This window comes from Podarcis erhardii, assembly GCF_964252035.2.
Source record: "Podarcis erhardii genome assembly, chromosome: 13".
Taxonomy (NCBI): domain Eukaryota; kingdom Metazoa; phylum Chordata; class Lepidosauria; order Squamata; family Lacertidae; genus Podarcis; species Podarcis erhardii.
Genome location: NC_138502.1, coordinates 8,606,110 through 8,746,345, shown reverse-complemented (window position 1 = coordinate 8,746,345; position 140,236 = coordinate 8,606,110). Strand labels below are relative to the sequence as shown.

General features: G+C 46.9%; 7 protein-coding genes, 1 long non-coding RNA gene and 2 pseudogenes across 18 annotated transcripts; 4 read left to right on the top strand and 6 right to left on the bottom strand.

Moving 5' to 3' along the window:
* Positions 1-1,211: 1,211 nt before the first annotated feature.
* Positions 1,212-1,703, top strand: LOC309326542 (histone H4; the record flags this gene model as incomplete). The annotated part of the gene is made up of 1 exon (XM_081835358.1): positions 1,212-1,703. The coding sequence occupies one exon, from the start codon at positions 1,212-1,214 to the stop codon at positions 1,521-1,523; it is 312 nt and encodes a 103-aa protein (XP_081691484.1). The 3' UTR covers positions 1,524-1,703.
* Positions 1,704-9,758: 8,055 nt separating this feature from the next.
* On the bottom strand, positions 9,759-19,293 carry LOC309326567 (zinc finger BED domain-containing protein 6-like). Its single transcript, XM_081835409.1, has 2 exons — positions 18,462-19,293; positions 9,759-13,359 (listed from the first exon to the last, which is right to left on the bottom strand). Exon 2 carries the CDS (start codon positions 13,345-13,347, stop codon positions 10,660-10,662), a length of 2,688 nt encoding a protein of 895 aa, XP_081691535.1. The 5' UTR covers positions 13,348-13,359; positions 18,462-19,293; the 3' UTR covers positions 9,759-10,659.
* A 265-nt stretch (positions 19,294-19,558) lies between these two features.
* Positions 19,559-20,376, top strand: LOC309326690 (histone H2B 1/2/3/4/6 pseudogene; annotated as a pseudogene). Its single transcript has one exon. The product of its transcript is annotated as a histone H2B 1/2/3/4/6 pseudogene (transcript).
* A 3,384-nt stretch (positions 20,377-23,760) lies between these two features.
* On the bottom strand, positions 23,761-24,235 carry LOC309327132 (histone H2B 1/2/3/4/6 pseudogene; annotated as a pseudogene). The gene has a single exon. The product of its transcript is annotated as a histone H2B 1/2/3/4/6 pseudogene (transcript).
* A 1,319-nt stretch (positions 24,236-25,554) lies between these two features.
* Positions 25,555-26,103, bottom strand: LOC309327133 (histone H4). The gene has a single exon (XM_081836206.1). The coding sequence runs from the start codon at positions 26,031-26,033 to the stop codon at positions 25,722-25,724; it is 312 nt and encodes a 103-aa protein (XP_081692332.1). The 5' UTR covers positions 26,034-26,103; the 3' UTR covers positions 25,555-25,721.
* Positions 26,104-30,222: 4,119 nt separating this feature from the next.
* HNRNPC (heterogeneous nuclear ribonucleoprotein C) lies at positions 30,223-47,676 on the bottom strand. 5 transcript variants are annotated; one of them, XM_081834983.1, is made up of 9 exons: positions 47,517-47,674; positions 41,931-41,956; positions 37,041-37,315; positions 34,900-35,014; positions 34,349-34,396; positions 32,756-32,916; positions 31,551-31,652; positions 30,697-30,854; positions 30,223-30,600 (listed from the first exon to the last, which is right to left on the bottom strand). In XM_081834983.1, the coding sequence occupies exons 3-9, from the start codon at positions 37,279-37,281 to the stop codon at positions 30,517-30,519; spliced, it is 909 nt and encodes a 302-aa protein (XP_081691109.1). In that variant the 5' UTR covers positions 37,282-37,315; positions 41,931-41,956; positions 47,517-47,674; the 3' UTR covers positions 30,223-30,516. The 5 variants fall into 5 exon arrangements, with proteins under 5 accessions (XP_081691109.1, XP_081691110.1, XP_081691106.1 ...); XM_081834984.1 differs by having other exon boundaries at positions 34,939-35,014; XM_081834980.1 differs by having other exon boundaries at positions 30,223-30,854; positions 47,517-47,676.
* LOC309326357 lies at positions 43,388-46,439 on the top strand. The gene is made up of 2 exons (XR_014150284.1): positions 43,388-45,290; positions 45,517-46,439. It is a non-coding gene; the product is annotated as an uncharacterized lncRNA (long non-coding RNA).
* A 3,515-nt stretch (positions 47,677-51,191) lies between the features above and the next one.
* LOC309326355 (G-protein coupled receptor 4-like) lies at positions 51,192-53,555 on the bottom strand. The gene has a single exon (XM_081834979.1). It carries the CDS (start codon positions 53,302-53,304, stop codon positions 52,273-52,275), a length of 1,032 nt encoding a protein of 343 aa, XP_081691105.1. The 5' UTR covers positions 53,305-53,555; the 3' UTR covers positions 51,192-52,272.
* Positions 53,556-75,102: 21,547 nt separating this feature from the next.
* RPGRIP1 (RPGR interacting protein 1) lies at positions 75,103-117,162 on the top strand. 4 transcript variants are annotated; one of them, XM_081835372.1, is made up of 26 exons: positions 75,103-75,191; positions 81,300-81,413; positions 83,586-83,645; positions 84,730-84,868; positions 86,845-87,152; positions 89,392-89,494; positions 90,505-90,630; positions 92,355-92,460; positions 93,531-93,554; positions 93,657-93,803; positions 95,642-95,715; positions 97,057-97,187; positions 97,678-97,817; positions 98,665-98,838; positions 99,850-99,967; positions 100,965-101,417; positions 103,578-103,747; positions 105,544-105,877; positions 107,095-107,276; positions 110,545-110,673; positions 111,910-112,045; positions 113,028-113,122; positions 113,930-114,122; positions 115,936-116,020; positions 116,114-116,244; positions 117,027-117,162. In XM_081835372.1, exons 2-26 carry the CDS (start codon positions 81,326-81,328, stop codon positions 117,140-117,142), a joined length of 3,762 nt encoding a protein of 1,253 aa, XP_081691498.1. In that variant the 5' UTR covers positions 75,103-75,191; positions 81,300-81,325; the 3' UTR covers positions 117,143-117,162. The 4 variants fall into 4 exon arrangements, with proteins under 4 accessions (XP_081691498.1, XP_081691496.1, XP_081691497.1 ...); XM_081835370.1 differs by having other exon boundaries at positions 89,395-89,494; positions 93,531-93,803; XM_081835371.1 differs by having other exon boundaries at positions 93,531-93,803; positions 99,854-99,967; positions 100,970-101,417.
* A 91-nt stretch (positions 117,163-117,253) lies between these two features.
* Positions 117,254-136,937, bottom strand: SUPT16H (SPT16 homolog, facilitates chromatin remodeling subunit). Of its 2 annotated transcripts, none has more exons than XM_081835391.1 (26): positions 136,819-136,937; positions 132,952-133,044; positions 132,679-132,849; positions 132,401-132,553; positions 132,167-132,313; positions 131,270-131,421; positions 130,603-130,775; positions 129,971-130,061; positions 129,790-129,863; positions 129,473-129,585; positions 128,829-128,894; positions 128,328-128,423; positions 128,036-128,151; positions 127,770-127,923; positions 126,858-126,985; positions 126,161-126,296; positions 125,860-125,986; positions 125,463-125,581; positions 124,300-124,425; positions 124,065-124,177; positions 123,496-123,571; positions 122,480-122,649; positions 121,212-121,341; positions 120,600-120,729; positions 119,517-119,597; positions 117,254-118,423 (listed from the first exon to the last, which is right to left on the bottom strand). In XM_081835391.1, the coding sequence occupies exons 1-26, from the start codon at positions 136,882-136,884 to the stop codon at positions 118,260-118,262; spliced, it is 3,165 nt and encodes a 1,054-aa protein (XP_081691517.1). In that variant the 5' UTR covers positions 136,885-136,937; the 3' UTR covers positions 117,254-118,259. The 2 variants fall into 2 exon arrangements, with proteins under 2 accessions (XP_081691517.1, XP_081691518.1); XM_081835392.1 differs by having other exon boundaries at positions 119,517-119,594.
* Positions 136,938-140,236: the final 3,299 nt, after the last annotated feature.

Sequence of the window (140,236 nt, the reverse complement as noted above, 5' to 3'; positions counted from 1 at the left end):
CAAGATATCTCAGCAATTGGGTGCAGTTTTGCAGCACCAGTGATGCCCTGCTGTCCGTCAAAATAGCTGACCTCAAGTGAATATACCAAAGATGTATCATGAAAGTGTTTTGTCCACAGCTCCACTCATTAGGACTTTTGTAACACATCTTCATTAAACTCTGATTAAGTGTTGAGGATCACAAAAGTTACCTGAGATCTCTAGGTTTAAGTGGTCTCCTGCTGTGTATAATGAAAAGGCTACAGCATCGGTGCTGCTGTTGGCTAGGTGAATAAACAGCTACAGGAAGCCTGCTAGAAAATAAAAATGGGCAAATCCATGGATGTAGCATTTGTGCGCACACACACACACACACACACAACTTTTTGTGCATCTGTCAAGATCTTTCCGGTTCACCCTCCCGTTACAAATATGGAGTGTATTCTCCCCCACCCCTTTTGTATGGGCACAGTAGATCGCACGTAGTCTTTACTTTCTATGAAAAACATCAATAAGCTGGGAAGCATGATGGAGGAAGGAAAATAACAATAAATGTTAGTGTCTTGGAATCTTAGCCACTGTTCTTTCCTGGACATAGCACAGTACTGGTACATAGCTAGGGAGGCTGGCTATGTTCATCCTTACTTTTTAAGCATCTCAGTTGGAACCCCCAAATTCCAGAACAATTTGGGGTACAATTGTATATACACACTTGGGAGTAAGCCCTGTTGTACTCAGTGGAATTTACTTCTGAGTGGACAGTGCTTATAGTTGCACTATTGATTTTTCATAGCTGTGTATCTTGTGATATATACATAATTAGGTTGGGCTTCATTTTATAATTGGTTATTATTTGTTCCTGGTTGAATTCTGCGTATATACATACTGCCACCAGCCGCTTTCAGCTATTCTGTCATAGCAGCACAGAAATATATATATAACGCGAATGATATCTTGCCGCCACGAAAACGCTAAAGCGAGAAGACTGTGAAGGCGCCAACAACAATTTCAAATTGAAAGGACAACGAGGGCGCCGATTGGCTTATTTGAAAGTACCCAACCCTCTTCTCATTGGATAGAACCAAAGTTGCCCGCCAAGGTTTTTTTTTTTTTCTGGGAATTGAGCGGGAGGCTCCGCCTCTTAGTTTTCATTCTGGTCGGAGTACATTGTATATAAACAGGCTTGGACAGCGGCAGAATCACATTTGGTTGGTGCTGCAGTATTCGTGAGGATGTCGGGACGCGGAAAGGGAGGCAAGGGATTGGGGAAAGGAGGCGCCAAGAGGCACCGCAAGGTGCTCCGCGACAACATCCAGGGCATCACCAAGCCCGCCATCCGCCGCCTCGCTCGCCGCGGAGGAGTCAAGCGCATCTCCGGGCTCATTTACGAGGAGACCCGCGGCGTCCTCAAGGTCTTCCTCGAGAACGTCATCCGCGACGCCGTCACCTACACCGAGCACGCCAAGAGGAAGACTGTCACCGCCATGGACGTGGTGTACGCTCTCAAGCGCCAGGGCCGCACTCTGTACGGCTTCGGCGGTTAACGGCTCCTCCGCTTCCATAGACCAAAACATCAACAAAAGGTCCTTTTCAGGGCCACCCAGCTTTTCCGGAAAAGAGCCAATCGCTGTCTTTGTTCTAACACAAATTCAAGAAATCGAGCACTATCAAAAATAAAAGTGGAGGGGAGGAAACTCTTAGAACATGCTGGCCAGGGAAGTTTTATTTGCCACCTAGAAGCCTAATAAAATAACCGGCCACCATTCATACAAAAATAATTCGCCTCCATTCCTGCGTAGTGTCTTATTCCCTTTAAATGCTTTGCATTAGGAACTATATTTTCGTCTCGTTGGGTCAAAGCAGCTGTTCTTGACTGCCAAGTGACTACTTTAAAATAAACTTGGTCAAAGAATGCAGTACGCTCTTGTTTGCAGAACTGATGGCTTTGCTTAAAAAAAAAGAAAAAAAGACTACATTCTTTATATACTGTCAATGCACGCCGTACCGCGTGCAGCAGAGTGGCGCAGCGGAAGCGTGCTGGGCCCATAACCCAGAGGTCGATGGATCGAAACCATCCTCTGCTAATTTTTTTTTTTTTTAAATCTTTTAGTTTACAATCAGGTTTATTTTTTTTTTTAAGTGCATAAAGCAGTGTATTGGGGTTCCTTCCTAAAATGCTTTCCTGGGAGTCAGGCCTTCTGTACTCCAGCGAGACTTCTGAGTAGATTTGCATAAGAACAATAAAAACGCTGCTATAAGTCAACGAGGCAAGAAATTAACGACGGGGTTTATTTTCTTCCTGATTTCCTGCGAAGTTCCACCGAGGCAGCCTCCACCCTCAGCTCCCCGTAACTTCATTTCAGCGCCTATTTTATTTTAAATAAAAATAGGGAGCGACATTAGAGGTAGGAGAAAACGTGTTTTTATAAATAAATAGAAATAAGCTAGCAGAGGATGGTTTCGATCCATCGACCTCTGGGTTATGGGCCCAGCACGCTTCCGCTGCGCCACTCTGCTGCAAGCGGATTGGTCTGTATTGTCTCTATATAAAGGATGAAGTCTCTCCCCAAGCTCTCCAAAACCGCAACGAAGTAACTGTAGGACCTTACTTTCGGGAGAGGAATTCCTGCATGAAATGGCAGATTGAAATCGTAAAGCCTAAACCCTGATGCTCCCTACTTTACAATCCTACCTTTGTGTGATTAAATGGGAGCAAGTCCGGTTCAAGTCAGTATGACTTTTGCATCTGAGATAGACATGCAGGATTGCGCCGTCAGTCTCAGGCCCTGAGGATTTAGCTAATTCAGTGTTCATGTTAATCTAGGGGTAGGGGGAGGAAAATGATATCATCCTTTATGAAAATGTGATGTGTAGTAAAACAACAACAACAACACAGAAATGATATCATCCTTTATGAAAATGTGAGGTGTAGTAAAAAAACAACAACACAGAAATGCTGGTTATTTTCTCTTGCCTTGGGGTGTGTAAAATATAAGGGATGCATTTTGTAAATAAACTTGTTATCTGTCTTGTTACGTTATCTTCCAAGGTGCCTCCTTAGGGGCAAATACTTTTCATGGTCTGCACGCACGTCTGATTTTACTTTTTATTTTTGTTTCTAGTAAGCAGGATGGCTTATTTCTAGCATCGGGGGACCTGCAACATTTGACCCCACTATGAGTCAGTCACTTCCAAGGTTGTTGTTTCTTCTTTTTAAAAAGAAGATCTGTACACGATTACCTTGTAGCAAGTAGATGGATGGCTTGTGTTTCATGAAAGCTTTGCTGCGGAACACCTATTTCCTGTATGTGGGGCTGGAGAATGATTTGGGATGGGAGACGACTGCAGTCGCACTAGAAATTCATAAAGAAATTGCCACTCTTTATGAATACACAGAGTGGGTCACGACTGGACCTAATGGTCAGGGGTCCCTTTACCTTTACCTATGAATACACAAACGACTGAAAACTGAACTGCTCTCCAGCCCTGCCCTGCCTCAAATATCCAGGGATAGGTGTGCTAGTCTACTTACTAGATAGACAGCAGGTGTGGGGAACTTTTAGCCCATCACATGTTGCTGAACCATAACTCCCATCGGCTGCCGCAAACCTGGCCAATAGCCAGGGGTGGTGGGAGTTGTAGTTCAGCAGCATCAGGAGGTCCAAAAATGCCTCCCTCCTGCTCTATAGCTTTCCCCAACCTACTGGCCTCCAGTGCTTGGGGCTACAACTCCCACCAGTTGAGTCAGAATGCAGGAGTGCTAGTCCAAAATATCTAGAGGGCACCAGGTTGAAGACGGTGGGTCCGCTACACTAAAAACAAAAAAAGTAAGAGTTTTAAGGCACCTTCAGCCCCAATGTTGTTATGCAAGAAGCTTCTTGTTGACCACAATCAGGTTTATTTCATTGCATACAGGTGAAATTCGGAAAATTAGAATATTGTGGAAAAGTTCATTTATTTCAGTAATTCAACTTAAAAGGTGAAACTAATATATGAGATAGACTCATGACATACAAAGCGAGATATGTCAAGCCTTTATTTGTTATAATTGTGATGTTTATGGCATGCAGCTTATGAAAACCCCAAATTAACAAGCTCAGAAAATTAGAATATTAAATGAAATCAGCAAAAGAAGGACTGCAAATAGAGCAATATTGGACCTCTGAGAAGTAGAAGCATTCATATGTACTCAGTACTTGGTTTGGGACCCTTTTGCATCAATTACTGCCTCAATGCAGCGTGGCATGGATGCTATCAGCCTGTGGCACTGCTGAGGTGTTATGGAATATCAGGAAGCTTCAATAGCAGCCTTCAGCTCTTCTGTTTTTGTTTGCTGATTTCATTTAATATTCTAATTTTCTGAGATTGTTAATTTGGGGTTTTCATCAGCTGTACGCTTTGCATGTCATGAGTCTATCTCATATATTAGTTTCACTTTTTAAGTTGAATTACTGAAATAAATGAACTTTTCCACAATATTCTAATTTTCCGAGTTTCACCTGTACATCGGGTCTGGGGTACTTTTGATTCCCAAGATGCTGCTGAGATACAACTCTCATAATGCCTAGTCCTTAGCCAGGCTTGCTAGGGCTGATCAGAGTGGCAGTTTGGCTACATCAGCTACATCTACTCTTCCTAATGGTGACTCCCAGCATGTGGTGTTCAAAGGTATATTGTCTCCAGCAGCAAAGGTGGATCATAGCACTCGTGGCTGGTAGTGGTATTCTCCATGGTAGTCTTATTGTGCCGATCATTAATCCCTATGAAGGACATGACGTCACGCCAAAGAACCATCTAGTCCAGGCCAGCAGTGTTCTTATAGTGGCCCACCAGCTGAGGGATGCTTAGATGAAGCCTGGGAGAGACATGATAGTTGTCTTCAAATATCTGAAGGAGCATCTGCACCCCCATCGTTCTGCCCGGACACTGAGGTCCGGCACCAAGGGCCTAATGGCGATTCCCTCACTGCGAGAAGCCAAGTTACAGGGAACCAGGCAGAGGGCCTTCTCGGTAGTGGCGCCTGCCCTGTGGAACTCCCTCCCACCAGATGTCAAAGAGAACAACTACTTCCAGACTTTTAGAAGACATCTGAAGGCAGCCCTTTTTAGGGAAGCTTTTAATGTTTGATGCATTACTGAATTTTAATATTTTGTTGGAGGCCGCCCAGAGTGGCTGGGGAAGCCCAGCCAGATGGGCAGGGTATAAATAATAAATTATTATTATTATTTTTATTGTTTGACCTGCTGTCACACAGACTATGAGGAAGCTTGTGCCCTACACGGGGCAGTCCGGCCTAGATAACCAGCCTCATATAGCCAACATACCTAAGTATAATTAATGCACATGAAGGTTAAAACCATAGAGTAAGATGCCTGGCCAGGCTTAGCTCACCTTGGGAGACACTAGTTAATCAAGCCTTTTCCCCCTCGTTTACCTGATGAACTCAGCATGTGAGGAGGTCTCAGCTGGTTGTGCCAGCTTAGCTATATAGCTCTAACAAGCCCCTCCTAAGTTCCTATACCAATAATTTAGAAACTTTCACCACTTTGCAACTAAGCCCAGTTTTACTGCTTGTGCAACTTTTCTGACTAATGTATGGAAAAAAACATGAACTTGACCTTTGAAGAGTTTGTAGGTAAACCGATTTTTAACTTGCCAAACCTGTGGTCTTCTCCTATGGTGGGGGAAGAGGGGTTTTGGAATTCTCTTTAAAGGGCACATTTTAAGGTTCTATCTTTCTTACTTGGCTGCATGCTTTGTGATTTTATCTCTCTGCTGCGGTTCTCTCACCAGAGTACTTGCTCCAAAGTAGGATCTTGGCATCCAGGAATTCTCCTTTTACCGTATTGGCCTGAATATAAGCCTCACTTTCCCCCCAAATTCCAAGTGTGAATTAAAGTGTGGCTTATATTTACAACCTTATGGTACACAGCTAGGAGCATGGGGCAAACAGCGCCAGGAGTGCAGCAAAGCAGCTCCCGCCCTCTGCATAGTCCCCTGTCCTCTCCCCCAAGGCTGGGAAGGGAGAGAGCGAGGGAGGGGAAAGGCCACTGACCAAAACAGCTTGGCTCCCCCCCCCCCAAGTATGCAGCCAGAAGCAGCGAGGAATGAAGCAGCTTATATTCAAGTATTATTTTTTTTCTCCCCACCCCCTCCAATTTTAAAAGTGCTGCTTATATTCCTGTGCGGCTTATATTCAGGTCAATACGGTATATAGATGTCCTTGCAACTAACAGAACTGACAGGTGGAAACTCCCTAGAAGCAGATTTTGGCTGTCCATCAGGGAAGGCAAAAGTTCCTTTGACTTGCCTTGAGAGGTGATGGGCTCTCCTTCACATATAACTTTTAAAGCGGAGGTTTAAGCGCCATCTCTCATGAAGGAGTCATACCCTGCATTGTAGGATTCCTGCACTGAACAGAAAACTGGTCTGTAAGTTCCATCTCCGACTTTAAAACTCTATGGAAACCAACTACCTCTACCTCTCTTTTAAATCAGAACCAGTGAAGGCGGTGAAGGTCCTGTGTGAGTGACTGGAGGCGGTTGGAGGATGGATGGCGGCTAACAGATTGAGGTTGAATCCTGACAAGACAGAAGTACTGTTTTTAGGGGACAGGAGGCGGGCAGGTGTGGAAGATTCCCTGGTCCTGAATGGGGTAACTGTGCCCCTGAAGGACCAGGTGCGCAGCCTGGGAGTCATTTTGGACTCACAGCTGTCCATGGAGGCACAGGTCAAATCTGTATCCAGGGCAGCTAGACTGCCTGCCTGCAGACTGTCTCGCCAGAGTGGTGCATGCTCTGGTTATCTCCCGGTTGGACTACTGCAATGCGCTCTACGTGGGGCTACCTTTGAAGGTGACCCGGAAACTATAACTAATCCAGAACGCGGCAGCTAGACTGGTGACTGGGAGCGGCCGCCGAGACCATATAACACCAGTCTTGAAAGACCTACATTGGCTCCCAGTGCGTTTCTGAGCACAATTCAAAGTGTTGGTGCTGACCTTTAAAGCCCTAAACGGCCTCGGTCCAGTATACCTGAAGGAGCGTTTCCTCCCCCATCGTTCTGCCCGCACACTGAGGTCCAGCTCCGAGGGCCTTCTGGTGGTTCCCTCACTGTGAGAGGCCAAGTAACAGGGAACCAGGCAGAGGGCCTTTTCGGTAGTGGCACCCGCCCTGTGGAACGCCCTCCCATCAGATGTCAAAGCGATAAACAACTACCTGACATTCAGAAGACATCTGAAGACAGCCCTGTTCAGGGAAGTTTTTAATATGTGACATTTTTGTGTACTTTTCATCTTTGTTGGAAGCCGCCCAGAGTGGCTGGGGAAACCCAGCCAGATGGGCGGGGTACAAATAATAAATTATTATTATTATTATTATAATCCTCAGAAATAGTGCTATTATCCATGCACATGCATGCCATGTAAGAGCTGGTGTGGTGTAGTGGTTAGAGTGCTGGACCTAGGAGCTGGGAGACCAGGGTTCAAATCTGTGTTCATCCACGAAGCTCACTGACCTTGGGCCAGCCACTGTCTCTTAGCCTAAGCTACTTCACAAGGTTTTTTATGAGGATAAAATGCAGAAGGGGGAAAGCCATGGATGCCTCGGTGAGTTCCTTGAAGGAAAGGTGGGATGTAAATAAAACAGACAAAGGAGAGAAAGCTCTGGATAAATTCCAGAGTTATTAAGACCCTTACTCAGAGTATATGCCTGCCTGCTTCGAAGCCTCCACCTTTGGTCTCCTGGTTCATTCTCAGCTGGGTCCCTGTGCTTTCCATGTGGCAGAAACTCACCTGGTGAAACCTTCCCGGGGTGAAGATGCCGTGATGGGTGGGAGAAACTTCACCTGTTGCATTGCATTTTTAACCCAGGCACAGAAGCCCTGCCTGAAAGAAGGGGGTCCCTTCCCAGTGAACGGCTGTTAGCATCTCAACATTTCTTCTCCACCATCCCTCTGTAGGTAATGTAAGGGGTCAGGATCCAACACATCTGCCATGAAATTGCCAAGAACCTGTGGCTGTTGCAAAGAATAAGGTTCTTTGCAGGTGGTTGTAGTTAGACAAAAGCAGAAAGCATGAATGAATTACAGTGGTACCTCGCAAGACGAAAAACTCGCAAGACGAAAGAGTTTTTCGTTTTTTGAGTTGCTTCGCAAGACGGATTTCCCTATGGGCTTGCTTCGCGAGAGGAAAACGTCTTGCAAGTTTGTTTCCTTTGTTTTGCAAGTTTGTTTCCTTTTTCTTAAAACCGTGCATTCAGGGGGTGCAGTTGCGACTTGACTTCGAGGAGCAACTCATAGCACGCGGTGTGGTAGCCTTTTTTGAGGTTTTTGAAGACTTTGGTGATTTTTTAAGCTTTTCCAAAATCCGTGCTTCGCAAGACGAAAAAAATCGCAAGACGAAAAAAATCGCAGAACGAATTAATTTCGTCTTGCGAGGTACCACTGTACTGGGTTACTGCAACATGCTCTAAGAGGGGCTTTCCTTACACTTCATCAAACTTGATCTGAAAGCAGTTAGTGCAGAATGCTGCAGCACAATTGCTAACAAGGGTGAAGCCTTGTCTGCACAGAACTCCTGCGTTCAGAGATCTGCACTGGTTGCCGATTTGCTTCTGGGTCAAATTCAGGGTGTTAATATTAGTTTATAAAGCCCTTAACAACTTGGGACCAGTTTACCTACAAGATCACAGGTTTTCTTTCTGCACCTGCTGAAAACATTCTACAAGCCTACCCAGGTGCTTTGTAATTTGAAGTCATTTTAATCTGTTTTAGCAGTTTAACCTTTTTAAGTTTTGAAGTAGGGTTGGTGATTTCTTCTCCACCACCCATTTTCCATTCCAGCTGATAATAGGAACTTTGTGATTAATGACACCTTTCCTTTTGTGTCCTGAATTGTAAACTTAGGGGCAAGGACTGTCTTATTGAGCTCTTCGAGCTGCTCCAGAAGAATATTCTTGGCCAAATAAAGAGGTGATAGGTAAAGGTAAAGGTAAAGGGACCCCTGACCATTAGGTCCAGTCGTGACCGACTCTGGGGTTGCGGCACTCATCTCGCTTTATTGGTCGAGGGAGCCGGCGTACAGCTTCCGGGCCATGTGGCCAGCATGACTAAGCTGCTTCTGGCGAGCCAGAGCAGCACACAGAAACACCGTTTACCTTCCCGCCAGAGCGGTACCTATTTATCTACTTGCACTTTCACGTGCTTTCAAACTGCTAGGTTGGCAGGAGCAGGGACCGAACAACAGGAGCTTACCCCGTCACGGGGATTCGAACTGCCGACCTTCTGATCGGCAAGTCCTAGGCTCTGTGGTTTAACCCACGGCACCACCCGCGTCCCTTGAAAGAGGTAATACTGCCCCCATAAAAAAATGTGGAGCGAGATGTAGCAAAAGCCATGTGGGCTCAGACAAACCATACAATTCGAGAGTCTTGCATTCTTCAGTAGCCTGGCAGACGCCTCTTAGGAAGCATACAAAGCAGGGCATGATAGCAACAGCCCTCCCAAACTGCTGCTCCAGTTATGCCGCTGGTACTTGGGAGATAAGACTGCTTCTGAACATGGAAGTTTCATTTGGCAATGGTAGCTAACAGCCACCACTGACTCTCCTCTGGCACACAATTCGTCACATCTCCTTTTACACTTCTCTAACCAAGTGACGACATCGCCACCTCTCGCGGCAGGGGATCCTATGCATTTCTTTTGCATATCAAAACTGGGCTCCTAGTATAGCTGTGACTGAAGGGGCAAGAGGGATAAAAATGAAACACACAAGTCCTTCATCTGCTCAAAGGAATGTTTTTATTTGGATAGCTTGTTTCGTTTTGAGCTTATTTCATGTTAGCGACTCAGGAGAGCAGTTAGGATGTTAAAAATAAGCGTTTCGAAACACCCAGTTAAAATGAGTCTAAAAGGTCTGAAAATGGCAAGTACTTGTTTTCTTTAAAGTCCACCCCCACCCCCCACGTTAGCACCATTTCTAAAGACAGAATCAACGCACAGCATCATTGTTAAAAGGGGAATTCTACAACTACGGGCCGCACATTCCGGCTTCATTCACAAAACCGGCTACACCAGGGGTTGTCAATCTGGTCCCTACCGCCCACTAGTGGGCGTTTCAGGATTGTAGGTGGGCAGTAGGGGCTTCTATGGCACAAGCTGAATCCTCCTTCCATCGAGCACTGGTGGGCAGTAAGGAAATTTTGCCATCAAGAAAGATGCGTTACTGGGCGGTAGGTATAAAAAGGTTGACTACTCCTTAGCTACACGATGGAGAGCTGCTCAAAGCTTTGCAGCTGTGCTTGACAACCTCTTTGCTCCAGCAGTCTGATGTAACTGACTGGAGGTTTGCCACGGACCTGCTGGGCCAACCATAGCACCTGGCGAGTTGCATTCGCCTCGGTGGGCCACACAAGGCAAGATCCTGCTCTAATGCACACCAAGTCTTTCATCTTCAAACGGGTTCAGCGGGGGAGTCCCGCCTGCAGAGGAAGCGGCTCCGTCGTCCAATACTTCTCACGACAACAACAACATCAACAATCAAAGTCCTTAACTTTAAAACACAACAGACAAAATTCACAACAGGTTTGGACTAATTCCTACCCTCCCTCCTTTTCTGCGAGGCAACTACGCCCACAACAGTTGTTCCCTTTCTGAGAATGGTTCAGCACGTAGCCGTACTTCTCACTGCTTTTCCTCCAGTTCCTCATCCGCCGTCAAAAGGTCTTCCTCATCTTCCAGATCCAAGTCCTCCCTCGACCCCATGGCGCCTTGCGAGGAGGGCAGGTCCCCCAGAGAGAGCCTCCAGTCTTGGGGGACGAGGTGACGATTCTTTCGGATGAAGGTCAGCATCTTCACGTTGGCCGGCGAGAGGTCCTTGGGGTGCCCCCTGTCCGCCAACGAACCGGCGCTGCCGGAGACGTCTTCGGAGGGCACCGACGTGGGCGGGCACCCAAAATGGAACAGGGCCACCTTGAAGAGGGCCGGCCAGACCCCCATCTTCCCCTGCCAGTACAGCATGGGGTCGGCGTTCTCCCCGACGTGGTCCACGTTGTCGTGGAGATACTCCTCCATCTCCCGCAGGGCCGCCGCTGCCCCTCCCTCGGACGCCAGGCCCATGGCGGGGTCGCTCTTGGTAATCGCCCGCCAGCGCTTCATGGTGAACTGCCAGGCCGCCGAGCCGGGGGGTCCGCTGGAGCCACTGGGCTGCTGCGGGGATGAGCGCCCCATCGGGGAGAAGTCGGCGTCAGGTCCCGGAGGTACGTAGGACCTGGTGGCCAAGTCGAGGATGTGCTCCCTCAACATGGCTGCGTCGCCCGTGTCGGCACCGCCCAGCTTCATGGTGGTGATGTCCCTGAAGCGGGGGTCAAGGAAGGCAGCCACCCGGCAGATGAGAGTGCCCTTCATCTCGCTCAGCTGGTTTTGCGCTTCCAGGCAGTCCAGGGCCTGTGTGGTGAGGTGGGCCGCTGTGTTGTTGTTCTCCTGGTAGTACCTGGTCCTCAAGGCCCGCAGCTGCTCCTCCAGGAACCACAGCAGAGGGAGCGCCTGGCAGAGAGTGGCATCTGGGCGGGTGACCAATGTGGCGGCGTCCTCAAAGGGCTTGAGGATCTCCACCAAACACTTCACCACCTTCCAGTCTGGCGGCGTCAGGTGTAGCAAGGCGGCCTCCTCGTCTTGCTCGAAGATGGCGCTGACGGCTTGCCGCTCCCGGTAGAGGCTCTCCAGCATCCGCAGCGTGGAGTTGGATCTCCGGGGAGGTTCGTGCCCCGCCGGCTGCCGGTGCGAGCCCAGGATGGCCTGCGCCTCCAGCAGGCGACGCCGGACCGCTGTCGAGCGCTTGTAGCGGGTGCAGATCCTCCGGGACGTCTTCAGCAGCCGGTCGACGTGGGCATCGGCCGCCAAGAAGGCCTTCACCACCAGCTTCAGGCAGCGCGCCAGGCAAGGGACGTACTTGAGGCGCAGCTCGCGCACGGCCTTCGCCGTGTTGGCCCTGTCATCCAGGACCACGACCCCGGTCTTCAGGTCGTAGAGCCAGTCTTGCAGCACCTCCCTCAGCTTGTGGCAGATGTCCTCGGCCAAGCAGGGCCCCTCGAAGGCACACACCGACAAGGTGGCGTGGTGCCGCAAGAGGACGCCCGCCGACTCGGCCACCCAGTGCCCCGTCACTGACATGTAGGAGGCCGTCTGCCGGCCCGACCAGGTGTCTATGGCGATGTGGACTGTACGGCCAACGCTGCCCACCACCGCTTGGCGGACGGCTCGGGACACCACCTTGGACAGCTCGGGCACAGCCTTCGTGGCGAAGAACGCGCGCCCGGGGATTTTCCAGCGGGGCTGGGCAGTGGCCATCAGCCGGCGGAACCCCTCGCTTTCCACGTACGATGGGGGCTGCATGTCCACGGCGAGCATCCAGGCCGTTTCTGAAGCTAGCTGGATGGCTGCCGAGTGTGTAGGCGGGTAGTACGGCTGGTTCCTCTCCTGGCGCGTGGGCTGGAAGGCTGGGGCAGGTGGCTCGGTCACCACGATGGTTGGGCCGTGTGGCCTCTCCTTCAGAGGCATCAGGGGCGAAGGAGGGACCACCGCGACACCTGGCAAGTGCAGCCCGTGGTGAACCTTCAGGTGTTTGTGGAGGGCCGTGGTGCCAGGGCGGGTGCCCCCATCCTTGCCCCTGCGCACCCGCTTCTGGCAAGTGCTGCAGACGGCCACGCACGGCTCCCTGGGATCCAGGGTGAAATAATCCCACACAGCCGAGGTGGTTTTCTTGGGGGCGTGCGTGGGGATACCGTCCACCACCAGCACTTCCCGCTCGCGCCCGCGCTTGTGATGGTGGTGGTGGGAAGAGGCCGAGACGTGCGTCATGGGGGTGAAGAAATGAACCATCTCGATGCCCGCCCTGCCCATGGTGCTGGCGGGCATGTAGGTCCCTGGAGGAGCAGACTGCGGGTGGAGGACGTGGGGCGGGGAGAACGACACTCTCTCAATGACCTCCTCTCCGTCGTCGTCCTCCTCCTTCTTGAGGTACGAGAGCATCTCTTGAGCCTCGGGGTGGCCGGGCTCCTTTGCCCCCAGCTGGTTGGACGCCACTGGAGAGAAAGTGCCCAGCTCTGCCGCATCCTCATCCTCCTCGTCTTCTTTCTCCTTCAGGTAGGAGAAGAGGTCGTGCACGGTTGTCGTCAACGGGCCGGGCTCCTCCTCCTCCTTCATCGCCGGCTGCAAAGAAACCGCTGGGGCAGCCATGACGGGGAACGGTTCCCGGGAAACGCCGGCCTCCGGCGCACCTGAGAAGTGAGGCTCCTGGAGGTGGATGGCCACGCCTCTCCGGGAAAAAGTCGCCAGCTGGGCTCTTCTGCCCCGGCTGCGCCTTGGCATCATGGCAGAGGAGCCCTGGGAAGGGGAGGAAAAGGAACACAAGCATTTCACTCCAGACAGGCTCCCTCTGATCACTCAGAAGCCCAGCAGCTTCTTTTAAAAGCAGACACTCAAATGCAGGAAACAAAGGGCAATGTGCTGTCCCGCCTTTATCTCCCCTTCCATACCCACAACTTTTCACACGCTAGGGTGGGACATCTATGTCAGCTCAAGGTTCTCATTCCTTTCTGGGCAATCCTTCATGGAACATAACATCTGATGGCCTATATTAAATGTGTTTCAAAACTGTTACTGCTTCGCTACTGTTCTTATCATAGAATTGTAGAGCTGTGTGGGACCCCGAGGGTCATCTAGTCCAACCCCCTGCAATGCAGGAATCTTGCCCACAGCTGTCCCTGGGTGGGCTCAAACTGCCGACCTTCTGGTTGACAGGCAGATGCACTGACCCATTGTGCCTTTATGTATTTTATGTGTTGTTGTTTTCTCGTGAACTGCCCTTAGATCTACCGATGAAGAGCAGTTGGCAAATTTTAATAATACAGTGGTACCTCGGGTTACATACGCTTCAGGTTACAGACTCCGCTAACCCAGAAATAGTGCTTCAGGTTAAGAACCTTGCTTCAGGATGAGAACAGAAATCGTGCTCCGGTGGCACGGCGGTAGCAGGAGGCCCCATTAGCTAAAGTGGTGCTTCAGGTTAAGAACAGCTTCAGGTTAAGTATGGACCTCCAGAACGAATTAAGTACTTAACCCAAGGTACCACTGTAATGATGATGATGTAGCCCTGGTTTAGGGAGCCATTTGGCGCCTAGCTTTTATATCTGAGTTTGTAACTCTGTTCTGCACCCACCACCATATAGGCCTCAGAATCCTGGCTACACCAGACTCGACCCCTGACCTCTCTTGCTGATCGGATACAGGTTCGACTCCTCCAACCAAAGTTGTGCGGACCCTGGCTAAGCTATGCTGCTCCTCTGAGAGGCTGAGCCACCTGTGTGATAACAGAGCTTCTTGCACCGGTTTGGTGGTGCCAGTGTGTCCCACTCGTCTCGTTTCATCTCTTCAAAGCATAGACTCGTAGGGCTGGAAGGTACTCTAAGAGTCATCTAGTCCAACCCTCCTCTTTAAGGCTGCCCCAAAACAATTGGTTGTCTCCACTGCTAGCCCTACTCAGAGTAGATCCATTACAATTAACGGGCCTCAGTTAGTCGTGTTCATTCTTATTATTAGACCTGTTTTGTCACTCGGTAACTAAAGGCAAGCAACCTACAATACATTTGAAAGTGTTAATATAGATATGTTGTAGCATAAAAACAAAACAACCTCCGTAACAGCCACTGAACTTTAATGGGTCTACTCTGATTAGAATCATAGAATTGTAGTAGGACTTGCCTTGCATACAGTCCAAAAATATAACGACCATAGTGACTTTTAGCATGACCATTTACTGTTTGTAATCGTACTGCCTTTTGCCTTTTAGTAAGTTTCTCAACTGCCCAGAGGATTTAGCTGATGGGCGGTATAGAAATGTAATAAATAAATACTATTTTTTCCAGACATTGAGGCCATGGCTTATGTAGTCAACCCAGAATCGTTCGCAAACTGCAGACGTGGGGAAAGCCAAGTTTTATAGGTCAAAAAAGTGGGGATAGGAAGAGCCTAGTGACCACTGTGATAGGAATTTTGAGGTCTTAGATATATGTGAAATGTTCATAAGTGTACCAACCAAGCACATACATAGATCAGCACAGGAAGACCGACCTGGAACCATTTTTGATTCCCAAACTGTCCCAAACTGACCAAGTGTTTTCTCTGCAAGGTCAAAGGAAAATGGAAAAGCCTCTCCATTGCCTTTTCCTTCACAAATCCTGTCTTAAGGGTATGTCTGTGTTTGAATAGGGTGAGCATGTGACCCGACTCAGGAACTAAGTATTTATCACTACAAAAGAATGGCCAGGCTACCCAGGAAATCCAATCAAGTAAGCAGGCAATCCAATCAAGTGACCATTAAACAGGTAACCTGTCACAGGAGATAAACAAGTCACTCAGATTTCTGTTTTAGACCACCTTTTCTATGATGTAGGTATGTGGGGGGTGGTCTTGGGTTATACCCCTTCTGTGATGTATGTAAGATGTATGGAGGGGTGGTCTTGAGCTCCACAGGCAGGGAATTTAAAATGTCTATATAAGGCCTTGCACGCCATTGTTCTGGATTCCTCCTCCTTTCCTGAGTGTGAGGGGAGCACTCTGTTGCAACAGATCAATAAAGATGACGCTTACGAGCTGCTTTGCTTCTCAATATTCTCATGTTGGCCTCTGTTATTTTCTCCTACCAATAGGTAAAGACTCTATATGGACTCTTGGATACCCCGTAAGGGGAAAAGGGCAGATTTTGTTTATAACACCGAGTGGGAGCTATGGCCAGAGAATTTACCAGGAAAATGGTAAATAAATGGTGTTGGGTGGGTATAGAGGGGGGCATACAGTGGGGCTGAAATCCTCCATCCTCCATCTTCACACACTATTCTTTTGCTAGTTACAGGTAGGTAACTAGTGTTTGTCTGCCGTAGTCCAAACAAAATAAAAAAATTCCTTCCAGTAACACCTTAGAGACAACTAAGTTTGTTATCGGTATGAGTTTTCGTGTGCTTACTTGTTCTCTAAGGTGCTACTGGAAGGAATTTTTAAATTTTATTTTGTTGCTGACTCCATTTGCTCCAGTTGTTTTCTTATGGTGCTACTTCATGCTCATGGCATTTTGCAAAGAGAGATAGGTCGGATCCAAGAGGCTTACAATTCAGTGGTACCTTGGTTCTCAAATGTCTTGGTACTCAAACAACTTGGAACCCAAACACGGCAAACCCAGAAGTAAGTGTTCCTGTTTGCCAACTTTTTTCAGAAGCCGAATGTGCTCCATTTTGAGTGTTACGTTTCCGATTTGAGTGCCACACTTCTGTTTTGAGTGTTATGCTGAGGTCTGTCTGTTTCTGTTATTTATTTTGCATTTTTGTTATTGCGGCTCTTTTTTTGTTGACTGTGTGGAGCCCGGTTCAGCCACTGATCGATTGATTGTGTGACTGCGGTACATTGTTTATTGCTTTCATTTTATGGATCAGTGGTCTCGTTAGATAGTAAAATTCATGTTAAATTATTATTTTAGTGGACTTTAAAAATTCTGGAACAAATTACTACGTTTTGCATCACTTTCTATGGGAAAGCCTGCCTTGGTTTTGGAATGGACTTCCGGAACAGATTAAGTTTGAGAACCAAGGTACCACTACGGTTAAATCAGCCATGATTAAGTGGGCACAAGATATTGGTCATGATATTATGTTTGCTGACTGGGAGCAGTTATGGACCACAGGTATTAAATTTACGGCATGTAGTGCCTTAAAAGAGAATATAATGAAAATGATCTATAGGTGGTACATGACCCCAGTCAAGCTTGCAAAGATATATCATTTGCCCAATAACAACTGCTGGAAGTGTAATGAATGCGAAGGAACTTTTTATCATCTTTGGTGGACCTGCCCGAAGATTAAGGCCTACTGGGAAATGATCTATAATGAAATTAAGAAAATCCTTAAGTGGACATTTGTAAAGAAACCGGAGGCTTTTCTCTTGGGCATGGTAGGCCAAATGGTTCCAAAGAAAGATAGAACATTTTTTATGTACGCAACAACAGCAGCAAGAATTCTTTTGGCAAAGTATTGGAAGACTAAAGAACTACCTACTCTGGAAGAATGGCAGACCAAGGTGACTGAATTTATGGGACTGGCAGAGATGACCGGCAGAATTCGTGACCAGAGGAGAGAGACAGTGGAAGAAGACTGGAAAAAATTTAAAATCTATCTTAAAAATTGTTGTAAAATTTCGGAATGTTAAGATGTCAAGGGATTTGATATAAAGAATTACAGCTGTAAAAATTTAAGCTTAAGAAAATTTTAAAGAGAATTAAATATAAAAATGGATGAAGGATTGCTAAAAAATTTTAAAACAAGGATGCAGTGAAGGGGAGGTATGGGGAAGTCGTGTTATGTTTGTTTGTTTTTTGTTTATGTTGTAAAATTAATAAAAATTATTAAAAAAAAAAAAAAAAAGAGAACCAAGGTACCACTGTATAGAAGTCCTCTATTTTCATCAGAGAAATGTTGGAAGGGGCGTTAGTATCGTCTACTGCCAGCAGCTCTCTGGTGGGTTTGGCCAGGCAGGCGACATCCCCAGCCCTTACGTCCCTATGCGCCTTCTACATGCATGGCACATGCTTCACTGCTGAGCTACAACCCTTGGTGGTAGAGGTGCCGCTACTCTAGAAGTAACTCCCTCTCATGAGAAGTTCACCCAGCGTAGCCTTTTGCAGACCTCCTGCAGGAGCAGGAAGAAAACATTCTCCAAAGGTGTTTAAAGCTGGTTGGCAAATCCCACCACCGATTTCCTTTCCTAGCTCCTTGACCAGAAGCTCTTGGATAGCAGGAACAACGAAGTCTGCATCTTGTTGGGCTCCAAACTCCCCCAGCCCCAGCCAGCATGCCCAATGGTCAGGGAGGATGGGAGCTGGGGTGCAGAAGCATCTGGAGAAACAGAGGGAACCCCCCCACACACTTTTGTTCATATCTATTTTGATTGTCTATCAACATATTGTTTTGAATTATTTTTCAATATTGCTTTTTTTAATGCTGTAACCCGCCCTGTGCACTTAGGGTTAAAGGCAGGTAATTAATAAACAAAGGAACAATATTGTTTCATTAAACCAGTTAAAAGTATTTCAATATGAAGGGAAGCAGGATAGAGAAGTTCCCCTAACACGGGAAATGTAGAGAGACTAGCTCTAGCCTACCTTACAGGGTTGTTGTAATTATTATTTTTTAGAAGCTAGACAAATATGCGTGAAATCTAAAATGTTGCTGCTGAAGAGAACAACAGATAAATAAATAAATAAATATTTTTAAAAGGGGGGGGGGGAAATCGCCATTGCTACGCCTTCCCCCTCCCTCTTCCCCGCAGGAGTATTCTTTAACTGAACTCTCAGTGGCTTAAAAGGAGATGCAACGCCTTCTCTGATACCGAAGCACGAGAGACAAAAGCGATCTTCGCCCTTAAAAGCGGGACACACTCACCAATCCAAGATGGAAGCTGCGCCGACTATCAGGAACAACCCAATCCCTCAGTTATTATTTTTTTTGCAGAGATGGCTTGCAAGTAAGCGATACGCCTTATTGCAAAACGACGCACACGCGCAAAACGACGCCCGATTTTAAAAATACAGATTATCATTTATTTATTTTTTAAAATGTCGCAGGCTATCTATTCCAAAACGATATATAAAAATGTAAAAAAGGAACAAAAAGCACCCGGAAGAAAACCCTAACACCCGGATGTTAAAAAAAACACCTTACAGGAAACCTCACTTCCCATATTTCTTTTTTTCCTTCCGCAAAATTCATTGCACGACCCACACTTTCGTAGGTTTGCTTGGCGAGGGATTGGGAGTGAGGTGTCGATTCTTATGCATAGCTCCTCGGAAGCAAGCCCCACTGAGATTTACTCCTAGCGAGTGCATTCGCAGTCCTACACGTTTACTCACTGAATTTTTCTGGGGCATTAGTACCAGGTGGGTGGTGAAAGGAACTGAATCCAGCCCTTAGCGTAAATTCTCTTTTGCAATTATGCATCTTCGACACATACTGCATGCTAAAAAAGGAGAGAAAAATGCAACGATTGCTTTGATCCTCCCTGCATGTGTTTCCCGTCCCCAATTAAATCAACCCATCAGCCGGTATTTCTCTTGTACGTAAAATAAATTCACGTTTCCTGCTTTTTAAAAATTTCACGGGATAATGAACTACAGCCCTTAATTATTTTCCTTATGTTAGCTTTGCAACCTAGCAACAGGCAAAAGTAGAGGAACAGGCTGGATCTATCAATCTGATCTATCTAGGTCTGTTTGCTTGCTTTTCTAGCTAATCTTTGAATATATAATCAGGCTGGCTTTTTAAATCAGGCAGCAGCTGAAATGTTTCGTTCACAAGCCTCCCGGGGCGCCCAATAGCACGCGAGCGTTCGAATCGTGGTCATTTGCATCCTTCGATCTCTGGAGAGTGACGCAAGCTCGTCGCCGTCCAATAGCGACGTCGCACTTTGGAGCCCTCATTTCCATAAGCGCCCTATAAATACGGGAGCTCGTCAACCGCACCGCCACTCTTGATTGAGGGTGCAGCTGAGCGAGAAGCTTGAAGATGCCTGAGCCAGCGAAATCCGCCCCCGCGGCCAAGAAGGGCTCCAAGAAGGCCATCACCAAGACGCAGAAGAAGGGCGACAAGAAGCGCAAGAAGAGCCGCAAGGAGAGCTACTCCATCTACGTCTACAAGGTGCTCAAGCAGGTCCACCCGGACACGGGCATCTCCTCCAAGGCCATGAGCATCATGAACTCCTTCGTCAACGACATCTTCGAGCGCATCGCGGCCGAGGCTTCCCGCCTGGCGCACTACAACAAGCGCTCCACCATCACCTCCCGGGAGATCCAGACCGCCGTCCGACTCCTGCTGCCCGGAGAGCTGGCCAAGCACGCCGTCTCCGAGGGCACCAAGGCCGTCACCAAGTACACCAGCTCCAAGTGAGCTGGCCGCCCAGCTTGCGCTCGCCTGGGAAAGTCCTACAGAAACCCAAAGGCTCTTTTCAGAGCCACCCACTTTCTCATTTGAAAAGCGCTGTTCCGCCTTGTGTTAACTCTCAACGATCCCCCCCCCAGGGGGTTTCCTTTGGTCTCCTGCTGTCGGGATTTAGTGGGGAATAATGCCAATAGACGAGGGAGGGGACAGGAAGAGATCGGCTGTATCTAACCTTACTCTTAAATCTGGGTCGACCAATTAATAGGTCTGTAATAATAGTAATGGTAATAATTATTACGGTCAAAGACCAGTTAATATTAGGTCTGTATTAGTCTGATTCTTTTATTTCAATGGGCCTGTTTTAGTGGGGCTTAATGTTATCAGTGAAATAGTGTGTATGCCTAAAATAAAAGGTATGGTGAGACTGGTTGTTCCTTCTTAACCTGAAATACCGGTAACCTATAGGTTCAAAGCGCTGCTTTGCTATTTCGTCGGGAGAGACTTTTGAGTTTCTCCGCGTTCTTCCTACCCTGATCCCTTTAGCGGTTTCTGAATGGCGTTTCCCGAATGATTATTTCCTCCCCTCGCCCTTAAAGCCACGTTAGGGCGACAAAGCCATTTCCCTTCATTCTTTTTCTAAAGGCGCACGGTCACGGCTGCAATCTTTGTCGCTTGCTTCTTAGTAGGTCTCATTGAACTGAATGGGGTTTGCTTCTGAAGTAGGCTGGATTGCGCTAGAAATACAGGTCCTAACCCGGCACCAAACGGCCAGGTGAAAGTGACGCCCGAAGCTATTAAGTTACTGCGTTTATGTACTGCGATCTGCTTGTTTTAAATTAAATAATGAAATCTTTGGCAGCCAGACAGCCAGCGAGTGATAAACTGTGTTTGAGAACGCCCTTACCAGCAGCCCGGCTAGCTCAGTCGGTAGAGCATGAGACTCTTAATCTCAGGGTCGTGGGTTCGAGCCCCACGTTGGGCGCGAGATTTTTCTTTACATTCTGTGGAAAAATATATATCAAAGACCACGGTGGGTAAACTATGCACGGTGCAAGCTCACGCTCTTTCCTCGCGTTTCCTGTATTGAAATAGTAATAAGTACCACAGACAGAATATTATGGACAGATGATGAACTGTGTCACATGGCATAACTTTTAAAAAAGGCCTATATGGCATTTTGTATCCATGTCTTTTTAAAATACACTCTTCATCAACACTTATATGACCTATTCCCCATTTCCCACTTTTTTTTAAAGAGTCTAGTGCCAGAAGTGGTTTCTGTTTGCGTTTTTTTCTTTCCTAAATTGCTTCACCCCGCAAACATTGCAAACACCTTTGCAAATTAATTTCTGGAGACTGTATCTGCTATGAAACACAGGAGCTGAAAGTACAGTAATCAAGAAGCCAGAAAATGATCGACTGTGTTAACAAAAGCCCAGTTTGTTTTACATTTTTTAAGGCTGTCTTATGAGGTAGCTTTTCTTTTTAAGGAAAATTGTAGAGGCCCCTGGATGACCCCAAACCACAGCCTTCCAGTTAACAGCCAAAGCCACTACTGGATTACGCTGGTTGAAAATCAATGATAGTTTAAAATAAGGTTACCAATTTTTTTTTCAAAGAATCTGAGGAAACTTTTGTTTTAAAAAAGTTATTTTTTAAAAAGTTATTTTTAAAAATTAAGAATTAATATCTTCTCTTCTGTGGTCTCCTCTGTCACTTGGCCTTCCTCTGGGCCCCGGCCTGCTCTCTTGGAGCACTAGCCGCCAGTGGCGTAGCGTGGGTTGTCAGCACCCGGGGCAAGGCAAGTAATTTGCGCCCCCTAACCCGTGGATTTGCGCCCCCTAACCCTAACCCCCAGATGTTGCGCTCGGTGCGGCCGGCCCCCCCTGCACCCCCCACGCTACGCCACGGCTAGCCGCCGTGGAGTAGACTCAGGTCGGGCCTGGGCTCGGCCTCATGTCCTTGCCCTCCCAGTGCTCTCCTATCTCTCCTCCTGAGCAGCGGCAGCGGCGCCGCAAAGTGTCAGGGCTCCCCTCTTTGTTCTCCTTCCTCTTTCTCTCTCTTCCATCTCCATCTCCTTCTCCTCTCCTCGTTTTCCCTGTCTTGGCTCCGGGGGTTCCCTGGCCCCGGAGCACCGCTGGGCAGTTGGCCGTTCACACCCGGCTCAATTTGGGTCGCGGAGGCGGGGGAGGTCAGCGGTTACCCCAGTTGATGCACCGGGCATCCCCGGTTCGCCCTCGGCAGTGGCAGTGGCAGTGGCAGTGGCAGTGGCAGCCTGTAGCCAGCCTGGTAGTGCAATTGGTTCTGGCTGGCTTCAGGAGCTGCTTGCTGCCATGGCACCCACCTTTTTGCCTTGCCGGAAGTCCCCCATATGATGTGTCTTGTGCCGTTGAACCAATCACACAACATTCATTCCCTACTCATAAATCTACAACACTTAAAATATAAATCTGGGGACATTAAATGAAATTGGGGGATGGATTTGTAAATCTGGGGACTGTCCCCGGGAAACGGGGACCTCCCGTAACCATAGTTTAAAAGATGAAAAAGTAATTTTATTTTTTTATTGACAAAACTTACCATACCATAGCCACCCTTCTGAATCAAGCCAAAGGTCTATTTAGTGAAATATTCTGTACTAAGTAGTCGGCATCCTGATGCTTTTGAAAAAGTCCACCAGGAGAGCATGAAGACAACAGACCCGGCTCCTGCGCTCTCCCTCTCAACAACTGGTATTCACAGGTACACTGCACCTCAGAATGGAGGTTCCATCACTGATCTAATACCCGTTCCTTTGTCAACCCTCCCTGTAAAACCACCTAGTCTTGTGACCATCATATCTACCGACAATACATATAATGAATTATGTGTGGTGTAAAGGGCTTTCTTTTGTCAGTCCTCACACATAAATTTCGTGGGATAGACCTGAGTCCTTTCTGTGGAGGTTGAGTGGAAACTCCCTTTCCTATGTGTGTTGTTTTCTAATGAAGAGAAGACTATGCAGCACTTTTATAGTAAAAATAGAAAAGATGTGTCTTTTTATTTAACTCGTGTATTTGACCATGGTCGCTGATGGATGGACTTTAGCCTAGAAACCGTATAAAACTGGTCAAGAAAACAATCGTGTCTCCCCGTCGGGGAATCGAACCCCGGTCTCCCGCGTGACAGGCGGGGATACTCACCACTATACTAACGAGGAAGTCACAGTTAAGCCTTAGACAAAGCACCCTGCATTCCTGAGTTGCCACCTGTAAAGGGTCAATAAGGAACTAACCAATCCCTTTATAGCGCGCGAATTTAAAATGTTGAAATTGTCCCTTTGTTTTATACTTTCAAGCAGCGCCGTTGGACATGTTTTGCCCTTACATAATTAAGCTTTTCTACTCACGCTTTCTCCACTCCTCCTTTCTAAAATACGTTATTTCGTATATATAAGGAAACTGGACATTTTAAAAAAAAACTCTTGGAAATCACTGTGATTGTTAAATTATTTGACTTATTTAACTTGCATACATAAAACAAGCTCTAAAAGCTTTTAAAGGAACGTTTACTCTTTTCCTCCGCCCATTGCAAACGCACTCGCTAAACACAACTTGAAGCGCTGAATCTTATGAAAAAGTCGAGACATTTCCCGCAGCACTTCTCTTCCAAAGGCTGCTATCCATACTGCGTAGCAGGGTACCCTACAACTCTATTCAATTGGATTATGCTGTAACTGACGTTAAAACCACCGGGGCTTGTGCATTTTATACACAAAAGCGTGATCAGATCTTTTACTAAGAAAGTGGGTGGCTCTGAAAAGAGCCTTTGGGTTTCTGCAGGACTTTCCCAGGCGAGCGCAAGCTGGGCGGCCAGCTCACTTGGAGCTGGTGTACTTGGTGACGGCCTTGGTGCCCTCGGAGACGGCGTGCTTGGCCAGCTCTCCGGGCAGCAGGAGTCGGACGGCGGTCTGGATCTCCCGGGAGGTGATGGTGGAGCGCTTGTTGTAGTGCGCCAGGCGGGAAGCCTCGGCCGCGATGCGCTCGAAGATGTCGTTGACGAAGGAGTTCATGATGCTCATGGCCTTGGAGGAGATGCCCGTGTCCGGGTGGACCTGCTTGAGCACCTTGTAGACGTAGATGGAGTAGCTCTCCTTGCGGCTCTTCTTGCGCTTCTTGTCGCCCTTCTTCTGCGTCTTGGTGATGGCCTTCTTGGAGCCCTTCTTGGCCGCGGGAGCGGACTTGGCCGGTTCAGGCATCTTCAACAATCAGATCACCACTTCCGCAGAGCACAAGCAGTAAAAGAATGAAAGTGTGGGATTCGCCGTCCCTTTATTTATAGGCTGGATAATGCAAATGAAGTTTCCAAAGTTCTTAGTTACCATTGGACGAGAAGTACGCTACCCTTACGCTATTGGAAGAGAGCCCATGCATTTCAAATCTCGCGCTGCAATTGGGTGTTTTAAATAAACTTTTCTTATTGGCCTTTTTTAACAACAGTTAATTCTCATTGGCTGGAGGCGGCACTATTTTGATAGCAGGCCAATCCCTTTTCCCGCTTCTTTGGTACAGTGGCACTTCTTCCTTCCTGGGGAGAATTAGACCCCGATCTCTTCTCTTTCTCTAGGGAACTTTCTGCCCTGTTGTATGTTGTATACGGGTCCCGCGACAAAACTGTAAATTAGCAAAGTGCTGTTAAAAGTTGACTAATCGAAGTGTACGTTTCATACCCTAGTTAAGAGCTTGCACCAGATCTACACGACCCCCAGGAAGGAAGAATACTTGAGATTAAAATGAGAAAAAAGACTCAGATGTTCTGAGGTTAAGCTCCAATATACAGCCGAAATAGCTCAGTTGGGAGAGCGTTAGACTGAAGATCTAAAGGTCCCTGGTTCGATCCCGGGTTTCGGCAGCTATTTTTTGGCCTTTGGTTCAGTTTGCTGAACTTTCAAATTCCTTGTACTGTATTTTATGAAGTTTTTGCTGTTAGCTTGAGTGTTCTTAAATTGTATGTGTTAATGTGTACTTCTGCTAAAAAAATACACCCAGAAATTGCACATTTAAACGCAGACCAACGGTTGGAAATGCCTGAAGGTGTGTGTTTTAAGCACAGAATATTTTAGTTCTTTTCCTTTGCAACTGTTGTATGCTGAAACTACAGAATTCATAGATTTACAATCTAATGCACGTCTTCAATCTTGAGTGCAGTAAATTTAGGTGCAAGCATATGTTCCTGCCTTACAATATGCTTAAAATCGTGCTGCAGACCTTGTATTTTTTAATATAATGTAGAATTATTTTAAAATCACTTAACAGTGGCAGTTGCATATTGTGAACCTACCCAATACCCTGATCCACAATGCAGTTGAAAGCAAGTTACGTTGGAGACGCCCACTTGGCCTCAACTCATAATTAATGTGTTAGTGCAAAACGAAAATCCAAGCATTTGTAATCGCTTCTGAAAACAAAAGTATTATCGGCTTTTTAGGAAAATGTGGGCAACCCACCGCTACAGAAGACAATGAGAATTCAGAAATATTTAAAAGGAAAATGCATACAAGGAAATTGAGCTTATCACTGTCGGAACGGAACAAAATAACCAAAGCTCTTTATACCATAAAGGAAAAGATTGTATGCCTCAAGGTAGGTTTCTATGTATTTTGGACATTATTCCAATGATTCCAGTGCGTTAGGTAAAATAGAGTTAGCGATTGGCTCTTTTCCGGAAAAGGTGGGTGGCCCTGAAAAGGACCTTTTGTTGATGTTCTGGTCTATGGAAGCGGAGGAGCAGTTAGCCGCCGAAGCCGTACAGAGTGCGGCCCTGGCGCTTGAGAGCGTACACCACGTCCATGGCGGTGACCGTCTTCCTCTTGGCGTGCTCGGTGTAGGTGACGGCGTCGCGAATGACGTTCTCGAGGAAGACCTTGAGGACGCCGCGGGTCTCCTCGTAAATGAGCCCGGAGATGCGCTTGACTCCTCCGCGGCGAGCGAGGCGGCGGATGGCGGGCTTGGTGATGCCCTGGATGTTGTCGCGGAGCACCTTGCGGTGCCTCTTGGCGCCTCCTTTCCCCAGCCCCTTGCCTCCCTTTCCGCGTCCTGACATCCTCCTAACGAATTGCTTCCAGCGCAGAATGCGAAACGGCTCCCGAAAAAACTGCCTTTAAATAGTTTGAAATCCGACCAGAATGAAAACTTCAACAATGAAGCACGTATTTGCACACCCGTCACGCCTCCGTGCGCATGAACTGACGCTATCCAATCAACGATGAACAGCTATTTCAAACTAACCAATCAAACACTCTCCGGCAAATGGTAGCGGAAGCGCTATTTGGATCCTATCTCTGTCTCTGATCAAAAGTGGATTTTTGTGCAGTCCTGGCGTATGCGTGCTTTTGGGCGGAAGTAAAAATCCCACTTGAAATTACCTCTTCGAGAATAGTATCATATTCATTCTCGGCCTAGCCTCCTGCAATCGAGGAGGGACTATTGATTGGCTTCGTGGAAGCGGGATTTCCCTTTTTAATTGCTAATTTTAACTCCACATCCTGCTGTGGGGACAACATGAATCTGCTGGTACGAAAATAAATGTAAGGAAGCAGGCATCGCCTCCACTGTAAATAGACAGGTGCATGTGGTGATTAAAAGTAAAAATATAGGTTCGGATTTTAGCTTTTAGAGAAAACCATCTTTAATTCCTAAAGTCAACCACAGAATTCGCAGTACGTGCAGCACCACTGACAAAAGTAATCCACACTCCAGTAAGACGTGGGAGTTGTTTTCAGTTTGGTGCTCAAAACGTACAGGTGAGGGGATACTATGGGGGAAGGGCATTATGGCATGTGTCCAACGTTACAGAAACAGGGTTCTACCCTTCTCTCCCTGCGCGTCAGACAAGCCTCTGGAGCACATTTCGAGGGTGCATGGATGTTGCAGAGTAGAGGAGAAAATAATGTTCAAAGGGAAGTGTGAGCGGCACAATAGCGTTTTCTTCAATCCCAGAATCTAAATTGCTTTCCCATTAGCAGCGGCACAAAGGTTATCTCCTCATCACCAGCACACTCAGTTGTCAGAATGATTCTTTAATTTGGGGAGTTTCATTAGTTTTACGATGGACAGAAATCTATGCCCTCTAAGGTTCTGCAGTAGAAACGTCGCCTTTCGCTGGCTGGCGCTGGAACAGAAGAGGGGGTCCGTCGCTCTGTGGGGAGAGGATAGAGCACAAGCAGGCTTTGTGTGCATGCAAAGGGATCCTGCGTTCAATGACAGGCAGGACTGAGAAGTAAAAACCTGCCCTAGAGAGCTAGATGGACCCGTTGCCAAGCTTGGGAAATGATAGGTTCTTATATAGAGAAGCAACTATATATAGCTCTTACAAGGAAACTGGGTTGCTTAAATGGGGTCAATAGGGGTCGTTTTTCTAACAAGAAGGAAAGCTTCACATGATGAACCAACGTTAGTCAATTAAGTGTATTGATCTATAGGATGATTCAGGGAGTAGACATAATTAATTCCCTAGACTACTAGGGAGATACTGAGGTTATAATCCCCACTGTGGAAGGATGTGTGGATCCAGAATTGGCCTCCAGTCACTTACAGACTCATTGTTAAAACTGCTTTTATGGAAGACAATCTTACTCAGCTACAAGTGATCGCCAAAGAAGAAAAGAATAATCAACAGGTCTTTTATCCCTAATGGTCAAGTACGTTATAGTCTTTGAGAGAAGGAAAAGACACACTGTAGGGCACCCACCTCATATTTCAGCTCTATATGTTTTTCAAGGCTCAGATGAATTCTACTGAATCCAAGTTTTACTCAGTTCCTTTGGAAAAAGCAATGTGTGTGGGAGCTTGATCCAGGGAAGAAAGACGACAAAGATAACCAGAGAAATCCAAATGGCCTAAAATGATTGGAGACCTCTGTTCAGGTATTCCTGGATGGGTGTTGATTGACACTTAGTAAATACAAATCCATAGTGGGGCGTGTTGTTGTGCTCAGGTCTTGCTTGGGAACCTGGTGGACCAGAATCCTTGACTAGATGGGTCTTTTTTAGCCTGAACCAGCAGGGGGATTCCTACAATTTTATGCGATTGCTGGAGTACATGGGCCCTTGGTCGCCTCTAGGCTTCTTGCTCTGCTAAGTGTTACACCATTTTAGGAGTAAAAAAAGCAGCCAAGCACACCTCACCCTGAATATCTAACACCATCCAGGTCGCTTATGCCAGATAATTTCTAGGAGAAATAAAGAGGAGTCCATCACATTGTCAAGATCAGGCATGGCAGAATGTATCGACTTGTCCTCGTTCCTCCAAGTGATGAGATCTGGCTGAAGAGCCCTTCGCATGGCTGTGACCAAAGACATCCAGCTCTGCTGTGATGAGAGCAGCTCAGGACCAAGTGCTGAATAAAAGTCTGTTGCAGCTCTGCCCAGGGCACACCCCTCACCAAGGCGCTGTGCTGCTTATTGGAGGATATTTGCATAGATGTCATATGCCCTTCACCTTTATTAAGTCTTTGCCTTGCAAGGTAGAAGATTGGGGGGCGGGTTGTTGTTGGTATATTACCAATTACCCTGGCCCTACTCACCACTAGGCATGTGGTCCCTGCAATACTATCCATGAGGCAATGCAGCCCTCTGGCTGGAAAAAAACCACCCCCCATTCCCAACCCTAACTTGGGGCAAATTGACTAGAAGCCGACATTTTTCTGCAAAAGGCTGGGCCAACTTGTCAGTACACAAACAGCACGCGAGATCTTTCACTTTATCCATTGCAAGTGCTTCACTTAGTTCTCATATTTCGGCTATTTGTGGCTATGCTTTTATGCTCCAAACATGAAGGCTAATTGTTAAAAGCAGCTACAGGCCATTAAAGCTTTTATTATTATTATTTTATTAAATTTATATACCACCCTGTACCCGTAGATCTCAGGGTGGTTCACAGAGAAATGCAGAACCACAAACAGGGTTGGGGGCATCAATTACTGTTTGATATTGACTTATTGTAAACATTTAGAGGAACAGCTAGATCTGTTTTATGCAGCTGCATAGATTTAAATGTTTGGCGTTCCCCTATCCTGGTGTGTCAATATCATTGCTTTCAAACTCTGAGAGTTCAGCAACACCCAAAACACTCGTGTTAATTGAGTGGCTTTCTGTACATTCATGTTGGATATCTTTCTCTACAAATCACTTTTCCTTGGCTGTGTTTAGACCCTGGGATGTTCACTTATGTCATCATGTATACAAGGGAGATTGAGGAGGACGGACCATGCCAAATGCACAACACACATTGCAGTTAGGTACACAGAAGTCATTGCCTCAGCAACGCTTGCAGCCAAGTGCTTTTTTAAAACATTACTAACCACGTTTGCATCTTAACTTTCAAGCGGGGTTCTCACACGTTCTAACCCATGGGTAGGCAAACTAAGGTCCAGAGGCCAGATCCAGCCCAATCGCCTTCTAAATCCAGCCCGCAGACGGTCCGGGAATCAGCGTGTTTTCACATGAGTAGAATGTGCCCTTTTATTTAAAATGCATCTCTGGGTTATTTGTGGAGCATAGGAATTAGTTCATTTTTTTCCCTTCCAAAATACAGTCCGGCCCCTCACGAGGTGTGAGGGACAGTGGATCGGCCCCCTGCTGAAGGTTTGCTGACCCGTTCTAACCTCTTCCCTGCCTAACACCCCCTGCCCCCAGAACTGTTACTAGGTGTAGGGAAAATAGCTGCAGCATCACTGGTTCTCAGGGGAGGATAATAAAATGGAAATGTTAAGCTACTCTTCCACGTGTTTTACAAAGATGTGCTCAAGCCACTTCAGAAAACTTTCAGTTATCCTTGCTGCCACCATTCTTTTTTTTGGGGGGGGGGTAATTTCTTGACTGAATAAGAGCTTTCTACAAGACCAGCATTCGCTTACTTTTACGAGCGCACACTGTCAAAGTATACCCTATTACCAAGAAAATATTAGTGACTAACGGTGAATTTACAAGACACAAAATTGTCCACAATTACTGTTTCCTTCTCAACAAGAAGCCTAGTGTGGACCCAGATGATAGTCTTCCCATTTCCAGCACCCACCTTGAAGTGAGCTGCAGAGCTCTGCAAATTTATTGGTGACTGTTCAAAACCAGTATTAACACATACGTAACACCTTCTTAAAAGGGGACACAATTCAAATTGGCCTCAGAGTACTGAAGGTCAGCCTTTGCAGCTAAGAACTGTAACATCACACATTCGCACAGCCCGCATCCGAAGGCGCTCCCTCCCCACAAATAAACAAGAGGCAAGCCATCTAAAAACAATACGTCCTTTTTAATTGTTAAGTCAATAAAGAGGTATCAAAATTAAAAGAGGAGAATTACAGGGGATTTAACTGAACTACTAGGAGAGATTTCGGGGATCTGGCCGGGGGAAGGAGAAAGAAAGGACAAATGCAACAGAAGACACGCCATGAACACACGGGGCTCTGGGAAGGAGGGAGGGAAGAGGGCAGTGAGGAGGCAGCCGACAAGGGGCTGGTGAGAGGCTCAATATCAGAAGAACGTCGGTGTTTGTTGAGGAGGAGAGAGGAGAGGTGTGCTGTGCGCTTAGGAGTCGTCTTCGCCATTGGCGCTGTCTCTGTCGTCTTCGCCTTCTTCGGGCTCCTTGTCATCCCCCTCGATGGACTCCAGCTGAGAGAGAGAAGGGGACAGGCAGAGGGGCCGAGTTAGCAAACAGGGAGAGCCGCGCTCCTCACTCCTGGCTCTCTGCCGCCTCCAGCTTCGTACCTGGTCGTCTCCCCGGTCTTCATTGTCGTCATTGTCCAGCAGGTCCCCTTCCTCAGCGGAGTCATCCGCCCCAGTCTCAGACTCCATCTTGACATTGCTCTCTTCTTTCTTGGCCGAGCTGCTGCTTTGCTCCTCCTCAGACTTGTCATTCTTCAGTTCTAGGAAGGGAGGATATAGAGAGGAGGGGTCCAGCAGGGTATCGGAACCGCTCGCCTGCTCTCCTAAGCTCTCGGGGCTGCCGCCCCACGTGGAATTTTCCTACATCAAGACTCGTCAAGCCAACCAAACGCCTCTGGCGAGCCGGAACCATCCCAGAGGCAGAAGAGCTTTTATAAGCCGGAAGGAGGTTGGTTCTTCCTAGTCAGGCCACCTATGCCTAAAGGCATGAAGGGGCCGGCAGCTCGCGACATATCTGTGATCAAGCAGCTGCCATGGGTTCATTTGCAAGGCTGTTGTGGAGAACTATGGCTGTACACAAAGGGCTTTGGCAAGGTGGCTGCTCTCCCCACCGACAATAAAGAGGGGCTAAAGCGCTGCCCTCCTAGCTATGGACAGATGTTAAATTGAAGAGCAGCGAAGGAGCATCACAAGGTTGCTCTCCTGGAAACCCAAAACCAAAGCCCACCTAGAAAACCACCACAATTACACATGTCAGCTATGCATCCCCAGACAGCCCGTGTCCCTCCTAAACAAGGTTCTCTCTTTATTGGGGAGGAAGGATAAAGCCTGAAGAGATGCTTCAAGCCAAATTCCCACAACCTTCAGCCCCCCAAAAGACCCAAGCCCGTGAAGGGCTTCCAGGGTCTTCCCCCCACCTCCCATCCACCTCCCAACCCTTTCATTTGACTGTTTACTTTGATCTTTCTCTATCTTCTCCAGGCTTTCCAGCAGGGAATCCACTTTCTGCTTAATCTGGGTCAGCTCCTTCTTAATGGTCTGCAGATCATCTCCTTTCACTGAAATAAAAAGGACATGAGCACACTGTTTATCGGAAGCACTGATACCAAAGGCTTAGCTTTTTTGAACATAGGCACTCAATGCCTATTCCACATATATTCAGCATCTCAACAATAGATGCTGAAAGACAGCTAAGACGGATATAAATCTGGAGATTAAGTGAAGCATTTATCCCAGGGAGAGGAGGTTTCCCCACTGTTCCTTCTTCTCAACCCACCATTAAAAAAGAGATAGGGAAACAAATAGTGCTGAAAAGCAAAGGAAGGTGCAACTGTTTCCAGGAGTTTTCAGATGCCCCTCTGAAACTAGGATAAAGAACAGTCCAGGGTAGTGAAACTTTCTCACTCTTTATGGGCAAGTCAGCAATTTACGCCAGGAATTGGAATTGGAAACCTGCAGCCCTAGGGATACACATGACCTTCAGCCCAAGCTCACAGCATGTGACCAGGACAGGCCTCTGGCAAGAGTGACCTCACCCTCTCCCAGCAGCTTGCTAGGCAAAGAGAGATAAAAGGGGGGCAAGAGGGTAACCCTTGCCCACTGCCAGCTTCAGCATCACCCACCACAGCATGCAGGGGCCCATTTCAAATCAGGGAAGACTTTAAACATGTCAGATCTACTTTGTTAATTAGAAGTCTTCCAGCAAAATCCAAGCACAAAAACATAATTAGAATTACAAGAGCAGGATGCATCTGAACCTAGGAATTGGGTAGTTTTGTACCACCAGGACTGAATTGAGCTTATGGCCTTTTCACACACAAAATCATCACCTATCTTTCTTAAATTCAGTAGCCTAATTCAGGGGCAAGAATCATTTCAGTTGCTGCCATTGTTAACCAAGTGAGAAGCAGAATCTGTTGCACAATACCCAGTAGATCCCGATCTACCCTCTGCTCACCCCAGTTCCAAATGGAACTTCTGCCTTGCCAAGAGAACAGTTCTAGCCAATCCCCAAGGATTTTATGTAAGGCTACCGCAACATTTAACCACTCAGTGGCACTTTGTGTGACTTTTCTGAATCCCAGTTTAAGTCCTTGTACAAGAGAAAGGGCCCCCACCCCACTCAAATCACCTGCGCCTAGCCAGAAAATTCAACACATACACTTTCCAGATTTGGAAGACGACCCCCGCTGCCCACTCTTCGAGTTGAATCCGCTCTTGCCCCTGCGGGAGGTGTTGCCAGAAACCCGTTGGCGTTTGGAGGGCACCACGGCCCGGGCAATGGGAGGCGGAGGCGGCACCCGCGCTTGGTAGCTGTACATCCTAGGGGCACAAGAGAAAACTGCCATCGTCGGAAGCCAGCACCCAACTCCCTACTGAAACTGCCTCTTCGTGCTTTACACCGCATGTGTGCATCCTCTGCCCTGGGCTTCTCAAAACTCATTGTTTTGCTTGCGGGATCTAACCAACAGACTCCCTTTAGAGTTCGCTCAGGAGAGCAGGCTCTATTTCCATAGCACTTGTAAGGCCTGTAGCACAAAGGGACCTTCCTCATCCACAGAATCCTGTTCTGTGAAGTCGCATGAGGATGACTCCTCTGTTCTGCATGCATCCCTCTATTCCCCAAAATAAAACCAAGTGACATCTTCCTTTGTGTAAGTTCAATCTGCTTCTTGCTCATGCACAAGCTCAATGGCTGTGGTTCCTTCCTTCTTGGCATTTGGAGACAAACTGCACCGGAGATGTATGGGAGGGGCAGTGGCTCACTGGTGGCCCCCAGGCTGTGCATGGGTAAGTGTCCCAGGAAAGCTCCCTCCCCACACCAACCCGAGAAGATCAGGCAGATCCTCTGGGCAAGAAGGTTAAGACAGCTCCTTGCAGCATAGAAATAATAATTTTATTATTTATACCCCATCCACCTGGCAGCTGCTTTCTACCAACTCAAGAGTCCTGGCATTGGGACACTATGACTGGCAGCAGCTTCAGTGGCGGCTGGTGCCCAAGGGGACTGGCAGGAAGTAGGTAGGTGCAGCCACAGCCAGCTACAGGCACGGCCAACTAATTCATCCTCCTCCCTTCTGAGTTCTATAATGACAACAAAGAGATGGAGGAGGAGGAGGAGGAAGGTAGCAGAAAGAGCCAACCCCTGATTTGGTTCAAAGAGGATGGGTGGGGGCCAGCGGAGGTTGGTGGGACAGTATTTCGTTTGCACCCATGAACCAGCCTCCATTGAGAGGCTCTTCAGGGCTGCTGACAAGGGACTTTTGCAGCCCTACACATGGGAAGCAGGGAGGTACTTGAGGAGCTTCTACCTGCTAACCTGGCACTCTACCACTGACCTACAACCCCTTGTGAAAACCCTTTCTTCCTCCCCAGACTCCTTTTGGCCAAAGAAAAAAATGCCTCCACTTTTCTCTCAAACACTGCCATCTCCATTAAAGTCATCCCTATGGCTTCTACTACGCATCCCCTCGTCTTCCTCACCGTTTAACAGCAGATGGTTCTTAAAAATATGACAAGCACCGCAAGAACCCAGGATCTGGCTAAGTGCCTTGAGTGAAAACGGAAATTCATTCTCAGGTTGTTATACTCTATGCCAAAAAAAGGAAGCTACACCTGGAATGTTTTGGAAGGAGGGAATTAAAAGGCCTGATCTATTTGATGCTGACAACAGAACAGTGTACAGGTGCTTTCCTATTTTACCAGAAGGAACAAAGCATGTACAATGCAGGAAACAGCATTCAGGTAAACCTACCTGTCGTAGTAGTCACGCTGGAAGTCATAGTCCAGGTCAAAAGATGACCTGAAAGACAAAGCACATGAAACATGGTCAGGTCTCAGGGAGACCACCGAGGAAAGGAATCCTGCTCAGGAGGGCTGAACGGAACAGGAGATTCTTTTGCTTCCCATTATCAGGAGTCTATTCCCAGTCTGGCATATCAAGGCTAAACACAGTTATTCACAGTGCAAGAGCGAAGGCAACCCTGCGTTTATCCAACAATCCCTCTGTCTGTCACCCACACTTCAAAGCCACCTGAGCTTTGCGCTGGGATCCAAGATAACAAATTGTGCCACTCGCAGGTATAAAAAACCACTCTCCCACATGGCCTCTCACATTCACATGGAGTTGCTTGCACGCATGCACACGTACATATACACACGCCTCTACACACTCAGCTTCATTTCCTTGCAACCAGCTAGACAATTAAGACCTACGGAGACATTGCTCACTGCAGGGTACAAAGCCAGAGAAATAAAAAGAACAGAAATGTTAAAATAATGGGAAAAAAACATAAGGGTCCCAACCTGACTAGAGGGGACGGAGAAGGTGGTGCGGCTACTGACCCGTACATCTCTGTGGCCGATCTCTTCACCCCAGCTTTGCCCCGGTTCAACTTCGGCTCGGCAGCCAGGTTAATATCTGGAACAGAGACACACAGAGAGAGACATGCCAATTTTGAAAGCCAGCATCTCACAACTCTTGGAAACAAGTCGAGGCCTGCCATACATCTGGGCACTAATGTGTTGCCGAGCTCTCTCTGTTCTGGGATGGGACACATTGCCCTAAGGGATGGCATAGGATATGCTGCTAAAAGGTACAGATAACATAATGCCCAGTCGCAAGAGAGCCAGGAGGGTAGAAGACAAGCTATGAGCCATTAGCTTCAAGCAGGAACACCAAAAAAAGGCATTGTGTTTGGCAAAAAATGATACTGAATAAGACATCTCATGTCGGCCAGGATCTTCAGCCAATTGCCAGTTGCAAACACAGACACTCAGCTTCTTACTGCTGGGTGGAAAAGTGCAACTCTTTCCCTTGCACTAAATCTAAGCCACACAGTGACAGAACTAATATATTAAGCAGCACTTCCAAAGAAAGAGGGTTCACTGCAGGATGGATGGGCTACACAGAACAGACAATTTTTTTCCACACCACCTGGGGGAGGGGTGACAGGAAAATGTTGTCTGGCAGAGGAAACACTGGAATGAAAGACAAGCAAGGCTGAGCAAGCTTGTAAATAGCTGCTCCACTCTGTCTCATGTGCAGAGTGAAAGTTTGTCCCAGTGACTAGGAAGGAAAGCTAGTCTAAAATGGAAGCGCACCAATATGCCATTATGTGACTACTAAACAGCTTGAATGGGCAACTAAGCCAATTAATATCTGTGGGCTACTAAGCTACTTGTACTGTTATTTACAGGGCTATGGGCAGCAGGGGAGAGAAGACAAAGCTGCTGGTTTCTCTGAAGGTCAGGGATGTGGCTTTTCGACTGGAGGAATTTGGAATTGTGGCTTTCAAACAGAGCTGCATAAACACTCTTGTCCTGAGTCTTGCCTAATGAAACAATGAGCCAATTGCAATATTACAGGGATGCGGGCTGCGCAAGTTGTGTCTCCTTTCCCTATACTTAGGCAAACCGGTGAACTGCTTTGAAGGAGCAATGCAATAAAAATGCTTTAGCTGCTCCGCTCAGGCTTTTTGGAGAGGAGTGGGGTAGAGTAGCTCAGAAGAGGGTTGCTGCCAGGCTCCCTGCCCCAGCCCAGCATTGCCAAATACATATAAGCTAGTCTCAAAAGGGGAGACAAGGGTAGCCACAAGAGCGAGCTGGGTTGTGACATTCTGGACCCTAGTTCAAATCCCCGCTGACTTGCCCAAGGACATCCACTCTCCTAGCTTCACACACCTGGATGCTGTGAGGAGCAGGAAGACTGTCATAAACATACACAAACACCACACATACAGAGGAAGAAATGAAAAACCTGACCTAAAGGCTAGCTCTACATGGTGATCAACATTCCTTATTTCCATAAAAGCCAATCAAGGCTCCAAGCTGCCTTTCTTATCCCTCACCAACCCAAAATGACCAACAGCCCTGAAAGGATCTCGGGAAAGAAAGGCAGATGAAGAAAAAGAAAAAATCAGGAACCTGCTCCTGCTCCATCCTGCGGAATGGATCATTAGAATTTGGGTATACTTGCTTAAGGCTTCAAAAGGCGTCAATAGAGAATTAGGAAAGACAGGCTTGTACCCCACCTTTCTGATGTTGCTCTGTGTGTTTACCATGTTTTGATGTTACTTGTAAGCTGCCTTAGAAGAAACTGTACCTTGAAAGGTGGAATAAAAATTAATACAATAAAATAAACATGGGCAACACTCTGCACTTCCACACAGCTCAATATCTCGCTGTAAATTCTGACTTCCTTGCTCTCCTCTTTATAGACTTGCCACCTCCACTCTGACATCTAGACTGCCTCCGATACAGAGCCGAAAGTATGTGCTTGGTTTGCGTATGTAGTTGTTTTGCTCTGCTAGCAGAGTGGTGCGTTATGTCTGAGTATGAAATGAGGCAATAAGGAAGCAAGATAAGCGCTCAGAAAAGGAACTGGTCAATGATTTCAGCCAGGCCTAAGAAAAAGGGTAAGCTAAAAACCACCACAAGGCGCTTACCTAGGACCTGGCCTGCGATCATCCTGCCATCTTCTCCTGCTACGGCAGCACGAGCGTTGCGCTCGTTCACGTACTGCACGAAGGCAAAGCCCTTGTGCACAGAGCAGCCCACGATCTTGCCGTACTTGGAGAAGATAGCCTCCACGTCCGACTTCTTGACCACTAGCGTGTTGAGATTGCCGATGAACACGCGGGAGTTCAGGGAGCGTGGGTCTGTCTTGTTGGTGACGTTGCTGGCCATGACTCAAGTATGCAGCAGAAACACAGGCTTGGTGCTGGAGGAGGAAGATTGTCAGAGAAGGGAAAGCAGTCACGTGGGATTTCAGCGTCTTGACACATGCGCACACACACAGCCAACAAAATACACACACACGCCGCCTGGCAGGAAGCGCTTCAACCCTTTGAAAGAGAAGCTATGATCCCTGAGGCATGCTGGAAAATCTCAGATCCATCCTGCAAGCAGTAAGGCATAGCAGTATTGCTAAGCAACTGCATTTTCCTTTTTTAAAAAAATGATTGCCACTAGGGCAAAGACCATTTTTCGTAAGGCACTCAAGGAAGTGAGGTGGCTTTGCCACCAGCCTGCCACAGAACCACCCACATTCTCCCACAAGAGACACCTGTGCCCATGTCAAGCACTGGCTGTGCATGATATTGTGTCTAAAGCTAGCAGTGGTATTCCAAGATGGGTGGCTATCTATCATGTCAGCCTGGTATCAGGAGAAACTCAACCGCTAGACAATGGGGCAAACTAAGGCCTGGGGGTCAGATCCGGCCCAATCGCCTTCTAAATCCGGCCTGCGGAAGGTCCGGGAATCGGCATGATTTTAAATGAGTAGAATGTGTGCTTTTATTTAAAATGCATCTCTGGGTTATTTGTGGGGCATAGGAATTTGTTTATTTCCCTCCTTCAAAATATAGTCCAGTCACCCACAAGGTCTGAGGGACAGTAGACTGGCCCCCTGCTGAAAAAGTTTGCTGACCCCTGCTCTGGACCCTTGTTTGAAGGACAAGCATATTGTGGGTAGAATCAATTTTACTCCCAGCCCTCAATTTTGCTTTTAACCAGCTTTCTAAGGAACACAACTACAGAAAACCCATCTCCAGTTCAGATGAAACAGATACAAAAAGCTGTCCCCAGTTTCTAGTAGTGAGACAACTCTCACACACAGTTTTCTCAACAAAACTTCATTCAAAAAGCAGTGAGTGGAATGCTATCTAACTTTGGGCCTCCATTTATAGATGCTTATGACAAAAGCACCAGGACCTTGCTGTGATCTTTAGATTCATTGATAAACATGGAAATGAGATTCTGGTTCGAGTCCCAGCCTCATTTCAACCACTTACATGGAGCAACAACATGGAGTCTGCTCACCTACACAAGTCTCTTGCACACACCTAGTTAACATAGTTATACTTAGAATATATTTTTAAAGCGACCAGTGGAAACTAATATAAATCAGTATTGGAACTTCGTCTATGTACAAACTCAGAGTGGTCTTGTAATACATCTGAAAGTAGCCTGGGAAAGAAGTTTCAGCGTGGAGGAACATTCAACGCTGCTCACCACATTCCCCCCCCCCCCCCGCATGCATGCACACAACACGTTCTCTCTTCTCTCCCCGCCCCCCCCCCAAGCTATTTACAAAAATCCAGCAGGGCAAAGCCTTTTACTTTCCTGCTCTCACCTTGGCACATTTAGTTCTGTTGCATGTGATACTCGACAACCCAGACCTAAGCTATCAAGTGAACAGAGTGGGGGACTGATTGTTAAGTTTCGCTGCTGGAGGTCCATGTTCAGATTCTTTGCCCAGCAATGAAACTCCCAGAGGCTCATGAACGCTCTCTGCCTATACTTGCTTCACAGGACTATTGCAAGAACAAGATGAGAATGGAGAGCAACCTCTGGATAATGAGTAGAGTCGTGGGAAAAATCCCAAGACCTTTCAAAAGATTCAACACTTTCAGTTCCAGCTGGCAGTTTTGTTTGAGATGGGCAGAGGAAAAGACTAGCACATGATTTTTGTGATCAAAAACAAGGTAAATGTGTGTGTGTGGTCACAGAATACACTGCACCCAAAGGCAAGCGAAACAGGATTAAGAGCAGGTGGTGTATATGGGACTGACAACATGCAGCAAAGCACAGGGACAGAAATTAGATTTATGGTGCTATCACCTTTCTGTGTGACCTCAAGGTGGGATGAGTGTTTCGTTAATCATCCTCTACCAAAAGCAATTCTAATGACCAAATGTCAAAGGCTGTCAGAAGGCCCTCTCTGCAAGGCTCCAAGGAGACCCAGCTTTAAGCTCTGCAGGGTTTGATAAATCCACTTGCCTCCTCACTGTATGTGAGTGCTTCACCCCCAACTGATGACCATCCCTGCACTTCCATCACAAGTCCTGTTTGCAAGGAAGTACCCCTCTTCACCACCACCACCACCCTGCCCAATGCTTCAGAGGAAGAAACAAGGTGTAGTCTTTTATTTTTCTGGTGAATTTTGTATTTTGTATACTGTATGCTTTTATCATCTTAAGTCACTCTGAGACATTATTGTAGACGGCAACAAATAAATGCAATAAATAACAACAAAAACAACACACTCTCTTTCTCGTGCAAGTTGGGCTTTTGCAGCCCATGACTCCCTCCTGCCAAAAACAGGGGAGGGATAAAGGAAGAAATGACACAATCTTTCTCTTTTCTGGAGGAATGAAGAGGTAATCTCTTTTCTGTCCAGTTCAATTCATGATGTAGGCAGCAAGGAGGTGCTGACACTTTTTTTCAGAAGCTGAACTCACCCGGGAGGGGGCAGGGACATCTCCCCACCCCCACCCCGAATCAGAAGAAAAGTGGTTTTGCTCCCAGGCGTTTCCACAGAAAGCATCAACTGTGTTTTTCGGTTGTCTCTTTAAAATATCTATCTAATCTATCTATCTATCATGGGATGGGGGGGGGGTATTAGCCCTCCTTTATTCCCTTTCCTGCACAGATAAAAGAGTCACTTCCATCCGTTTCCATAGATGGTTCTCATACATCAAGCTGCAATTTTGCGGAAAATGCCAGGAGTCCCTCTCTGCTGATGCCTTCGGCAAAAACCCAACTGGGAGAAAAAAACAAACGTTCTCTCTCTCCTCTCTCTCTTGCAAGTTAGGCTCTGGCAAATTGCAGCAAGCTAAGGAGGAGGCAAGGAATGACTAGGTTTCCTTCCACAGGTTTTTTGGAAGATGCAGAGGGGTGCTGCTTTCTTCAAAAGCCCGGTCCACAAGCTCTCTGCACATTCTACAGCTCTCGGGAAAAAGCAATGGGGAGCAAGCCATGGTGGTAGCAATGAATGGGTTTGACTCACAAACCAAACCAAAATGTGCTGGCTGCCGATTACACCTCTGTCCATGAGTTACCATGCCTCAGCAAGCCATATTATGACTACAAAACTTAGTTCTGAAGAGAGGTCCCATGACTTTAGTTGGCACTTAGCATGCACTTCTTCTGTTTGTCGCTACCAGGACTGTGCTGTACCCAAGGCATAAAGATTGGCTATTATTTCATTATTAACCAGAGCCTTTATCAGCCACCATCACTACCCTTAAAGATTTTCACGATATAACTTTTCACAAAGCTACTGCCTGAACTTGCTTAATCCATTCCCGCCCCTGTTGCCTTCCTCATGTCTATCGTAAGTCTGCTGGCAGAGACTTTTTTTAATCTCTGCAATGCATCAAGGTAACTTGGGCACTGTGAAATACTCTAGTATTTTTATATATAACTCAACTGTTAAAAGAGATTGTTCCAATCTGTTAATTAGGGTCAAGTAACGGGCAAAAGATTCCAAGAATGTGCGCATGCACTGCAAAGTTTAACACAGAATTATACTCTGGGAGTGTAGTTTTGTTGCCACTTTTTAAAAATGAAAAAAAGAAAGAGTCCACCACACAAAACTGGCCAGTTCACCCCCTACCCAGAAAGCCCAGCGCAACAAGATATACTGAGCTTGGTTGCAGAACTTAGTTCTGCTCCCCCAAACCAGACAACCCCTCTCCCCCACTTCTAACCCTTAAAGTGGCTGCATGTCCAGTAGGCAATGAAGACCTGAACAGGTCCACTCTGCTAACAGAGTTTTGCTTGTAGTGCAGGTGTGTACTCTTTTTCAGCAAGGCCTTTAAGAGGGATGGCTGCTGAAGCCTGGAAGTAAGCCAACTCAGCCCCTTACCATCAGCCAAGATGGGTTTGTGTCTGCTCCATGCAAGGCTCCGCAGGTAACTGCCACTGCCAATCCAGACTGGGCGTCCATGACGGCGTTTGTAAGGGAGGGACGGTGTGGAGGAAAAGATCAAGATGGGAACTGGAGGGTACGAGACAGGAAGGGGGGGGGCAGGGTCTGACCAAGGGAAGGCTGTCACTGCTAGCGAGCGATCAGCACCACAGACACATTGCAGCAACAGTTGAAAAATTGCACAGAAATCAAATATTTAAAAATTAAAAAAAATAAAAATAAAAAAAAGTGTAGGAACTTCCTGAGATGTTCAAACAAGTTCTGGAGAGAAATTGGGTTCCGTTCTTAGCAGCCAGGCAATCAGGGAGGGAGGGAAAAAAAGAGTTAAACGCGATCAATCCACTTTTTTTAAAAAAAATGCGTTTTAAAAACCTTGTTGTGTTTTTCCCCCCCAAGGGGTTAAAAGCCCAGAGTCAGTTAGGACCACTCAGAAAAACTCCATTTTCATCCGGTTAAAAATCAGCAGTCATTTTTTTTTAATCACCACCATCAGCAACACATCATCATAGTCACAGTCACCACCATCATAGTAGCAATAATATCAATAAGTAACTAGCAACAACGATAAAAAGGAAATCAGTGGAAAGGCAGGAAAAAATTGGAAAAAAATTGAATAACTTACTGTAGCTGAAGATCAAAAAAATCTCGCTGTAAAAAAACAAAAATAAAAATAGCCCAGATTAGAAAAACCGGAGGTGTAAAAAGGTCAAAGTCAGTAACGATTTTTTTCCTCTCTCTTTCATTTTTCTGTCCTTTTTTCCCCCCTCTCACCCTCTTGTTCCAGCCACGGTTACTGCAGAACCAGGCAGGGGAGAGCTCCCGGCAGGAAACAATCCAAGCCCTTTGAACACCATTTCTAAAAATGCCTGAGAGAGGTGAGCTCATGCGAGGCTAAAAGATTCCTCCTCTAACCCAGCTGCTGCAGGAAAAAAAAAAAGTGATTTTTTCCCCAAAATTAACATCTTTCAATCCAGCTCTGGCTTCACTGCAAGGCCAACGCTGGGCCGCAAAGCCACCGTTTTGATAAAAAAACGGCTCATTCTAAGACATTGGGAGGGGTGTGCGTGCGGTGGGGTGGGTGGGTTTTTTTAAATAAAAAAACAAAACACGAAGCTGAGCTCCAGTGAAGGAAGGGTTGGGGGTTTTCGCCTTGCTGCCCTGTGAAAGGAGAAGGGACAGGATGAGTCAGGGTACCCCAGAAACGTTGCCCACATCTCCCAGTTCCTCCCTCCCCAGCGCAGAGAATGCCAGTCCCACGTGGCTACCCCAAGCTCACAGCTGACGTCAAAAGGCACCAGGAAGCTTGTGGTAGGAGGTGGAGTACATTGAAGCTCATACAGATACCCTGAAGCAAAGATGGAGGAGGAAGACTTCACAGAGATTCTGATGCATGCAACTGAAGGAGAAGCAACCTCTACAAACCTCATAAGAGCATAAGGGCACTGCAGCCTAATGCTCTATGGATCACTCCCCAGAAGTGTAATACATGCACCCACCCACTGGTTTTTAGCATCATGTTCAAAACTGGAAGCAATCCTAGTCCTGGGTACCAATTTTGATAAACCATCAATTAAATTCTAGCCCAACTGTTTTATCTGCCTTCCCACCCAGCATTTAAATGCCAGGAAAGTACTGCAGATAAACCACCCAGATTTACACTTTAAATAAATAATCCCCAGGTCTCTCAGAAGAGAAATTCATAGGCAGAACACTCCTTTTCTCTACTGTGCTGTTACCTCTGGAAGGATATAGGGTAAGCTTAGTGCAGTCAGCACAGGCAGGGAAAATAACAAAGGGAGAAGGGCAGGTCATTTTGGAATTACCTTATTTTTTGCTCTATAAGACTCACTTTTTCCCTACTAAAAATTAAGGGGAGATGTGTGTGCATCTTATGGACCGAATACAGGCTGCACAGCTATCCCAGAAGCCAGAACAGCCAAGAGGGATTGCAGCTTTCACTGCGCAGCGATCCCTCTTGCTGTTCTGGCTTCTGAGATTCAGAATACTTTTCTTCTTGTTTTCCTCCTCCAAAAACTAGGTGGTCTAGTGCATCTTATAGAGTGAAAAATACGGTACTTGGCAAAAGTGATAAGCAAAACAGGTACAAGGTTGTTGATGCCAAACACATTTTGATGACAGCTTCAAGCAAACTGAAATGCTCTTTTGGACCAGATCTACTAACACTCTGGAGACAGGTGATGAGTTATGTGGTGGTGCTAGGAGGAAAGACTTCCAGCCACGTTTCCTCAACGTTACTGGGGGAGGTCAATGCATGGTCCCTGGCAGAAGAACCCAGACAACCTGTTCTACCTTTCCACCCTTTGTACAAGTTCTCAACAAATGGAAGGAAGCATGTTAAGAGAGAAGGCTAATGTATTCAGATTCTTCTACTAAGCATGACCCAGCACGTGGAAGACTTGGATTCAAACTCCTGGTCTTGTGCAAATCCTGTGGCAACTCCTTACAGAACAGCTAGTTCAATCTTGCATGAACACTTGCAGGCTTCAGCTTTCAAAAAGTGACACCAAAAGCTCGTAGCCTTTAAGGTATCATGAGACTCATGCCTCCCTCCCACCCCATTCCTGCTGCAAACTAATAAAACTAATTGAATGGAATTTTAAGTAAATTGGCTATTAGTTCAGTGCTACAGGTGCTAATAAAGAGCTACGTGCTGCAAGCTAGTGAGCACCCAGGACCTGTCCAGTCAATGAATGGGTTTTGGCACACCAGGGATAACTGTTTTGCAATTTACACATCTGGACAAGGGCAATCACTGGTGCTATCCATACAGAAAGAATCCTGCCCTCACTATGTTCCTATTCCCCTCCTATGTGATTTACATATCTCTAGGCAACAAACGAAAACAGCCCTCTTCTCTCGTTTGGCTAATTAAACTGTCTAAAAAGGGGGGCGGGGAGTGTTTTTGTTTGTTACTATGTTACACATTTTCTGTGTTTTTATATTGTGAACTGTCCCTGTGAACCTTGGGTGAAAGGTGGTATAGAAATGTAATAAATAAGAATAAGAATACTGTAAACCATCACTTGAAACCTAGCTTATGGCTAGGCATCAATGCCAGACCCTCACTCCTGATCCTGCCTATCTCTGTCTTTCACAGGAACACCATGACCTACCTCAAAGCAGGATGGTAGCTTCTCAACATGATGTTCACCAATAATAAGTGCTGTACAAATTACTTCTAAACTAACAACACAGTTAGCAGCCACATGATTCTGAAGGATTCCAAGTGAAATGCAAGGTCAGGCTTTGTGGGCTTCCCCAGGAGCAGAGCAGTTAACCCTACTTAACCCTGTTCCAAAGCTGGGGTCTATATGAGCTGAACCCAATTCTATTCCTTAACAATTAAAAAACTTTTTAAAACGCAAATCCAAATTCAAGACAGGCAGCACAGCTGTACTGAATCAATTACAGCTGGCAAAGGCAATGTACAAAAGTGTTTTTGACTCCCATTAGTTAGATCAAGACCTCTGTGTAACTCAGAAGCTTGCATATTGCTAAGCACGCAAAGCGTACCCAATATAAATAGGCCACCCCAAATTATACAAAATTTAGAGCAATAATTGACAACAATCTATACCAGGCCATGGAACTACTGATGATTTTTTTCCTTCAGAAAAAGCAGCAAGGAGTGGGGTGACAGCTCTAAAGATGAACAAATCTAAAAATGGACCTTAGGTCCAGGTTATATGAATGACCATGCAAGCATTCCTGGGTTCTGAGATCTTTGGGGCAGGCCCTTCTCTGGGTTGCACTACCTTCACAAGCACATTTGGTGGGAATGCAGGAGAAGGCCTGTTCCCAAATTTTGGAACTCCTTAGAGAAGCTAGACTGGTTCCTTCCTAACTGTCCTTCTGCTGGCAGGTGGTGACTTGTTTTACTCCTAAAGCCTTTTCAGAACTGTTTTTAAAGAAAGGGCTTTAAGTAGTTCTGTGCTGCTTTTACTATCTGTATTTTAATACAGTGATACCTCGGGTTAAGTACTTAATTTTTTCCGGAGGTCCGTTCTTAGCCTGAAGCACCACTTTAGCTAATGGGGCCTCCTGCCGCCGCCGCGCAGCCAGAGTACAAATTCTGTTCTCATCCTGAAGCAAAGTTCTTAACCCGAGGTACTATTTCTGGGTTAGCGGAGTCTGTAACTTGAAGTGTATGTAACCTGAAGCGTTTGTAACCCGAGGTACCACTGTAGATTTATTTTTATATTGTTTTAATTCTATGTCTGTTGAATAACTTTTAAACTTCTGTGTTTTATCCATGTTGTTTTAATTTCTGTAAACCCCCTTGAGGATTCTGTGAGAAAGGCAAGATAATATAGCAATCTTGCTGCAATCCTATATACGACTCCTTGGGAAGAAGCCACATTAAGCTCAGTAATATGTACTTCCAAGAAAATCTATTTAACATTGCACAACCTACTGATGTGCCACAAGGCACTCTGCTTTTGCAGCAACTGATTATTTATTTAAAGAATGCATACCGTGCTTCTCACTGTATTCCTCAATGTGACAAACGGAACTTTTATTTTTTTTTAACAAAAAAAGTTCAGTATGTTTCCACCTTAAGCACGATTAAATATTGCAAATTAATTGCATGCATGGCAGAGTTTAATAGCGCCTTTTGTGTTCTCTTTTCCCAGTGCAAAAAAGCTTTTAATCTCTCGGGCTTGCTTAGCAGGTTCTGGGAGGCTCTTGGGACGGCCCAGCAACAAGATCTCAAAAGAGCCTCCCCGGAGCCTGGTAAGCAAGGTGGAGCTCTCTGCCTTACCTGGTAGGCAAGGATGGTCACATGAGGGCAGTTCGAATGAGGTGGTGCAGATATGTATGTTTTTTCTTATACACACCATCCCCAGAACGCAGCCCCCGTGCAAGATGCTAGCATACTGTAGTTAAGCAACAGTCTGTATGACTTCTAATTTTTGCAGGGTCTTGCAGGCTGAATGGCACAAAGGCTAAGGAGGATCAGGAGACCTGAGCGTGTAAGAACAGCTTTACTCCAGTTGTCACTAGAGAGCTTCCAAGCTCAATTCAATATGCTGATGCTAACCTGTAAAGCTCTGAATATTTGTGGCCAGCTTCTCTAAAGGACCACCCTTAGCTCTTATGATCCTCAGTACCTGTAAAAAAAAACAAAAAAAACTAAGACCGTTCTTGCATGCCCACAAGGGGAACACAGAAAACAGCCTTTAACAATATCAGATTGCATGCCCATCTTGCTTAGTACTGCCCATTCTGACTGGTAGCACCTCTCCCAAGGTTATAGGAACCTGACTTTATGACACCAGGGACTAAGCCTGTGACCTTACTGCCCTTCCCATAGCTATTAGGCTGGTGGGCTCCAGTGTGGTGGTACCATGGCTCTGAAACTCCCTCCCTGCAGAGCTAACAAAGCCTTCAAGCGTGCCTCAAAAACTCGATTTGTTGCAACCTGCTACACTTTTCCCAGTTGTTTTTATGTCACTTATTCCTGAGACTTGTTGGTTCCTCAGAATTATTCTCTATTATTATTATTAAACAACCCAAATGCATTTCAATTGGATCTCCTCCAGTTGTGCACTGCCTTGTGAGGGCTAAGAGGCAGGATATAATAACATACATATATATATATATATATATATATATATATGGCGCACCCCCGCAACTCTTCAGCCATGTTTATTCATGAAGCAGCCCCACTGAGCTCAGAAAAGCGTGGCCAGGAGCGCAGCCTACATTAGACCACTAATCCGGATTAGGCCAGGAGAGAGGGCGGGCGGGCGCCATGCCTTCTGCACGGGAAAGGAACACGCGGGCAGAAATGTCACTTCCTGACCAAAGCCAATAGCCTCACGTGGCTTTTTTGTCCCACCGCCACCTCTTTCAACGGGGGGGGGGGATGAGGATTATTTCCTCCTCCTCCACCCCCGCCCAAGCACAATGGTCTCTTCCAGAGGCAACACATATGAATTAGCTCGGAATGTACCATTTGGACTAAGCGGGGGGGGAGGAGGGGGAGAATTTCTCGGATCTTCCCATTTCCCTGCGAAGGCCGGGAAGGGAGATACCAAAGTGGCGGGGGAAGAAAACAAGAGAGAAAGGGCGGTACCATCATTAACTCCCCCCCCCCGCCGCGGCCGAAGCGCGAAAAAGGAAAGAAACGTCGCCGCTCCTTCCTTGGCCACCTGAGGCGTTAATATCCAGGCAACGAACTCACCAGGAGGCCCCAGCTCCGGAACGGCGTTGTTTTCCTTATCTATAGGGCTTTTTATTTTGCTCCTTCTTCTTTCACATATACCTTCGCCTCATCCACGCTCCGGACTCTTCACAAAATGGCGCCCCCGCCGCCCTCTGCCTCTGCGCCGCGCAGCCGGGACGTAGCGCGGCGCGGCCCCTTTTCATGCTACACCGTCTGTCATTGGAAGGGGCTTTATATATGGACGTCGTTCATTGGCTAGCATTCACTCTCAATCACATGGGGGACCAATAAGCGCCTGCTGAGGTTGTGAAGGAGAGGACGAAGCAATAATAGGGAGAGGGAGAGATTTGCGACGTGAAAGGCGGGACTCGAAACGCGATAGGCTAGCAGGGGTGTCGCTCTCTGTCCCGGTTGTTCGCTTTGTGATTTGACAACTGAGCTGTCAGTCCAATCTTCCCTCGCAGTGATTTCAGCTGTTCATTTATTCCCCCACCCATTTATTCCCCAGCTTCCTTTTATGAATGGTGTCCTTCCCTGCCACTCATCTCTTCTTGGTTTGTGATAGGTCAAGGTCTTAAAGGCAGCGACCAATGATGCCTAAAAGGGTTTCAATAACTAAATTAGGTGGCTTCACGTACATCCGGCTCCCTTGGGGAAGTAAGTCTCCATTGCCTAAGAGCGAATGACGTAAGTAAAGTCTCGAGTAGTCATTGGACAGCGCGCAACCCTAACACAATTGGGCCCCGTTAAAAAAGGAGGCGAAACTTCGGCTTTGCTCGGCCAATAAGTGCTTGCCGTGTGCCTAGACTCAAATTTTGATTGGTATATTTGAAAAGTATCCCGCCCCATAAACCTGCCCCTTTATTTTATTTTCTCTTACAGACCTCCTAGTACAGCCTCATTTTAATTGTCCACCTTCTCCCACATTCTGTCTTGAGATTGTAGCTGCCTGCACATCATACGTTTAAAGGAAATGATTTTGTGCCAAGAGTCCTGGGAACTGTAGCTTGCCCTTCACAGATGAGGAACTATAGTTCCCGTAATTTTTTTTTACAAAAAGAGGGAGAAGCATATATGTTAAATGTACAGTACTGTATGTACACAGCCTAAAAGCAGCTAAGTTTTTGCCTCCCCCTTTATGCTTTGTTTATCATCTAGCCCTATGAAGAATTTTGGAGAAATTAGTTTGGTTCCTGTAAGGTACTACCCTATGGTGGATTTTAAAATCTTAAATTATATTTTATTTTCTTGCAGGCAAATGCACATAGGTCTGCAACTGTTCCAGGCTGTGCTATGCTATACATTTTACTGGGAAATACGTTCCACTGAAATCATCAAGAGCAGGTTCTTCTCATGTACTCTTGAAACTAACTTGAAGAAACTGAAGAATCTGAAGAAGTGTATCTGAAGTGTGCATGCACACAAAAGCGTATACAAACTTAGTTGGTCTTTAAGGTACTACTGGACAATTTATAATTTATTTTGACTGCGTCGGACCAACACGGCTACCTAACTGAATTTAAGAAACTGAGTTTTCTTTTTTAAATTTCTCCTCCCTCCTGATCCCTTTTTATTTTACGTTGTGCATTTTAGATTGCAAGCCTGAGGGTGGGGACTGCCTTATCACTGATCTTTATAAACCACTCTGGAAGTTTTAAAAAAGTTTTAAATAAATGAGTAGAATGTTTGGCATCACAGCTCACTTACTTAGAATTAAGCCCACTTTACTAAACCGGATTTGCTTCTGATTCAGCACAGATAGCTATGAAACATAGTCTTACAAGTGCAAGAATTTAGCTAAGCTTTGGGATGTCAAAAGCTAGTCTATGTAAGGTGATAAATAGGCCCATGTGTGTATATGACCTGTGTTTCTAAACATGCTGAAATTAGCATGCATTAAGGGCTATTTAAGGCAAGCAGGTACTTCCTGTGATATGTTGAAAGCAAATTAAATCAGACTAATCCCCTCTGAGGTGGCAGCCTGAGGGTAATGGGTCACCAGCACAGCACAGGATTAAAGAAGTGGGGCCTCTCCCTAATTAAGAAAAAGGGCAAAGTTTAGGTTAGCAAGGTTAGAGGAAGCAGGGATGTGACTTGAGAGAGCAAGGCAAGGTACAGTACAAGAAAGAAGCTAGACTGTCTTGGAATACTGATGCTCTGAACTCTAGCAGGCTCAGGTTGTATATATGTGTAAATAAACCATATAGTATAAAGACACTGCAGTTTCCTGTGTGTCTCCCTGGAATCTCAAACAGCTGGCAGATTGCAGATGGTGTATAACAATTGCCAATGCCCAGTGGGTCACATGAGTAACTTTTCACCCACTAAACAGCTACTCACACCTCAACTTGATGAACATCAGTGTGGTGAAAGCTTGGAATATGGTTCACTTCCAAAAGTTCTCCATCCTCGAGGCTGTCTTGCCAATCCAGTACAAAGAATGCTGTTCCGGTACTCTTTTGACCATAAAAGGTTGTTCCTGTTCCTATACTCTTATCTTGGGGCAGGAGGTCACCAACTCTAAGAGCGCTCCTGGCGCCATTCCCGGGTCTCTTGTCAGACCTGACAAGGACTATGCGTCTTTGTGGTCAGGATGTAAGATAAGACCCAGACATGCATTCCCTGCTCCAGCAAGGCCATCCATTGCCGTCACGGACTGATAAAGGAGAGGGCTTTGAGCACTTGTTTATACAGCTGGCTTTCTGTTTATACATTGACTCTAGAGCTCAAGTTAATGCATTTTAGGAATGCTCCCTTGGAGGAGGAAAAATGAGGATTTGGGGTCCCGTTTCAGACTGACTGCACAGAAACCCATTCCTTCCCCCTTCAGTCCTGCCAGCATTCTCCACTGCATTTTCCCCCCTAGACATGGATGGCTTATAAGGTCCCCACTCCCCCACATCAAATCCTCACAACAAGTTCATTGGGCTCTGAAATTGCGGCTGGCCCAAAGTCACCCAGAGAGCTTCATAGCCAAGTGGAGATTTGAACCTGGGACTCCTTGTTCTATGAATGTGTGCACATTGTGTAAAAAGTGTTGGGGAACAATGCATCAAAAAGCAGCGTTTCATAGGGAACTAAATGATAAGATACACGATCCAAGGGATAGCTCAGTTGGTAGAGCACGAGACTCTTAAGCTCAGGGTCATGGGTTTGAACCCCACGTTGGGCAAAAGATCCCTGCACTGCAGGGGGTTAGACTAAATGGCCCTTGTGGCCCCTTCCAACTCTACAGTTCTAAGATTCTAAGGATACAGATTGATTGTTGCTAATGTTTGCGCACTACTTTGCAAACAAGTGGTGAGATGCACAGCCAATGGAGGTTTGTACACAGCAATAGTCTTGGCACTCTCAACTACTTCGATGCCACAATAGCTCCCAGGCTATCGTACTACTTTTAAGTTGAGTCCACACCAACAAACTGCAAAGCAGTAGCAAGTATGCCATAATGGGCAGCTTGCACAAAATGCCCTTTTAATAAACGGTGCAATTTCTCTTGCATAGTGCTTTCTTCCTCCTATATACATTCTGGTGGGACCGACTACTTTGCCCATCAAGATTCTCCTTTTGGCAAGCTCCACACCATGTAATATCTCCTCTACCCCACCCACCCACTATGTATGTATAATCCCAAAATTCCCAATTCTCTTCTTGGGAGTGAAGTCACAATGCAACTTTTGTATATTTTTATTTTTTAATTTGGGGAGGCTGGGGAGCTTTTGGTATACAAACCCTAAAACACCATCAGATTCAGTCACAAATCCCTGCATAAAACAGTCAGTGAAACGACAAATCACATTGCCGCAGAATGATAGCTATGTTATTTAGAAGTACCCACGATGGAGTCAGGATCTACATTTCTCCAGCAAAGGTCAAAGCTTTGATCATCCAAGTTATCAGAAATCAATCAAAGTGTTTGGAAAATCTGGGGGAAAGAGTGCTTTTAACCACAGGTGGCAAATTTGGCTACAACCCTCCAATAGGGCTGGGCGATATATCAATATATAATCATCCAAAACCGTTTTGAAGTCCATAATTGTGATAGCAGTTTCATAATTTTTGACCTGGCAATATATTGTGAATCATAACGTGTGTGCGCGCCCACACACACTATGCAAAAATCGCAACGTGGGGAAAACCATGAAGCCAGCCAACGTGTCTCTTAATTCCTGCAGCCCCTGATAACTCTGCTGGCTCAGCTCTCCCTCATGCAAGGGGGCAGCAAATCACAAGAGAAGGGGTGGAATCACAATGCAAGAAAATTGTGATGCCTCTACATAGCTCCATCCTTATTTCAGGCTGTGATATGTAGGTATATCACAATGTCTAATTGGTGATATATCAAAATATTGAAAACCAGATATCGACTAGTCCTATTTTCCATATATTGTTGGGCTCCAACTCCCCTCATTCCTGAGTGTCAGCCCATATGGCTGCAGCTGATGGGAGCTGTGGTTCAGCAGCCTTTGGAGAGTGACACAGGTTCCTTGCTCCTGCTTTTAGCCATCATACTTTGCGTTGTGAAGTTCTCACCCTGGGCCAGCAGGGGGATACTGTAGATAGTTATGCAAATGAAGGATCGAAAGTGACATTCAGTGATTGGATAGTTTTAGAAAGTTGTTACAGTAGCGTGGTACTGGAGCTCTATATAAGCAGGCGGACTGAGCCCTTCAGTGCAGTCCTGTCCTGTCCTGTGAATAAACAAGAGCTGTTTGAAGAATTGCTGTGTCGTCTGATATGTTCACCCACAATTTAACACTGTGCTTGTAGAGCGTTAGTCGGGTACGTGCTGTGCCCCAAGCTGGTCTTGCATCTGTCTACCGGTGGTAAAGCACGGAGGAAAACCTTGCTGTTCTGACCTGTTTGAGACTCCTGCCCTGCGAGCCTTGAAAGTGAAGGTGTATCTGAACTCTGCCCGAATATCCTTGAGGAGCAGGATGTACAGAAGAGGATCAAAGATGTTGCCCAAGGTGGTAAAGAACAAAGTTGTACGTTGGTAGATGAAGATCTTCCTTACCAAGTCGCAGCTTTCAACTGCCTTCCCGTGGAGCATCACTTCCCAGAAGTACCTGTAATATGAAGTCACCTGGTGAGGAGTGAAGAGGACGAAAAAGGTGATGACCGTGAGAGAGATGAAACCGTAGATCTGCCTTTTTGTTTTCTGCTCCAGAGAGGCCACTTTCCTGAGTTCGTACAGGACCCTGAAGTAGAAGAACCCCATGAGCAGGAACGGTATAAAGAAAGAGAAGATTGTGATGCTCACCCTAAACTCGGCGTATTGATAGTTCAGCCTGGAGCCATCCAGGCAGCGCTCCTGCGGCTGCTCCTCTGGCCACTGATCTCTGATCTGTATCCCGATGCCAACCGCGCAGAAAGCTGCCACCAGGAGCCAACAAATGGCGCTCACTTTGGCAGCGCCTCGCATGGTCTGCAGCCTGTGGAATCTGAGCGGGTGGACCAGGCCGAAATAGCGCTCCATGGCGATGAGGCACAAGAAGTTGTTTTTGGCGTAGAAGTTGGTGCGGAACGCCAGGCCGGCCACCGCGCACACCTCCTTCCCAAGGCTGGTTTTGTGATCGTGGTAACTGTAGTACATCCATAAAGGGAGCGTCAGGGTCTGCAAGATGTTGGCTAGCACCAGGTTTGCGATGTAAACAGAGAGGATGACGGACCTCTTCATCTGGTGACTCAGGGCCCAAAGCGCCAAGCTGTTCAGAGGCAGCCCGACCACCACCACCACAGAATAGATGGGGATTTGAAAGTACTTGGTGATGTTGACAGGCAAAGGGTGGCATGAGATGTTCATGGCGCCTATTGGAAATTATTGTGGGTTTTCTCCCCTCTCTTCCCATGGAGCCCCATTGCTCCGGACTGTCATCTCACAGCCATTGCAGACGGCACATATCTTGTTGAACTTGCTGGCCGCCGGACTCGTCCACAGGGTGTGGAGGTGGAAACGAAGGACACTGCGGACGAGGTGGCAAATGCCCCTGCTGCCACTTCTCTTGCTTGGTGGCCTGCCCTTCCTTCTAATCCAGATCAGTTTTTAATCAAGAAAAAGAAGGGCTTCTCAAGACCTGGGATGGGAAAGATTGCAGGAAAAAATGGATCAGGCAGTTCTCAGACTTGGAAATAAGTGATAGACCATGCTGTGTGTAACTGCCTCCTTCCCCCGCCCCCCAAAGGTCTGCAGTCCTAATGTACCTTTTGCACATGGTTATGGTCTAAACCACAGAGCCTAGGACTTGCCGATCAGAAGGTCGGTGGTTCAAATCCCTGCAACAAGGTGAGCTCCTGTTGCTCGGTCCCTGCTCCTGCCAACCAAGCAGTTTGAAAGCACGTCAAAGTGCAAGTAGATAAATAGGTACCGCTCTGATGGGAAAGTAGATGGCATTTCCATGCGCTGCTCTGGTTTCACCAAAAGCAGCTTAGTCATGCTGGCCACATGACCCGGAAGCTGTACGCCAGCTCCCTCAGCCAATAAAGTGAGATGAGCACCGCAACCCCAGAGTTGGTCACAACTGGACCTAATGGTCAGGGGTCCCTTTACCTTTACCTTTATGCAACCCTCTTACCTGGGAATACAACCCTCCTGAATAGATAGATGCCTAGGATTGCTGGCCAGTTAGGCATCACCCCAAAAGGCATGAGTCACCCCTCAACAGTACACAACTTTGCAGTATTATTATTTTTTAAAAAGAGCATCTGATTATCTATCATTTACCATCCATCTATTTATATGCAAATTTAGAAAGAGTCACTATAACAAGACACTTATAGTTGGGTGGTGGGGAGAATGAGTGTAGATAACGGGAAAGAGAAAGAGTAAAAGACCCCTGGATGGTTAAATGCAATCAAAGGCGACTATGGGGTTGTGGCGCTCACCTCACTTTCAGGCCAAGGGAGCCAGCATTTGTCCACAGACAGCTTTCCGGGTCATGTGGCCAGCACAACTAAACTGCTTCTGGCGCAACGGAACACTGTGACGGAAGCCAGAGCGCACGGAAACACCGTTTACCTTCCCACCGCACTGGTACCCATTTATCTACTTGCGCTAGCATGCCTTCGAACTGCTAGGTTGGCAGGAGCTGGGACAGAGCAATGGGAGCTCACCCTGTCCTGAGGATTTGAACCGCTAACCTTCTGATCAGCAAGCCCAAGAGGCTCAGTGGTTTAGTTCACAGTGCCACCCGCGTCCCATGAGTGTAGATACTACTGAGCTAGATAGACCAATGGCCTGATTCGGTATACAGTGGTACCTCGGCTTAAGAACTTAATTTGTTCTGGAGGTCTGTTCTTAACATGAAACTGTTCTTAACCTGAGGTAGTACTTTCGCTATTGGGACCTCCTGCTGCCATCGCGTGCCCACCGTCCAATTTCCGTTCTCATCCTGAAGCAAAGTTCTTAACCCGAGGTACTATCTCTGGCTTAGCAGAGTCTGTAACCTGAAGCGTCTGTAACCCGAGGTACCACTGTAAAGGCAGCTTCCAATATTCCTCAAAATAAGGGGGATATCACCACCTTAATTGCCAAACAAAGGCTTTGCCCATTAGGCAACTGGAAGGCTTTCAGAACGCAGCGGACTTGGCTGCCCTCACATATCCTGGCAATGTCCTGTTTCTGTTCTCAGGCTCCATTCCCGTCATCTGAAGATCAAGGGAGCCACGGCAGGTGTCCCTATCTTATATACTCCTACTGCCAAAGAGCTCCCTTTCACTGTTGCAGAACATGCTTTCCTCCTCATGCTGCTGAGCATTGATGAATGAAAAGCCAAGCCTGCGCACAGGGAATTTCCATGACATTTGACTGCGGTGAGAACCTTCCTGTGGTTGTGTCCCTTCATAACCCACAGTCTGTCAGACTCTGACCTCATCTATGCCAGCGATTGAATGGAAGTCTGCCCACATGCTCAGGGGCAACTTCCTCAGTGTACAAAAGAAACCGCTTGGAGACAGGAATAAATAAGGAAGGGAGATGGGTATTTACTGGTAGTTATCTGGGTGATTTGCAATACATTGGGCAAGGGTGTCTCATGACCAGCTGTTGGAAGATACAGGAGGGGAGGGGGCTGTTGAGGCCAGATTCTGCTTGCTGAATTCCCACAGGAGTCCACTGTGGAAACAGGATGCTGGACCAGGTGGGACATTGGCCTGATCCAGCAGGCTCTTCTTATGCTTATTATTATTATTATTATTATTATTATTATTATTATTATTATATTTATACGCCGCCCATCTGGCTGAGTTTCCCCAGCCACTCTGGGCAGCTTACAGCACATAAAAAATGGTGAAACATTAGACATTAAAAACCTCCCAATACAGAGTTGCCTCCAGTTATCCAACAATAGCAAAATGTAAGAAGCCGGCCCCGGCCCCAGTTAGGTTGCTGGAAAAGATTGCCAGAAGGAAACTATGTCAATTTTATTTGAAAGCCTATGGGTGAGCTTGATTTGGTGTCTGATCACAAATTCCCAGGGTTTAGGAATAGACAAATCTATTGACTTCAGGTTCTATTTTTTCCATACATTTAAAGCACTCCCCCCCCGGGGGGGGGGAAATAATCCTGAGTACTGTAGTTCATTCCTCACAGAGCTACGAATCCCAGCACCCTTAAGTTACAGTTCCAATGAGTCCTTTCTGGGGGGAGGCGGGGGGGGGGGTTGCTTTAACTGTGCTTCAAAAGTATGGTGTGTGTGCACAGCCGGGGCTGCATCCGGAACGAGCAAATTCCATTCTTCACTTCCTTAGGTTGTATTTAAGTACAGTGGTACCTCGGGTTAAGAACTTAATTCATTCTGGAGGTCCATTCTTAACCTGAAGCACCACTTTAGCTAATGGGGCCTCCTGCTGCCGCCACGCCGCCGGAGCACAATTTCTGTTCTCATCCTGAAGCAAAGTTCTTAACCTGAAGCACTATTTCTGGGTTAGCGGAGTCTGTAACCTGAAGCGTATGTAACCTGAGGTACCACTGTACATCCTGCCCAGAGCAGACCCATTTAAATCAGTGAACCTAAGTTAGGCATGCCTGCTAAATTCAACAGGTCTGCTCTGAGAAGGCCTGAATACCATGCATTGTTACTGCTGTAAAAACAAGATGACTGATATCCGATAAAGAAGTAGAAGCGAATTATTATTGTTAGAGCTTTCCTGACTTTCCCTGTAGTGTGTCCCCATGCTCTTAGTCTCCAAGAGTAAATTTTATTTTGCGACTGGTAGCCAAACACCATAAGATACACACACACAATATTAGTAAGGATGCATACTTTGAATCATAGATTCATAGAATTTCAGAGCTGGAAGGGGCTCCAAGGGTTATCTAGTCCAACCCCCTGCAATGAAGGAATCACAAGCGAAAGCATCCATGACAGATGGACATCCAACCTCTGATTAAAAACCTCCAAGGAAGGAGAGTCTACAACAGGCATAGGCAAACTCATCTCTCCAGGTATTTTGGGACTACAACTCCCATCATCCCTAGCTAACAGGACCAGTGGAGTTGTAGTCCCAAAACATCTGGAGGGCCAAGTCTGCCTATGCCTGATCTACAACCTCCCTTCCATTGTCAAACAGCTCTCACCATCACAAAGTTCTTCCTAAAGAATCCCCTTTCTTGTAACTTGAAGCCATTGGTTCGAGTCCTACCCTCTGGAGCGGCAGAAAACAAGCTTTCTCCGTCTTCCATGTGACAGCCCTTCAGATATCTGAAGGTGGCTCGCATATGTCCTCTCAGTCTCGCCTCTTCTGCAACCCAACTCTCAGCCCATCATACAAGGGCATTAAGAGAATGAATGATCAAGGCTGATTTCAAAGTCAGTTTGAGTTTGTTTGTTTGTTTCATGCTGTAAAACAGTAATAATAAAAAATTGAAGCACTCACCTCATTACTGACCCAAGAGACGATTCACACACCTGCTTGCTTGCAACTGCTTCATTCTTTGGAATGGCATCCTCTCTTTGTGGTTGTGTCAGTCACTGTGGTTTTTGTGACTCAGATAGCATGCAGAATGCGCTAGTCTCAGTTAAGCGATAACCACCAAGTTGTACATCATAGGAGACAGCCGAGTGGGAACTCAAATAAAGCTGTTTTGGGTTTTACATATTGCTCTCAGGTTGCTGTGTGTCTCAGAAGGGACTTGCCACCATGATATAGATAGATATAAATAGATAGATGATGGATAGATGATAGATAGATAGATAGATAGATAGATAGATAGATAGATAGATAGATAGATAGATAATAGATAGATACCATCTGGGAAGTCAGAGATTTGACTCTGAAATAACTGTTGCATTCTTGAAGGGTTGTAAGTTTGTTTTTTTATCCCTTTTCAAATGGGGAAATCACCTGCAGGTGTCAGGAAGCATTCCACAAGGGTCTGGCCAATTTTGTGTAAGAAAAGTGGGAACTGGCAGCTTTGGAGATGTGGGGTGTGATTCTAGAGATTCATGATATCTGATTTTGACTCGGAAGTAGCAGTGAACACACAGAGAGAGACACTGGAGGGGGGTTCTTTGTCCTCACAGAGGGTTAGGCCTTTTGCCCGAACCATTTCCCCAATCTAATTGAAGCCCCCTCCTACATACCACAAGCTACCCATAAGGGGGAAATGCAGGCACACAATGAAGAACTGCAGAGTTGGAAAAGACCCCAAGAGTCATCTAGTCCAGGCATAGGCAAACTCGGCCCTTCAGATGTTTTGGGACTACAACTCCCATCATCCCTAGCTAACAGGACCAGTGGTCAGGGATGATGGGAGTTGTAGTCCCAGAACATCTGGAGGGCCGAGTTTGCCTATGCCTGGGCTAGTCCAACTCCCTGCCCATCTAAAGAAACCCTGACAGATCCAATCTCTGTTTAAAAACTTCCAACAAAGTTCACCACCTTCCAAGGGGGTCACAGGCCAGCTTCACCTGATGAACAGCAGCCTGAAGAGGGAGAAGGTGGAGTGGCTCCACCTGCAGCTGATCAGCCTTCTAGGACTTAGAGGAGAAGGCGCTGATGAGAACCAGCTGGCTTCAGCCTTCTTAAGCAGAGCTTTCAGCACCAGTCAGGTGCTGGAAACAACGCTTGTCGTTCCTGGCCCTACCTTGCTGCTTCCTGCTTGTCTTGGCCCTTGGCCCCATGATCATCGGATAGTCTGAACCTTGGGTTGTCTGACCATGCAGATTGCTGTTCTCCCAACCTTTGGAGTGGACTTTACTTTGGGTGCTGGTGCTGCCTTCAGGCAAGTACACCTCAGAGATTCTTCTGTTTGGCTACGCTCCCACTCCACTGACAGCTGCAAATCGAGCCTCAGCAACGAAACTATGGCAGTGGGAGTCTGTCCCACTGTCAAATGGTCGGAGAGATTTTGCATTTAATCGGAATCTCCTGTCTTGTAATATGAATCCATTGGTTCAGGCCCAACAGCAGAAAGCAAGCTTGCTCCGTCCTCTGTGGGGACAGCCCTTCAAATATTTGTAGGTGGCTATCATACCACTCCTCTCAATCTACTCTTCTGCAGCCTAAACTATACCTAACTCTCTCAACCGTTCCTCTTAAGTGGTTTCCTTTCCAGATACTTTGGCTTAACCAGGTCAAGGACTCTGGCTTCTTGCTGGGTTAAGAGCTATGCTTGCCCTGTCCTTCAAAAGGAAGGTGCAGTGAGCATGTCGTTTGTTGGATCAACATCTTAGCCAATGGTCAGGGATGATGGGAGTTGTAGACGAGCAACTTCCCTCGAGGGCCACAGGTTCCCCATCCCTGAACTATTCCGTGATGGCTTCTCCTCTACGGTCCCCTGCTATGGGGCAAAGAGGTTAGTTCTACATATCCCACAATGCATTGTTGCAGTTTATCACTGCTTTCTAATCCCCCTCCTCTCTCTTCTTTACCAAATGGCATGGTTTATGCCATTCTAACTTTCTTAACACAGTGGAACCTCGGGTTAAGTACTTAATTCGTTCCGGAGGTCCGTACTTAACCTGAAACTGTTCTTAACCTGAAGCACCACTTTAGCTAATGGGGCCTCCCGCTGCCGCCGCGCTGCCGGAGCACGATTTCTGTTTTCATCCTGAAACAAAGTTCTTAACCTGAAGCACTATTTCTGGGTTAGCGGAGTCTGTAACCTGAAGCGTATGTAACCCGAGGTACCAATGTACTGCAATTCCGTAAAAATTCAGACCAATAAAATGCATTTTCCTTTTGCCTGGCCTAGATATGCTTCAGATTATTCCTTTCCCCAAGCAACCGAATTTTGTTGTTGTTGGGGGAAGGAATATTTCACCCTGATGTGAATTCGGACCCATTGTTCCATATTTATTAATAAATATTTCCCCATATTTATTTCTTAATGTCCTGATAGGCGCTGAGGATAAAACCTGGGACCTGCTGGTTGCAAAATTGAGCTACAACCAGGGCTTTCTTTTCAGCTGGAACGCAAAAAAAGCACTAGCTACAACCCTTCTTTGCAATGTGGGGCCTGCTGGAGGTTTTACTTTCTGGCCTTTTTGTGTCCTGATGCTGGCTTTCAGGGGGGAAATGAAGTCATAGCCGATAGAGGAAGCCGTGACAGAGATTCCTTTTCTTTGCATGTTCCCTGCCCTACACAGATCTGCATTTGCAGGCCACTTCCCTGTTGAGGTTTGATCTCCGGTTCTTTAGAACTGCCTATTGTTCTTTCTTTTGGAAGAAGAAGAGAGGCTCAGCTGTGCAGGCAGCGGCAGCTCCTCTGAACTCCTAAAAAGTAGACCCCATCTGCGCTATATGTTTAGCTCCTGGGGATTGCGGTTTCCAAGCATTGGTGGTATAGTGGTTAGCACAACTGCTTTAAGAGTGCAGGTCAGTTCTGTGTCCAGGGCAGCTGTCTACCAGCTCCATCTGGTACACCGGCTGAGACCCTTCATGCCCGCAGACTATCTTGCCAGAGTGGTACATGCTCTGGTTATCTCCCACTTGGACTACTGCAATGCGCTCTACGTGGGGCTACCTTTGAAGGTGACCCAGCAACCACAACTAATCCAGAATATGGCAGCTAGACTGGTGACTGGGAGTGGCTGCCAAGACCATATAACGTTGGTCCTAAAAGACCTACATTGACTCCCAGTACATTTCCGAGCACAATTCAAAGTGTTGATGCTGACCTTTGAAGCCCCAAATAGCCTTGGCCCAGTATACCTGAAGGAGCATCTCCACCCCCATCGTTCAGCCTGGACACTGTGGTCCAGCTCTGAGGGCCTTCTGGCAGTTCCCTAACTGCGAGAAGTGAGGTTATAGGGAACCAGGCAGATGGCCTTCTTGGTAGTGGCACCTGCCCTGCGGAACGCCCTCCCATCAGATGTCAAGAAACCACTATCTGACTTTTAGAAGACATCTGAAGGCAGCCCTGTTTAGGGAAGTTTTTAATGTATGATGTTTTCTCATGTTTTTAATACTCTGCTGGGAGCTGCCCAGAGTGGCTCGGAAAACGCAGCCAGGTGGGCGGGGTATAAATAATAAATTATTATTATTAGTGTGGTGCTAATAATGCCAAAAGTTGCAGGTTTGAGCCCTGTTATAGGACAGCTGCATATTCCTGCATAGTGGGGGTTGGACCAGATGATCTTCAGGATCCCTTCCAATTCTACAATTCTATGAATGTTTTGGTTCAATGTGTCTTTAGGATATATGGTTTTATTTACATTTATGTACCACCTGAGCATTGGGGTGGTGCTGTGGGTTAAACCACAGAGCCTAGGACTTGCTGATCAGAAGGTTGGCGGTTCGAATCCCCGCAACGGGGTGAGCTCCCGTTGCTCGGTCCCTGCTCCTGCCAACCTAGCAGTTCAAAAGCACGTCAAAGTGTAAGTAGATAAATAGGTACCACTCCGGCAGGAAGGTAAACGTCGTTTCCGTGCGCTGCTCTGGTTTGCCAGAAGCGGCTTAGTCATGCTGGCCACATGACCCGGAAGCTGTATGCCGGCTCCCTCGGCCAATAAAGCAAGATGAGCGCCGCAACCCCAGAGTCGGTCACGACTGGACCTAATGGTCAGGGGTCCCTTTACCCTTTTTACCACCTGAGCATAGGATGGAGGGGTTCTTTGCAATTAACACAGAGCTTGCGAACCGCATAACTGGCACAAAGAACCCTTGTTATCTCAGTTCGTGGAAGAAGGTGCTGTTTGGTCTCCAGACTCTTCCTCGGTCCAAAAAACCTCATCCTCGTGCTCTTTCCTTGTATCTCATTACTCTTCCTATATTTAGTACTGTAGAAGTGTGGGTTTGTTTTAATACATTTGTATCCCACCTTTCCGCCAGGGAGCTCAAGGTGGCATACATAATTTGTAGCACCCTGCTTGTGGTTAACGCTTAGCTGGAATGAAATATTCAACGCAGCAATAGAGAAATTAAAATAGTAATTTATTTGTCAGACAAATAAATAAGAGGCTCAGTGGTACGTGGTTACCAAGCTCTGGCCTGCCTCCTGCCATTCTGGCCAGCACTTATATTCCCTTAATCCAGCCCCCTTTGCTCCTCCTGTGGCTGCCTCTGTCCAATCAGCCTGGTTGAAATTCCTATTGGCTGTTTGGTAGAACCAATCACAAAAGATACACCCACAAGAGATACACCCATTTCCTTGCCCTTATAAGGGAGACAAAGAGCTATATATATGACATATAAGTAATAATATATCTTACATGGAATCTTAATTACCAGCTCACCTCTTGCCCTCCTTGCCCTATTGCCTTATAAAACAAATGTTTAATCTTACATTTTATGTTCAACAGATGTCAAGGATCTTGAGTTTCACATCAACATTGAAAGATTTCCTTCATTTAATGTTTCTAAACAAATGCCTGACAACTATATATCAAGACTGCTTGGATGGCGTCTTCTGTCTGGCAGGGGGGGGGGGCTGGTGGCTGACTTAATTTCAGGATAAATACAACTCTTACAACCATATGAAATAAGAATCTAGCATTCCTTAAATCCTTTGCATAATTACATTTAAGCCAATATATTTAAGCTAATATATTTCATACATTTATCATAGGTAGCCTCTTAAAAGAATAAAGCTTTTCAAAGTAAAAAGGAAGGAACTCAATAAAACACAGCTTTTAAAAGAAGCCTCTTCAGTTTGCACCTCCCCCTTTCCCCCTCCTCTCCAGCCTCAAAATAAAATAGGAAGAAGCTGCTTCTTCTGCCAAGCCAGTTGCCTTTCCAACATTTAACACATTTTAACCTTTTTAACTCTCTCAGTTTAAGAAAGAATGGCTTTAGAAAAAGACTTCCCCAAAAATGCTCTCTTTCTTCTAGCTAAATGTTTTTCCCATTTGCTCCTGGCCTTTCAACCTTAGAAAGAAGATCTGGCTCATTTTACTGGGAGGCACATTGGTATTATCTTCCCCATTCCTAATGGTGTTTTCTCAGCCTTGGGGCAGCATATGTAATTCTCCCTTTTTATGACTTTGAGAATTGTTTTTCTACTATAAATCAATGGGGCCCTCTTGTCTTAGGAGAATGGCCAAGGTTTTCTCTGCCTGGCATGAAACATTTGAAAATCCTTTTTTTAAGCTCATTTTTAAATACAAGCCTTGATTGAAATATATAGAAGCTTTGATAAAAATGCAGGCTTATGGTTAGGTGCCTCATTCCCCCCTTTCAAGCTCAAGGACCTTCATCCCAAGTGTCCTTGATAGCTTGACCTTCATCATATTCCTGAGGTAAAGCTCTGTATAGGGCCATGATATGAGGTAGAGTTTCATTTGAAACCATCTTGCTAATTGTACTTCTAAAACATGAAATGATACATGGCATCATACATAAAACCAATACTACTACTGTCAAGAAAAACAAGCAAGACAATAGTATCCCTTTGAGTCCTGTGACATTAGGTAACCAATTGGTGAGCCATCCCATATCCCATCCTTCCCATGTTTGTACTGGGACATGTGCTATATTCTCCATCTTTGTGGCCAACACACGGATTGCCTCACCATTATCAGAAATGTTAAAGCAACAGGCATTCCCTGTCAAGTTCAAGACTCCACATAGGCCTCCCTGCCTGGCAAGTACATAATCCATTCCCATTTTCAGCTGCAAAATGGCGGCTCTACTTTCATCCAACTGTTGTGCAATAAGTCTCAAACTCTGGGCCGTTGCATTGGTTACAAGTTCCACTACTGCTTGCAATCGAATTATTCTGTTTAGATTATAAATAGGATCCCGTGCCCCTTGTATGAGCTCACCAGGATTCCAGGAGGCAGGATCATAATAGGCTATAATGCGCTCTGGTGGCCAATCATCAGTACCGCTCCAACTTTGGGTACTTCCTCCTGCTATATGAGAAATATCAGCATTCCTTCGTGTTCGCCTGGCCGAACTAGTGGGCATAATCCACATTGGTGGTAATACCCAACCCAAGAAACAAGTCCCACTCCATTTGGAAGGGAGTTTCTTGTATGCCCATTCTCCACATATCCACCACAACCATCGGGTCTGAGGTTTTTGGTACGGGGAGTACAGAAGGCGAAATACCAAAAGGGGTAGAGAGTTCACAGTGCAGTATGTTAGATTGCCTTTTTCTGTCACAGTTATGTTCCACACCACTTTCCATGCGTGAATAAAAGGAGGTGCACAGGGCAAGGTATTCCGAGTTCGATAGGTAGTACCGTGTGCCCAGGTATGACTATTCTTCTTATAATCCCAAGTATAGTGACAATGAGAAGAGCCTATCATGGGAGAATCAGCTGCATCTGATGATTTATGTACACAGAATTCCCCTTGTACAGGTATAACTCGTAATGGTTTAGTTGAGTTCCATCCGGGGAAATTCTGTATTTCAGTTTGGTGTGGCATTTCGCTTACCATACCAATGGCATCTAATGGTATCGGTAATAAGGGCATACCTCCCTCTGAATCATCTGGCCCAAGAGAGCAAACAAGGCAATTGGTCCTATTTGCAACATTAGCTACCATTTCAGCTAAACCTACCCACATATTGTGGTCATGGCTGAATCCATATTTAGCCAATTTGGTCAGATTCAAGGACCCTTCCCCTTCCCAAGGGATCAGGATTAATAATAAAATCATGTTGATGTCTAGTATATACATTCCTTCCACAAAAGATTACCTTATTATGATAGCAAATAATTATTAGCCCCAATATAATTCCCCCAGTGACAGAAATGGGGAACCACCAAGACCAAAACATATATCCCGAGGATCCCCAATGAGTAATATCTCTGATAATTGTTCCACAAGGGGGGCAGTCAATCAATTGTATTAGAGAATCTTTCCGTTCACAGTCGCTGGTTCAGACGCTCCTCAAGCTTCAGGCGTGCGCAGGTCAGCCAGCTTCCAGGTTGTGGCTGCAGCAGGCCGGTCGTCAAATGTTGCCCGTGACCTAGCCCGTTCCCGGTAGGGCTAGATACAGGGGTTTTTGGAGAGAGTTAGTTTTAAAGGATTAGAGGGGTCACCTTTGCACGTCCAACTGCCTTCAGACTTCTTCAAACGAGAGTGATGAATCCAGGGGGTCACCTCAGCTACCTTCACCGCTGTTGGAGTAGAGAGCAAGACGGTGTAAGGTCCACGCCACTTAGGTGCAAGTGGATCGCGTTTCCACTCTTTCACCCATACGCTATCGCCAGCCTGGAACTGATGAATCGGCTCGGCAATGCTGCACGGCGTGCGCTCGAGGGCCCACCTGTTAAGAGAAACAAAAACACGGGAGAGAGATTGCACTTGTTCCTGTGTCACATGGTCTCCTATTTGTTTAAGGTCAGCTGGAATATCCTGAACAAAGGAGGGCGGTCTCCCATACAGGAGCTCAAAAGGTGACAACTTAAGTCTTTTTGTGGGTGCACACCGAACACGAAACAGTGTTATGGGTAACACATCTACCCATCCCAATCCCGTTTCCTGGGTTAATTTTGCCAATTGGGTTTTCAGAGTCCGATTCATTCTTTCAGTTTTCCCTGAACTCTGAGGCCTATATGCTGTATGCAGTCTCCATTTTACTTGTAGGACTCGACATACATCTTGTACTACTTGATCAATGAACGCTGGCCCATTATCACTTCCAATGCATCTAGGTAATCCAAACCTTGGGATCAATTCAGTGAGGAGTCTTTTAGTTACCTCTCGTGCCTTTTCAGTTCGGGTGGGAAAAGCTTCAACCCATCCGGTAAGAGTATCTACAAACACAAGGAGATACTTGAATCCCTTAGAAGGGACCAGCTCTGTGAAGTCCACAGTTAGGCTTTCCATGGGGACGTATCCCACATGCTGAATTCCAGGAGGTTGTACCGGTCCCTGCCTGGGATTGTTTTTAGCACAAAGAACACATTTCTGTGAAATGCAAGTTGCTAATTGTGATAGATTAATAATATACAACTTCCGACTGAGACTCTCTCTAGTTGCAGTACCGCCAAGGTGAGTAGATTCATGATAATTTCTTACAATTGTGCCTGCTAGATGATGAGGTACATAAATCCTATTGTCCGGCAGGATCATCCAACCGTCCCTCACAACCGCTCCTTCCTGTTCAGCCCACTTCCTCTCTTCTGGGGTATAGTGAGGTTTAACTTCTTCTGGAACTACCTCTGGTATGAGGGCTGCTATAAATCCTCCCACAGGCTTTTGGGCTGCCTCTCGGGCTGCTTTGTCAGCAGCATGATTTCCTCTGGTTATTGGATCCCTTCCTCGTCCATGACCTTTGCAGTGCATTACAGCAATCTGTTCTGGAGCCCATACTGCTTCTAACAGGATTTCTACTTCAGGTCCATATTTCAAAGCCTTCCCGTGGGCTCCGATTAGACCTCTTTCTTTCCATAGAGCTCCATGTGCATGCAGGGTTAAGAAGGCATATTTTGAATCAGTATAGATGTTTGCCTTACATCCGGCTGCCAATTGCAGAGCTCTAGTTAAACCTATAAGTTCAGCCTTTTGTGCTGAGGTGCCAGCAGGCAAAGCCTCAGCTTCCACAACTTCCTCATTGGTAACCACAGCATATCCTGCTCGTCTGGCACCTTCATGCAGGTAACTGCTACCATCAGTATAATATACAACATCTGGATTTTTCAATGGCTCATCTTTCAGATCAGGTCTACTGGAATAAACTTCATCCATTACTTGGAGACAATCATGTGATTCCTCATCATCTACCTCTGGTAGGGGCAGCAAAGTCGCTGGATTGAGCATATTCACTACTCGTAGATGAATCCTGGGATTTTCACACAATAGGCCTTGGTATCTAGCCATCCTTGGGTTCGTTAGCCAATAACTACCCTTATATTCCATGAGTGTCAGAACAGCATGAGGTACATTCACATACATCGTCTGGCCAAAGGTAAATTTATCAGCTTCTTTGACAAGGCTCGCAGTGGCCGCTACTGCCCTTAGGCATGGAGGCCATCCTTTTGCTACTGAGTCCAATTGTTTAGACAAATAAGCTACTGGACGGTTCCAACTTCCTAATCTCTGGGTCAGGACTGCCGCTGCAATCCCATTCTGTTCATGTACATACAGCTGAAAGGGTTTTTCCGAATTAGGCAATCCAAGGGCTGGTGCCTCCATAAGTCGCTGTTTGATAACTAAAAAGGCTTGTTTCTGCTCAGGTCCCCATACGAATGGGTCCTTTTCTGCACCTCGAGTGCTTTCATGTAAGGGCTTGGCCAGACTACTGAAATCAGGTATCCATAGTCTACAAAACCCTGCTGTTCCCAGGAATCCCCTAAGTTGTTTTCTTGTGGTAGGTTCCTTGATAAGGCAAATAGCTTCTTTCCTCTCTGGTCTCAATGCTCGTTGTTGGTGTGAGATGTCAAAGCCCAAATATTTGACCTTTTCTAAACATAACTGTGCCTTTTTCTGGGAAACTCGGTAGCCAGCTTCCCAGAGCAAGTGGAGCAGTTCCTCTGTCCCTTCTTTACAGGTATCAAAATCCTTTGCAGCTAGTATAAGATCATCCACATATTGCAGAACCACCTTTTCTCCCGGTATTGAGGGGTAACTTGTTAGATCCCTCGCCAAGGCAGTGCCAAATAAAGTTGGGGAATTTTTGAATCCTTGGGGCAATCTTGTCCAGGTTAGCTGGCCTTTTGTTCCTGTCAAAGGGTCTTCCCACTGGAAGGCAAATATAGGTTGGCTCTGTGGTGCCAGCCGGCAACAGAAGAATGCATCTTTCAAGTCCAATACAGTAAAAAATGTTGCTTCTGGTGGGATCAAACTCAGCAAGGTATATGGGTTTGGTACATTTGGGTGCAAGGTCTCGATAGCCTGGTTTACGAGCCTCAAGTCCTGCACTGGCCTGTATTCATCTGTCCCAGGTTTTCGAACAGGCAAAAGGGGTGTGTTCCATTCTGATTGGCAAGGCTTAAGCAGACCATATTTTAATAGGCGGTCCAAATGTTTCTGGATGCCCTCTGCTGCTCGCCGGGGTAAGGGATATTGCTTTACAGATACAGGGGTAGCCATAGGTTTTAGGGTTACTACAATTGGAGCTATATTCTTAGCCATTCCTGGTGGGCTATTTTCAGCCCATACTCCTGGTGGCACCTGTAGAGTTCGGAGGAGCTTGTCTAATTCTGTATCCAATGTGGGTTGGACTTGCAAGGCTGACATTAGGCGCCATGATTGTTCCTTAGGTACTGAGAGGGTAATTATTCCTGCTGCTTTTGATGGCAGTTTCATTTCTGGACCTCGAGGAGTGAAAGTGATTTGGGCCTGCAATTTGGACAGCATATCTCTACCTAAGAGAGGTATTGGACACTCAGGTATATACAAAAACTGATGGGTTAAACGATGTCCCCCAATCTGGCATTCCAAAGGTTGGAGGAAAGACCTCTTAGCTGACTGTCCAGTGGCACTTTTAATGATTACACTTTTGGATGCCTTTTTCTGCAATAGTTCTGGGAGTACTGAGTATTCAGCCCCAGTATCAATCATAAAGTCTATTAAATGGCTCCCTAATTGAATCGTGACCGTGGGCTCCTGGAAGCCTAACTTTATGGAGTCCGGTCGTTCCTAGTCTTGGGTAAAATCCTCTTCTGCCAGTCCAATGAAATTGTCTCTACTCCGTCCCTGTCCTGGTCTCTGATATCTTCCATCTCGGATCATTCCCCGTCCCCGTCCCTGATTTCTTGGGCCGGAGCCTGGGCCTGGGCCTGGGCCTGGGCCTGGGCGTACTTCTTCCAACCTCAGGGGTTCAGGACACTCCCGCTTCCAATGACCCTCCTTCTTGCAATTTGCACATTGATTCCTTCCCAGTGGTGGATTCCTTCCTCGCCCTCGCCCTCCATTTAAGGGGCGGTGGTCTTGCTTCACTGCTGTGGCTAGCATTACCATCTTTTCCTTCTGCCACTTCTTCTTCTCTTGCTTCTCAGCCTCATCCCTATTCCGATAAACTCGGCGTGCAATGGCCATAATTTGGCTCATCAGCATCCCTTCCCATCCTTCTGATTTCTGAATTTTCTTACGAATGTCAGAAGCGCACTGGGCCACAAATGTAGCAGTAATCATTCTGCTGTTTTCAGGGGCTTCAGGGTCAAAAGGAGTCCATATACGATAGGCTTCTTGCAGCCTCTCTAAAAAGTCTCCCGGACTCTCATTTGGTTTCTGTTCTACTTCTGAGACTTTAGACATATTAGTGGGCTTCTGGCATGCCCTGCGGATACCTTGCACAAGTGTCTGGCGGTAGGTGGTAAGTCTGGCCAGGTGAATTGCATTGTTTGGATCCCAATTAGGATCTTCCAAGGGAAAGTTATCTTGGAGATGACGGTCAATATTATAAATATTTCCCCCTCTGGCCTGCTCACGCAAATATATCTGTGCCTTTTCAATTATGTCTCTCCTTTCCTCAGTGGTGAACAGAGTATTCAGGAGCTGGCGGCAATCTGTCCAAGTAGGACTATGAGTATTTACTATTGAAGTCACCAAGTCCATCATAGCCTGAGGTTTTTCTGCAAAAGATGGGGTGTGTGTTTTCCAATTCATCAGATCTGTAGTTGTGAATGGAATATATTGCAGGGTCGAAGTTCGAGGTGGCCGTGGCCCGGGTTGCCCATTAACCAGCGCAGGCTCCTCAAGTGCATCAAATACTCTTCTAAGAGGGGCTACTACGTGACCTTTCTCTTCACTTTGCTCTAGGGGCCTCAAATCATAGGGGATGGTATCTGTCGCAAGGCGTTCTTTTAGCAGCTTTATACGCCTGGCTGTATTGCTTGCTGACCGAGCAAGGTCTCCCTGTAACTTCTGTAATATTTCTCTGGGACTTGGATGCACAGGGGTTTGGGGTGGGCAATCAGTTGTTCCACTAAAGGAGACTGTAGATGGAGGTCTATTAGGAGTCACAGGTGGAATAACCACTTCTGCTTGGGCTTTATTATAGGACTCCAATGCCTCCTGAAGATATTTATCATAATCTATCAAGGAATCAAACTCTGTGACTCCACTCCCATTATTCATTCCAGTTTCTTGCCTTGGGGTTACAACTGGTGGAGTGTTTGGATTAAGCTCCCTTCGATGTGGAGCATAGGGTGGAGGTGGAAGCACCTCTTCCTCTGGCCCCTCAAAAATGGGTTTGAGTTTATTTGGCAAGATTCCTTTCCTAGCTTCGGCTTTTACAGCCAATAATTTGCATCGTTTGACTTTGCATTCCCTTATCCATGGAGGATTTTTATTTAATGTGCTCAGCCAGGAATCTATATATGGAAATTGTTCTGGGCACCCTCCAGTTTCTTTGGCGATATCAGTCCAAAGTTTGCTTACTAAATTTATATCAAAGGTTCCCTGAGATGGCCATCCAGTAATTTGTTTTGGCCATTCTAGTTCACATAACGTTCTCAAGCGCTCTGGCGTCATTTTGACTCCATATGCCCCTGAGAAGGCTTTCTTAAAATTATTTAACATACACTCAAGAGGTGTATTTTCCCCCTTTGAACCCCCAACTCCCATTGTATGGCCCTGTGAAGTATCCACTCAGTCACTCACAGACGCGCTTCGTGGGTTTCCTTGCCTAGTGAAGTCGCCTTACTAGGAACCGAAGTACTGCCCACTCCACACTCGGGTCAGCTACAGATTGCTCTGTACTTTCTCACACATACAATGCGCTGGATACTTCACCACACTCTACCTCCCAATTTTTCCCTTTCCCTACACCAGATCACCATCTGATGTACCCAACCACCTAGCGTACTCAGTTTCCCCTTACTGAGACGCAGAAGTTTGATCAAGACTTCTCTTCCTCCTAATTAATTGGAGGGCCAAAAATCCCTTTGTGCACTTACCCTTGGTTGGTTCCCTGTTTCCCCCGGTCCATCGCCGCCAGTGAGCAGGGTATCAGACAGACGAGTCTTCTGCGTTCCCCCTGGAAAAATTTACCAGTGCGCGCTTTGGGTAAGCAGTTGTCCTCTCTCTTGTACCCTGCCCAGTAGGGCGAAGGGGCTGCGTTCCAGCAGACCACTTATCCGAGTCACAGGGCACCATAAAATGTAGCACCCTGCTTGTGGTTAACGCTTAGCTGGAATGAAATATTCAACGCAGCAATAGAGAAATTAAAATAGTAATTTATTTGTCAGACAAATAAATAAGAGGCTCAGTGGTACGTGGTTACCAAGCTCTGGCCTGCCTCCTGCCATTCTGGCCAGCACTTATATTCCCTTAATCCAGCCCCCTTTGCTCCTCCTGTGGCTGCCTCTGTCCAATCAGCCTGGTTGAAATTCCTATTGGCTGTTTGGTAGAACCAATCACAAAAGATACACCCACAAGAGATACACCCATTTCCTTGCCCTTATAAGGGAGACAAAGAGCTATATATATGACATATAAGTAATAATATATCTTACATGGAATCTTAATTACCAGCTCACCTCTTGCCCTCCTTGCCCTATTGCCTTATAAAACAAATGTTTAATCTTACATTTTATGTTCAACAGATGTCAAGGATCTTGAGTTTCACATCAACATTGAAAGATTTCCTTCATTTAATGTTTCTAAACAAATGCCTGACAACTATATATCAAGACTGCTTGGATGGCGTCTTCTGTCTGGCAGGGGGGGGGGGGGGCTGGTGGCTGACTTAATTTCAGGATAAATACAACTCTTACAACCATATGAAATAAGAATCTAGCATTCCTTAAATCCTTTGCATAATTACATTTAAGCCAATATATTTAAGCTAATATATTTCATACATTTATCATAGGTAGCCTCTTAAAAGAATAAAGCTTTTCAAAGTAAAAAGGAAGGAACTCAATAAAACACAGCTTTTAAAAGAAGCCTCTTCAGTTTGCACCTCCCCCTTTCCCCCTCCTCTCCAGCCTCAAAATAAAATAGGAAGAAGCTGCTTCTTCTGCCAAGCCAGTTGCCTTTCCAACATTTAACACATTTTAACCTTTTTAACTCTCTCAGTTTAAGAAAGAATGGCTTTAGAAAAAGACTTCCCCAAAAATGCTCTCTTTCTTCTAGCTAAATGTTTTTCCCATTTGCTCCTGGCCTTTCAACCTTAGAAAGAAGATCTGGCTCATTTTACTGGGAGGCACATTGGTATTATCTTCCCCATTCCTAATGGTGTTTTCTCAGCCTTGGGGCAGCATATGTAATTCTCCCTTTTTATGACTTTGAGAATTGTTTTTCTACTATAAATCAATGGGGCCCTCTTGTCTTAGGAGAATGGCCAAGGTTTTCTCTGCCTGGCATGAAACATTTGAAAATCCTTTTTTTAAGCTCATTTTTAAATACAAGCCTTGATTGAAATATATAGAAGCTTTGATAAAAATGCAGGCTTATGGTTAGGTGCCTCAAATTCTCCTCCTCCCCATTTTATCCTTGAGACAACCATATGAGGTAGGTTAGGCTGAGAAAGGCAGTGATTGGTCAACAGTCATCTAGTGAGCTTCACAGCTTAGTGGAGATTTGAACCCTGGTCTCCCAGGCCCTAGTGCGACACTCTAACCACTTTGCCACACTAGCTTTGCCAGTTTGTTCCATCTTTGTTTTTCTCAGGACATCTACTGACTCCCTCCCATTCTGACAACCAACTTTTGTTTCCTTGCTTACATTCTTTTTCCTTTGCTCGCCCCCCGCCCCGCTCTTTTTCCTTTTCTTCTTGGAGCAAGCAAGGAGCCATGCGGCCGGTCCATGGCTCCCAACCACAAGAAAAACCAAGTGAACTGAATATCTCCAAAAGGGAGACTTTACAGCCCGCATCTTCGCATAATTCTTTTCGTAAGGAAACCCAGTTCTTTCCTTTCAGTAGTTCAGAACCTTTTTTGCATCTTTATTTCACTGAGGGAGACTTGTTTGCTGCAGCGTCTGAAACTGTGAGCAGAACCTTTGTCTATTTGCTGAGCTAAATGTCTGTGGTGTATTCTAGCGTAAGTATTTTTCTGGGGAACATTTGTTTAAAGGTGGATGAGGGCAGATGGAAATCTAACCAAGTTTTAATGTGCTTGGAATGATCGCCATATTGCTATCTCTGCTACGAGAGAGTAATAAATCTCTCTTCCAAACTTCTCTCCCTAGCAGAGGCAGGCAGGCTTTCGTCTCACAAACGGCAACCGGAGGCCCACACAACCTTCAAAGTCAGCTTCTCCTTTTCGTGTACAGAAAAAGTAATCTCAAACCACAGCTCACAGGTCACATCTGTGTTCGCTAAAACGAAAATTTCCACCAAACATCAGTCACATTTTGAACATCAAGGGTGACATTTCAGTTCCCAAGACTCAAGTAACCCCTTCCCAAACTAAAACCCACCCAAAGCTGAAATAAAAATCCTGCAAGCACCTTCCGAGTGAAATGCGCCACAGTTAATTTGAAGCCACCAAATGAAAAGCTGCGTTCATAATTATTTTGTAATCAACAACACAGCCACAGTTGCAGCAGAGACAGTTCAACAAAGGACAGGCATGAAGCCCACAAAGACAATGTTAATAGTCCTCAATTCAGAAGCCGCAAAATAAGGAGGACCATTTTGCAATCACACGCATACACTCATTTATCAATGTTCCTCATAGCCAAAATTAACTCGGGCCAAGTGAGACAAAGGCAGGCAAATAAATGAACACATTCATCGATGCCCCTCATAGACGTGAATTAATCCCGGCCTTCACCTCTCATAATCTGATTTAATCAGCCGTCTTCAAAGGGAGAGCAGCAGGATTCAAAGCACTTTTTTTCCCTAAGCACTGATGCTCTGTTGCCTCGGATGGTGAGACAGGAGGGGAAGGAAGTATGTGACTCAGAGCATCCTTGGTAACTACCATGGAAGCAGATGCTCCAAAAGGCATGATTTTTAAATGCACATTAAGGGAAATTAAAACAACAGCACAACATCAACGTAGAAAGAGATGATAAAGCCGTGATCTCGCTGGAGCCAGGTTACTCGCGAGAGAGCTTAAATTGTCCCGCTTAAATTGGGATGGTTGAGGGATATGTGTATGGAGAACCCCTGGCCTGGGGGTCCAGTCTGGCCCTCCAGGTCTCTCTTTCTGGCCCTGGGAGGATCTCTTTAGGCCACACCCCTTTCTCAGCCCTTCATTGTACCCTCCTTGAGGATTTTTTGCCTGGCTAGAACATACGTTGCTTCTCTCACTTTGGCTTCTAGCCCTGTCTAGTGGGATGGATCCCTACAGAAGGTTAACTGGAGGCAATGTGGTCCTCAGGTGGGAAAGGATTGCCCATCCCTGCTGTAAGGACACTCAGTATTACCTTCCTCCCCTCCACAATATTGCAGATGTTAATTGCTTGGCATGAGAGAAAGCAGCCTTCTAGAGAGGCTACCTGGTGAGTGCCTGACCCAGGTGAGATTTAAACAAGGAACTACCTGGTCCCTGGATTTCTGTCTCCCTGATGCAGTGTGACAGTTCAGACCAGGCCGCCACTTTGCTGAAATTCCTGGGGGGGATCATATTTGCGCCACCTTGGGTCCCATGTTGGAAGGAAGTTGGGGTGTAATAAATGCATGAAAATAAATCCAAATCAAACAATAAACGAATGATAATGATAATAATAATAATATGCCCCCTATCTAACTGGGTTGCCCCCGCCACTCTGGGTGGCCCCCAACACAACATTAGAAACACGAAAAAACACCAAACGTTAAAAACTTCCCTAAACAAGGCTGCCTTCGCATGTCTTCGAAAAGTCAGGCAGTTGTTTGTTTCCTTGACATCCGATGGGAGGGCGTTCCACAGGGCGGGCACCACCACCGAGAAGGCCCTTTGCCTGGTTTCCTGTGACTTTGCTCCTCGCAATGAGGGGACCGCCAGAAGGCCCTTGGCGCTGGACCTTGGTGTCCAGGCTGAACAATGGGGGTGATGCTCGTTCAGGTATACAAGTGGTCTTGCCCCTTTTGCTCTAACACCCCAAGTCTCTTTGCACCCCCCGACTTGCTTTTCAAGTCTTCTGTGAGGTGGAAAGTGAGGGATTAATTGCTGCCATGTTAACTGAGTGGCCAGCAGCTTGCCCATCTCTCCATCCTTCTGTCGCCCAAAGTATCCTTTCTCCTCCTCCTCCTCCTTGACCCGTTAATGAGCTTAGGCAGGCCAGGATTACCAAAGGGATTTCGTCCTTCCCTTCTGGGCAGCGTCTGCCTAACATGACTCACCGAGAAACCGAAATACGGAACCATCAAGAAGACAGCCTCTTAAGTGGCGCGGAAGGCGAAAGCGAACTGGGGCAAAAGCGTCAGAGGGAGTGGATAGAGCTCAAAGCCCCATCTCCGTCTCGGCCTGTGTAAGCGTGAGCTGGAATCTCATTAATTTCAATATCCGGAGAGGGAATTTAAAATCACAGCATGGTTTGGGGCGGGGAGCAAAGAGAAGGTGACAGGCAACAGAAGAAATTCTGCCGTGGCAGGTTCATTCCTCTGCATCTTCAGGTTGGGCTGAAAGAGACGCTTGCCTGAAATCCTAGAGCAGGCACCCCCAAACTTGGCCCTCCAGATGTTTTGGGACTACAATTCCCATCATCCCTGACCACTGGTCCTGTTAGCTAGGGATGATGGGAGTTGTAGTCTGAAAACATCTGGAGGGCTGAGTCTGGGGGTGCCTGTCCTAGAGAGATGCTTCTAAGCAGGGGCAGGTGGACTTCAACCTTGCAAGATCTTATTTGGGCTTATTTCCCCCGAAAACCCTGAGGCTCATCAGCCACAACCAGAGTGGCATGGGCAACCCAGTCAGATGGGTGGGGTATAAATAGTAAAAATATCATCATTATTATGGAATAGGACATCTCTATTTTCATCGGAGAAGTGCTGGAGGGTATGTCTGTCTGTCTGTTTAACTAAAGGTACATTCAGATGTGGGAATATCGGGTTAGTTTTGCTGATTATACTGCTTCCTTTCACACTTCAGGATGTGTTGTGTTATGTAATTGTGGCTTTTTGACAGATATAGCAGCGCATCATGCTAAATTTCTTTCACACCAGTAGGTGTGGGGGTGGTGTAACAACAATAAACACCAATGGATGATGTCACTGCTCACCTACCCTTTTCACACATGCGTGTTTCTGTTCCGTCACGGTTCCCCCATGAAAACGGCAGGAAAAAAGTGTATGCTGGTATACTGCCCCAAATTTTGTCCCTTCGTTCCTGCGATTTTTCCCAATTGAGGGGGCTGCAAATGGATTTTTTTCTGGAACCAGATAACACAGAACTGAGCACTAAATGCGTGTGATATTCTCTTGGTTTTTCTGGAATGGACTTTGACATCAAGTGAAAGCTCACATATAATGTGGAAATTAAGCAGCAGGGAAGCGTCAGGGAATTGGAATAAACTGCCAAGTGAAAGCAAACTAACTCAGGCTCCTTAATTTCAGCTCACCTTCTCTGAATAGGGCAGAGTTAGAGACAACCCTCCATCTTTTTCTTCCCCTCAGAAACTGTTATCAGCCATTTATTGTCTACCTTTGCAAATCTCCCATAAACAATGTAAATGTCTTTTGAGGTGTTCAGAGCCTGCCATCAGCAATGCAAATGTTTCGTGTTATAACAAAGCATGCATGCACTTCTTGTGTGAAATTTTGCCCCCTTTCCATTCTTCCAGAGTCCTTCAAAAGGTTTGCATAGTCCAATGTGCCAGCCTAAATTTGCCCAACAAAAAGGATCATTTACCTGATTCCAGACAAGAAGCTACGCTAGCCTGTTGCATCAAAACAGCAGAGCCTTGTATCACCTGAGAGACTCACAGTGCAATCCTATACACCAGAGTTACATCCACAATGTGTGTTTAAAGCACTCTATTGCCTCTTTAAACAGTGATGGCTTCCCCCAAAAGAATTCTGGGATCTGTAGCTTGAGAGTAGTTGGGAGACACCAATTCTTCTCACAGAGCTACAATTCCCAGAGTTCACTGGGAATTGAGATTGATACCACTCTATTCTACCTTAGTCAGACCACTACTGGAATACTATGTCCAGTTCTGAGTGCCAAAATTTAAGAAGGATATTGACAAGCTGGAACATGTGCAGAGGAGGGCGAGCAAGATGATCAAGGGCCTGGAAACCAAGCCTTATGAGGAGCGGTTGAGGGAGTTGGGTATGAGAAGAGGAGACCGAGAGGAGATACAACAGCCATCTTCCAATATCATAAAGGCTACCACACGGAAGATGGAGCAAGCTTGTTTTCTCCTGCCAATGGCTTCAGGTTACAAGAAAGGAGTTTACAACTCAACATCAGAAATTTCTGACAGTAAGAGCTGTTTGACAGTGGAACAGACTCCCTCGGTAGGAGGTGAACTCCCTTTCCGTGGCGGATTTTAAGCAGAGGCTGGATGACCATCCTGTCCTGGACGCTTTCGTTGAGATTCCTGCATTGCAAGGGGCTGGGCTAGATGACCCCCGGGGGCCCTTCCAACTCTACGATTCTATTATGGTGAAACTATTCTGGGAAGCATCTGTGAGTCGGGAGACGTGGAGGACGTTCAACGCTATTTGTTACGATGCCCTTTATATACACCCCCTAGACAACAATTCCTCGCAGTGGCGTAGCGTGGGGGGTGCAGGGGGACCGGGCGCAACATCTGGGGGGGGGGCTCGCTCGCCACCTCCAGAGTCGCCGAAGAGCCTCGGGCACAGGCTGTAGCAGAGCCCCATGTCTCGCGGAACCGACGAGCTGTGCGCACGTCCGGGCTGAAGGCATCCGGCAAGAAGCGGCTCTCAGCGCTCGCCACGGTCCCCGCGCGTCAGGCAGCCCCTCCTCACAGCCCCACCGCCGCCGCCGCCGCTGCTGCAGCTGCTGGGCCATGTTGCATTTTCCTCGCCTCTCTGCCCTCCTCCTCCTCCGGGCAAGCGGCGTCGCAGCGCCAGCGGCAACTCGCCTCAGATCACCTGACACGGACCCGCCGCCGCCATGGCTACCTTACCGTAAATACCCCAGCCCAGGCAGCAGCAAGAAGAAGTTGGCAGCGGCGGCAGGTTAGGGGTTAGGGGCCAAATTACTTGCCTTGCCCCGGGTTAGGGGGCGCAAATTACTTGCCTTGCCCCGGGTGCTGACAACCCACGCTACGCCGCTGATTCCTCGATTCCATCCTTTGCTCTCTTTCCAACCAAACTCCTCTTGAGCAAATCTCTATTTTACTAGGTGGCAATAATGCATTTATTACTGCACAGGCTGCAAAATTTGCCTTGGCTGCAAGTACCAGTAAGTTGAGAGCTAGGCACCAAAACAAGTATCATAAGGGGGAGCGTGAGACGTGGAGTGCTTAACTTATGCAACAGGGATCTTTGCATTTTTGTATGTTTGCTTTGCTGCTGTTGTTGTTCAGTTTTAAATCAATTATTTGTATCTAACGCAATGTGACCAATTGTGACGGCTTATAGGGTAAAGGTAAAGGGACTCCTGACCATTAGGTCCAGTCGTGACCGACTCTGGGGTTGCGGCGCTCATCTCGCTTTATTGGCCAAAGGAGCCGGCGTACAGCTTCCGGGTCATGTGGCCAGCATGACTAAGCTGCTTCTGGCAAACCAGAGCAGTGCACGGAAACGCCGTTTACCTTCCCGCCGGAGCGGTACCTATTTATCTACTTGCACTTTGACAGGCTTTCAAACTGCTAGGTTGGCGGAAGAGGGACTGAGCAACGGGAGCTCACCCCGTCGCGGGGATTCAAACTACCAGTCTTCTGATCGGCAAGTCCTAGGCTCTGTGGTTTAACCCACAGCGCCACCCACATAACTTTTGACAGCTTATAGCTTTTAGCAATAAAGATTCATTCATTCATTCATTCATTCATTCATTCATTCATTCATTCACTATTCTGGGAGTTGTAGCTCCAGCTTACAGCTACATCTTATAGGAAAAAGGCCCTTGATCAGTGGCAGAGCATGCAGAAGAAATCCAAGTTTTATCCCTGGCATATCCAGAGAGAGATCCTTCCCTGAAACCTGAGAAATGGGCTGTTGATCTGACTTGGTATCAGACAGCCTTGGGCTCCCTGAATTTGCCAATCCTCTTCTAAAGCCATCCAAGTAGGAGGCCATCGCTGTTTCCTGCAGCAACGAGTTCCACAGTTCAACCATGCACTTTTACAGCTCCTCCAGACAGCAGCAGTGTGGTAGCCTTGAGGAAGTGGAGCAGAACAACTAAAAAAAGAAATCAGAATAAATCAAACCACTGATGCACTGTTGTTCCGTCAAAAACATGTTGCAGAAGACACTGGCGATAAAACGCCAGTGTGGTGTGCCTATAAAGATGGGAACTGAAAACAAAACAGCCTGGACTGTGCTCTTTCTGACAGATGGCAAGAGGTTTTAGTGGGAGGGGAGAGAAAATCCGCAGTTGCTCTTGCAGGACTGTGTGGGTGGCGAGATCAAGTGCTTCTCCAGGCCGTGGCGGCTGGGCAGGGAGGGGGGAGATGGAAGAGGCCAGATCGAGAAACAGAGTGCAGTTATTTCCGCTGCAAGCGAGCAGCTGCAGAGGCAGCTTCAAAAGCACCCGGAGGCGGGAGAGGCCTTGATCTTCAACAAAGTCTCAAAGGATGCTTCAAAGATCGCCATTTTGGGGAAAGGATTCAGCCACACACTGGCCAATTTGGGCTGTGCAATTAAAGTTGATTGGGAACTCTAGTGCAGCAAACCTGCCTTCCAAAAGAAAAGGAAAATATGGACCTTTTTTTGCAACGGATGGGGAAAATGTACCTGAAAGCATGGGAGAACAACTGCTTGAGACGATGTTGCATCACCTCCTTTGGCAAACAAATTCAAAGTGAAGGCTCTGTAAATCAAGGGTGTTCTCTGCAGACAGGTGGTCTGGGAGCAACCTCAGGTCCAGAAAACCTCTCTCTCCCTCTTTCCCATTGAACTCTATCTCTTTGTCAATACGGGGCTGTGTTTTCCACTAAAATGAGTATGCATTTCTTCATGAAAAGGAAATATCTAGCCTGCCTTCCCACTATAAACAAAGTGGATTCTATCAAAAGTTTAAAGTGCTTAGCCTTAGGGAAGGCTGCATAGCTCAGTGGCAGAGCATCCGCTTTGCATTCGTAAGGTCCCGGGTTCAATCCCCGGCGTCTCCAGCTAGGACTGGGAACACCCATGTCTGAAACCCCTGGAGAGCTGCTGCCAGTCAGTGTAGGCAGTACTGAGTTGGATAGACCCGACTGGCTGATTTGTTTGTTATGGGGCAGCTACCTCTGTTTCCTAAGCACAGCAGACTGAAACCACACTACAATGATACAGCACCAGCAGGTGCCGTAGCAATCAGAAAAATCAATAAAAACAGGCACACATGGCTGTTAAGGAAATGTTTGCATTGTGTGGTTAACAAGGAAGGTCTCAGGCATGTCCTTTTCTACAGCGGGAATCATAGAATACGCTCTAAGTTAATTAACTTAAGATCATAGAATCACAGAGTCGGAAGGATAATCTAGTACAGAGGTTTTCACCCTTTTTGAGTCCATGGCTCCCTTGACCAACGACATTCTTTCTGCGGCACCCTCAGGAGCCCAGCTGTGCAACCCGTCACCTGCAGAAGTGGCAGCCTCTCGCCCCTTTCTGAACACCCTACCTTGTGGAGTTTTCCCTCAGCCTCCTCTCCTCTCCCCTCTCCTTGGGAGTCCTCCGGGCAGCTGCTGCCCCTGATCTCTGAGCTGCACCCCTCTCATGCCCCAAAGAGAGGTGCCCCCTCACACTGCCCCACAGGGGCCTGGGAAGAGGATATTCCCAACCTTAGTGGCCCAACAGAGACTGGCCAAAGGTGAATGTGAGGCCAGCACTTTACCTTGGGAGGTGGCAGGGTCAAAAGCGGGCACTCAACTTCCAGGCAGGCCTTGCATACAGCAAGCACAAGAAAGGCCAGCATGGTACCCGCTTGCCCGCCTCTCGCTATTCTCCTTTCCCAACAGCAAGGACAGGCAGACTGGCTGGCTGGGCTCCCTCGCCCGCTTGCTTGCTTGCTTGCTTGCTTGCTTGCTCACTCTGAGGCCACCTCAGCTCCTGGCAACCAGTACCCACTGGCCAGCCCCAGAGGCACCATTCGCCTTTGAAGCTTGTAGCCAGGGCTGCTGTAACAAACAGCTGTGCAAGCCTTTGGGAGGCAGAGACATGAGAGGGCATCAGAGGAGGGAAGGAAGGAAAGAGGGACAGAGGCCAGCGTTGCCCGCGGCACCCCTGACCATCGTTCAAGGCACCCCAGGGTGCCACGGCACACTGGTTGAAAACCACTGATTTAGTCCATCCTTCTGCAATGCAGGAATCTTTTGACCAAAGTGGGGCTTGATCTCACGACTCTAGAATCCCAAGGTATGTGCTGGGGTTCTTGAAACCTTTCACCACTTGGAGACTGGGGTGTGCTTAAGAAAGCCGCCGTGTTCCTTCCAAAGCTCTCTTCCTAAGTCCCATCTTTGTTATTTCAGCTTTGTTCCAGGCCTCCTTCCCAGCCATGTCGCTGCTTGTGTTGGACGAAACAGCAGGCGATCTGCCAGTCCGAGACACCAATCAGAAGCCCTCCGTGATAGCGGCTATACAAGGTCAAAATTCTGGTTGGGAGGAGTGGTTTTTTAGGGCGTTTACTACAATAGTTGTGTTGCTGACTCTGAAACTTTCATAAACAAATGGAATTCAGATTCCGTGTCAGGAAAAGTTTAATTCTGCAACCGGAATAAATTATGTAAATCTGCATCGATTTGATCATTTTGGGTTGTTATTACCACAGTCATGCAGATGGGTAAACTGTGCAGGATAGTGAAATTCCACCATTTCTTGACCCAGGAATTTCCTGATCTGTCCCCTCTGGTATTTCTCATTCAGTTTTATCATATTTTGACAGTTTATCTTTGCGGCCCAAAAGACTAGCAACTTTTCTTCCTTGTTTCCCCTGCTCAAGGAAGCTTCAATTCCTTAAAGACTACATTCTGACATTTCCACAGTGCAATACCGGAAATTGAAGCGTTGAGTTAGGTGTCCTTTGCTGCACAGATAATATTTGCAAAGAGTGCGGTGCAATGTGAAACTCAGGTTGAAATTCTCTCAGTTTCACATACGGTCCTGCCTTTCCAAAACTTAATGCAAACTCCCTTCAAGACGTTTGAGCTGCGTGCAAGCAGAGCATGAATATGTAGGTGCATAGGGATGAATTCAGGGCTATAGCTCAGCATGAGAGCATCTGCTTTGCATGCAAAAGGTTCCAGAGTCAAACCCTGGCATCTTTAGGTAGGGCCAGGAGAGACTTCAGTCTGGAACCCGGAAGAGCAGTTGCTGGTCAAGGTAGATAAATGGTGCAATTGTTTGGTTCAGCACAAGGCAGCTTCCTATGTTGCTATGTTTCTAGAATTGGAAGGAAGGTTCTTTGAAAATAGGGCTCAGAAACTCCCTCGTAGCTGGACAGGCTAAGAGGGTATGGCCCTAAAGGGTAAAGGGACCCCTGACCATTAGGTCCAGTCACTGACGACTCTGGGGTTGTGGTGTTCATCTCACTTTATTGGCCAAGGGAGCCGGCGTACAACTTCCAGGTCATGTGGCCAGCATGACTAAGCCGCTTCTGGCGAACCAGAGCAGCGCACGGAAACGCCGTTTACCTTCCCACCGGAGCGGTACCTATTTATCTACTTGCTCGTGCTTTTGAACTGCTAGGTTGGCAGGAGCAGGCACCAAGCAACAGGAGCTCACCCCATCGCAGGGATTTGAACCTCCAACCTTCTGATCGGCAAGCCCTAGTCTCTGTGATTTTAACCCACAGCGCCACCTGCGTCCCTTTCCCTACAGGGTACCCTTATGCAAAAAGAGGGTTGGTAAATAAAGACAAACCCGCTTCCTTTTGTGGCATGCCAAGAAGTATAGCGGGGGGGGGGGGATAGTCTACCGTGCCAGTGGCAGCGCAATACTTTCCTTGCCTTGGCTGCTGGCAACCCACATTACGACACTGTGCCCGCCACCCCCATCTCTGAGCAGTGCGAGATTCCAGAGGTTCCATTCGCTCACCCAGGATTTGTGTTTCCTCCTGAGAATATGAGGCACAGCCGACCCTGTGGTGTCTTTAGATATATGGTTTATTTACACGTAGGTGCAACCTGAGTCTATGCTGTACAGGATCACAGCATCAGCACCCCCAAAAAAGATGTTGCTTTTCCCATAGCCCCAGAAGCCTTGGGTTCCAGCAGAAATCAGACATGGTTCTCTTGCCTCCACCTTCTAGCTCACGTAACTCAAAACTCCTTTATTTTTCTAACTATCAGCAAGTTGAGGGAGAGAGGCTCCCACTCATTTGTCATCTGGCACAGAGTCGCTTCCTTTGTTATCTTAACAACCCCTGTGTAGGTCATTACCTCACCAGGAAGCTAGCCTGGCTATTCCAGGAGTTTGAATCCTTGCTTAGATTACAACACTTGCTGGATCCAGGAATTTGAAGGAGGCTCCCGCATATATCCTACCTGCCTCAAACTCTTAATACTATGTTGTTATGCAGTGGGTTTGTCTGTGCAATTCTTCTTCCCCCATTCTCCCCCTCTCCATGCATAAACCCATGTTCTTTATGCAAGAATGGCTTTATCTATTGATAACTCTACTCTGTATTGTTTTTATTATTTGGTTGGAAGCTGCCCAAAGTGGCTGGGGAAACCCAGCCAGATGGGCGTGGTATAAATAATAAATTATTATTAAATTATTATATTATTATCTCCATCTCCAAACCCCCTTTCCTCCAGATGTGTCATCTTCTGCTGTCCTCCCTGCCAAATCCCAAGGGTTGAAAAAATGGATGAAAGGTAGGCGAGGTCATGAAATTCACTGTCTTTATGTGTCGTATCAAACTTTTCACATAACCACTTCCTCTAATAGCAAACCCCAATGGTGCGTGCCAAGAAAAATTGAGATGAAACAAGATGGAAGTGTCCACCCGACTGGGGAACTTTGAGGTTTCTAGAAGTACATATTAACTAGGGTTGCCATATCTCAAAAAGTGAAAATCCGGACAACTTTGTTGAAGCCTTTTTGGGCAAGTTTTTGAACTATTTTTTAAATGTCACCCAAAACAACTCTGCCAACATGGGTTGCCATACACCCAGATTTTCCAGGACATTTTCCCGATTTCAGCCCAGAGACTGCTTCCTACAGCGGAACTCAGGGTATGTTCAGGATATTCCTGACATATGGCAACCCTATATTAACCCTCCCCCAACTGTCCAATGAGAATTAAGCATGGTCAGCTAAGCACAGGATGTTGAGTATGTTGGAAAAGGAAAAGGGGAAACTGAGGTAACGATGCCCTACTTCAGCTCTTTATCGCTTAGAGTATCATTGAGGAGAACATGGTTGGCCAACAAGAACCTTGTATAGTACATATATACTATACAGTATATATACTGTATATATATACAGTACATAATAATTCCCATTATGAAGAGGGCTAGCATTATGTAGTAAGAGTGTTGGGCTAGGACTGGGGAAACCGAAGTTCAAATCCTCCCACAACCATGAAACTCACTGTGGTCTTAGGCCAATCACTCTCACCAGAGTCATTTTTTAGGAGCAGGCATTCCAGGTGGCTACCTGGAGCCCTGGACTCTGCAGGGTGGAGTGTCTGGCCTAGTGCAACTAGAAGGTGAAACTTAATTTTTGCAAATGTGTTAAAAACCATCCTCTTACAGCCATGTTTGACCTCCACCCAATACATGGTTCTATCTTCCCAACCTAGTTAACATTTGCAGAATCACCTCCAAAGGCCTGAAGACCGTCATGAATGATGAAACCACGAAATCTACAAGATTTCTGTATGGGTGGAAACTTCTTCCTTTGTTTCCAGACCACATAGCTGATGATGTTCTTCCCAATTCTTTTGCTGCTCCCCAGCATCAGGTTCACTGGCAAGGACTCGGCGCCAGATAAACCGAGTGAACCGCACAGAGTTAGAGGACGGGTTCTTGCGACTTCATGATGAAAATCTCCTGCTCAAAGAGTTTGCCCGGAAGCAAGAGGACAGGATCAAAAGGTATCGGGAGTGACAGCTATTAATTAAATTGTCGTCCGTTGTCAGAATATATTATTGTGTGTTGTCTATTACTCACAATCAACTGGCTGATTGTTCAGTTAACAGGTGTTTTAAATCTAATGTCTTGAAGAAATGACTATAGTAAGCTAGAGTTCACACCCATGACCAGCTTCAATGAGCCAAACAGTAATAAAAGAGAATGTTGCTGAGTCTACATAGGTCCCTGACCACGGATCAATCCCAGCCTGTCATCATAGTTCAGAGTAGTCTATCGTCTCTGTAAACCACAGCCCCCTCTCCTCTCCCACTTCCCGACCACCCTACTCTGGGTTGGGTTTTGTGTTATATGTCTAGTTCGGTCAATAGAACTGGAAGTGTTGTATTAATTAAGCTCAACTGAGCCAATGCTTTCCTTTGTTCCATGAATGCCTCCGTTCAGTGAAGACTAATGTTACATTCTGCCACCAGGTGTCGCTGTCGTGCTAACTGTGTTCTCTGTGTGCATGCTGAAGCCAAGAGCACCATGGTGGCCTCTAGTGGCAGAATGCAAGCATTGCAACACTGCAAATTTTAAAAAAACAAACCAACATGACAGGAAGTGGCTTCAGTCTAATGAGCATTTAAACTAGCTGTCACACAGGTCTTTGCAATAACAGAAAACACATATACAGATTGCACCATCAACACACCGTCTTACATCAGCCATATTAACTAGGGTTGCCATATCTCAAAAAGTGAAAATCCGGACAACAACGTTGTTGAAGCCTTTTTTGGCAAGTTTTTGAACTATTTTTTAAAGAAGGTCACCCAAAACAACTCTGCCAACATGGGTTGCCATACGCCCAGATTTTCCAGGACATTTTCCCGATTTCGGCCCGGACACTGCTTTCTACAGCTCCATCTGGTACGTAGGCTGAGACCCTACCTCCCCGCGGACTGTCTCGCCAGAGTGGTGCATGCTCTGGTTATCTCCCGCTTGGACTACTGCAATGCACTCTACGTGGGGCTACCTTTGAAGGTGACTCGGAAACTACAACTAATCCAGAATGCAGCAGCTAGACTGGTGACTGGGGGCGGCCACCAAGACCATATAACACCGGTCTTGAAAGACCTACATTGGCTCCCAGTACGTTTCCGAGCACAATTCAAAGTGTTGGTGCTGACCTTTAAAGCCCTAAACGGCCTCGGTCCAGTATACCTGAAGGAGCGTCTCCACCCCCATCGTTCTGCCCGGACGCTGAGGTCCAGCGTCGAGGGCCTTCTGGCGGTTCCCTCATTGCAAGAAGCAAAGCTACAGGGAGCCAGGCAGAGGGCCTTCTCGGTAGTGGTGCCCACCCTGTGGAACACCCTTCCAGCAGATGTCAAAGTGATAAACAACTACCTGACATTCAGAAGATATCTTAAGGCAGCCCTGTTCAGGGAAGTTTTTAATGTGTGATATTTTACTGTATTTTTGGTTTCTATGGAAGCCGCCCAGAGTGGCTGGGGAGGCCCAGCCAGTTGGGCGGGGAATAAATAAATAAATAAATAAATAAATAAATAAATAAATGTTAATAATAATTTATATATACCCCGCCCTTCTGGCTGTGCTTCCCAGCCACTCTGGGCGGCTTCCAACAAAATATTAAAATACAGTAATGCATCAAACATTAAAAGCTTCCCTAAACAGGGCTGCCTTCAGATGTCTTCTAAAAGTCTGGTAGTAGTTGTTCTCTTTGACATCTGGTGGGTGGGTGTTCCAAAGGGCGGGTGCCACTACCGCCAAGGCCCTCTACCTGGTTCCCTGTAACTTGGCTATATCTGGTTCCTTCTATCTTTCTTTCTATGACCCCTCTCTGAATCTTTTCCAACATGATTTGGCTTTCTTAAATGGTGGTGCCCAGAACTTGAATCTCAAACATGGTCCTGCGAACACCAATTACAGAGGATTCTTGAGAATGCCAAAACTGGATCTTTCCCTCCCTTTGCTCTATCAGGATGGGCACCAAACTATCAAGGCTCAGCCACGAGCGAATGCAAGTTGACGGGAGACCCGGGAGCTGGATCCGAAGCTCTGGAAGAAACCTGGACCTGGAGGAGGACCTGGAAGGGACTCGGGAGAGGGTTCGGGAACTGGAGAGACGAAATGAGGGTCTAAGGAACCGCCTGCTTTTCTACAAGCAGCAGCTCCAGCTGCAGAGTTTGGCTCGATACGGCCCTTATGGCTATGTCTCTCCCAGGGTAGACACAGGACTTCGGCGGGCGCACACAGCCGCTGGACGAGTGCCTGAGAAAGTACGCAAAGGTAAAAAGAGCTTGTGGAGGGTATTGTGTTCATCGGTAGAGAGGTTCTGGGCTGAGCAGTGGTTTTGCAATGCTAAAGGACGCTTAATGAGTGTCAGGGACTGGCAGGATGCTGACGGGTGTGCAACAGTTGCACTAATGTACAGAGTATGGGAAAAAAGTAAGACGAATTGAGTACAGGACAGCAAATAGGACCTGGCAGGTGTTACTAAAACTTAGTGGGATGATGCAGAAATCCCAGCAAAAGAAGAATGGATACAAAAACTTATGGGATACGCAGAAATGGCATAACATACTGGAAAAATAAGAAATCAAGATAACAAACTTTTTATAAAAGAATGGAAATGGTTTGTTGAATATTTACAAATAAAACAGATTTACAAATAAATTGTAAACAGACATTGGCTAGATTATTGTAATAACCTGCAGTTTTATAAGAGTATATATTGAAAGTAGATGAATAAATGAGCAAATTAAGTTAATTTGGATATGCAGAAAATATTTAAGGAACTGCAGAAAGAGGAAGGAAGCCAAGTTTTGAAATGTTAAAATGATTATAAAATTACTGAAATGTATAAAATTGAAAATCATACATAAAATATTTTTTTTAAAGTAGTAATAATAATAAAAGAAACTTAGTGGGATGATACTCATGACTGAAATGTAGGAATTGAGAGGTATAACCTGTTCAAAAGGAATAGACGAAACAGAAAGGGAGGAGGAGTGGCATTATAATGTAAAGGATGTGTACACTTGTGTACAGAGCATGGAAGGCAGGTTGAGGATTTGTGGTTAAATTTGGAGGAGAAGGAAACAACAGTGACTTTGTTGTAGATATCTGCTAAGGACCTCTAAGCCAGGCTGAAGATTTGGATGATGCCTTCTTGAGCAGATGAGCAAACATTCAAAACGGAGAGATGTAGTAGTCATGGGAGAATTAATGACCCCAGTACCTCTTGCAACTCAAATTAGGCTAAGAATTAGTCTAGCAACCTCTACCACATTTGGTGGACCTGTGGTAGAGTGAAGGGCTTCTGGGAATTAATTTATAATGAACTTTAAAAAATCTTTAAGTACACTTTTCCAAAAAAAAAACCCTGAAGCCTTTCTACTGGGATTGACAGGGAAGGAAATTAAAAAGAAAGATAAAAATCTCTTTCTATACGCCACGACGGCTGCAAGAACTATCTTGGCTCACAATTGGAAAACAGATGTAATACCTACCATTATGGAATGGCAGGTTAAAATGATGAATTATGTAGAACTGGCCAGAGTATCAGGAAAACTACGAGATCAAGACGAACAGAAGTTTCAAGAAAGCTGGAGTATATATTTGGTGTATATAAGAGACGATTGTAAAACCTTAAAGACACTGGCAGGGTTAGAATGACTCTAACAGCATATGGTAAAAATAAAGTTAAATATATAGAATACGCAATGTTAGAAAATATATGATACTTACCGAAGGGGTGGAGGGAAGTCCGAAGCTCGGCAGAGCTAATGTATAATGAATGTATGTTTAATGGAAAAAAAAATTGGGGGAAAAAGAAAAAAGAATGCCAGGTCTAACAAATTCCTCAATTCCCTCGCTGACAATTTCATTTCCCAGAAGGGTGGAAGAAGCAATAAGTGACTAGCAGGCTGTTGACTGGGGTGCAGTGGGGATGGGGGGACTTAGGAGAGGGGGGCAGTGAATTGTGGGAAACCGTATGAGCCAAGAGACAAGAGTCGGAGGCAGGGGAAGCTTCACAGCTGGAGGTGGGGCGCAGGATGGATCAGAAGAGGCAGTTCAAGCAAGTGGAGGGCCAGCTGCTTCCCCACCCTCTCCTGCACCAATGTCTCCCAGAACCAGGAGGGAGGTGAAGAGAGAAGAGCAGGGGCAGCTTTCACAGGGGCACAGTCTCCAGCTGTGTGCGTGTAGCCCATAAACTGAGGGAGAGGGAGTGAGCCCCTGTTGCTACCACAGAGCACAGACCTGGGAATAGTTGCCTAGATGCTAGAGTGGTGTGCATAGTTATTCAGAGCCATAGAAACAACTGTAAGTGTCTGCTTTTAACAATAAAGAGTTAACTATCTTCCATGTGCATTGCTTTGGCCCATGACAGTAGACTTCATTGAAGCTAATCGCACTGGCTTTTCATGGACCCTGCTGGTTTTTCTCTATAGAATGTGTGACCCAACAGGGCATGGGCTGAGGCGCATGATGTGTTGCTCGTAATTATTTATATTTTTTGGCCCAGCAGGAATGCGGGTTCAAGGGCCGGCGGTCAGACCAACCCACACAGCTCCTGCCCGCTATGGCGATCACACTCTGGAGGGATCTCGAGTTGAGACGGAGAGACTGTGAGTCTTGCCTGCCCATCCTACGCTCAACCGTTTGGCCACTGCGATTCTTTTCCTTTCTTTCAAAATCATTTTTATTTGGTTTAACCAGTATAAAATTATAACAATACAATCATAAAGGTAAAGGGACCCCTGACCATTAGGTCCAGTCGTGACCGACTCTGGGGTTGCGGCGCTCATCTTGCTTTCCTGGCCGAGGGAGCCGGCGTACAGCTTCCGGGTCATGTGGCCAGCATGACAAAGCCACTTCTGGCGAACCAGAGCAGCACATGGAAACGGCGTTTACCTTCCCGCCAGAGCGGTACCTATTTATCTATTTGCACTTTGATGTGCTTTCGAACTGCTAGGTTGGCAGGAGCTGGGACAGAGCAACAGGAGCTCACCCCGTCGCGGGGATTCGAACTGACAACCTTCTGTTCGGCAAGCCCTAGGCTCTGTGGTTCAGTGGCGTAGCGTGGGGGGTGCAGGGGGGGCCGGCTGCACCGGGCGCAACATCTGGGGTTAGGGCAAATCCACGGGTTAGGGGGCGCAAATCCACGGGTTAGGGGGCGCAAATTACTTGCCTTGCCCCGGGTGCTGACAACCCACGCTACGCCACTGCTGTGGTTTAACCCACAGCGCCACCCGCATCCCTAATACAATCATACACATCCACATTTACAGATTCCTCCGAATCTCTGGATTTCCCATCTCCCCTTCATGGTTCCCATTCTTGAACCTTTTCTCCTGCATCTTTTCTAAGTTTTATATAACTCCATTGTCTCCATAGTACTTGCTACATTACAAGTGTTACTGTAATCCTGCTAGTGTTTTCGTCTGCTTACAGTATGTCACTGTTTTATATATGTGTCATTATATTGTAATTCACTTTGAGATGGGAAGGAATGAAATAAATAAATAAATAAATAACGTTAATGCATGCAAATGTTAACTGAATCCTCTCCTCTTCCCATTTTCCCAGGGACAATGAGCTGGAAACGAAGCAGCTATTTTTGTTTTCTTCCTTTCAGTACCCAGAGCCTGGTCCTTGCAGCGTTGGAGCTGGATCCTGAGTCGCTGAGTTCCACACACGGCAGAGATACGGACCCAGAAAGCGCCCGCTCCCTGCAGCGCCACCTAGAGGTCCGGGAACGCCGGTACAATGCCTGCACAATGCTTCATTCACGTATTATTTGGTCCATGTTAAATCAGTCTCTCTAGCTCTGTTTTAAGGTCTTCTAAACTCTTGTTCCATTTCTCACCAAAACACTTAAATCGAACTTAATCCGTTCCGGAGAGAGCCAGATTCTGGGATGTCAAAGTATATATTTTCAGGCTTGAGTTTAAAACGGGGAAAACCAAACATGACTCATTGATAAGATATAGAGATTTGTAAATTGGGAGTGTTGACATGTGTTTCACTCTGAGTTTTGGCTTGTCATTGATCTTAATTATTTTTTGAATGTTTTAAATAGTTGTTTTTCATGGGTTATTACTGATAATTTTATTGTTTTACTTACTGTAAACAGTTTTGAGATTGGTTGTTTTCCTACATGGTACATGTACCTACGTGGTACATGAATTTTGTAAACTAAATCAAACAAACCTTTATTTTAACTTCTTGCTTCATCAGTGAAATATACTCAGAGTCGCAAATTTCATGCTCTTTATTCAGCTCATAGTGGTGAGGAGGAATGAATGAATGTCCCCTCAAAGTATCTGCTTTATATACATTATTTACACAATGGGCTGCACATGATTGGCTAATTCTGGAATTCTACTGTAAGCCAATCAGGTTGTGGATTCACTTATATCTGGAGCATGATTGGGTGGTTCCTGCCAGCCAATCATACTGCTGCATTGTTCTAGGACCAATCAGACTGCTGCATTCTGAATCCTATTGTTCTAGGACCAATCAGACTGCTGCAATTTGGATCCTATTGTTCTAGGACCAATCAGACTGCTGCAGTTTGGATCCTATTCAACTCAGTACATAACAATCAGGAACATAAAAATTCAGATACAGTGGTACCTCGGGTACCACATTCCACATACGCTTCAGGTTACATACGCTTCAGGTTACAGACTCCACTAACCCAGAGATATTACCTCGGGTTAAGAACTTTGCTTCAGGATGAGAACAGAAATCGTGCTTCGGAGGTGCGGCGGCAGCAGGAGGCCCCGTTAGCTAAAGTGGTGCTTCAGGTTAAGAACAGTTTCAGGTTAAGTACGAACCTCCGGAACGAATTAAGTCCTTAACCTGAGGTACCACTGTATCTGTATGCAATAGCAGAAATGGCTGGAAAGTATTTTATTACAACCACGCCCCCCCCCAATTTATTAACCTAAAGTAGTTTCCAGCCCTTTTCTTCTCATGAGGGAAGGACAAAGGAGGGACAGATAAGTGTTGGCAGGTGGGTTTCACATTTAATGCTGGTCTCTTAGACCTAACAAGACTATTTCTATTTCTTTTTGATGAGTATTTAAAATCTATTTTTATTAATACAAAGTTCAGTACAAAGTACCTATTTAAAACACACCAGAATAAAAGAAATACTTTTTAAAAAAACTAATCTAAAGAGGAACAGGGGCAGAAAGAGGAAAAAAAGGGGGGGGGAGAAAAAGAAAAAAGAGTGAGAGAAAAAGTAAAGAAAACGGGAAAGGATAAAAAAGACTTCCGGTTCTCTGTCCGTCAGCTAAATATAGTACAGGTATTGACTCATTAACATCCAGCTATTCTATTTTCTATGAGCTAAATTTTTTTCTTCAGATCCAGACATTACAAGCTCATTTTCTCTCTTAGGCAAAAAGTCTGCAAGAAGTTTCCAGTCCTTAATAAATGTCAATATTCAGCACCTATTTGTCTGATTTGCTGTTCCAGAGCCGCCATCCAGGAAAACGTGGAGCTGATTCGTCTGCAGAAGCTTCTGAGAGCCAAGAATTCAGAACTGGTGGTAACCAAAGCCCAGTTTGCTGGCTTACAGGAAGTGAGTTCTGCCAAATGCGGCCCACTGGGTTTCACTCTCTGGCCCCTGGGCTTCTCCCCAAGCCAAACCACTTCACAGAGACAAACCGATGATCTTCTGAGCCCTCCCAAGGGATGCAGGCCAGTGGCAACCTGGGGCCGTCAGAGACAAAACTGGGTGGGAAAATGGATGTACATTTTGCCTTTGTGCAGTAGGCTAGTTCTTACACACACTCACAAGGCACCTCGCTCTCTTCTCCATCCAGGCAAGGAAGCGGCATTATCAAAATTCAAGGGCAAAGTCCAGCAAGGCAAAATCACTTGCGGCTGAGGGAGGAAGCAGTGCTAGTGAAGGCCACATTTTCAGTTGTGCTTTACCACAGTTTGTGGTTTTTTGCAGATCCTTTTCAGAGCGTTTTTTAATAGCTGTTTAGATCTAGCCCAAATTATTTAAAAACAGATTGTGAGGGAAAGTGAGGGACCCTGATCCCCACAAACTCCTGTTGCACACACACCACATTACTTCCCCATAAGATTCCTGGGAACTGTTGGACTTCTGGTCTGCTGCGGAGGAGAATAGCGGTGTGCTAAGTGTCGTCCGCAACACAGAGCTGGCAGAAAGGCTTTGAGGGCAGCGCTAGAGGTCAGCGCACCCACCCAAAAAAACCCCACAGGAGAGTGGGGACCTGAGGGCTCCAGCGGAGCGAAAAATACATTCAGTGATTCAATTATTTGACTATACTGTCAGCAAACTTTTTCAGCAGGGGGCCGGTCCACTGTCCCTCAGTCCTTGTGAGGGACCGGACTATATTTTTTTTTGGGGGGGGGGGGAGAAAAGAATTCCTATACCCCACAAATAACCCAGAGATGTGTTTTAAATAAAAGGACACATTCTACTCATGTAAAAATACGCTGATTCCCGGACTGTCCGCGGGCCGGATTTCGAAGGCGATTGGGCTGGATCCGGGCCTTAGTTTGCCTACCCATGGTATAGAGACTCTGTTTTCCTTCTTATATGTGACTTCCGACAAGGAAGGTACTTTTTTCCTCATCCACCCCAATAATCCAGCCCTTTGCTTGCTATTCCTCCAGGCTTACGAGACTCAGCTCCAGCAGGTAACTTTCTCCAGTTCTGTTTGGTGGTGGCAGCATTGGGATTCCGTGGTCCTTCAAGGCTCTAGATCTCATGAATGTTTCCCTTCTTCTTTGCTTCTCCAGAACCAAGAGGCACTGAGGTCAGCTAGCGAGGCCTTGCTAGCTCAGGTCGAAAAGCTCAATGCCCACCTCAGGGAGGAGAGTCAGAAGGTGGCAGCCCTGGAGAGTCAAGTAGAAATCCTTTCTCCACTGCAGGGAATGCTGGAAGATGTAAGTCCTGTCAGAAATAATCCAGAAGGAAATGCTTCTCTCCTACTTCTCAAACTTCACTCTTTTATTTTTATTGAAACCATTTCTATACTGAGATATACAGTGCTTTTTTTCTATATAAAAAAGGGAGGGTACTTTCATATTTACTCAAGAAAATCACCATTTTATAGTTCAAATAGGGGGAAATAAATACAGTAAATGGAGAAAAGTAGAAAGATTCACAAAGTGTTTAGAGGTATGTGTACCCCCCAGAAAAAAAGCACTGGAGATATGTGTGATATGCCCCTGAGATGGTGCATTTTTGAATGTTGAAATCTGGACATTGGCTTAATTTCTGTTATAGGAATTCAAAGGTCTCAAATATAGAATAAACGTTGATAATTGCACAAGGAAAACACACACACACAGTGCTTTTTTCTTTAAAAAAATGTTTAGGGGTACTCTCATTTTCCTTCTCGTATTGAAATACTGCCCCTCAATGAGGCCAAACTTAGATTCACAAAATGTTTAGGGGTATGCGCACCCCTACGTCCCCCCAGAAAAAAAAATGCACAAGTATGTATACCACATGTCTAAACAGTACAGGAGAGCAATCCCAAAACCATCTTGGCTCTCTTAAAGACTCTAATTTCCTCTGCCTCCTTAATCCCTCTTGCCTGAGAACACATAGGCAGATAGCAATCGGGGGACGTTCCTGAAGGGATTCCTCTCCTATATCTATGAACCTCCTTCGTATTAGTTGTCATTGTTTGCCCAGATGCTCTGCATTGAGGGATGTGTGATGGGCATCCTTATTGTCTTATCAAATGCTAATGCTTTGAGCAAACTGTGTCTGGAACTATGGAAAAACTTGCTAAATCCTCAGGAATATCACACCTTGGCCTGCCTGAGCCACAGCAACCCCACCTTACCTGTGATGCCATTTCTGACTGTTTGTAGAGGGGGTGTGCTTCTTCTCCGCGCCAAAATGCAAACCCTTAAAAGAGATGTTTCTTCTTGGTTCTGGGTCTCTCTTGCCTCCTTGCTAGGGGGGAAGGGAACTCTGTTCCAACATAAAAAATAAAGATCTGCCTTGCTGTCACTGTATCCTGCCTCTATCCATTCATCTCTGACCGATCATGGACTTAGGAGGACTCCATCCCTTGGGGAATTGGGCAGCAAAAGCCAAACACCCCCTATTTTTCTATATCGTTTCCAAAGAAGGATGTCAGTCATATATATGATTTGAGCTTCTTAGCTGCATTTTATGTTTCCTTTATATTTGCCAAACCTGGGACCTGCATGTAAAACAGATGGTTTACCACTGAGTCACAGCCCTTCTGCATCCCATGGTTTTGCTCCTCTTGCCTGGCAGAATTATTCTGGTATTCAGAGACATACCTCTTCCAAAACGGAATACAGTGGTACCTCGGGTTAAGTACTTAATTCGTTCTGGAGGTCCGTTCTTAACCTGAAATTGTTCTTCACCTGAAGCACCACTTTAGCTAATGGGGCCTCCTGCTGCCGCCGCACCGCTGGAGCACAATTTCTGTTCTCATCCTGAAGCAAAGTTCTTAAACTGAGGTAATATTTCTGGGTTAGCGGAGTCTCTAACCTGAAGCGTATGTAACCCGAGGTACCACTGTATGGTATACAGTATAGCCATCATGGCTAGAAACCACTGGTAGAGTTATATCCTCTATACATTCGTTTAAACCCCTTTTGAAGCCATGCAAGCCATTGGCAGAGTCAAAAATAAAAACAGAATATTTGCCCACCTTGCTTCCCATCCAATCTCTGGGCCACCACTGGCAGCTTGGATTCCACAACAAGATCCTGTATTGTGTTCCCTTTTTCAGTTTCAGGATAGAGTCCGGGACCTGGAGAAGGAGCGAGATTTGCTGAAGGAAGATTACGACAAACTGCTGGAGAGGTGAGAGATGGGCTGGCGGGAAAGGATAAACAACTCGGGAGTTTGTTCCCTCTCAACGAAAGCCATTCATGAAGCAGTTGGGAGCCTCAGACACAGGGGCTGAATGTGGCCCTTCGATTCTCTCTGTTTGAGCCTTAGGACTTTCCAGGTCAAACCCTGTTATGTACTGAAGTTCTCCCCCTGGGCCAGCAGGGGGATACTGCGGATAGTTTTCACTCAGGTCCGCATATGCAAATAAGGAATTGAAAGTGACGTTCAGTCATTGGATAGTTACAGAAAGTTGTTACTGTTGCTTTGTAGTTGAAACGCTATTTAAGCAGGTTGGCTGAACCCTTCAGCCCAGTTGGAAGAGCTGTTTGAAGAATCGCTGTGTCGTCTGATATGTTCACCCACAACTTAACAAACCCGTTCCTCAGTGAAGCCCACTTTCCCCACTTATTGAATGTTTTTGTTTTGGCCTGTTTGTTTTAGAATGTGTCTGTGAACTCTGATATTGGTCACATTCACATAATAATAATAAGAAGAATGTGGTACCTCAGGTTACATACGCTTCAGGTTACAGACTCCGCTAACCCAGAAATAGTACCTCAGGTTAAGAACTTGCTTCAGGATGACAACAGAAATTGTGCAGCAGTGGGAGGCCCCATTAGCTAAAGTGGTGCTTCAGGTTAAGAATGGACCTTCAGAAAAAATTAAGTACGTAACCAGAGGTACCACTTTAATAATAATATTTCTGACTCATTTATAGCGTCCCCCCTCCTTGTGTGTAGATCCACCTTGGGTTGCCCCAGTCACTCTGGGTGGCTTCCGACACATATAAAAACATTAAAAAGCATTACAGATTAAAAGGCTTCCCTATACAGGGAAGCACTGACTAGGATGCCATTCAAAGCACTATGGTATCATTTTAAGCACTTATAGCTTCCCCAAAAGAATTCTGGGAACTGTAGTTTGTTAAGGGTCCTGAGAGTTCTTAGGAGACCCCTCATATTTTTTGCGGTGGTTGAACAATCAACCCCTCTTCGTAGGGAATTCTGGGAATTGTAGCTCTGCAATGGGGGGATAGGGGTTGCCTAACAACACTCAAGAACCAAAACAAACCACAGCTCCCAGAATTATTTGAGGGGAGCCATAACTGCTTTAAATGATATCATAGTGCCTTGAATGTATGGTGTGAATATGGCCAATATCTTTGGGTAAACCTGGATGAAAGACGGAGGCGTGTAGAAATAGACGGGCATTTTTGGTATGGAAAAAGGGCTCCTCACTAGAATTTACAGAAACATAGGCAAGGATTTTGTGGCCCTTTTGGATATGCATCAAATCTATGTGTCTCTTTAGCTGCCTCAGCAATACCCAGCACCCCCTAGACGTGGTTCCCCAAAAGGACAATGCCCCTTGCTTGGAAGAACAACTCAGCTCAGCAACTGCAGAGAAGCAGAGACTGCAGGAGGAGCTGGAGAAGGAAAGAGGTGAGGGGGCCAACGGGAGGCTGGCAGGGAAATGACTGAATAGGCAAAACACGTCCCCTTGCATGTCACACGGGTCACTAACAGTGAAGTTCGAAACAAGAGGTGGGGGACCGCAAGCCCAGGAAGCAGATGTGGCCCTCTGCACCTTTCTGTCTGGCCCTCGGGTCTTTGGTCAAGTTGGACTGCAGCCTATTGCAGAAAGGTCGCCTCACTTGCCCCGCCCACTTTTGCCTCTGGCCCCACCCACCACTGGCACGCGGCCCCCAGAAGGCTGCCTGTGAGGGAATGTGGCCCTTGTTCTTGCTGCTGTTGTTTCATTGGCTTTTATAAATACCTTCCCCCTGCTCAAAGCTCAGGTGTGGACTGATAATTAGAATTGAGGGTAAAAATAATTGACAAGTTACAGGAAAGGAACGGTCAGGCCTATTGAGAACAGGTAGCAGGTGGCAACCTTGCAATTCATCCCAAATCCTTGCTTTCCCCCCATAAGCTCTGAACGAGGAACTGAAGCAGGAAGTGAGCCAGCTGCTGCAGGAACGCCCACAGGAAGTCGGCTTCTTGCGGGAGAAGGCGGCCATCTTGGATAACCAGACTAGAGAGGAAGACTTTCCATCCAGTCTAGTAGTTGAGGTAGGCACTGGGTAAAAGCACACACTTAGCAACTGGACCTTAGATACCTGCATTGTACATACAAACACACACATATATGCAGGTAGGCATCGATTTCCATTCTGACCTTTGTTTGTCACACGCAGCTCTGTTTCCATCCTGCTGCTGTTCAGCTTCCTACAAAGACTATGTTATTTCTCTCGCAGTTCATTATGTTACAATTATGTAATTCCACCCTGTTCGTTTCGATGCAAAGAAAGCCCAATGCAAATATGGCAGGAAAGTAATCTGTCATGTATTGTTTGCAAACTGAGAACAACAGCAGCGGTGGATACCAGTTGTGTTTGATGGATTGGTTTCCATTCTGGATATGGGGTACATAAGCAAAACACTGGCAATTTCCATTCCCGTTTTTGTTTCTGTCAGAATTCTCCAGTATCCACACGCACAAATTACCAGTATCATAAGCATTGCAAGTCTTCGGCTGCCGTTTCCTGGTCTTAATTAAATTGCAAGGAGTTCCAATCTGAACAGGCAGCTGAGCTCTTGCAAGGCTCATCTTGCTAGTGTTAATTTCCTGTGACATTTAGTTTAGAACATTTCGGGGGGGGGGGGATAAAACACCTCTCCCTGCACAGATTGGCATTTTATGTAAAAATGACCTGATCCAAGGTAAAGCAGATACCAGCGGATTAAAATGCCGAAGCAATAGAGTGAGCAAGTCGTCAGTGATATAGATCAGCCCAGTTCCATGAAATGGATTTGCTTCTCCTCCATTTTCTGATTTGGCATGGTAGTCACGCTTGCACGTCGAGCCCCACACATTTCCTTCCATCTCTCTCCCCCGCTCCACTTTTTTTCATTGCAGCCCCTCTATGTGGAAGGTCTCGAGAGAGAGTCTGAGAAGGAAGAGATGTTTGCCCAACGGAGTCTAAAGCGAAGGCTCCACGAGACGGAGGCCGCCCACGCTGAGACCGTGCTGGAGCTAGAGAAGACCCGGGACATGCTCATCTTACAACACCGCATCAACCGGGACTACCAGGTGAAGCAAGGAGACTGAGCTGCCCACCTGGGAGATGGAACAAAGGGGGGGGTCTTTTTGGAGAACTAGGGGTGTGTGCAGTCAAGCATATTCCATATTCACTGTGTCCTCACCTGGGTCAAGCTCAGTGAAAGCTAGTTCTGTGAGTTTGCATTGAGTTGAATGGGTACAGCGCTGATTGGCTAGCGCCAGTAATGTCCTCAAGAAACTTCTCTCCACCCCACATCAGTGGAATAATTTTGCAACTTTTACATTTTTATTTAACGGGAAAGGAATTCAAAACAGCCCAAATGTGCAATTCACAAAGCATCCAATGGAAAATGAGGAGATGCAACTTTTGGGTGGTATAGAGAACTCCATTTTATTGGGCCTAACCTGTTCGAATATGGATACTTTCTGGGGACATGGCCAATTTCAGTCTTTAACAAATGTATCAATAGAATTCCTTTGCTTACATTGGTGCCTTCACACATTTTCTGCAGAAACACAAGCCTTAGTAGGACCAGGCAAGCAAAGCAGTTTTGCTACCTTATTCCCACCCGCCCAGGAATGCTCCCCTGTCTTTCAACAGCTGCATGGCAGACAGAAATTCTGGATCTGATTCTTGCATGATTTCTGTAGCTGTAAGAGAGCATTTGGGCACGATGCAGGGTATTTTGTGAATCAGGGATGCACTTTGCCAAGCAGGAGGCTGAAGGAAGGCAGACATCCCTCACTAAAGCCATTTCAAAATGCCCTCCTGTGAGTTTGCTTTCAGGGGTGGAGTTATATTGTTTTGTTACATTGCACTGTATTCTGTTGTAGCTTCTCAGTTTTGTTCATTCGGTACATGTGTTTCATTGGCTGTTTTTTAAACCACTTAAGGGACTAAGTGGTATATAAATAAATAACCTAAAGCACCTGCAAGTGGAGGAGCAGGGAAACGAGAGTCCTCCTCATCTCTCTCCCGGCTGAGTCTTGAGGCTGACTGTAGGTACCATACTCTCTTTGGTGGGCATGCCTTGGTTCCAGGCAGAGCTGGACGGGGTGCTGCTGCAGACGGCAAGAGAGAAGCAGGAGCACGAGGAGAAGGAACAGCAGATGGCCCGCCTTCTGGACCTGCGTGGGGCCCGCATCCGCCAACTTGAAGGTAGGCATGTGGACGGGCATACCTCCTCTCCATGCAGTCTCTAGCTCCCTATCCACACCATAGATTGAAAGCACTCTTTAGATCTGCATAAGGTAGAACATGTGCAGAGGAGAGCGAACAAGATGATCAAAGGTCTGGGAAGGAAGCTGGAGAAGAGAAGGCTGGGGGTTGATACGAGAGGCACCTTCGAATACCTGCTGCAGAAGAGGAAGCAAGCTTGTTTTCTGCTGCTCCGGAGTGTAGGAATCCAACCAATGGGTTCAAATTACAAGGAGATTCCAACTAAAAATTTGGAAGAGCTGTTCACCGGTGGAGCGGACTCCCTCGGGAGGTGGTGGACATTCAGTGGAGCTCGGACGGTCCTCTGTCAGGGATGCTTGAGTTGAGATTCCTGCATTGCTGTCAGGAACTGTGCCGAAGAGAGCTGCACTGAGGAGGAATGGTGGGAGCCTCCCCCTGCTCCTGCTCCAGATCCTGAATCTTCCCAGGAGCAGGAGGACAGTATAGATTTGGAACAGTGGTTTGCAGAGGGACATAGTTCAGAAGGCAGAAGCTGGGAAATACTGGATGGGGAGCAGCTAGGAGAAGAGAGACTGGAAGAGAGAGGGTTAACAGATTCACAGTCTCTGGACAGCATTCACCTCCCTTCTCCAAAGTCACGGAGAGCTCAGAAAGTGGCAGCACAGAAAGCACAGAGGGTACAAGCTCAGATTAATAGGGACAGAAGGGGGTGGGAACCTTAACTGGGAGCACCGCCATTCTAGGAGATGTGTTCATTGTTCTCTTGCTGTGATTATTAAAGTTTCTAACTGGTAAGAAGACTCCTATTACTTTGTTCTGCTTATCTACTGCCAGGGGGGAGGAAGTCAATTCCCTGAAGCTTGACAATTGCAGGGGGTTGGCCTAGATGACCCTCGGGGTCCCTTCTGATTCTATGGTTCTGTGAACAGGTCTTTGTGGCTCTGTCTTGTTTCCCCACCCTCCCACCCCACTCCAGCGCAGCTGAAGGACGTGGCCTACGGAACGAGGGCAGCCCCGTTTCCTCCTAGAGAGGGTGACCCATCCGTGGAAGCAGTCCCTGACCAGACCCCACAGCTGCGGCGCGGGGAGAACCTCTTTGAGCTGCACATCTCGGGCGCGGTGCTGTCAGCCGAGGTGCTGCGTCTGCTGGGGGACCCGGAGCCCCTCACCTTTTGCACGTACTCCTTTTATGACTTTGAGACCCACTGCACGCCGGTGGTGCGTGGCTCCCGCGCCCGCTACGGCTTCACCTCTCAGTACGTGGTGCAGGCCGAGCCACTTTTCCTGCAGTACCTGCAAGGGGCCACATCCCGCCTCGACCTCCACCTTGCCTCGGCCGTCGAACACACCACCCTGGCCTCCTGCTGGCTGCGCTTTGGCGAGGTGCTGGGCAGCGGGGAGAAGGTGCACGCCACAGCGGTGCTACGTGGTAAGGATTGCGCCACTCCTACTGTGGCAGACGTTTTGGAGTCGGAAAAGACTCAAAAAAGGGCAACCAAAATGATAAAGGGCCTAAGAGCCTGCCAGATCAGCCCTGTGGCCCATATGTATAGTCTGGCACCGTGTTCTCAGTGTGGCCACCAAGATGCCCATGGGAAACCTGCAAACAGGATTTGAGCATGAAAGCAATTGCCCCCTGTGGGAATGTTCAGGGAGGCAGGAGACAATATATTGTTTATTAATATCCTTCCTAACTTGCGCTAGCAAGTTCTATAACTTACCAAAGTTTTACATTCCCCTTTTTAAATGCACAGCAGATAACTAGTTGCAGGCTTGTTTAAGCCTCTTAATATTAGCTTTCTGGTAAGTTCCCTTATATCCCCCTTAAAAGAATAAACACGCCACAATCTTGCTTAAAGTATATAAAAGAAGCTTACAGTGGTACCTCGGGTTACATACGCTTCAGGTTACAGACTCTGCTAACCCAGAAATAGTACCTCGGGTTAAGAACTTTGCTTCAGGATGAGAACAGAAATCGTGCTCCGGTGGCACAGCAGCAGCGGAAGGCCCCTTTAACTAAAGTGGTGCTTCAGGTTAAGAACAGTTTCAAGTTAAGAACGGACCTCCGCAACGAATTAAGTACGTAACCAGAAGTACCACTGTACTCACATCATCAGTTCACAGTTGGATCCTTGAAGGCAGACTTAGTTACAAAATATATACATGTGGATCTACCCCATATGGGGGGTGTTAAGCCCAGTGACTGCAGACTGGCAGTCACTGCAGTTCACACAACAAAAGGAAGATGGAAAAGAAGGAAGTAGGGGGGAGCCTTGTGCTTTTGTTACCTGCACAGGTAAGGTCATGCTCACCTCTAGTCACATGCAAGAGGAACTATGTCCCAGGCCAGGAGGGAACACGAAGTTCCAACTGGCTGGACCAAACATCCCCTTGCATGTCCACTCTAGGAAAACAAGGAATGTTGTATTTGACTGCTACCTATGTATCACATCCCATGGTTTCCAGCAACTGGTACAGTGGTACCTCAGTTTTCAAAGGTAATCCATTCTGGAAGACCATTCAATTTCCGAAACATTTGGAAACCAAGGTACAAAGTGTGGCCTGCAAATTCAATAGAGAAAATTGGGAAAAAAAACTTAGCGGAAGCCGTTCGACTTCTGAGGCACATTCAAAAATGGAAGCATTTACTTCCGGGTTTTCTGTGTTCGAAAACCAAAACGATCAACTTCCGAGACTTTCAGACTGTGGCAGCAAAGCCCTCTCCTCCATGAATTGCTCTAATAATTTGAATAAAGGGATGGAGTGATTCCCCTCTAAGAAAAAGTTGCAGCATTTTGGGGGGGGGGTTTAGTTCAGAGACAAAGCAAGCAAGAGGTGGCATGATAGAATTTTATAAAATTGTGCATGGCATGGGTTAAGTGGATAGAGAAAAGTACCACCACAACCCCCGGCCATAACGCTAGCACTTCTGCAATGAAGCTGAATATTGGAAGATTCAGGACACATAAATTAGCGTACTTTTTCTCGCAGCACAAAGTTAAACGATGGAACAGAATGCAATGATGGCCACCAATTCATAGAGGATGAGGCTATCAGCAAGCAGCTATGGCTCTATTGTCAGACTTTGACAGCACACATCCCTCTCTTGTTTTCCAAAGCAGGTTATGTTCTTACAGAACAGGGATGGAGAACCTCCTTCCCTACATCACTTAATCATCATGCTTGAGCAGCTGGTAGTCGTGGCCGAGTGGTTAAGGCGATGGACTAGAAATCCATTGGGGTCTCCCCGCGCAGGTTCGAATCCTGCCGACTACGTAATCGTGCTTTTGCTTTTGCTTCCGAACGAGGGAGAGTGGCTCTTGGGCTTGAATCCTGCTTCATGGTTTCCCCACATGTTCGGGGCAGCCACTGTGAGATCAGGAGGCTGGGCTAGATGGGCTTGATCCAGGAGGCTGCTCTTAAGTTCTTGGGATGTGGGGAGTCTGTTAGGGCTGGGGGCCACAGACCCCTGCTCCCTCCCTACCCAACTCTGGCAGGCTTCTGGAGGAGGGACTGACGCCTCTCTTTTGTTATTCCCCCAATCCTTACCGCAATCTCCTGCCCACACCCTGGCACCACATAACTCCAGGTTCCAACGGCGAAGATTTCGGCATCCTGGAATATTGGGCGAGGCTTCGCTTCCCAATGGAGCAGATCCTAAGGCTCCACCGCCAGCGAACCAAAGCCTTGGGCTACCTGTCTGCGGGGGTCCAGCACGCCATGGTGGCCCATCAGGGCTGGAGGCAGGGAGAGGAGAAGGTGAGGACAGCAGAGCGGTGGGAGCTGGTGTGTACATTGCCAAAAAGCTCCAGTGTTCTAGTCCTCATGAGGATGGGCGAAACAGCAATTATGTAAATATTAATCTGAGAGGAGAGGTGATAACCATCTTTAAATATCAGGTTTATTTTCTTCTACCCATCACTGAACAGCACCTTAAGCTTTGGAAAGGGGACTAAGGAAGCCATTTTAATGAACTTGTTACCAGTTCTTTGCAAGAATCCCAGACCAAACCGAAGATCAAGGGTCTGGAAACCAAGCTTCATGAGGAATGGTTGAGGGAACTGGGCATGTTTAGCCTGGAAAATAGGAGATTGAGAGGGGATATGGTAGCCATCTTCAAGTATCTCACAGAGAGGATGGAGTGAGCTTGCTTTCTCCTGCCCTGGAGGGTAGGACTCAAACCAATGGCTTCAAGTTACAAGAAAGGAGATTCCGACTAAACATCAGGAAGAACTTTCTGACAGTAAGAGCTGTTTGACAGTGGAACAAACTCCCTGGGGAGGTTGTGGACTCTCCTTCCTTGGAGGTTTTTAAGCAGAGGCTGGATGGCCGTCTGTCAGTGGCGTAGCGTGGGGGGTGCAGGGGGGGCCGGCCGCAACATCTGGGGGGGCGCGCTCACCGCCTCCGGAGTCGCCGAAGAGCCTCGGGCGCAGGCTGTAGCAGAGCCCCATGTCTCGCGGAACCAATGAGCCGTGCGCGCGTCTGGGCTGAAGGCGTCCGGCAGGCAGCGGCTCTCAGCGCTCGCCGCGGTCCCCGCGCATCAGGGCCGCGGAGGGCGCGCCAGGCAGCCCCTCCTCACAGCCCCGCCGCCGCTGCTGCTGCTGCTGGGCCATGTTGCATTTTCCTCGCCTCTCTGCGCTCCTCCTCCTCCGGGCAAGCGGCGTTGTTTGGGCGGCAGCGCCAGCGGCAACTTGCCTCAGATCACCTGACACGGACCCGCCGCCGCCACCATGGCTACCTTACCGTAAATATCCCAGCCCAGGCAGCAGCAAGAAGAAGCTGGCAGCGGCGGCAGGTTAGGGGTTAGGGGCGCAAATTACTTGCCTTGCCCCGGGTTAGGGGTGCAAATTACTTGCCCCAGGTGCTGACAACCCACGCTACGCCGCTGCCGTCTGTTACAGATGCTTTAGTTGAGATTCCTGCATTGCAGGAAGTTGGACTGGATGACCCACCTCTACAATTCTGTGATTGTAATATCTGTTCCTCCATCCTCACCAAAGGCTCAAGGTGGGTAGGGACACTGAAGAAATGAACCACAATAAGTAGATCCAAACGCATTGTGGGAGTCATCTGAAGAGCCCCAGACTCCCTACGTTGCTTTTTCACTCTTCCATCACCACCCTGAAACCTGAAGGAGCATTGCCACCCCCATCATTCTGCCCGGACACTGAGGTCCAGCACCGAGGGCCTTCTGGCGGTTCCTTCCATGCGAGAAGTAAGGTTGCAGGGAACCAGGCAGAGGGCCTTCTTGGTGGTGGCGCCCGCCCTGTGGAACGCCCTCCCACCAGATGTCAAGGAAATGAACAGCTATCTGACTTTTAGAAAACTCCTGAAGGCAGTCCTGTATTGGGAAATTGTTAATGTCTGGTGTTTTAAATATTCTGTTGGGAACTGCCCAGAATGGCTGGGGACAACCCAGCCAGATGGGTGGGATATGTATGTATGCATGCATGCATGTATAAATAAATAAATTATTAAATTATTATTTATTTATTTATTTATTTATTTATTTATTTATTTATTTATTACCCTGTCCTCTTTTCCCCCTGTAGCAGGCCCTGGGAGCAGGCTGGAACGAGGTTTGTGTGCAGATCGAAAGCTGCTCCAGCTTGCGCAGTCGCTGCTTGGGCTCTCAGCCCAGCCCCTACGCCATGTACCGCTTCTTCACCTTCCCGGACCACGACACCATCACCATCCCTTCGAGCAACAACCCCCACTTTGGGGACGCCCAGAACTTTGCTCTGCGCATCACTCCTGAGCTGCACCATTACTTGCTCCGGGACAGCCTGCAGGTTTACGTGTTTGACGACGAAGACGAGGAAGCAGGCAGCTACCTGGGAAAGGCCCAGATCCCGCTGGTGCCCCTGGCACAAGGGCGTAGCGTCGCAGGTGAGATGGGCATATCTCGGGGGGGGGGAGGGATTTCTCTCCGGCTGCAGGCGCTCAATACATTTAAGGCATGTTTCAAGCATGTGACTTCCTCCCAAAGAAGCCTGAAAACTGTAGTTTTCCCCTCACAGAGCTGCAATCCCTAACACCCTTAGCAAACTGCAGTTCACATGATTCTTTGGGTGCTTTAAATGAACTTTCTGCTTATGATGTGGATTCTGCCACAGTTTCTCATTTCACATAAATATTATCTCTCTCTCTATATATATAAATAAATAAATAAATAAATAAATAAAAGTGTGGCAGTTTTTATGTATACTTTTCAAGTTTATACATTTCATTAGCTTTACAATCAACTTAACATTTCAAAATTTGACTTCCCCCTCTTTTTGCAGTTCCTTAATTTTTTAAAAAAAATATCTTCTGCATATCCAAATTCATTTAACTTGCTCATTTAATTATCTACTGTAACTATATACTCTTTTGAAACTGCATTTTATTACAATAATCCTGCTAATGTTTTTATCTGTTTACATTTTTGCAAGGAATTCCCCCCCCCCCCGATATAATGCATTTCTGTATGTCATTTTCACTACGATGAGCATCTTTCTACACATTTTTTTTTGGCTGCTGTAGTGGTTTTAGAGTGTTGAATTATGACGTGGAAGAGACAATTGGAAATTGCAGAGTTTGGAGAAAATGAAGGACAAGGTGCGAGACTGGTTACATTATGCTCAGATTAAAGAAGTTTTTAAAAATGACAAAAAGTTAGGGTTCCAGGTGGAGAAATCGAAGTTAGAAACAGAATTGTTAGAACCAAAGACCAAGGTACTATCTAGAATGTATAACTTGCTGTTAAAATGGAATACACAAGACGAAATGGTTAAATCGGCTATGATAAAATGGGCACAGGACATTGGGCATAACATTATGTTTGAGGACTGGGAAAGGTTGTGGACCACTGGGCTCACAGGGTTGTTGGGAGGATAAAACAAGGAGGAAGGGAAATCATGTATGCCACCCTCAGCTTCTTAGAGGAAAGGTGGGAGGGGATTTTCAGTAGGTAAATAAATAAATCAGCTGCCTTATTGTGGAAACTGCACATTTTAAAGTCATCAGTGTCAAACCTGGGTTGCATCATCATTCAGTGTGACAAAATCATTTCAGCTGAGACCCAAACACAAACCACCTGTGTCGACTCTTCCTCCCTCCTGCAGGAGATTTTGTTCTTATGGATCCAGCAGGGAAACCCAATGGCTCCATCTGTCTATGTCTGGAGTGGAAGCTCCTTTACATGCCCCCGGAGGACTTCCGCCATCAGGCGTCCGCCGACTGGGAGCAACAGCGGCGGTCTTTAGAGCTGCAGATCGAGGAAGAGAAAGCGGAGCTGCGAAGCCGGGTATGTAAAGTCAGCGTCAAGGGGCGGACTTGGCAGCCACGCTTTGCAGCCTCCTTGGCTGTCGCAGAGCAAGCGGGCCAGAAACCACACAGTCCGAAGATGGAGTTACCTCTCGATTAGCAAAAACCCGGTCTCCACCATCTTGGCTGAGTGTCAGACCTAGTGAGATCAGCTGAGGACATTAAAGGTCCCCACCTCCCCACAGCTGTCTATGTCTCCTCCACTCTAGGGCTTTTCCTGTCTAAAGTCCGTTTTGGAGGCCTAATCCAGCCCCCCGGCTGATTTAACATATTTTGTTGCATTGTGCAAAATATGAGCAAGCCAGGGCTGAATTGATACTACCCTTGCTGGTACCTTTCCCGGGAAAATCAGAGGCTCACTATGTCAGGTTCCTATTGGAAGACTGGACAAATGCTAGAACATTAGCAGTGGCAAAGTTTTTATCGGTGGTTGCAAGAACAAATGATCCCTATATTCTGAACAAAATGCTTGTTTAACCTGGAGGTAGGCTGTATGAATTGTGTATTGCTTTGTAAATGACCCTGTGGCAGTTTATTTATTGGGGTCAAATCTCAACAACTTTGGCTGGCCCTCAAGCATGTTCACTTCATCAAATCTGGCCCTCTTTGAAAAAAGTTTGGGCACCCCTGTCCTAAGCAATCGGAGACTGTGTCTATATGCAGCCAGTCCCTCCTCTGCTCTCTTCATGCCTCTCCTGGTCCTAGGAAATTGGGGAAGGGGAGCTTGTTGCAAAAGGAGGGGGAGACACCCATGCGTCTTCACCAGCCAGGCTCATCTCTGCCTCTTGGCCTCCCTCCTCCCCTGCTTCAGCTTTTGCCTCTGATTTTGAACTCCCACTCTCCCCAGGACTCACTAAGCCCTGTTATCTCTTCAGCTTCTGCCACTTCTTCCCAGCTTTTTCCCTTTGACTACTCTTGGTCGTCCTACTACCAATCCCCTGGGTCTGAGCCGTCTTCCCTTGGGGGTTCATCAGCTGGTTCCTCCCAGCGTTCCTCTGCATCCGACTACGGCAGCTAATGATAGGTGGACCCAACTACAGTGGTACCTCGGGTTACATACGCTTCAGGTTACAGACTCCGCTAACCCAGAAATATTACCTCAGGTTAAGAACTTTGCTTCAGGATGAGAACAGAAATCGCATGGCGGCAGCGCAACAGCAGCGGGAGGCCCTATTAGCTAAAGTGGTGCTTCAGGTTAAGAACAGTTTCAGGTTAAGAACGGACCTCTGGAACGAATTAAGTACTTAACCCGAGGTACCACTGTACTTCTAATTTTGTCCTCACCTGCTTCCCTGCTGAGTTCCACAAGGGCAACGCTGAGACTAAGGAAGAACAGGCTTTATAGCGAGGGCCATAAATAGCTGGTTATAAGGCAGGCAGAGGGATCTGGCTGAGGGCAGACTAAGGTTGATGGGCCAGCACCCTAATGAATAAGATTCTGCTGCTTAAGGATCTTTGTAGCGGTCTCACCCTGGTTGGCCCATAAGTGTTCATCTGCAGGCATAGGCAAACTCCGGCCCTCCAGATGTTTGGGACTACAATTCCCATCATCCCTGACCACTGCGCCTGTTAGCTAGGGATGATGGGAATTGTAGTCCCAAACATCTGGAGGGCCTGAGTTTGCCTATGCCTGATACAGCAAGGAAGAGGCTGTGTCAAGGCTTGAGGCTGCACCAGCCAAGTGGAAATACCCTTACAATCTCAGTTCCTTTTAACAAAACAAACTTATGAAAAGGCTTCCCGCCGTCCTCTCTACTTCTGCCATTCAGGCTTTGCATGTCATTTATCGTGTCAGGATGGCCGAGCGGTCATTCAAGCGCTGCATTCAAGCCACAGTCTCCTCTGGAGGCGTGGGTTCGAATCCCACTCCTGGCAAATAGTTGTTTGTTTTCAAATTTTCCACACATGCAAGAAGAAAGGAAAAACATCAAAAATAAAAGATGAGCTTATCTAACATTGTATATTCTTAGACTGGCATAATTATTACAGTGTACATAATAAAATTGTTGTGAAATCTAAGATAACTATATAAATACAAATATGTAAATATGATAACGTTACCAAGCATAAATGAAAAAAGATAGGGAGAGAGAGAAAAGATGAAAGGAAAAAAGAGAAAGAGAAAAGAAAGGAAAAAAGAAAACGGCAAAACCAAAAAAAACTATTTAAAAAATAAGAGGGCTAGAAATCTACCGGGGTCTCGTCTCCCTGCACAGGCCTGCAGCTCAGTGGCAGAGCCCTCGGTATTTGGAAAAGACTCCCAAAGCATATGTCTTCACTGCCAAGCCAAAAAATAAAGTGGAACATAAAACAGTGGCATGAAAAGTTACAGGGTTTCCCTGCAGGAACCTACAGGGCATGCACTGATTGGAAACGAAGCAGTACGTCCACCTTGAACCGTTTGCAGGTGGGAACAGTACTTTTGAGTGGAAACCTGATACCATCATGCGCAGAAATAATCGCGAATGCACAATGAAAAGGATGCCTGGAGAGGACCACGGACTGGCAGTGACTCTCCAGAGCTTCAAACAAAACCTTTTCATAGCCCTAATTGCTGGGGATTACAGCTGGCGACACCCATCTCCTGCCAACAGTGTTTTGGTTTTTAAAAAATTAAATAAAACCCTGCAAGACGAGTGCTGGGAAAACTCTGTACTCATTGGCACTATACATTTAAAGCCCTCTTTTGCCACTTTCAATGCTCCTGGCTGCCCTCAAAGGATTCTGGGAGCTGTAGTTTAAGGGTGCCGATAGATGTTAGGACACCCCCACCACCAGTCCCCTCACAGAGCTGCAATACCAGTAGTCGTTTAACAGTCAAACCTGCTCCCTTTCCTGCAACCTCAAAATCTACCACCTGAGTGGATCCATTGCACTTCCTTCCCAAATGGTAGGGCCTGCCCTGGCAGTGGAGAGAGAACGCCAAGCTGACCACTGGCTTCTCTCTCTTTTTTTAACAAACAAAAAAAAAAAAAAAAAAACACCAGACAATAATTACAGATCTCTTGTGTGTCGTTGTTGCAGTAGATGAGTGGAAAGGAGCAGTAAGCGTTAAAATCAGACAAACATTTTAAGTAAAACAACTTTCTGATACGGCCCCTCCACAAAACCCAGGATGGGCACTTGGAGATCATGAACTCTTCAAGATAACTATTTATGAAAGTTAAGAATGGAAACCAGAGGGTGCCAGATGACTTAGTTATAGGCTTGTCCCTCACTTACTTGTGGCTTCTCTTATGCCCGTTCAGGTCTCCCGAGAAAGTGGTAGGGAGTGTCTGCCTTCCAGTCTCCAAAGGAAAAAGCCACGTCTCTGTACGTCCGAGGCGGAGAAACGCATTCGGAAACATGCCAGGCCAGAAAATGGAGCCATCCAGCAGGTGAGAGATGAAGACTTTGACCCCGAGTACACTATACATTTAAAGCACTCTTATACCACTTCAAACAGCCATGGCTTTCTCCCAAAGGATTCTGGAAGCTGTTGTTTGCTAAAGGTACTGAAAATTATTGTTGTTGTTTAGTCGTTTAGTCATGTCCAACTCTTCGTGACCCCATGGACCAGAGCATGCCAGGCACTCCTGTCTTCCACTGCCTCCCGCAGTTTGGTCAGACTCATGCTGGTAGCTTCGAGAACACTGTCCAACCATCTCGTCCTCTGTCATCCCCTTCTCCTTGTGCCCTCCATCTTTCCCAACATCAGGGTCTTTTCCAGGGAGTCTTCTCTTCTCATGAGGTGGCCAAAGTGTTGGAGCCTCAGCTTCAGGATCTGTCCTTCCAGTGAGCACTCAGGGCTGGTTTCCTTAAGAATGGATCGGTTTGATCTTCTTGCAGTCCATGGGACTCTCAAGAGTCTCCTCCAGCATCATAATTCAAAAGCATCAATTATTCGGCGATCAGCCTTCTTTATGGTCCAGCTCTCACTTCCATACATCACTACTGGGAAAACCATAGCTTTAACTATACGGACCTTTGTCGGCAATGTGATGTCTCTGCTTTTTAAGATGCTGTCTAGGTTTGTCATCACTTTTCTCCCAAGAGGCAGGTGTCGTTTAATTTTGTGACTGCTGTCACCATCTGCAGTGATCATGGAGCCCAAGAAAGTAAAATCTTTCACTGCCTCCATTTCTTCCCCTTCTATTTGCCAGGAGGTGATGGGACCAGCGGCCATGATCTTAAGCCTGCCTTGTAGAATTTTAAGTATAACCTTGCTAGCGTGTGAAATGAGCGCAATTGTGCAGTAGTTGGAGCATTCTTTGGCACTGCCCTTCCCCGCTTCCTCTTGGGGCGCTACAATGCCCAGAGTGGTTTTAAAAATCAATCCCCCTTCCCTTTGCTGATGGTCACGTGTATAGCTTTGTTGTTTTTATAGTTTTTTGGTGTGCATGGTGCTTAAAGTGCAAGAGAACAAGTCCCTTGGCCTTGCAATCCATAAGATCTCATACACACTTCCACATTTAGAAGAAGCTAAATTATGGAGAATGTTCAGACCCTCCATATGAAAGCAGATTTGTATACTTGCTTATTTAACACCAGTGTTTCTGTTAGAAGTCAGAGAAGAAGCCCGGTTGCTGTGCTGTTCTCAGACCCTGACCTCGGTGGGGCTTGTGTCTGTGCAGGTGGCCCTGGAAGGAGTACGAGAGGAAGAGGAGCACCAGGCGGCAGCAGCGGAAGAAGAGATGACAACCGCAAGTCGCCAGGAATCGGAAGGGAAATCAAGCCCACCGGCTGAAGCAGCCATGCTGAGTGACAATGGTACTTTCACGGAAAGCTTACAATCAGTAGCTCTCCACTTGCTGCTGGACTCCACCTCCCATCAGCCCCAGCCGGCATGGCCAATGGTCAGGGATGATGGGAGATGGAGTCTAGTAACAGCTGGAAGATGCAACATTGGCTCTTTCTGTTATGGGTGGTGTCAGGCTACTGTTGCCCCTGGAGCAATGAAACAAAATACGAGGTGCGACCAGAAAGTTCGGTGAATGGTCACAGAAATCAGACAGCGAGAAATATTCGAACATACAATCAGCACTGGTAACCCACAAAAAGCTCACAGTTGTGTACGGAGATGAAGCTGCAACTTGACAGACAATGTATGACTGGTTTAAGTGTTTCCGCGAAGGGTAGCAAACCATCAATGATGGCCCTCAATCTGGCAGACCATCGAGAATGGCAGCAAATGTTGGCAGAGTTTGTGAGTTATTGATGTGGGATCGCCGTTTGTCTGTCTGAATGATGGTGGAAGAATTGCATATTCCCTGTGAAATTGTTACTGAGGGTACTGAGTTGTCCCACCCTCCATATTGTCCCAATCTGGCCCCACTGGATTTCTTTCTTTTTCCAAAACTGAAATCTGCACTGAAAGGGCACAGATTTTCCAACATTTCACACGTCCAAGCTGCTGTGACGAGGGAACTGAAAGCAGTACGAAAAGAGGATTTCTCCAGAAGTTTCCAACAGTTCTCTGAATATTGTCAACAGTGCCTTGTATCAGAGGGGGCCTACTTTGAAGGCATGTATGTTCGAATATTTCTCGCTGTCTGATTTCTGTGACCATTCAACTGAAGTTTCCAGTCACACCTTGTAAATATTAGAACCAAGTCTAAGATCAGTTGTGGCATAAGCTTTCCTGGACTAGGTCTCGTTTTGCCACATTGCAGGGCAGTGAGATTGTAACAGGAGTGGGGAATAAATAAGGAGGCTGTCTCTTACGTAGCTGTCTCTTGAATCTTGCCTCTAGCCTCAGAGAGACCCGATACTTCCAGTGAAGCCCAGACCACAGAGAGCGATGAAGTGGTGGTGCAATCTTCCGGGCTCCAGGAGTCTCTGGGACCGGTGGGTACTGGATTTTCTAAGCTAGTAGGGCGCGTGTTGAAAACATTGACCAAATACAATTTTGTGGTGGGTTTATTCAATGCTGTATGTAGTACGTGGCGCTGTGGGTTAAACCACAGACCCTAGGATTTGCCGATCAGAAGGTCAGTGGTTCGAATCCCCGCAATGGGGTGAGCTCCCGTTGCTCGATCCCTGCTCCTGCCAACCTAGCAGTTCGAAAACATGTCGAAGTGCAAGTAGATAAATAGGTACTGCTCCAGCGGGAAGGTAAACGGCGTTTCCGTGCTCTGCTCTGGTTCGCTAGAAGCGGCTTAGTCATGCTGGCCACATGACCCAGAAGCTGTACGCTGGCTCCCTCAGCCAAGAAAGCGAGATGAGCGCCGCAACCCCAGAGTTGGCCACGACTGGACCTAATGGTCAGGGGTCCCTTTACCTATTCAATGCTGTATGTAGTACATGGGTCATGATGTGCCAAGGGGGTCGTCCCTGGGCCCCACAAGGTCTCATGCCAACTGCTGGAATGAGGCATGACAGAAGTCTTATTTCGCCAATAGATAATACATTTTTTACACCTTAATTACAGTGCGGGAACGATTGCATTTTGACATCGGGTGATAGGTAGGTGGAGTCACACATCTGATAAACATGGCCATGTGGGTGTAAAGATATGGATCTGACCCACCCGCCTTCCTGATCCAGTTCCCCATCTCTCTCTTCTCAGTGAGCATCATTCTACTCAACTGATTTGCCTCTTTGGTAAGCAAAGGTTTTATTTCATTCCTATTCCTCTCCCAACTTAACCGGCAGCCTTCAGACAGGATCCGCGTGGAGGTCATCTCCCTGAGCCTGTACCCAGACAGCCCACCCATTGCTGATGAGAACATCCAGCAGCTGTATGTGGAGTATCACTTCCCTGGCCTGCTGCTGGAGGAAACCGAGACCCCCTTCTCTTTGCGGAAGCCCCAAGGAAACCAGGAAATCTACTTCCACTTCAGCAAAGGTGAGGAGGCGTGTGTCTGGTTCCCTTGATGCAGAAGGAAACCGTGGTCTAGGAAAAGAAAAACCCCATAAACTTGTAAGAGTTGGTATGGTCTACAAGGCTCCCTGCTATATTGCCAAACTTGCATGCCTCTAGGCCAGGGTGAGGAGTTTCAAGCCTGGGGGCCAAATGTAACCCCCCTCCAAGCCACACCCCTTGCTGCCTCTGACTTCGCAATTCTCCTTGAGTATTTTTGCCTGGCTGGAATATGCCCTTGAACTCCCAGGCTTCTTATCTGCCGGGCTGGAGTTGAGAGAGAAGTGTGCAACTCCTGTAGCAAATGTAAATAAATAAATAAATCACACCTCTTGCTCCGCCCACTTTTGTATGTAGCCCCGCCCAGGAGCGAATGTTGCCCTCGGGCAGAGAAAGGGTCTATACCAGTGTTTCCCAAACCTGGGCCTCCAGCTGTTTTTGGACTACAACTCCCATCATCCCTAGCCAGCAGGACCAGTGGTCAGGGAAGATGGGGATTGTAGTCCAAACACAGCTGTAGACCCAAGTTTGGGAAACACTCATCTAGTAGCGTGGAACATTTTACAAAAGACCATTGAGGGCCACACTCCATCCAAGATGAACTCTTGGGGGCCACATTATTATTCTTAAATTTGTATTCCACCCTATACCCATAGATCTTAGGGGTTTCACAACGCACAGCAGCCCCCATTTCTTCTCCCACCCCCACCACATGAAATTCAGCTGCCCAATCCTTCTCTAGGTCCTACCACCTGTTTATATCAGAACCTAGTTTACTGCTTTCGGATACAATGCTCAATAGCACCATCTAGTGTGCATCTGAAGGGCTCCATGCTAATTTATGCACTACCCTTACTCCCAAGAGTGGGGTGCACAGTTCCCTTCCACCACCAAAACCTACCCAATTTTATCCCCACCGTAAAAACGACCCCGTGAGGTGTGTTAGACTGCAAAAGAGACCTGCAGAAGGCTACTTTTCTGTGGCCGTTTTAGAACTCGCCTCCCAGCCCACCCCAGATGCAGCCATTATCCCATGCCAGGTCTCACCAACAAAACCACTCTAAGCTGCCTCCCCAAATTCAAAGGCCAGCATCTCCTATCTTCATTTCCATTCTTGCAGATGGCTACACCATTGCACAACTTACGGGGATGGGGCAAGAGTCAGCTAGAATGTGTTATAAGCCACTGGCCGCCCTCCTAAATTTCTCCCCCTGGACCAGTTTGAGGAACCCATGTTCCACAAGGCCTGTTTTCCAGGCATAAGGCAGGATTGAGACCACGGGATGAAGAATTTTAAACCACAGAGCCTAGGACTTGCCAATCAGAAGGTCGGCGGTTCGAATCCCCACAACGGGGTGAGGTCCCATTGCTCGGTCCCTGCTCCTGCCAACCTAGCCGTTTGAAAGCACATCAAAGTGCAAGTAGATAAATAGGTACCGCTCTGGCGGGAAGGTAAATGGCGTTTGCGTGCGCTGCTCTGGTTCTCCAGAAGCGGCTTAGTCATGCTGGCCACATGACCCGGAAGCTGTCCGCCTGCTCCCTCGGCCAATAAAGCGAGATGAGCACCACAACCCCAGAGTCGGCCACGACTGGACCTTATGGTCAGTGGTCCTTTATAGCAAAGGACTAATTCCACTGTGGACCTCTTGTTCTGGTTGAAGGAGTATTTTAGTATCGACAGCATGGTTTTTGTCGAACGCGTCTGCTTTTATCTGTCTCCCTGCACTCAACATGCCAAGTGCTGTATCAGAGAGCAGCAGCGGCTCCAGTAAATGTCTTCTTGAATCTTCTACTGCAGTGATCAAAGTGGACCCAGACCCAGAGAGCCTTCAGAGGCAGCTGCTCTTTTCTATGCTGGAGGCAGAGGAGCCCCAGCATAATTGGTGAGTGTCGTGTTTCCCTTCCCCTTCCCCCAGGCGAAAAAAGAATGAATGATCCCAGTGCCTGTATTCATGGAGCCCTCTTCCTTGACATAGGCTGCAATTTGCAGTGGTGAGCGAACCACTGCCAGGGACCGGAGGAGAATGCGAAGACGTCGGCTTTGCCTACTTGGACTTGCGGGAGATTCTTCTGACAGGTAGCGATTTGCTGGAGCGAGAACTTGACGGTAAGAAGCTGGCGACTCGTGACAAAACTGAAGCGTTGTCAGAAGTAGCCTTCAGAGCCCTTCCAAGTGATGTCGGACTACAACTCCCATCAGCACTAGCCACGGATGCTGGGAGTTGCATCCCGACATCTGGAGGGCACCAGGTTTGGGGAAGGCTGGTCTACAACTATGCCAGCTTGCTATGCCACTTGTTCTGGACCCGCCATTTCAAACCAGCCCTAATAGCTGTAATGACAATCTCCTTTGGTTGCTGCATTTTATCGACAGTGGATTGTGCAATATTTAAAAACCAGCATTTGCAAATCTCCAAATGGGTCCGAACTTCAGTGTCTAAAACTCCTGGTAGAGGACAAGGATCTATAAGGGTGGCCAAATTCTGTGCGACTGCCATAAAACTTGGGGAACAAGCTGTTCTACTAAAATGATTAAGGTTTTAAATGACAATTTTAGGTTTTATTTTAGTGATCAAGATTTAATATATATTTTTAACTGCCGCTATATCTGTATTGTCTCTGTTATACCCAACTGCAATCCAATGTATTCCTGTTGTGTTTTATGATTTTCCTGATATTGTAAGTGAGCCGGAACTGGTCTGTGACCGTAATAATAAAATTCAAATTCACCAGCATTTGCAGGTTCCCTCACGCACCCATAATAGGAGTGGGCGCTAGAACCTTAGTCCTTGTAAATGAAGACTGAGACTCTCCTGCTTTCTTCAGTAATAACAGACTTGGTTCCACATCTCTTGCACACAAAAAACTATTTTAACCTTGTCATTCTAGTTATCAGTCCTTTTGATCCCAACGCCAACATTGGGAAGCTGAAAGTGTCCATGGAAGCAGCTTCTGCCCTGAGAGCCATTTACTGGGCAGGCAAAAGGAAGAGCGGTGAGGAATGACAAGCTGAACGGGTGAAGACAAAAGAAACTTAACAGGATTCCATGACCAAAAAGATGCTTTGGGGCGTTTGACAGAAGACAAGGACGAAGCCAACGAATAAACTTTCCAAATACTTAAAAAAACATTTTTATTGATCAGTTTTTTTCCAAAGTCAAAAATACCGAGAGTGCTAACTGCTACGGGATGGAGGGGGTTGGGGAGAAAGGAATTTTGAAAAAGCCTTTCCCTGCCCCTCCCATGGGTGGATCATTGACTCCCTCCCTTCCCCACAGGAGAGAAGGGAGGCAGAGGGCAGACAAAGCATTCAACCCCCTACCCCTTGTCCCTAAAACACTTGCTCACTGGAGACCAGACTCCGCAGCCAAGGAAACAGATAAATACAGACAGTGCCTGACGTTTTTGTCTTTTTTAAAAAAGAGAAGAGAAAGCAAGAACCCTTGTCATTCAGTTGCGTTCCCCTGGTCTCCCACCTGTTCAAAAACTCTGGCCCTCTTCTGTGTCACTGTTCCAAGGTGGGATTCCTCTACCACCCAGGGGAGTCTGCTTCAAAAACGTGGAACGCAATTACCCTCCCCCCTTGCCCCAGCACAAAATACCACAAAAAGTTGCACAGTTCATTTTGCTGAAGTACATGCTCTGGTTCTGGAGTAGATCTCAGGGCAACCTGCGCCTCCCTGCCCCCAATCCGTCCGAGAACAAAGACACCGAGAGTCGGGGAAGAGATGTAAGCGGGAATGGAGAGGCCAAGGGCAGGTGACAGAAAAGGGTAGGTGGGATCAGCAGATCACGGACACCAGATTCCTGAGCCTCCCCCCCCCCCTTTACTCCTCAGCAGAGTTTGCGTTTGTGGTTGACGTAACCGCAGGGCCTGGCCTTCTCTCGCAGCTGATTGGTCCGTACAAATGGTCAGAGAGAAAAAAAGAGAGACTCAAGGAACAAAAGCAAAATACTCCCCAGAGAAACAGAAAAAAAGGGTGAGGGTGCATGAGGGAAAGAAGGGAGAAGTTTGTGGGGAGGGGCTGGCTGGCCGCCCCTCGTGCCCTAAACGTTGGCTGCTGGATGAGGCCTTGAAAGCCCAAACCCCCTAAAGATTGGCGGGTGGGAAGGGCTTGTGGTTTACTTCCTCTTCTTCTTGGAGGGGCCTGAGCTTCGGCCGGGGCTGCGACTGTGGGAGCTGCGGTGGTGCCTCGAACTCTGGGACGACGACGATGGGACCTTCCTCTTCCGGCTGATGGTGCGGCTTCGCTCCTCTTCCTCCTCGTATCGGCTCTCGCGGTCAGCTGCAGAGAGACGCAAAGGACAGGACTCAGTGGTGGTAGGAAAAGAAGATACCTACATCCCTGTAGTCAACTCATGGCTATTTCTCATGGCTGGGTATATATTTTATGAGATACTTGCTGTGCTTTGCTAAGCACCTTTACTAATTTACTGAATCTGTATGCCACCCTTCATCCGCAGATCACAAGATATTAATGAATCACAAAATGCACAGTAAAATCAACAAATAACCCCCACAACACATTTAAAAGGGCATCGGATGTCAATCAGCCCAAGGCGTGGTTAAAGAGGAACGTTTTCACCAGGCACCTAACGGTATATAGTGAAGGTGCCAGGCGAATCTGTCCGGGGAGAACGTTCCACAAATGGGGAGCTGTTGCAGAAAAGGCCTGTTCTTGTGTTGCCATCCTCTGGACCTTTCATGAAGGAGGCGCATGAAGAAGGGCTTCAGGGGATGATCTTGGGGTCAGGGTTGGTTCATATGGAGAGAGGCATTCCTAAAGTGTTTATAGGTCAAAACCAGCACACTGAATTGGGCCCGGAAAATAACTGGCAGCCAGCGCAGTTGGACCTTTAGAGGACTACATGCTTACAGTCCTACTACAACTCCCATCAGCCCTGAACATTAGCCATTGTGGCTGTGGGAGTCCAACACATCTAGCACTGGCTTCCAATCCTAATACAGCTCCCCAAAGTATTTTTTAGAACTTAAGAAGAGCCTTGCCGTATCAGGTCAAAGGCCCATTCCATATCAGCGTCCTGCTGTCGCAGTGGTCAACCAGGTGCTGGCGAGAAGCTTGCATTCAGGTCCTGGGTGAAACAGCAGCCTCCCTTGTGGCGGATTCCCCATGAACTGGGGATATATCCTGCCTTTTTTTTTCTTCCTTTGTGGAACCAAAGGTGGCATACATACTCCTCTCAAGCAGGCAGCCATCCAGACATTGGTCAGAACCAAGGAAGCAGCCCTCATGCACCTCCAAGTCCTACCCTGGGACCCATTGTTGCTCCTGCAAACAGCCTTACAAACGCTCAAAGCAGCGAGCCCAGAAGCCGCCCGCCTCTGCACCAAGTTGGGCTGAGCAAAGGTTCTCTCACCTTTCCGCGCTTCTTCCTCCAGCTCGTCCCAATCTTTCCCGCTCTCCTCCTCGCTGCCCATGGACTCCTTGGAGTAATCTGCTAAAAGTGGGAGAGGCTCAGAATTAGTTGCCATGCAATTAAGAAGGAAGTGGGGTGACGATGGAGGCCCTGATAGGGGAGCAACCTGCAGTCCCCCAGGTTTTGCCAGGCTCTGTCTTTGATTTCAGGTTCTCCAGTGATAAAAGGATGCAAACAGACCAAGTTAGCGTCACCTAGCTCCCACTTAAAGATCAATGGGGACTTTGGGTACCAGGTCAGGCAAGAGTGTTCGACTAATTTACAGTACAGTAGGATGCCTGTTTACTCAGATGTAAAACTCACTGGGATCAATGGGATTTGCTCTGTGTACCTGCAGTTAGGTTTGCAGCCTTAGAACAGCTCCGGTTCTATGAGTTTCCAAAGACTTTGGGAGTTAGTGTGTGTTGGCGCATGTTGCATAAGAGTCAAAGAACAGAGCTACTATTTCAAGACATTTCACAAGGGAAGCACTAAATAGCTCTCCCATGAGATTTCTTAAGCTGGATCTGCAGTCGGTGCCCCTGTTTCAGCACATCGCTGATCAAAATGTTTTCACACACTACGACACCCCAGGTCAACTTTCTGAGCAATAATGTGAAACTTTTGTTATGCTACAACACCATGAACAATGCAGGGAAAGGGAGGCAGGCAAGGCAGGGCACAGAGCCCAAGGTTTTAAAAGGAAATGGTGATGCTACTGCTTTTATAAAAATAAAGAAAGCAAAGATGAGTGACTTTCTCTTGGAAAGGAAGGATGGCCCACACAATGTGGCTCAGGAGAACTGGCTGTGCAGAGAAGGTTACTGGATATGGGTGCTTGAGCAGAACGTGTTTAAAGAGCAAGAGGAACAGTGAAATGTGCATTACACACAGATAGAGAGTCGAAGTGCTGGAAAAAAACAGCTCAGGAACATCCTGAGTACAGGGTGTTTGTGTGTGTGTACTGGGTGTGCTGAAAAACCAAGACCCAAGGGGAAGCGAGGGCAGCTCTCATTGGGCCTGTGGCTAGCTGTTTCCCCTCACCAGAGTCCTCTGCCTCAGAAGAATAGTCCTCGTCGCTGTCCTCCTCCTCATCTTCATACTCTTCCTCAGAAGGGTTGAAGGTCTCATCCTCGATCTCAGATTCCGACTCCCCGGCCTCAGCATCACTTCCCTGCGGGAGAAGGAAGAAGAGTCTTAACTACGTTGCTGGAATCCCATGAGTTCCATACCGCTAACAGAAAGTTTTGGATAGGCATATGAAGTCAAGTTTGTTGGTCCACCCTGACCGGCAGTGGGTCTCCCAGGTATCAGAGGTGTTTCAGCCCTACCTGGAGATTCCAGGGATCAAAACAGGGACCTTCTGCCTGCACAGCAGATGTTTGACCATGGAGCTACGGTCCTTCCCCTGAATTAGGGTTGCTTTCGTTTTTGTGTGGCATGCAAAAGTTGGGCTAATGCAGGATTCTTTATCCTGACACCCGTTTCCCGTTGCACCAGCTTCTGAGCAGGAATTTCCAACAATCCCCAACTACCGTACAAACCTCCCGACTTTAAGCCATTCAGCCTTTCGAGAAAAGGTAACAACCTAACAGCTAAAGATGAGGTCTTGTTCCCTGTTTTCCGGCTGCCCCCGTACGTGCCTGCTCAACATACCTCTCCTTCGGGCTCGAGGAATGACCAGCCCCCTTGCTCAAAGAAGCCTTCTGGGTCGTCCACAATAGTTTTCATGATTTTGGTCCAGTTAAGGGATTGTACTCCTTCTGTGTACTTAATGTCACAAGAGCTGATGTGGGCGGAGAGGGAGGGAAGAGATGAATGCAGAGAGTCAACAGAAAGATGGGCTCACATCCACCTTTCAAAATAGCACTAACTCGCTCCTGTAGCTACTACCGTAACTTGCTTCCAAAGCTAGTTCACATGAGGGTGGAGTAAATATTCTCCCATAGCTTTTCTTTTTTTAAAAAAAAATGTTAAAATAGTTCGTCATTAATCCACATATATTACAGATATACAAGCATATAAACATACATTTCATACAATCCTTAAAAGTGTTCAAACATACTCACACTCAATCCCACAAATAATTCCTTTTCCCATCACCATCCACCACCCCTCACCCCACCTTTGTGTTAGACTTCCAATCTACTCAATTGCAATTTCTTTCCATTTCTATTACTTTCTTTCACACACCTTTAGCCTAATTTCATACTTCTTTTTCTATTACACATTGTTATCCATCTTATTCAGTATTTCAGTGTTTGAAACAGAACTTGTTTATTCTAATAGGAGTTCTGATTTTTCGATATGGTTTTGCAAGTATCTTTTAAACACCTTCCAGTCCCTATCTATCTTCTCTTTTGAGATCCTTCCAATTTCTCCCATTGTTTTGAATATATTGTAGTACTCCAATAATCTGGCAAGCCACTCTATTTTTGTCGGTACAATACCACTTTTCCAGTTTTTCGCAATCAATAGCCTTGTGGCTACTGTTGCGTATAAATATAAAGTCTTGTCTTCTTCCTTTAGGCTTCCTGGTACTATTCCCAATAGAAAACCTTCTGGTGTTTTCCTAAATGAATATCTAAACATTTTTTTCATTTAGCTTTTCAATTATGGCAAGGGGGGGGGGGAAGGATATCTGAAGTTCCATTCTGCATTGCTTGAAGAGGCAATGCAGTCTTCAAAGAGGACTCCTGACCCAACTACTTTTGCAGAGGTAAAAAATGGACATGTTCCAATCTGCAGCTGCTAGCACTGTCTCTTTTGAGCACTTTTTGGGGCTGTGATGAGACAGGAGGGAGCAGAAGGCAATTCCGAGGGGCCTTCCAGCAATAACTTAACACAGGAATGCTGCCAGCAGCTGCCAGCAGGGTGATCCAAGAGCATTCCCAACCCCTAATCCTACCCCCCGGGCCACTCACTTGAGCCACTCCTTGATGGGGTCGAGTGAAGCCACAGGAATGGCGTTGATCATTGTGACCTTTTTGCTGTAGTCTTTGTAGACGATGACCATGTCAAAGTTCTTCAGGTGGAACTGCACACGCTCAAAATGTATCAGCTCCACCTCATCCAGTGTCACCACAAATGGAGGCTGGAAGCAGAACAGAGAGGAAGTATTAGCTGTCTAAAATCTCCAAATAATTCAGAGGGGCAGAAGTGGGCTGGGGGGAGGCAGCTCCATCCACAACCACCTCAAATTTCTGTTCTTGAACCTCCAGTGCTGTTCTGATCTCAACAGACCGTGATCTCGACAGACCGTGAAGAACAGTAAGCAAATATCACTACAGTGGTACCTCTGGATACGAATTTAATTCATCCCGGGGGTCTGTTCTTACCCTGAAACATTCACATCCAGAGGCGCCTGTTTTGTGCATGCGCGCGCAGCGGAAACCTTTCCGTTACTTCCGGGTTTGCTGCGTGCGTAGCCCGAAGGATAAGTATCCAGAGGTGTGTGCAGCTAGAGGTACCACTGTACTGAGAGCACAAAATAATGTCTGCGTAAAAGAGGGATCTCCTTGCTGGACTTAGAAGGCCAACATACCCTCCAATGAAGACCAATTTTAAGGCTCATGGTTTCTTCATAAGTTTATTACATTTATATATTGCTTCCCACTATGAAAAGCCCCAAAGTGACTTACAACCAAAGTTAAAATGATAAAGATATCTAAGCCTGTTTTTAAAATGTCAGAATACAAACAGCCAGTCACAGGTACTACCCAAATGCCTGGACAACAAAAATGAAAAACAACTAAGCCTGGAACCATTTTGATTTCCTAGATCCGTTTCAGTCTCATGCAAGAGAGTCAAAATCATGCCAATTTCTGGTAATTAGAGTTTTCACTCTAAAAGGTCTCTGTGGTCGAGAGAAAGCTGAGGATATTCTTCTGCCAGGCATTCAACTTGTGCTCTCTCCAGTCAAACACAAGCTCACACTCACCCACTCAGTGCAATTCACCAGGGCGCTGCTGGTTGGTTGGAGCAGGCAGGTGCTTCTGTAGGGGGCACCGTTGAACCTGCCGCGACGAATTGGGGATTGGGGGAGAGAGAAGAAGAAGAGTGTGAAGCAGCTAGTGCAGGAGAAACAGCCAATTATCTCAACATTTGCAACCAAGCCGCCCGTTCAAGTAAGGCCTAGAGTGTCTGCGAAGTCAGAATATGAGGGCGTGGAGTTCCTCAGGGACAAAATATGCCCTCAGAAGCTTCTTCTGCATTATTTAGAAGTTAGGAAAATTCCTATTCCTAGCCATAGTGCTTTCCTAGTTCCCTGAGGCAAAAGGTAGGGTGAAAATAGACTGTATGTATGCATGCACCCTATAGTCCATTTATGTAAGCTGGATATTCCAATGGCACCACAATTCCTTGCCCCCTGTGTATTTTCTCCTTGTGTAATTCATCCCCTGATCCCCAGCCATCCCCTCTCCTCAGAAGAATCCTGGAAGTTCAGTCAAACTATAAGTATTTTATTGTCCTGCAAAACAGAAGTTGCCTTGTCACAGGGGTCCTTACCCCAGCTCCCGGAAGGGCACCTCAAATTCCAGCTCCTCCTTGGTCAGAGACTCCACCTTCTCAATGAAATTCTTGAATGCCGTTTTCAGCTTGTGTCTCATCTCGCGCTCCATCTGTGCCAAACAGGATCAATCAGGATTGGCCACGCAGCCCAGAGTTAGCTCTGCCGGGATCCGATTTCAGCCCCTGCTCCCCCCTCCCCCAGGACAGGGCCACAAGCAGCCCCCTCTCTTACCTGCTCGGCGTAGAGGTCGTCACGGTCGTGCATGTGCTGGTGCTTGCCCAGGTCGGTGGTGATTTCGCCCACCTCCGTATAGAACTGCACATCGGTGTGGCGCTTCTTGCCAAACATGATGGCGTTCTGGGGTGCAGGGGGAGAGAAGGGAGTTAAGCAGGGAATGCACATTTGTGCACACTACCAGCAAATAAGTGGAATGCTGTTGTTTGGGCCAAATAGGTTTTGCACCAATTAAAAGCTAAGGCCAGCATAAGAGATAGGTTTGCACTTCTGGGGCAGTTATTTTTCACACTTTATTATGCTTATACTGGCTTGGGGGGAAGAATTTTGAAAACCAGAAAATTAAAGAATTGCAGAGTTGAAAGGGACCACAAGGGTCATCTAAGTCCAACCACCTGCAATGCAGGAATTTTTTGTCCAACACAGGGCTTGAACCCACGACCCTGAATCTCATGCTCTACCGACTGAGCTATGTCAGAAGCAGTCACTCTTCTCGCTTCCTTCTTACACCCCCACCCCAAATAACAAAAGTTTTAATTAGTTTTGACTTCATCAAAGCGAGCGACACCTACTACAAGCTTATTTCCAAGCTTCTTTTTAAAAGGACATGGGTTTTCTGGGGGAAAGCAATTCTGCAGCGAATCCAAATTCTAGGAGCAAGGAAGGTGAACTGCACCTTTGCTTTGAGTAAGACATTGATGGAGGATGATCCACAACAGCCTGGTATAATAAGTCCTCCTAACTTAAGCTGGATAGCAGGTAAAAAGGTAAAGGACCCCTGGACAGTTAAGTCCAGTCAAAAGTAACTATGGGGTTGCGGCGCTCATCTCGCTTTCAGGCCAAGGGAGCCGGCGTTTGTCCACAGACAGCTTTCTGGGTCATGTGGCCAGCATGACTAAACCACTTCTGGTGCAACGGAACACCGTGACGGAAAACAGATCGCACAGAAACACTGTTTACCTTCCCGCTGCAGCAGTACCTATTTATCTACTTGCAGTGGCGTGCTTTCAAACTGTTAGGTTGGCATGAGCTGGGACAGAGCAACGGGTGCTCACTCTGTTGCAGGGATTCAAACCACAAACCTTCTGATCGGTGAGCCCAAGAGGCTCTGTGGTTTAGACCACAGCACCACCCGCGTCCCTTTTAAGCTGGTTATCTACCTTGAGGTGAAAGTGTAGCACAATGATCATCTCCCCATCGCAGGGCTGAAACACAGCATGCTTGATGTTGTTGTACAGAATGTCCACTTTGTCCCCACGCACCGAGGTGAAGCGGAAACCTGCAAAGAAGGCGTGTCACAGAAGGAAGCCACCTGCTCCCAGCTGATGGTTGGGCCGGAGTTGCTGGCACGGTGGGTGCTAATTACTGCCCGCCCACCCCCAGCACAAGAGGATGAAAAAGAAGCCGATGGGTAGAGCTGGAATGAACCTAGGTATGGGATCGTTTGTGAGAGTTTGGCCAAAGTCCCTTACGAAAGAGGTCCTCTCAACGGACTCCTCCTGACCTCAAAGGTATGAACACAAAAGGCAGTGCTAGGCATCCCACAGACTTCTGTACCATTTACGTGGGCCTCCAGAGACCCCTGCATCCTTTTCTGGGCGATGTTGGGGCGGATGTAAAGGTCCTTCAGCTTGGGATTGCTGCGGTTTAGGTTGATCACTAGAGAGTCTTGCTTGACAATTCCCTGGGGAAACAGAAAGCGAACAGCCACGTCAGGGTGGAATTCCCACATAGCTCCACCAACTCCACCCACGCCCTCCCCAAGAACCATCTCCCCAACCCAAGGGGTCCTTTCCATCACTGCAGTTTGTCAACAATTTTTCGGAAAGGTGTGCAAGGAAGCTCCTCTGGGCCTCACCTCCTTCTCCTTCTCCTCAGCCTCACGGGTTTTGTAGCGCTTCTGAACCTCCTTGATGATGCGGAAGGCGTTCTGGAGGTTGAGAGCTGGCACCATCTGCTCCCCAGGTGTTTTTATATTGGATGCCCGATATGTTCTGGGAGGGGGAAGAAGAGCAGAGTTGTGTGGCTACAACACGCGGGCCCAGTTCCTTTTGGATAGAGAGGGAGCTTTGAGAAGACTCACCCAGGACCTGCTACTGGAAGGGCAGAAAGAACGACGGGACTGAAAAATACAAAACTCTACTGAGGCCTCTTAGAAGTGGCTTAGGAGGCCACTTCTTACACAGAATCAGACCACAGGCCCACCTAGCTCACTGACTAGCAGCCGTTTCAGACCCTACCTAGATATACCAGGATCGAGCCTGGGACCTTGTGTAGGCAAATCAGGCACTCTGACAGCTGAAATGCATCATGCTCATCAGGCAAAGCTAAAGGAAAAGGAAGGTCATTGACCTCCATTGCATGAATGGGATGAGCCACTGGGCATGCTCCCAAGACTCACAGCGATGAATCTGCAGAGCAAGACGTACAGACACCAAATCTCAAGCCTCGCAAAAATGCAAGAGGTGACTCATAAAGAGGTGTGGGGCTCGCAGGGCAATGAGGCTTCTTGACCAGACCCTGCGGTTGGTGCGGACTATGCAAGAGCAACTCACATTTCTTTCACAAAGGTGGCTTCCGGGTTGGGGAAGATGTTGCCTTCGTTGCGACCCAAAGCACTGCCCGGGCAGTAGAAGTTGATTCTCAGGTAGGTGTAGTCGCCCTCCACTGACATACTGATGTTCTGTAAGGAAGGGGAGAGGGTTTAATTGTTTATTGATTTGAGAATCACCTTTCACATATATATACCCCCGTCATGCAAAGCCCACTCCTGTCCCTAGCGCCTTTTCTACACACAAATCAGAGTTGCAACGGCAACTTTGCAAAGAAGAGTGCCAGTGCCTTTCCTTTTTCTTTTCTTTTTTTTAAAAAAGATATTTATTGAAGTTTCAAAAGAAAGGTTACAGACATAAAAAGAATAAAAAAGGAAACAAAAAAATACAAAAACAGAGAAAAACAAAAACAATTAAAAATAAATCCATCTTTCCATGTTTATCCTTCATTCCCTTATTTCCCTGACCTCCTCACACCTCCCTTTTTTGTAATCCAATTCAGTTGGTTAATTCAGCAAATCCTTTCCCTCTTTGTTTTTATCTTAATCCTTCATCTTAATATATTATAACTTTACTTTCTCACCTGTTTACAACCCGTTTTCACATACTCCTTAATAGCATTACTGCTAAAAGCCACTTAATTTCATTCCGACATCATTCTAACATTCATTAATTTTAAAATATTTCTGCAAGTAGTCTTTAAATTTCTTCCAATCTTCTTCCACCAACTCTTCTCCCTGGTCTCGGATTCTAAGAGTGCCAGCGCCTTTTCTTTGGGGAAGGTTCTGTTGGCTGCTAATCCCCATTTCAAAGCCATTTCATCAGCCAACTCAACTGAACAGCGGGCGACCGGCATTTATCCCAAGACGCAGCAGGCATCGAGGCCCCCAGTTGTTGCTGCTGCAGCTGCTGTACCTTGATGGTGGCAATGTGGAAAGGGGTGGCGATGCCAAAGACCGGCATGATGACCGTCTCGTACTTCTTGTCAATGTAGATCTTCATCTCCCGGATGTGAGGCTCCTTTGGCATCAGAGACGGGTTTTTGTAGGAGACGTTCGACTTACGAGCCCTGCAAGGGACCAGAAAGGTGAAGAAACCTGACCCAAGCAGCGGGGGCTTCTAGGCAGCTACTCCTGACCGTGCCAGAAGGAAGCCACTTTACAAGCAGCGCTTCTACTCACTTCTGAATCTGCTGCTCCCCCTTTTGTTCCGTCAGCCTCCTCCGGGCTTCTTCGTTTAGCTGGGCAGCCAGCTCCTTCTGGTGCGCCCGGCGCTTCTCCTCAGCTGTCAGTTCATTCTGGCCCGGAGGAAGGAAGACGGCAAGTCTATTATTTGCCCACATACCATTTGCCAGACACCCCCCTCTTCAAGCTGAATACAGGCAGCTTCCCTCCTGGAGGCACCCTGAAGACCTTTTCTCAGCCCTTGAATACTTAACCCCACCTCCCACCCATCCACTCAAGCCTTCTATACCCGAGTTCTTTCTGGCAGCAGAGCTGCCCTGGAACCACGGCCAAGCAGTATTCCCTCCGTATCGTCTTCTTCCTCCTCCTCCTCTTCATCCTCTTTCTAGAAGAAAAAAGCAGAACTTAGAACCTACACCCGCATAAAGACATACACTTGTTTCGCATTCCTCAAGCTAGGCTTTCGTTCCCAAACTTATTCCACAATATCCTTGTTCATAAATTTCCTTCAAAATGTTTTTATTTAGCAGTTAAAAACAAGAAAAAATTACAGCACTGGGTGCCCCTTTTTGTTCCGAATTGCCTGCATGTTATTTTCATGCTCATAACAAAACCACGTCCTCAACAATGAGGGTATGAAGCTTAAGAGAACTTATCAGGATTTCAAAATACCCATAGGTAACAACTCTGCTCCTGCTCTAACCGCAAGCTTTTCAAAACTACCATTTTTCCTGACCATACCACAGAGCAAACCACATGTCAAGCGCCTAAGACTTGCCCAAGGACTTACCTTGAGCAAAATACTGACATTCTTGACCTTCTTCTTGACAGAAGTCAGGAGAGTAGCTGGACCATCCTGGAGGAAGAACAACAACAGTATCATCACAGATGATGTGAGAATAGAGCTCCCCGCCATCCTGGATGTTTAGGTGAGGGAGGTGTACTCAGGGGCTTAGAATCTAAATATTGGTCACCTACAGATGGGGCGCTGAGTGCAAGGAAAAACAGAGCAAGTCAGCTGGAACTCTGGGAATGAACAGGGAGCAAATGAGACAGGATGTCCCAAGCTATGTATGTCTGGTAGGACTCCATGGACTCTTTGTTTGTAGCTGAGAAAGATGTGCCCAGTCCCTATGCAACTTCCTTTCTCAGCTAAGTAAGAGTGCAGAGAACTGGGAAAGAGCAAAGTCTGGGAGAAGAATGAACAGAAAGGCAGTTGGGTGGGGTTGCTGATAATGCTCTCACAGTGCAGGCCTACTGAGAGCAGACAAAGCCTTCTTTTCAAAGGCAGAAACAGAACTGAATGTAGAGGCGTCTTCTCCCTGGATGAGACATCACACTTTCTGAAGGTCTTGCTCCCTCTTGTCCACTGTGGTCTCTCCACCATGACTCACATTCTCCCCACCTCCCCATCCTTCTTCGTGCCTCTCGTACCTCTTCCACCAGCACCGTGTCCCCGATGAACAATGCGTACGTTTTCTCCTCCGGCTTCTTTCCTTCTTTGTTGGTGAGGTCTGAGAACCCTACGTTGAGGCTGAAAACCATTCCTGCATCAGACAGAACACAGCTTCAGAGGAGAGCGAGCCTCTGCAAATCTTTTCACGAGCAGAACTGAGCTACTCACTTCCAAACGTAAATGAAATTGGGTGGTATATATACGAATGAACTAATTAAGCAGGACATCCTTGCCGCTGTGTTCCTGCTCTACAATCCTTTCTTTTTAAGTCAAGAGAACTCAAAAAAGTTCTCACCTTTTTTGAGCCGATACTGGTTTTTGCTATTGATCACGAGCGAACTCTCTCTGAACTCGATGCCCATGGCAAACCTGGGAGAGAAGAGCAGGGAAAACACTGAACCCTCCAACCAAACCACTCATGAGCCTGTAAACTGGCAGGAAGGATGCCTCTGTTCCAACGGAGAGCCTTTTTTTACCCCAAGTTCTTGGTGATTTTGCTCAAGAGCTCTGGCTTTTGTTTCTTCACCATATCCATGACAGCAGCGTAGACCTCACACAGCTTTACACCTAGGATAAGCAGAGAGGGAGGAGGACGTTAAGGAGGGAAAGAGCAAGCTGTGTCCTACTTGAAAAATAAATGCTTCAACAGGTTTTGCCCCCTGCCCTGCCCCAGCCTACTCCAACCATCACTCACACCCAAACAGTAAAAAGGTAAAGGACCCCTGGATGGTTAAGTCTAGTCAAAGGCAACTATGGGGTTGTGGCGCTCATCTCGCTTTCAGGCCGAGGGAGCCAGCGTTTGTCCACAGACAGCTTTTGGTTCATGTGGCCAGCATGACTAAACCACTTCTGGCACAATGGAACACAGTGATGGAAACAGAACACATGGAAACACCATTTACTTTTACCTTCCCGCTGCAACGGTACCTGTTTATCTACTTGCACTGACATGCTTTCAAACTGGCTGGGACAGAGCAACAGGAGCTCACTCCTTCTTGGGGATTCAAACCACCGACCTTCTTATCGGCAAGCCCAAGAGGCTCAGTGGTTTAGACCACAGTGCCACCCGCATCCCTTCACGCCCAAGCACCCCATTTCTGCCACTCACCATGCCGCAGTTCTTTGAGCATCTCCTCCTGCAACTGCAGCAGGAAGGTGTAGTTGTCCTGGGTGTCCTGGGGCGGGTCAACCATGAGCGTGCGTACCAGGTTGGAGCAGTAGGATTTGTAGCGGATGCCCATGGCACAAGTGACGGTACCAAAATGCATGTAGCCCTTCTCACTGGGGACAAAGAGCAGATAGCTATATGGAGAGGCCAACTGGTAAGCCACACACAGGCATCTTCAAACACAAACAATTGGCACTCCCATGCAGAACTTTTGCCTCCAACGAATCTCATCCTTTCTTTAATTAGGAAAAAAGATCCACATATGCTGCTCTGAGCTTCCTGGAGGATGATGGGATAAAAATGTACTGAAAGAGATATAGAAGAGTGGCAAACTGGAATCTGTTAAGTTTCAGCATTCTCTACTGTCCTGTTTCTTAATATATATTATCATAAAAATGCCAAAGGAAAGGAGGCTGCATGACCAAAGGTTTTAGGATACAATCCTAAGTAAGCTGCATTTGAATGGAAACCAATACAATAAAATCAAACCATTGCTAACCAACTAAGAGTGCCCGCTCATTCAGGAAGTGCATGAATTACAAACCAGGAAACTTTTTCCTTGGCGATCTGAAAACAGTCTGCACTACCCCCATGGAGATTTGCCTACCTGACAACGCTAAACTTGAGGTTGTAATTTCCTCCACTCTGGATAATGGGAGGGTAGCACATTTCCACAGTGGAGGGATCAGCTCCGGACAGGTATTTTTTCTCCTCGATGGCCTTCTCTACAGACTCTGCCAACTTGCTGTGCCGCACTTTCTGCCGGAGGACACAGAGGATTCAGAGGTCAGTAGAGACTTGAGGATTTTTTTTGGGGGGGGGGGTAGGGGCTCAAGTGCCTAAAGGAGAATTATAATCCCAGAGGGTTGACACACATACACAGCCATCACAAGACCAACACTCCAGTTTTTCCAATTCTTTTGCTGAAGAGGGGCATGCGCCTAGGGCACTACAGCAATGTGGTTTCTCTAGTGGATTTCTCTTCTCTGACTCTTAAAGATGTATTTCCACTGACTATTAAGACAAAAAGAGAGCATGCATACACAGCCTCAACTCTCTCTCTTCTCCCAAGGCAGCATGGCTATCCTAGCAATGAGTCCCATCTTAAATGGACCAGGAGAGACAGGGAGAATGTGCTGGTGTCAAAATGCCCAGTATGCAGTAGGAGGAAGCAGCAAATAGGCCTGCCAGCCAGAGGCCAAATTGCTTGTGAAAACCCACTGACCCAAGAGAGAAAATGGGCCAAAGTCAGAGATGGTGGCCCTGTGGCCCTTCAGTTGTTCTTGGGCTACACCGCCCATCAGCCCTGGCCATGCTGGCTGGGATTGATGGGAACTGAGGAGTTCCCAACCTCTTGATTCCCAACAGGTTTCTCATCCCCAGCCTAGGTAAAATAGCCCACCTGCCCCACTTTACTCAGGGCCTATATATAATGCCAGCCTAGAGAGCATTCTCCTTACATCCAAGCTAAGATTTCAAACTCACGGACAGGCTCCTTCCTCACCTCATCAGCATCTACTATCTCCATGACACGCTCCTTCAAGAACTTGGTGAAGACCTCTGACGTGATGGCGGCTGCTTTGCGCATCAGGGCGAGCTCCCCATCCTCTTTGACGGCAATCGTGTAGGCCACCACCGCACTGATGTCCACCTGCACCAGGGTCAGAGGAGGATCAGCAAGAGCAGCATTCAACCCACCTTCCTAAACCCACACGCCGCCGGAGCTGGTGCTCCTCACCTTCTCAAAGCCTTCCTTGCTGAGAGCATCATTCCAGCTGTTCATGAAGTCCCCGGGGAACTTGTCCTTGCTAAAGATCCCAATGCGTTTGCCATTCTTGCTGCCCTTTAGGGCTTCTATCATCTTGTCAAAGTTCGCCTTGTTGCTTTCATTCTGGAGTCGGGAGAACAAAGAGGAAACGGGGGGAGTGTTAGCAGTTTCTACACGTTTCAGCCCCAAAGCTCCCTCCTTCCATATTGCCTGCAACTCTGGACAGGGCTAAACACAGGCCCACTCACCTTCTCCCGCACAAGCAATGTGATAGCCGGCACCCCGTTGGTGCTTTCGTTGCTCTTGCTGTTTGCAATCTGCTTGAGAAACTCCACTTTCTTCTTGCTGGCCATGAAGAGGATCTTGTCCTCGCAGAAAACCATGATCGTGTCGGTGAGTTCGTAGCCAAACAGCCATGTCTGCAAGGGAAAGGGGATTCCAAGAGGAGCAAAAATACTCTTTTCTTTTCTGCCTAATAATTACGTCACTTTGAGGCAGGAGCACGCCTCACCCCCGCTCACCTGCAAGGCAGTGGACTTGGCATAGACAATCTCTTCATCTACTCCAACTGAGACCACAATAGCATCAATGGTGGCATATTCGTCTTCTCCTTTCTGCAAGAGAACAAAGCCTCATATAGTGACGTGCATACGAACTTGCATTAAAACCAGCCCAAGTGAACTTCGCCTCTCAGCTGTTGTCACATGAAAAGGATCTGATCTCCTCCCAACAACAGTAGCAGATTACAATTCCTAAGAAGAAACAAGAAAGAAAAACGGGAAACAGCTGACCATTGTCTTCTGACAATGGAGCAGTTTCCAGCTTTAGCACCTTGTTATTTCCCTAGATCCTTCCCCCAACAGTCACCAAACACCATTACTTCTTTGGCACAGCCTTTTCTACCCCCACAGCTACTCTGGGAAAAACGTCACCAGTAATTCTGCTTTTGTCATTTCATTACGTATGTGAATCTCTTAAAGTAGCTACACCAAGTGTATGCCTTATCACAGTAGAACACTTCCTGAAGGACTACTGCCTGAACTCAGAGAATGGGACCTGCAACAAAGTATTGTGGTGTTGAGTGATGTCATTCAGGATTCCAGCCACTCTTGTCCCCTCCTGCTACCCCTGTCCCCACTTTTCGTACTTCTGAAAACCATTAGGGCTGCCCAAGCCAGCATAAGCCTCAGACTTGTGTGTGGGTAGTTCTTTTTGGCCACATAAGCAAGAGCATGCACATCAGATATGGGAGCACCAATGATAACTATATATCATTGGGAGCACCAATGATAACTATATATTAAATTATAACACAATGTTCCCTAACCTGTTGCTCTCCACATGCTTAAGACAGCAACTCCAATCACCCTCAGTCATCATGCTCAATGGTCAAGGATAATGGGAGCCTAACCTCCAAATATCTGGAGGGAACCAGGCTGAGGAGGGTTGTTATAAGGGGGTAACACCATTTTGCTGTTTGGATCCTGAATGTTCTTCTGGGAAAGGCAAAGAAATGCACCGTGAACCAAATTTCCTTGTCCCGGCACCAAAAGGAAAGCTTTCAACAGCTAGACACACTGTCTCGAAAAGACACAGAGTATTATCAAACGTGGGAAAAATCCCACTACCAAGATAGGACACAGCATCCAGGAGGGAGGTGAAGACAGGAAGTGAATGGAGAAGCTTGCTACCAGTATTTTGGCTCAACATCCCTGGGAACAATCTGCAATCTAAAGTTGGAATGTCCAACTACTCCCAGCTCATAAAAGAATTCCACGTCAACAGGCAAGCAGGAATAGTGCTCTGTGTCAAGACTTTCTCCCTTAAGCTGGAAAGATTCCATCACTCTCTGTAATTTGGCATCATACCAAATTTGGCTAGTCCAACAAACTATGCATAAGAGCTACATATACAGAATTCTGTACAGCTGAAAGCCACATCCACTGTTTGATCTGCTGCTTATTGCCTTTCCTCCAAAAGTTCCTGCTTTCTCCCCAAATGTATCCTATGATTATTCACTAACCCCTGCCTTGGCCCCAGTATTGATTATTGCTACCAACTTTTCTGAGTTGCCCCAACGACAGGTTGGGAGGGCAATCTTATATTTTGCTGCCCCTTTCTAGAACAGCCCCGGCACCATACTGTTGTTACATTTGATATTGTGCTATTGTTTTTTTATTCCTGTTACTATGAAATTGTTCTTGTGATGCTTGATCTTGATGTGTATTGCTGTTCTCCTTGCTAAGCTACTTTGGGCACAATTTTTGGGAAAGACAGCATACAAATAGTGAGGATACTAAGAAATCTGGCTCATAAGTTTTGGCTACCTGTGTCCTACATGATAGCTTGCAAGGTGTTTCTCCTGTGAAGCTTCCAATCACTGTGATTGGGTTTCACCTGCTGCACAGGCAATTTCTCCAAAACAGCCTAGAAGTGCTCTTCCGGGGGACTCTATAAATTGACCCACATGGACCCGTTTGGCATTTTTATGTCCTGGAAGCAATGAATCCTACTTTTCATTTTAGGATGGTGAGAGTGGTAAGATAACAGGAACTGGGGGATAGGAAGAAATTCAACACTGTTATATTCGCAGGTTCTGCATCCAAATGCAGCATCTCCACCCTGGTCACTCTTGCATTTTTGCCCAGAACAGCTGCAAGAGATTCTCCAACACTAGCTTGGTATCTTCTGCCAGTGTTACAAAAACGATTTGCAAGTTAACATGCTAGACACATGGAGCTAGATAGAAAATACGCACACGGCTACCTCCTGCAACTAATGTATTTTCAATGGAGTTGCTTAATGCTGATTAGCGGCCCATTAACATGCACTGCCCAACCACACTCACAATCAGGACAGCAGAAGGAGATGAGCAAAACAACAGCTGCAATCTGCACAGTCATATACAAGGACACAATCACATGGTGAATTAACAGGCAACACAGCAATAGAATGGCATAGTGGAAAAGCAGCAAAACGTGTATAGTATGCCCTCACATTACGCACAAGCACGGGGGGGGGGGGGGAGTTATGATCTGGAAATGCCACCTAAAGCCAAAATTGCACATAGTCAATATATATTATTTGGTGCAATGACAGACAGGATTGCCAGTTTTTTCTCCCTTTGGACAGCTGCCCCCTTTCTAACTTTTTTTTTATTTGGTTTGCCAAGCACGTAAATCTGAGTAAGATCGCTGCACATTCAACTAAAGCCATACATTGGGATGGGAAGTAGCAACCCTTCAGATGCTGTTGGACAACAACTGTCATCATCCTTGATGATTGGCCATACTAGTTGAGGCTGATCGAGGAACCAACATTTGGATGGCTACAAGTTTGGAGGGCTACAAGCTGCTTTTACAACGCAAATCTCACATTATGTACAAACAAATTGGATATAGATAATTACTGGATATGTTAACATGACAGAGAGGGGAGACTGCAAAAGAAATGCAAAAATGTGACAACAGAGCAGAAGTGGATTTTTTTTTTAAAAAAACGGGTTTATGGCAACAGTGAGAGGATTAATAGTAAGGTAGACACTACTTAGTGTCTCTAGGCAAATCACTCCCTCAGTTAAAGACAGCATTTGGACACATTTGGACAAAAGCAACGTTTCTGAGCACTGTGCTATTGTAAGGAGGAGACCAGAAATAGTTGAAAGGGAAGCCAAAATTAAATAATTATAATGCATACCCTCACACACTTTTAACTGTTCAACTAAACATTTTACATGTATTACCTTATTTATATCACTACAAGCACCCTGCAAGGGAGATCATTGTTACTACCCACCCCCCTACTTAGTCTCAGGACACTAAGAAAGAAAGTGGCTTCTTAAAGCAAACCCTACTGAGAGTTCAGAGAAGCAGCACAGCGTTACAACACCTGCACTGCCCTCAACCTATTTTTTCTTTTTTAAAAATGCTTACGTTCACTCTCCCTGACCAAACCGGGGGTGGGAGGGGAGCCACTCGTGAGAGAATATTAAAGAGAAAAAAAATGGCATTTGACAAACCGTAGAGGGGAAAGGAGGGAGAGGGACACATCATGAGATGCTAAGGAAGCGGGGCAAGGAAGGAAACGGAAATGCAAAGATGTATTTCTCAAGCTTTTTCTCGCTCCCCGCCCCCTTTCTTTACCGGGCACCTCGGAACTTTTCCAAAGGTGGAATACCGGCGCCTTTATTTATTTAGCTTAAAAGCGCGTGCAAGATAGGAATCCACCCCTCCTGCTTCCTTGGCGCCCATGGGGCACAAGGGGAGGGTCCGGTCCCCCTTTCATCACCCCACTCCACCCGAGGTATGTGGTGGGGGGGAGGGGAAGGGGGTCCCTCAGTCGGGCCAGCCTCCCGCCCCTCCCCCCTCGCTCTCTCCCGCCGCCCTCACCTGCCAGTTGCTGTAGAGGCGCTTGACGCGGCGGTAGTAGGCCTCGCGGTCCAGACTCAGCGCCATGGAAGCGGCTCCTCCGCGCCCTCCGCAAGCCCCGCCTCCTCTCGCGCCCCGCCGCCGCCGCCGCCGCGACCTCCCCGACCCCGGAAGTGAATGCTTCCCTCGGCCAACCCCCGCGGCCCCCTTCCCTCCCGCGGCCCTTTGACCCACGACGCAACTTCCTGTTGTGGCTTATTGAAGCGTCTCGTTTAATGTCATTATTTATTTATTTATTTTGTTTATTGTTGGTTTGTTTGTTTGTTTGTTTATTTAAAAAAACAACAACAGAGGACGTCGTAAATAAAACCCGTGTGCTCATATCTAAATATAAGCAATATGGGTTTTACACCTAATAATAGCTTTGTATTATTTATTTTTTTAAAAAAAATTTAAAATAAATTATTTCTATCATACTGTGTAACAGCAGCAATGTTGACCTAATTGCTCCGTCACAGGGTTTCCTCCCCGCTCCTCCCCCCCCACACACACTTTAAAGTGGGGCAGCCGCGCATGCGCCTCGCTTCCCACCCAACGTCGCGCGCCTGCCTCAAAGAAGCCCGCGAGCCTTTACGGAGTCACGTGAGCGGGGCCCGCCTGCCTCCACTCAGGGAGCTCTGGCTGCTTTCTTCGCAGATTTCGCGCCCTCCGGCGCCAACCGGGCACGTGACCAAGGGAGCTGCTCGCTCCCTCCCTCCCTCCCTCTATCTTAGTAGCGGAAGTCGCGTGAGCCTTTCCCGCGCCCCGCCCACGTTGCTCCTCTCGATCCCTTAGAGATAAGCATATAAAGTGACACATCTGCTTGAACTTCCGAGGTCGATATGACTTCCCCCCAACCTTTCTTGCCCCCTACAGATAGCAATGAATTATTTTAGGATTTTGCTGTAGCTATGATTGGGACAGCAGCAACTTCCCTATTCAACCCCTCCAAAGCAAACAAACGCCAAAAGGCGGAAGCCAAGACAAGCTCCTACTCTTCTATAACTCGGGTCCCCCCCCCCACCCAGTATGATCCATTCATTATATTTTAAATAACAGTTTATAAACTCCATCAAGTTTCCCTACAAGCCAATGAAGCTGAAGGTTTCTCAAAAGCGACCGAATTCTGGACCTGGGGTCCTGTAGAGAAGCCGCTGCTAAAACTTAATTTTGCTGCAATCTTACGGGGTGTCACTTTTGGCAAGAATAACCTGTAATATTGGTCTGCTGTTTTACTACAAAGGAATTTCAGAAATAGACTGGAAAGAGAAGCTGCTGAATTACAACTTATCACCAAACTTAAAACCATGGAGAAACCTGGTCTGAACAAAGACCTTGGATTCTTATCTCATTACACATGACAAAGCCATTTTTCACCTTTTCACCCCTTGCTTTTTCCTGTAAGACCTATTGCAGTCGTTAAGAGTCGTCAACAGGCTCATCACAGCTATCTGCCAATCACCCATTCCCACCACCCTTCTGAGTAATACCCCTCCCCACCTTCTCACTATATAGAAGGGTCTGGAAACTTCTGTTTCAGTGTATCTGAAGAAGTGTGCATGCACACGAAAGCTCATACCAAGAACTGACTTAGTTGGTCTTTAAGGTGCTACTGGAAGGAATTTGTTTTGTTTTGACTATGGCAGACCAACACGGCTACCTATCTGTAACTGTAATATTGTGGAAGACAGAAGTGCCTGGCGTGCTCTGGTCCATGGGGTCACGAAGAGTCGGACACGACTAAACAACAACAACAACCTGTAATATTAAAATTTAAAAGTGGACTGCATTGCAGGGCCCGTCGCCCGCCACTCTTTTGCAAGCCGAGAGGTAGGTAAGGCAAGAGCTATGCGGGCCCATGGGTCTGACTCAGTATAAGTTCTGGGCGTCTTGGGTCCCGCAACCAAGACTACTACGAAATTCGAAATTTGTCCACTGCTTCCTATAAGCGGCTACCATTTCCTCTCGCGGGGTGCTGTTTAAAAATGGCTTCTCTCATGTGAACCCGGAAGTTCCATATCCAGACAGCGAGATGGCTTGCTAACTTTTCGTGGCTCTCTGATCAGCTTGACACAATCAAATCACCGCGCGGGTTTCAGGTCCCACCAGCTGGCCATTTGGCCGGAAGAGCGCATGCGCAGGAGCACAACGTGCAAAGCGCTCAGCATTGCAAATAGTACACGAACAGTTAACCTCATTTGCTGTCCAGTTAGGTCATCGTGGCCTTCATTACACGGTTGCTCCTTTCCAAGTGTTGTACAGCGATTCCATACCTGCCAACATTTCGCAGATGAAAATAGGGACATCCTTCTGTAATAATAATAATAATAATAATAATAATAATTTGATTATTTGTACTAAAATAAAACAGGTTTAGGGTCAGAGAACACCATATCATCCAACATTTATCCGATGAAAATAGGGGTGCCCTACCATGCCCTCCTGGGGACGCGGGTGGCGCTGTGGGTTAAACCACAGAGCCTAAGACTCGCCAATCAGAAGGTCAGCGGTTTGAATCCCCGCGACGGGGTGAGCTCCCGTTGCTCGATCCCTGCTCCTGCCAACCTAGCAGTTCAAAAGCACGCCAAAAAGTGAAAGGAGATAAATAGGTACTGCTCCAGCGGGAAGGTAAACGGTGTTTCCGTGTGCTGCTCTGGTTCGCCAGAAGCGGCTTAGTCATGCTGGCCACATGACCCGGAAGCTTTACGCCGGCTCCCTCGGCCAATAAAGCGAGATGAGCGCTGCAACCCCAGAGTCGGTCACGACTGGACCCAATGGTCAGGGGTCCCTTTACCTTTACCATGCCCTCCAGCATTTCTCTGATGAAAATGGGGATGTCCTAAGAAAAAGTGGGACACTCCAGGATCGAATCAGAAACTGGGATGGTTTCTGTAAATCCAGGACTGTCCCTGGAAAATAGGGATACTTGGAGGGTTTGTGTTTCCAGGTGGCAAAGCAGAACAAGCGGAGAGAGATTTGCACCTCTGAGACACTACAAAGCCTTTTGCAAGGGGAGCAGTATTTTAAAAACTGCCTGCACAGCTGTCCCCAAAAAGCATTAGCGATCATAACCATTTGGTTATGGTGCCAAGGGAAAGAAGAGGGAGATAAAGCAGTGCGAGTGCCAGTTGCTTGAAATTGTGGGAGGGGAAGATTGCTGTGGTGTTCAGGTCCTGTTTATGGTCCTGCCAAAGGCATCTGGTTGCCAACGGCAACAGGATACTGGAATAGATGGATTTTTGGCTTGGGCCAGCAGACTTTTCTTGAGAACACAGGCCACTCCTACTGGTTCAGGCCAATGGGCCATCTATTCCTGCACGAGTCAAGCACAAGAGCACTCTCCGTCTCTTCTGTGCTTCCCAGCAACTGGTATTCAGAAGCATTTGTGGCTCTGAATGAT

Bases quoted from the DNA above. Each gene is read 5' to 3' on its own strand.
- LOC309326567 (XM_081835409.1), bottom strand. From the start codon at position 13,347: ATGATGCCAAGGCGCAGCCGGGGCAGAAGAGCCCAGCTGGCGACTTTT.
- LOC309327133 (XM_081836206.1), bottom strand. From the start codon at position 26,033: ATGTCAGGACGCGGAAAGGGAGGCAAGGGGCTGGGGAAAGGAGGCGCC.
- HNRNPC (XM_081834980.1), bottom strand. From the start codon at position 37,281: ATGGCCAGCAACGTCACCAACAAGACAGACCCACGCTCCCTGAACTCC. The intron at 32,917-34,348 runs GTAGGTTTACCT...TTGTGCCCCTAG, and splicing joins CAGCGTGACTACTACGACAG to GATGTACAGCTACCAAGCGC. The intron at 30,855-31,550 runs GTAAACAGTCAA...CTCCCTTCCTAG, and splicing joins GAAGATAGAGAAAGATCAAA to AACTGAAGAATGACAAGTCT.
- LOC309326355 (XM_081834979.1), bottom strand. From the start codon at position 53,304: ATGAACATCTCATGCCACCCTTTGCCTGTCAACATCACCAAGTACTTT.
- RPGRIP1 (XM_081835369.1), top strand. From the start codon at position 81,326: ATGTCGCTGCTTGTGTTGGACGAAACAGCAGGCGATCTGCCAGTCCGA. The intron at 83,646-84,729 runs GTAGGCGAGGTC...GCTGCTCCCCAG, and splicing joins GTTGAAAAAATGGATGAAAG to CATCAGGTTCACTGGCAAGG. The intron at 107,277-110,544 runs GTATGTAAAGTC...ATGCCCGTTCAG, and splicing joins AAGCGGAGCTGCGAAGCCGG to GTCTCCCGAGAAAGTGGTAG.
- SUPT16H (XM_081835391.1), bottom strand. From the start codon at position 136,884: ATGGCGCTGAGTCTGGACCGCGAGGCCTACTACCGCCGCGTCAAGCGC. The intron at 129,586-129,789 runs GTGAGAACTTTT...TGTCTGATGCAG, and splicing joins CCAGTATCGGCTCAAAAAAG to GAATGGTTTTCAGCCTCAAC. The intron at 120,730-121,211 runs GTATGTTGAGCA...CTTCTCCCGCAG, and splicing joins TCCTCGAGCCCGAAGGAGAG to GGAAGTGATGCTGAGGCCGG.